This window comes from Melampsora larici-populina (assembly GCF_000204055.1).
Source record: "Melampsora larici-populina 98AG31 unplaced genomic scaffold MELLAscaffold_2, whole genome shotgun sequence".
Lineage (NCBI taxonomy): Eukaryota > Fungi > Basidiomycota > Pucciniomycetes > Pucciniales > Melampsoraceae > Melampsora > Melampsora laricis-populina.
The window spans coordinates 1,285,617-1,426,658 of NW_006768766.1; the positions used below are offsets into that span (position 1 = coordinate 1,285,617).

The 141,042-nt window shown below is 41.5% G+C and overlaps 25 protein-coding genes across 25 annotated transcripts in view; 7 read left to right on the forward strand and 18 right to left on the reverse strand.

Moving 5' to 3' along the window:
- Positions 1–286: 286 nt before the first annotated feature.
- On the reverse strand, positions 287–3,435 carry MELLADRAFT_101729 (uncharacterized protein; the record flags this gene model as incomplete). Its single annotated transcript, XM_007404721.1, has 10 exons — positions 287–340; positions 451–672; positions 876–1,024; positions 1,124–1,270; positions 1,353–1,354; positions 1,438–1,564; positions 1,619–1,780; positions 2,672–2,767; positions 3,105–3,160; positions 3,287–3,435. 10 exons carry the CDS (start codon positions 3,433–3,435, stop codon positions 287–289), a joined length of 1,164 nt encoding a protein of 387 aa, XP_007404783.1.
- Positions 3,436–4,193: 758 nt separating this feature from the next.
- Positions 4,194–7,065, forward strand: MELLADRAFT_115045 (uncharacterized protein; the record flags this gene model as incomplete). The annotated part of the gene is made up of 12 exons (XM_007404239.1): positions 4,194–4,739; positions 4,840–4,874; positions 4,967–4,983; positions 5,085–5,179; positions 5,268–5,426; positions 5,519–5,540; positions 5,606–5,696; positions 5,772–5,849; positions 5,915–6,136; positions 6,216–6,477; positions 6,549–6,661; positions 6,754–7,065. The coding sequence occupies 12 exons, from the start codon at positions 4,462–4,464 to the stop codon at positions 6,996–6,998; spliced, it is 1,617 nt and encodes a 538-aa protein (XP_007404301.1).
- A 1,195-nt stretch (positions 7,066–8,260) lies between these two features.
- Positions 8,261–10,858, forward strand: MELLADRAFT_32946 (uncharacterized protein; the record flags this gene model as incomplete). Its single annotated transcript, XM_007404240.1, has 12 exons — positions 8,261–8,553; positions 8,659–8,693; positions 8,808–8,824; positions 8,925–9,019; positions 9,102–9,260; positions 9,347–9,368; positions 9,441–9,531; positions 9,627–9,704; positions 9,772–9,993; positions 10,073–10,334; positions 10,418–10,530; positions 10,614–10,858. The coding sequence occupies 12 exons, from the start codon at positions 8,261–8,263 to the stop codon at positions 10,856–10,858; spliced, it is 1,632 nt and encodes a 543-aa protein (XP_007404302.1).
- A 1,769-nt stretch (positions 10,859–12,627) lies between these two features.
- MELLADRAFT_73929 (uncharacterized protein) lies at positions 12,628–14,266 on the reverse strand (the record flags this gene model as incomplete). The annotated part of the gene is made up of 5 exons (XM_007404720.1): positions 12,628–13,136; positions 13,231–13,376; positions 13,455–13,635; positions 13,714–13,933; positions 14,028–14,266. The coding sequence occupies 5 exons, from the start codon at positions 14,165–14,167 to the stop codon at positions 12,831–12,833; spliced, it is 993 nt and encodes a 330-aa protein (XP_007404782.1).
- Positions 14,267–15,308: 1,042 nt separating this feature from the next.
- MELLADRAFT_124170 (uncharacterized protein) lies at positions 15,309–16,049 on the reverse strand (the record flags this gene model as incomplete). The annotated part of the gene is made up of 5 exons (XM_007404719.1): positions 15,309–15,334; positions 15,400–15,468; positions 15,556–15,669; positions 15,764–15,829; positions 15,914–16,049. The coding sequence occupies 5 exons, from the start codon at positions 16,047–16,049 to the stop codon at positions 15,309–15,311; spliced, it is 411 nt and encodes a 136-aa protein (XP_007404781.1).
- A 744-nt stretch (positions 16,050–16,793) lies between these two features.
- Positions 16,794–19,483, reverse strand: MELLADRAFT_32692 (uncharacterized protein; the record flags this gene model as incomplete). Its single annotated transcript, XM_007404718.1, has 14 exons — positions 16,794–17,069; positions 17,130–17,290; positions 17,392–17,481; positions 17,761–17,922; positions 18,087–18,188; positions 18,265–18,281; positions 18,357–18,508; positions 18,577–18,608; positions 18,659–18,739; positions 18,846–18,876; positions 18,942–19,005; positions 19,081–19,145; positions 19,273–19,301; positions 19,408–19,483. The coding sequence occupies 14 exons, from the start codon at positions 19,481–19,483 to the stop codon at positions 16,794–16,796; spliced, it is 1,338 nt and encodes a 445-aa protein (XP_007404780.1).
- A 2,102-nt stretch (positions 19,484–21,585) lies between these two features.
- MELLADRAFT_73930 (uncharacterized protein) lies at positions 21,586–26,894 on the forward strand (the record flags this gene model as incomplete). The annotated part of the gene is made up of 16 exons (XM_007404241.1): positions 21,586–21,603; positions 21,677–21,818; positions 21,887–21,960; positions 22,042–22,217; positions 22,286–22,354; positions 22,412–22,705; positions 22,781–23,174; positions 23,259–23,646; positions 23,709–23,847; positions 23,919–24,159; positions 24,233–24,388; positions 24,454–24,652; positions 24,716–25,272; positions 25,342–25,668; positions 25,760–26,032; positions 26,130–26,894. 16 exons carry the CDS (start codon positions 21,586–21,588, stop codon positions 26,382–26,384), a joined length of 3,702 nt encoding a protein of 1,233 aa, XP_007404303.1.
- Positions 26,895–27,624: 730 nt separating this feature from the next.
- MELLADRAFT_101737 (uncharacterized protein) lies at positions 27,625–29,449 on the reverse strand (the record flags this gene model as incomplete). Its single annotated transcript, XM_007404717.1, has 4 exons — positions 27,625–28,304; positions 28,533–28,733; positions 28,921–29,058; positions 29,143–29,449. The coding sequence occupies 4 exons, from the start codon at positions 29,447–29,449 to the stop codon at positions 27,625–27,627; spliced, it is 1,326 nt and encodes a 441-aa protein (XP_007404779.1).
- Positions 29,450–31,914: 2,465 nt separating this feature from the next.
- On the reverse strand, positions 31,915–34,268 carry MELLADRAFT_59028 (uncharacterized protein; the record flags this gene model as incomplete). Its single annotated transcript, XM_007404716.1, has 5 exons — positions 31,915–32,696; positions 32,976–33,236; positions 33,315–33,458; positions 33,540–33,781; positions 34,156–34,268. 5 exons carry the CDS (start codon positions 34,266–34,268, stop codon positions 31,915–31,917), a joined length of 1,542 nt encoding a protein of 513 aa, XP_007404778.1.
- A 3,841-nt stretch (positions 34,269–38,109) lies between these two features.
- On the reverse strand, positions 38,110–40,028 carry MELLADRAFT_101738 (uncharacterized protein; the record flags this gene model as incomplete). The annotated part of the gene is made up of 6 exons (XM_007404715.1): positions 38,110–38,732; positions 38,802–38,873; positions 38,940–39,068; positions 39,164–39,418; positions 39,497–39,640; positions 39,722–40,028. The coding sequence occupies 6 exons, from the start codon at positions 40,026–40,028 to the stop codon at positions 38,110–38,112; spliced, it is 1,530 nt and encodes a 509-aa protein (XP_007404777.1).
- Positions 40,029–45,831: 5,803 nt separating this feature from the next.
- Positions 45,832–47,404, reverse strand: MELLADRAFT_59030 (uncharacterized protein; the record flags this gene model as incomplete). Its single annotated transcript, XM_007404714.1, has 2 exons — positions 45,832–45,966; positions 46,034–47,404. The coding sequence occupies 2 exons, from the start codon at positions 47,402–47,404 to the stop codon at positions 45,832–45,834; spliced, it is 1,506 nt and encodes a 501-aa protein (XP_007404776.1).
- Positions 47,405–56,592: 9,188 nt separating this feature from the next.
- MELLADRAFT_32991 (uncharacterized protein) lies at positions 56,593–57,302 on the reverse strand (the record flags this gene model as incomplete). The annotated part of the gene is made up of 3 exons (XM_007404713.1): positions 56,593–56,767; positions 56,848–56,979; positions 57,091–57,302. Coding segments are annotated over 3 exons (519 nt in total), but the record flags the coding sequence as incomplete, so codon positions are not given.
- Positions 57,303–58,638: 1,336 nt separating this feature from the next.
- MELLADRAFT_51433 (uncharacterized protein) lies at positions 58,639–59,233 on the forward strand (the record flags this gene model as incomplete). Its single annotated transcript, XM_007404242.1, has 4 exons — positions 58,639–58,792; positions 58,841–58,887; positions 58,962–59,019; positions 59,040–59,233. The coding sequence occupies 4 exons, from the start codon at positions 58,639–58,641 to the stop codon at positions 59,231–59,233; spliced, it is 453 nt and encodes a 150-aa protein (XP_007404304.1).
- A 1,263-nt stretch (positions 59,234–60,496) lies between these two features.
- Positions 60,497–62,504, reverse strand: MELLADRAFT_89049 (uncharacterized protein; the record flags this gene model as incomplete). Its single annotated transcript, XM_007404712.1, has 9 exons — positions 60,497–60,744; positions 60,829–61,025; positions 61,111–61,152; positions 61,214–61,254; positions 61,315–61,442; positions 61,533–61,752; positions 61,824–61,976; positions 62,077–62,367; positions 62,481–62,504. The coding sequence occupies 9 exons, from the start codon at positions 62,502–62,504 to the stop codon at positions 60,497–60,499; spliced, it is 1,344 nt and encodes a 447-aa protein (XP_007404774.1).
- Positions 62,505–66,322: 3,818 nt separating this feature from the next.
- MELLADRAFT_59033 (uncharacterized protein) lies at positions 66,323–67,848 on the reverse strand (the record flags this gene model as incomplete). The annotated part of the gene is made up of 5 exons (XM_007404711.1): positions 66,323–66,576; positions 66,662–67,028; positions 67,277–67,422; positions 67,497–67,721; positions 67,797–67,848. 5 exons carry the CDS (start codon positions 67,846–67,848, stop codon positions 66,323–66,325), a joined length of 1,044 nt encoding a protein of 347 aa, XP_007404773.1.
- Positions 67,849–73,297: 5,449 nt separating this feature from the next.
- MELLADRAFT_89050 (uncharacterized protein) lies at positions 73,298–73,715 on the forward strand (the record flags this gene model as incomplete). The annotated part of the gene is made up of 3 exons (XM_007404243.1): positions 73,298–73,331; positions 73,419–73,534; positions 73,626–73,715. The coding sequence occupies 3 exons, from the start codon at positions 73,298–73,300 to the stop codon at positions 73,713–73,715; spliced, it is 240 nt and encodes a 79-aa protein (XP_007404305.1).
- A 1,018-nt stretch (positions 73,716–74,733) lies between these two features.
- MELLADRAFT_101743 (uncharacterized protein) lies at positions 74,734–78,672 on the reverse strand (the record flags this gene model as incomplete). Its single annotated transcript, XM_007404710.1, has 10 exons — positions 74,734–75,687; positions 75,934–75,996; positions 76,075–76,227; positions 76,304–76,375; positions 76,553–76,633; positions 76,718–76,795; positions 76,873–76,958; positions 77,136–77,472; positions 77,889–77,959; positions 78,621–78,672. 10 exons carry the CDS (start codon positions 78,670–78,672, stop codon positions 74,734–74,736), a joined length of 1,947 nt encoding a protein of 648 aa, XP_007404772.1.
- A 14,147-nt stretch (positions 78,673–92,819) lies between these two features.
- Positions 92,820–93,554, forward strand: MELLADRAFT_101746 (uncharacterized protein; the record flags this gene model as incomplete). The annotated part of the gene is made up of 3 exons (XM_007404244.1): positions 92,820–92,940; positions 93,101–93,207; positions 93,474–93,554. 3 exons carry the CDS (start codon positions 92,820–92,822, stop codon positions 93,552–93,554), a joined length of 309 nt encoding a protein of 102 aa, XP_007404306.1.
- A 478-nt stretch (positions 93,555–94,032) lies between these two features.
- On the reverse strand, positions 94,033–95,826 carry MELLADRAFT_101747 (uncharacterized protein; the record flags this gene model as incomplete). The annotated part of the gene is made up of 3 exons (XM_007404709.1): positions 94,033–94,335; positions 94,478–95,310; positions 95,397–95,826. 3 exons carry the CDS (start codon positions 95,824–95,826, stop codon positions 94,033–94,035), a joined length of 1,566 nt encoding a protein of 521 aa, XP_007404771.1.
- Positions 95,827–97,264: 1,438 nt separating this feature from the next.
- On the reverse strand, positions 97,265–99,395 carry MELLADRAFT_101748 (uncharacterized protein; the record flags this gene model as incomplete). The annotated part of the gene is made up of 6 exons (XM_007404708.1): positions 97,265–97,354; positions 97,440–98,281; positions 98,355–98,753; positions 98,850–98,903; positions 99,234–99,259; positions 99,343–99,395. 6 exons carry the CDS (start codon positions 99,393–99,395, stop codon positions 97,265–97,267), a joined length of 1,464 nt encoding a protein of 487 aa, XP_007404770.1.
- Positions 99,396–100,214: 819 nt separating this feature from the next.
- Positions 100,215–101,037, reverse strand: MELLADRAFT_59038 (uncharacterized protein; the record flags this gene model as incomplete). Its single annotated transcript, XM_007404707.1, has 2 exons — positions 100,215–100,647; positions 100,880–101,037. 2 exons carry the CDS (start codon positions 101,035–101,037, stop codon positions 100,215–100,217), a joined length of 591 nt encoding a protein of 196 aa, XP_007404769.1.
- A 1,037-nt stretch (positions 101,038–102,074) lies between these two features.
- MELLADRAFT_101750 (uncharacterized protein) lies at positions 102,075–103,915 on the forward strand (the record flags this gene model as incomplete). Its single annotated transcript, XM_007404245.1, has 6 exons — positions 102,075–102,381; positions 102,459–102,623; positions 102,708–102,806; positions 102,903–102,995; positions 103,081–103,158; positions 103,236–103,915. 6 exons carry the CDS (start codon positions 102,075–102,077, stop codon positions 103,913–103,915), a joined length of 1,422 nt encoding a protein of 473 aa, XP_007404307.1.
- Positions 103,916–105,645: 1,730 nt separating this feature from the next.
- Positions 105,646–106,473, reverse strand: MELLADRAFT_70627 (uncharacterized protein; the record flags this gene model as incomplete). The annotated part of the gene is made up of 2 exons (XM_007404706.1): positions 105,646–105,962; positions 106,052–106,473. The coding sequence occupies 2 exons, from the start codon at positions 106,364–106,366 to the stop codon at positions 105,861–105,863; spliced, it is 417 nt and encodes a 138-aa protein (XP_007404768.1).
- Positions 106,474–111,040: 4,567 nt separating this feature from the next.
- MELLADRAFT_59040 (uncharacterized protein) lies at positions 111,041–112,476 on the reverse strand (the record flags this gene model as incomplete). Its single annotated transcript, XM_007404705.1, has 4 exons — positions 111,041–111,085; positions 111,175–111,966; positions 112,005–112,021; positions 112,122–112,476. 4 exons carry the CDS (start codon positions 112,474–112,476, stop codon positions 111,041–111,043), a joined length of 1,209 nt encoding a protein of 402 aa, XP_007404767.1.
- A 26,566-nt stretch (positions 112,477–139,042) lies between these two features.
- MELLADRAFT_101753 (uncharacterized protein) overlaps positions 139,043–141,042 on the reverse strand; it is a gene marked incomplete at both ends in the record, with an annotated part of 4,379 nt that continues 2,379 nt past the window's right edge. Inside the window, 3 exons of the mRNA XM_007404704.1 lie at positions 139,043–139,350; positions 139,560–139,653; positions 139,790–139,848. Of these exons, the coding sequence (XP_007404766.1) occupies positions 139,043–139,350; positions 139,560–139,653; positions 139,790–139,848 (461 nt within the window). The remainder of the gene's footprint in view (positions 139,351–139,559; positions 139,654–139,789; positions 139,849–141,042) is intronic.

A 141,042-nucleotide genomic window follows, 5' to 3' on the forward strand; every position in this document is an offset into this window, starting at 1 on the left:
TGACTTCAATTTCACTCAAGATTATCAGTGTACTTTCCTTCCTTGCACTTTGTGTGCAAAAGGATTTAGCTTGTCGAAAGACGCGAAATACCTTGTATGCGTTGATATTGAGGATCAACAGACATCTATATGCATAGATTTGATCAAATAATCAAGTTGTGTTAAGATTTGCCACAGAGATCCAAAACTAAACTTACTTACATATTACCTGTGATGGAGAATGGTACATGTATACCCTGTGATAAGCAACCTCTCAGAAAAATAGTTGCAAAACAGGAATGTTTGATTATGCTAAAAAATGGAAATCTGACCCACTAGCTGAATGCCCACCAACCACGCTCTATGCAGAAAAAAATCAACACTCTGGGGTGTTATCTAGAAAAACAAACCATAAATTCATTGTATCAGTCACAAAAGACAATGTCGTTCTATGAAAGTTTGATGTCTTACCGCCCAAATGAGTACCGGAAGATGTACTAAGATGGAGGTATAAAAGACTAAAGCATGAAGTACTGTTGCGTCGCGTTGTGGAGTTATACTTTCATTCATTTGGCTCATAGATCGTTGTAAAGTTTGACTTGAAGCTCCAAGCTCCTCGTCACGCTTCATGGCTGGTTTTGCAGGACCATTGTACATCCCCCGTAGTAGGATCATAAGACAGGGAATGTATGCCTGAAGTTGTAAATCAGGTGTCAGGATACAATGTTGTTTGATAAAGTTTCTTGCTTACTAAGCATAAGATACCGACAGCGCAAAGGTATAGGCTGATCCCAATTCGAATCAAGCGGGAAGTGATGTTCTTGCGCGTCGCGAGAAATTTTAAGAGATATAAGTGATCCGATTGAATAGAGCTACGCCCCTCCAACACGACTCACCAGGTGAGGAAGTGCATGGATTGAAGGTAGTAGAATCATCCACAGCTTCGACGCGCTGTAAGTATCGGGTGAATAGGTCAATGCAGAATTCAAGAGGGCCTCAATCACGGGGCGCACGATATCGTCCATTCGAGAGTATTCTTGAATGGCTAGCGCGAAGATACAGATTATAGAAACTGCGTCACAGTAGATGTATCATAAGTTATCTTGGACTGAGGACCTTCCTCAACCATATCCTCAAAGCTTACTAGCAGGCCAAAGTCGGGCGCCCAAAACCGCCGCGTGCAGAGCCCAAGGAACAGACCGCGGGATGATCGTCTTCCCGAACTCTGTTTGAGATGTGGGTGATCTCCATTTCAGGGTGGCGCAGTGACAAACAACCACCCATAAGAAACCTATTGAGCAAATGATAACCATGTAATCAGCGGTCCTGATGTTTTTTTGGTGCGAGATTTATTTGGGCTAGAAAATACTCACCCCTGTAAATGAAAAGTACAATCAAAACACCGTTGAGTAAAGAAACTTTGACAGCCAACTTAGAATTAACTGCAAGCAATCTTACCACGAGGCATCAAGGGCCACAATGAACTTGGTCCCAAACAAAAAAATCTGCCAAGTTTGATACCGGCCGGCTGATAATTGTTTTGAAATCATGTCTACTAATGTGACTAAATTTGAGAGCGAAAGAACTACATCAGTGAGTATTCCATATGAATGCGGTCGGGTAAAATGTTTTGACTCACGAACACTATAGATCAAGTAGCCGATGCTACAAAGATTTGAGCAGTCTACTTGAACCAAGCCAAGTTCGTTGAGCTTGAACAGGTAGAACCTACGACTCATGATTCGAAAGAACATGAGAGAGGCAGATTGACAGAGCATTCTACAGCATATCGTGTGTTCAACTACGTAAGTCAAAAATCCACCAGACCATGCATCGTCCCGCAGAATGAAAGATTGAAATCAACTCGGGAAGCCATGTCTGCTTACATCCCAAAAGGTAAAATGAAGACGCGTTCTAAGTGTAAAGCCCACGATGGCGAAGAAGCAGTCTGATAGTATGAGGTGAGGAAAGGGCGCGATCGATCAATGCCTTGGTATCATACTCGAGATTTCAAGTGTACGAAAGTTAGTGCTCGAACATACTTGAAACAGTTGATCGAGAAAACCGGCCGTTGCTGCAAATGGATTGAGGTCGGGCGGGTGGTTTGAGAGAAAGTCTATGAATTCTTCTATGATTTCCGACATGAGGATTGTGTTGAAGGTTTTCTTTCACAATAAGATACGATACACTTGATACATATAGGGAAAAAGTAGCGGCAGAGGCAAGATTGGAGCTTCGACCAGTCAAGCTAAAATAATCAAGAAAACAAAGAGTTGAGGTTTTTGTTTTAAACTTCCTACAACTTTGCAGGTACGATCATTCTCTTTTTCCAGGCGTAATTAGGACATCAATAGACATCGATCGAATGGAAATGAGGGGCTGCATGGAACTTGAGAGAGTACGGGCAGAGTCCCATGAGGTTCCATCGGGGCCTTCCACTTTGGCTTTGAGACTAAGAGAATGTGAATAAAAATGATATCTCCTCATTTCTCATATATCTAAACTTCGCTCGTGCTGTCTATCGGGGGGATCTTGTGTATCTTCCTCTCAGTACATACCACATGCCCTTCAGAGGTTACTCTCAACGCGGCAGCTCGTCACATCAATCGCCCATCTTTCGAAGAAGGCTCGGGTGGACCAAGATCAGGACATGGGAAGTAGATAAACGACGAACTGGAGATCCCCAGCTTACTGGATGCCCGAAGATGATATGGAAACTCTTCGTGGAACAAAGTCCCCAATGGCTCAATCACATACAGACCAAGAACGATTCTTCGGCTTTCCCGAGCTATGTATGACGGACATGGATCCACGATCGAAGGAAAATCCATTTCCTATCATCCCCTGTTCTTTTGTTCTTAAGTATCTCAAATCCTCACCCTCTTCCTATGTAGAATCTTCATATCTTCTCAAAGTACCATCTCAATCACCCCAGTATAGACTATCTCACATCTAGTCTCACTGTCTCAGTTTAAGTCGTTTATACTTTTTTCCCTCCCACCCTCACTGAAAAGATTAAAGCTTACATGTAGATATAAAATTGCTCTGCAGGTATGTTCCGAATAGTTATGACCAATAGTTTCATCTTACTCTCCATCTGTCTCCATGAAGCTATACTTACTTACATACCACACATCCTGAGTCCTGTTTTTTAGCCAGCTTTTCTTCTAAAAAAATCTCTCTGTGACACTCCATTGATATCCACTTTAATATGTGTGCCCTTATGCTTTCTTGTACAACCTCCTTGTCCTCCTTTATTAGGTTGGTGCAGTTGTTAAGAGGCTGCCTCCCACATTTCTTGGTCTACATAACCGGTTTCGGGTAGGACCGACGAAGTTCAGTCCCAGCGCCGAGACGATCGGCGCTGATGCGTCGTGTGGTGGTCGTAGAGAGGGCGCCGGTATAGGCCAGCATCCAGATTTGTGTGATCAGCCAACCGATGAGGGGTCCCGCCATTTCTTGCTACAACATCTTTCCAGACGAATCCCACTTACACAGAAGAGAGACGGTAAGAGTCTTCCCGCCGTTTGAAATTTGAATACGATCCCGAGAACATCACGCCATTTGCTCGGCGTGTGTCTGCCGAGCCAGCGACGGTTGCAATAATTCAAAAACATTCGCTCAGGCATGTTGCGTTGTCTCTATATATATGTCTTCGAGTGTCCCAAATCTCACACCTTTGCAAGTAATGTTCATCTTTTCATACTCTTTGATTGTCAGAGACCATCGACATGTCTATCCGTCCTGTGTGATTGATGCCTCAAAAATCCGGCAAACGGTGCCCAAGCTAAGTGGTGAGGATTTCATGACACACGGAACGCTTGCGCCCGCAACGCCTAAGAATCTCCACGCTTCTAATCATCGGAGCTCGCTCAAAGTACGCGATCAACGAGGAAGACGGAGCAAGCATCTTTCAATCAGCCCCATAAATGGGGCTCGTCAGAAGAGGATTGATGTGACTGGTAGTGTGAATCCGCCGTTGCCTATTCTTTTCCAAAGTAATGCAATCGATGGCTGAGAAGTGATTTCAATATACTTATAACATGGATTTACAGATACTTCCCACAGCCCGCCTTCGGATACTGATACCCTTCTAGCCTTCCAGGAGCGCCTGGCTCATTGGCTTGAGATGTCGATGTTTGTCGGTGTCAAAATGAAAAAAGAACTAATTCGGTCCAAGTTTCCGCTCAAGCATTTAACTTGACTGGCTTCGACAACTCTAGCCATAGACACCCTGGCTCACTCACGGCTTGCAGCTGGATCGCCTCTAGCGTGGCAATCTATACGGAACTGGTGACTGCGAGTGTTCACTTAAGCGTTTGGGGTTGCGCTTCCACGGCTCACCTAGACTTTGACAAATTTCAATTTCCTCCGAGCATCCATCCACGTATTGTTTGTCTTTCGTCAGTAACACGGTACACCCTCTCATTGGCCTTCATCAAAGAAACCCTTTCATCTTCATATTCACCCTCAACACGCAGCATGACACCCCCAGTAGTACCCCCAGCCTCTTTGGCCTCTGTATCTTTATCGACTCCATCTTTGACGGCGCACTCACCTACAGCGGTAGGCTCGGAGATATTTCACGCGGATCAATCCCCCCTCAAGCTAAATGACCCCTCCATAGACTGGTCGCCGCCTTCAAGCCAGAATACCTCAACCGAGAAGCCCTTCAATTATCTCTTTGAAAACAGTCCGCGAGTATATATTCCTGGAAGCGAAGAGGACAAACAGCTAGTCCGTACTATTGACTTGCACATGTAAGCATCTATCAACAAACTTGTGCTTCAGCCATATCATACTACACAATTCCCCTAGCAAACATTAATGCCGCGCTCTGGCAATTTTATGAAACAACAGGTTACCTTGTATATGTTTTCTCTATCTATTGAACTGTTAGTAATGCATTCCTTGAATTGGGAAAAGACGCATTAGCGCTTGAGGCTTACATTGCTCATTTTCAAAACCACTTCTTTTCCTCGAGCAGACCTCGACCGGTCCAGCGTACGTTATTCTGATCCCTGCCGCAACTCAAGGCTGGAAAGTGAAAGTGTTCAAGCTGATACCTGGATAATCTGCTCATACCAATTTGATGCATTGTCTAGATCGGAAACGCAAGAATTGGCGGCATGGGACAAGACCTCGAACTCAGCTCCGCTGATTATTCTTTGGCCGTATTAATCTTTTTTGTCGGCTACTTGTGAGAACTTCAAAACCTACATGAATCTCATTGCATTTCACACAAACTGATTTAATTATATATCTCAATATTCATCATAACAAACCAGATTGGCCGAAATCCCCAGCAACATGTTGTTAACCCGCGTGCGCCCCTCCCTCTTCATCCCCCTTATCACGTTTAGCTGGGGCCTGGTAGCCACACTACTCTCTGTGGTGAAAACCAAGGAGGGATTGATTGGGGTGCGGTTTGTACTGGGATTTGTGGAGTAGGTGTACTTTTCTGTCTCGGCTTTTATATTACAACACCAAATCATTTCGTCCAGCTTGAGCTGACTTCCGTCGCCTCGCTTATTTTTAGATCTGGATTTTTCCCTGGTGTAGTGAGTGAAGAATTTCCTATATGATTTGACCAGGTTTGTTGATTTTTTTTGTACAAAACTATAAGATATTCCTCTTGTCCTCATGGTACAGGAAAAGCGAACTTGCAAAAAGAATCGGATTTCTTTACACTGCGGGAATTTTGTCAGGGGCTTTTGGTGCGTCTCTTCTACTCTTTCATACATCTAGAATGACGCTACTTATCATCATTTCCCGAACTTTTTGAAATAAAGGCGGACTCATTTCAGGAGGTGTTATCACTGGACTTGACGATGCTCGGGGAATTCGTGGATGGAGATGGCTTTTTATCAGTTGAGTACTTCGGTCCGTCTAGCAATACATTTTTGGCCAAATTCTTATGGGTCTGCTTTGTCAGTTGAGGGAGCAATAACAATGTTTGCGTCGATAGTTGTTGTGTTCTTCATGCCTGATTGGCCTTCAAACACGAAGTGGCTTACTCTGGAACAGCGCGCACTCGCAGGGGCTAGATTAGCAGCCGATCGACCTGCTCATGCGCAATCGCAAATCATCTTGACACATTTACAAGCCTTTAAGGCTGCCGTGACAGATTGGCGGATCTATTTGTTCTGCTTTATGGGTGAGTTTGATGTCTATATTTTCCCAATTCGACTTTCACAGTAGATCTTTGTATTGATTTGTGATTTGTGAAACCTTAGATTTGATGATCCTCAGCGGAACCACCATCTCCTACTTTATTCCCACGATCACGCAAACACTTGGATATACTGGTCAAATGGCTCAGTTCATGACTGTTCCCATATATGTATGCGCATGTGCAGGTATCTTGGCCATCTCACTTTCGGCCGATTTTTTCAAAGATCGTGTTTTCCATGTAGCGATCCCGACTGCGATTGCTGGAGTTATGTATGCAACCTGCGCTGGAATCAGCAGCCCAGAGGCTCGTTATGGTCTCATATGGTTAATATCTTTGCTTCTCTCGACCCCACCCTCTTCATGCACATCTGACCCATCTTTTCTTGGTAAAACAGTATAGGATTTGCAGGGACATATGGCGCCCTTCCCATTGTACTTGCGTGGCTTTCAAGAGAGCTCAACTTTCCTGATTCAAAACGCGCTGTCTCACAAGCGCTTGTAAATACTGGTAAGATAAATGAAAATCTACTAGCCTCTCCACCGCAAGACACTCGGATTTTCAAACTGACTACATTGAACCCCTCTAATTGCTCATTGCAGTCGGTAATTCGGCATCGATCTATGGTAGCTTCTTATGGTCTGATGCCCCTCAGTTTACCACTGGGTTTGTGTCAACTGCAGTCTTTTGCTTCAGTTGTGCTATCGCTGCTATTGTCGGACATCTTCTTTTCACTAAATATCCATCTCGGACAACTGGGTTGGACAGGGATGCGAGAGTATCAATCGACATCCAGCGTTCTATTGGCCGGTTAGAAAAACCTAAACAAGAAGACCCTGTGGTTTAGCACGTACATCAACTATGTTTCGAATCTGACTATCATTAAATGAAATACCAAACAAATTCCATCTTGGAAGAAAGATCCCCGTAGAACAAAAAATACGTCACTACGCGGTTGAACTTGCACAAAATTTACTAAGTGGTTGACAGCCCGCAATGATGGGGGGTCATTTCACTAGGGCGAGAGTAAGCACGTTAAGATGACATAACAGGCAAAAATGGCCACAAGAGAGGTAAGACTGTTGAAGACAACGGGCGAAAGAGTCAAGTGTTTGAGGGTCGGTACGCAACTCGAACTACGAGTCGCATCTTAAACCCCACTTCGATTAGAGAGGCGCAACTCGCAAGTTGCAAAAGTAGAAGTAAAACACCACTGCGCGTATAGCAAAATGATGCTTAACCCCTTAATTGAACGGCATCTGTCAAGTCAAACACCCCCCAATGTCAAAAGCAATACAGTAGAAGTTGCCCCGAATTGATTAGCACGTGCTTTGGCTGAGGGTCTACGAAAATCTTAGCACTTGAGCTGCTGGGCTTACAAAATTTTAGCAAACTTGAGTCCCGCTGAGCCCGGGGTGTTGTCCCTCACCCAGTGATATGCCGGCCTCGAAACCTCGGAGGAGGGTGGACTAGAGCTGGAGACTACACCAGTGCCCAGGGCAAGCTTAACTAAGCCTACATAAAGCCTGGACTCGAGTGGTTGGAGAAACCGGAGGAGCGGAATTTGTCGTTGAGCCGTTTGTACTTCTGCATCCGAGCGACCGGTTTTAAATTTATCCGAAGGGCTCAAGCCTCAATCAGGCTCAATCGCAGCTCCTCGCCGTTTCCCAACCGGCTCTTCAGTTCCGACATCTGGAAAGCGTAGAAAATTTGACCGTATTTCATGACATCCTGCCGTATGCTGGAGAGACAACTTTCCTCCGTATCGCCTTGCTCCAGCCCATCGTGCACCCTCTCGAGTAAATTTTCATCTTCCTGGCAGCGGTGAAGAGCTTGGTGAACAAACTTGACGAAGTTCGATCGATAGGTCTCCTTCCTGGATGTTCTGAAGTTGGGCGGTTGCGACCACATCCCCAACCTAGGATACACAATGTACTACATCGCATGGTGCATACATGGACTAATCGGGTGATCCTCAATGGCTCAACTCGTGCTCCATGTGACAAATAATCCAAAAGCAACCAATCGCCTTTTCTTCATAACTTCAAGTTCGAGTGACCTTCTAAAAATTAGACTTTCTCATCGTGATAGTATAACCACATAAATAGCATGTCGCCCGCCGAAGTTGCGCCGGCCTCTTTGACCTCTGTCTCATTATCGAATTCGTCTTTGAGGCCACGCGCACCCATAGCGGTAGATTCGGAAAATCTCCCGTTGAAGCAGACACCCCTCAAGCTGAACGACCCGACAATAAACCAATCGGCGCTTCCGAGCACGAAACAGACACTGGCTTCCAACGCAACGGAAAAGCCCTTCCATTATATTTTTGAAGATAGCCCCCGAGTATATATTCCTGGGAGTGAAGAAGATAAAAAGCTGGTCCGCATTATCGACTTGCACATGTAAGCATCCATCAAAACGTCAAATTCTCACACGACCTGGAATATTTGTCACACCTGGCGGGTCAGAAACTAATGCATAGCTCTTGTCATTTCGCGGATCACCAGTTTGCCTTGTATATGTTTTCTGTACCTATTGAACTGTCAGCAAAGCTTCATTCGAACCAGGCAACGAGACATATCGGTACTTACGAGACTGACATTTGGACGCTGATCTTTTGTGCCGTGACAATGAATCACTTCATATCCTTGCGTAGACCTCGACCGGTCAAGTGTACGTTGTTCTGCTCCCCATAGATGCTCAAGGCTTTACAGCAACAAATCAGATTTAGCCTCAGGACACATTGCTTACCCAGCTTTGATGAAATACCCAGATCGGGAATGCAAGAATTGGGGGCATGGAAAAAGATCTCGAGCTTAGCTCAGCAGATTATTCTTTGGCTGTATTGATATTTTTTGTCGGATACCTGTGAGAAAATCTCCTCGTGACAGAACCCTTATCCCATCTTACACTGATTGTACTGTCTTGAAATCTCCTCTGATAAAACTAGATTAGCCGAAATTCCAAGTAATATGTTGTTGACAAGAGTTCGACCCTCCATCTTCATTCCCCTTATCACTTTTGGTTGGGGACTGATAGCCACAGTATTTTCTGTGGTGAAAACCAAAGAGGGATTGATTGGGGTCCGCTTTGTCTTGGGATTTATGGAGTGAGTTTTTGATCCCTTTTCATTTCCATTTTCATCAGTGAAAATTGTCATTCAACTTGACCTAAATCATTGGTGCTTTCTTTTAGATCCGGATTTTTTCCCGGTGTAGTGAGTGAAAGATTCAAAATCACAATCCCATCAGATTTATTTGTTGATTTCTTCATTGTGTAAAATCATAAGCTCTTCCTCCTGTCCTCATGGTATAGGAAAACCGAACTGGCCAAAAGAATTGGAATCCTTTATACTGCATCAATCTTAGCGGGTGCTTTTGGTGAGCCCCTCCCTTTTCTTCTCCAGATCTAGAATACTTTTCTCCTGCGTGATGAAAGCCTGACTTAACATTTGCCCAATGTCGCCTCTACAAAGGCGGACTCATCTCTGGTGGTGTGATAACAGGACTTAATGAGGCTCGAGGCATCCGTGGATGGAGGTGGCTCTTTATCAGTTGAGTGTTTGTTTGATCTGTATGACAGTAACTCTTGGCTGAATGGGTATGGTGATGTTGCATCAGTTGAGGGAGCAATCACAATGTTCGCGTCGATGGTGGCTGTATTCTTCATGCCTGACTGGCCTTCCAATACGAAATGGCTCACTCCGGAGCAACGTGCGCTCGCAGCAGCTAGATTGGCTGCAGACCGGCCAGCTCACGCAGATCCACGACTCACCTTGACTCATCTACAAGCTTTCAAGGCCGCTGTGACAGATTGGAGAGTTTATTTGTTCTGTTTAATGGGTGAGGAAGATAATTGAATCTTCGTAATTCTTCTCGACTTTGAAAATGTGTATTGACTTTTCATTCCATCACTTGTTAGATTTGATGATCACCAGCGAAACAACCATTTCTTACTTCATTCCCACCATCACTAGAACCCTTGGATATAAGGGTCAGATGGCTCAGTTCATGACTGTGCCAATATATATATGCACATTTGTAGGTGTCTTGGCCAATTCACTCTCGGCCGACTTTTTCAATGATCGCGTCTTCCACGTAGCGATTCCAACCGCGGTTGCTGGAGTGATGTATGCAATATGTGCTGGAATTAGCAATTCGGAGGCTCGGTACGGTCTCATATGGTTGGAGCCCTTTCTCTGATGTTATTTCTCAAATCGACATGCACATCTGACCCAATTTCTGCTAATTGTGATTGGTAAAATAGTATAGGATATGCAGCGACTTTTGGCGCTCTCCCTGTTGTGCTCGCATGGCTTTCAAGAGAGCTGAATTATCCCGATTCAAAACGCGCTATCTCACAAGCTCTTGTGAATTCTGGTAGGGCAACTTCTTCTTGCCTACCAAAGACAATCTGAACTTCCCACTGACTTGTCTTGAATACTTTCAATTTTCTATTGTAGTTGGTAATTCAGCATCCATCTATGGTAGTTTTCTATGGTCTGATGCACCCAAGTTTACCCATGGATTTGTAGCAAATTCAGTCTTTTGCTTCACTTGTTCCATCATTGCAATCATTGGCCATCTTCTCTTTACCAAATACCCATCTATGACAACGCAGTTGCAACGTGATGCAGAATTATCAATCGAGATTCAACCCACTAATACTCCGTTGGATGAACGCAAAGACGTGAAATCTTCAATCTAGCTTGTATATATGTCAATATATTTATCCTCTGACAACCATGGAATGATACACAACCTAACAATTCACGATTCAACCTATGGGCGCTTCTGTATGAGATAACATGGAAGGAACCATCTCCTCATCTACACACCCTGGTTCAATCAGCCACCTCATGTATACCTGGGGGTTTTTGCAAGAGGTTTTTACAGTGTATTTTGGTCTTCAGTACCTCACACTATAGTGGCACCTCTGTGTTTCTTACCTGTTTAGTATCCTTCTGTTGAGATTCTGTAGTTTGGTCTCATATAAATTCAGATTGGTATGGAAGCCACAAGAGGTGAGGTCACTGATCTTTGTGCCCAGGAACACAATGTGCTTTTGCCTGTTATGAGTAGGGTTATGACTTGTTGGCTGAGTGTGCACAGACATCTCCTAGCTAGACTCAAGGGGAAACCTGACCTGACAATAACAGAAAAAGCCATGGGTTGGGGGCAGGAATTGGCTGGTCTCTAAGACTCACCCAACAATGGGGAGAGAGATATTACCTTGAATTAAAAACCATCTGAACTTGACATATGACCCCCTGAAAAATATTGGGCTGTACCAGTACCTACCCTGGCCAGACTTGCACATTTTGATAGATGGCATAAGTTGTGTTAGGGCCAGATCTAGCCCAGAAATACCAGGGCTGGGGCTGAGCCCTAATTTTAACCATCCAACCCAATACATATCAACTGTGCCATCTCAACCCCTTTGCATCAGGTTGCAAGGACAACTAGTAATTTATGGGTAGCAAGTACAAGCAGAAGAACAAAGAGCAGTGCACATGTGAATTCATATGTGCACTCTTGAAGTTGTGCAATAGCTTTGGGGTGACTCATGGATGCAATGATTTCCTTGATTTGGGTGCAGAATAGATGCATATGCAGGATACTTTCACAGTCATGGTGTACTCTGGGTTTTGGGAATCTGAATAAATCAACAAATCCAAGAAGCATTCTTAATTTCCTTTTGAAAAGCATATGGGCCTGAGGTTCCAATTTTATGCCTCTCAAGAGCTCTCCTTCATTTTCTCTCTAGCTACACTCCATAGTGCTCAGCTTTTGTTTCATCCCTCCCTTTCAAACTCATCCAAAACCCTGTTTACGTTTGGGTGGAAGATTGAGAAATGCAAGAGGCTCTTCGTGCTTAGAGGTGTCATACATCATTATTGAGATGCAGAGATCTGGTGAACAAGCCATGAGAATGTATTGAGTAAACTTGTGAGGTAAGAGTGGTACTACTCCCTTCATACATATTGAGATAGCAAAACATGATTTCTGGTTAGTTGTAAACCTGTCCCTGTGATTGGACATCTCCTTACATTCAAGGTGGACAGGGAAATAGAGACAAAAAATCTGTTCATTCTTGTACACCAAATTGTGGTAGTCTCTGATCTAACTAAGCTTGCATGTACATATCAGAAAACTTGACATCAGATTTGATGAGAAAAATAGTATTCAAAATGAATGTGTCTGCAGCAAGATTCTGCATACAAATCGCCAAGTTGACAAACTTGCAAAAAGATACACATACTTTCAAGCTTCCTTTAGAGATCCCATATTTTAAACCACTGTGAGGCCAAGGTGGTAGCTGAGAACATCAATTTCTTTCAATCAACATCATCACAATTTATCAACAATCATCGATGATCAATGAATACAAGTTGGATTTAAAATCCAAGCAAGCATATGGCTGATGACCATGAAGCTCTCATATTGAGGATATGGTGCACCATGGATGCAACATCTGAGGGCAAAAAAGCCATATCTTTTTAATTTCCAGCTTTCTGGGAAAGCTTTAAACTTTGAACTGAATGATATTCAGGGATTTTTACAAACCTCACTACTCCCTCTACCGGAATTATTGTGTCTACAATATCCTTCTTGTGGTTACAGTCCTGATCTCTTCGCCTGTAGAGCAATCATCGAGTGACATCAAGTTTAAATACATTTTACTCGGCTTTGCCTTTTCCTTTTAGGCCACCTCCATGGATTTTGGATAAGATAACATGACTAGCACTGATAGGATTTCTCTTTCTTCTTGCTTTCAATTCACTCAATGCTGTTCGTCCACTGAGGATGAGTGGTAGGGCGAGTAGGAAAGCAATGGGGAGGTATTGATATAATCGAAGTGAGGTCCAATAGGTCAAGATCATGACTTCTTGAGAAGCGATGGTAGCGAGAAAGATGATGGTTGAAGTTGAAGAAGGACCTAGAAGTTTGAATCCAGGTGTGGAAGCACTTGAGAGGGTTGACCACTGAGAAAGGAATCATCGCAGGATAGTCAGTTTTACTTTGAGTAAACAGGGATCAACAATTCAAAAGGATACAAGAATTGAGTTGAATACTTACAGCCGACAGAAGGATAAACCAAGGTGAGAGTACCACTACGGTGTAGGCTACGCTGATGATAGGAGAGATCGGCTTGCGAGGTGCTCGGAAAGTCCACTCGATCGGTGGTTGGGGAGCATACTTTTCCAACTCCAGGTTGGAAGGTGCTAAGGATTTGAATACATGTATCAGCATAACTCAGTTAGTATAGCAGTCAATTAAATTTAAGTGAAGTGGCTACACACGTGAGCCATCCTTGGTGTCCCAGTAGGGGTAAGGGAGTATCATATTCGACGGGATTTGAATGGTAGCGAGAGTCTTTCGTAAAGGCTTGTGTTTTGGAGAAGGGTCGGCCAATACGATCTCCAACTGAATCTTGCCTTGCTCACTCAGGCTGAAAAAGTCGGTCGGAGCTCGTGCGAGGTCCTACAACGACATATATCGAACAAGTAAGGATTTAAGTAGATCCCTTGAGTATCAGTGGTTGGGATGATGACCACTGACCAATTCCCATTTGGCTTTTCCGGCACCCCTCACTTTGACGACTGAAGTCCAGTGAAGCTTTGTATCAACCCCGGTAGCCAAGAGATGAACTTGATGTGGAGTAAGTCCTTTGGAATCCTTTCCATCAGAAGAACTTCCAGTGATATGAAAGGTAAGTTTGAGTACGTTCTCAGAAGTAACTGAAAGAATTTTGTTCGATTGACTGGCAGTTGATGAAACACTACAAGAATCGATCGCATACACATCAAATTAACGCATCACTTGTCAGCCTAGATCTGAGCCAAAAACATTTCAAAGACAACCGAATGACTCACTCTACCTTGTCAGTAGTGATACCACTCCCGTCGGCTACCACCAGTTGACCATCTTGAAGTACAAAATCGCATGTCACCGAAGCAATTGTGGCGGCCAGGAAGAGCAACCATCCGATCCCAAACTGAAAACCAGAACGCATGACGAGTATATCCAGCCTTGACGAAATCTAATTGATCGATAAATTCTCCAGCTACTGATGCGTTTTCAATGTTCTCTTTGCTGATGGAAAGTGCTTCGAGGATGGGTTGTTAACCTCAATGAAATCTTTCTTGCGCGAGACGTGGATGTTGATCGGTTCTTACTGCCCCTCTGTAATCCCATACACATACAAGCCTACACCCATAACATTCCAAATCTTCTTCATTCGTAATTCCTGATGCTTTCAGTCAACATTTCGTCTGGAAAGCTGGAAAGCAGCTTGGTCAAAATAAGGTAGCGCACTACATTTCATGCCTAATTTATAAATTTGAAGGACAGGTATCCAGGGCACCACCATGGTCCCGAATGGCCAACAAACCAGATAGCCAAACGTGCGAGATGCTGATGGTCTGATATCACATGTTCTCTTCCAATACCACTCACTACGACATGACAAGGAGTATTCTAAGATATAAAGCAGATTTGATCACCCTTCGATCATATTCTTATGGTATTCCAGAAGTGAAATCCTTGCAAATGATCCTACTTCGGAATCACACTTCTATAGGGTTTGTGGTTGGCATGCTGGGCGTGAAAAAGCATCTCACATGACTCAGGATTTCCATGATATGGAATCAATGGATTTATCGAAATGATTAGGGGTTAGATACGGTTTGGTAACGCAGTATCCCCTTAGGTGGATGTATAGAACTGCTTTAGTGGAAAAAATCACGAACATTCAGTGCATTCATTCGCGCCTCCAAGCTCACAACTGCTATGTACATAATTCCCTCTTCCAAGACCAACGGAGGGCAACACGCGAGAGGCTTGGGTTTAGCTATTCAAGCTATATGGTTTTTTTCTCAAGAAAAAAGGTGTCTCAAGATTGCAAGTTGTCTGTATATTTAGTAAAGTATAAAATGTCTGCTGCTAGATCAATCACAAGAATACATCAAACCACAAGAAATGGAGGACCATCAATTGAAATAAAACTGGAAAAAACCAATCCTTATTATTGAAAGGTATCAACATTTCAAGACAACCAGCTAGTGGCCAATGACATTCAATGGTAGAAGGTCACGCCTTTACATGGTGTAAACATGTGACTTGGTGGAAGGTGGTTGCGGGACGTTTCAGCCCAGCTACGCCGGGTTGCAGTCATTACACGCTGAAAAGGAAAAGATTTTCCCGTCAATGATTGAGTTGTCCTAGATCGTTGTGCATTCGACTCACTTATGTATGGGACGGTGTCTGGGCTCAGATTGTAGCAGTCATAAGTTCTATCCCCGGCATTCGTACAAGCTGAACGGTTTAATCCCGATTTCGAGGTAAAAAAATCTGAAGTAAGTGATGGGAAATAGGATTGTAGTCAATGGAATGGTTACGCACAATATGTGCCATCAGCCATCCAGGAGTAGTCCGTGCATTGTTGCTTGCTTATGCCAGGGTCGGTGCGGGGTGCGCCATGGATTCGACAGGTGTCCATTTCGACCCATTTGTTACCTAATTTTGTGATCATAAGATTAAGATGCAATAGTTAGATTCCTTGTGAGATTGGATCATGAGACAACGGGTTTGTGTATCAATCAATACCTACCATTCAGTGAACAGCTTTTGTACCTGCACGAATGACGTTCCCTTTCCTGATTACCCTTGATGCATGCTATAAAATTGAGGAGAGGCGTAATCGCGATAGCTCAATGACTGGCGTTCAAAATCAACAGCGAAAAACAAAAGCGCAACGTACTAACATCGCCCCCCTTCCACCGAACGGCTCCTGTCAACCCGCCATCGCAAGCAACTGTCAATCCTGATACGATGTGTGCGCTGAAACACAAGGTAAAGACTAGCACAGCAACCTTGATTTGATATTGGTGGAACATGATGACGAGCAAGGCAAGACGAAAATTGGGATGAAGGTGATCAAGAGGGGGATTGCGGAGGTTGAGACAACGTATGTTGGAAATGAGGAGACCAATGAGAAGTGAATGAATTGTGATGGAGTCTGCCCTTCAGCTGTAAATACGAGAACAGCGGTAAAGGTCTGGAAAAATATTGAAGCCATGGATTTTGCACTGTGTCTGTCTGTGAATACAAATGTATATAGACACACGGTCACTATTGACTGAACACTTCTCCCGGGACCGCTTCTTTCTTCATCCGCCAAGCCGCCGTATGGGAGCTTATATCAAGCTCTGTGCTCTAGTCGGGGCAGGTCGTAGGATGTTCCAAAGATTCAAAGCTATTAAGTCTTGTTTATGTAGCATCTGTAGTTAAACTCGATCGAGTCCCTCGCGGCGAGGCGGAGCGGCCTGGAGCGGCATGACGCCTTGCCGTAGCCAGAGGGACTCCAATGTTATTTCCACCTCAAGAAGCAAGTTGATGAAGGCGAAAATAAGAATAGAGATAGCAAATTACACTCATCAGAAATTTCTTCTCTATAACAATTTAATTTTTCTTCATGTCGCCATCTTCTTGGGTTTCGCAAAGTAGGCAGCTTATATTTGTGGTCTCTCTCAAATCCTTGCTAATTGCAGCGTTGTAAAACTTTATGCTATAGTACTTAAACAAAAAAATACTTGCTAAAGTGTAATACGAAGGAGGGAGATTCGGAGACAGAGTTCCTGTCACAAGGTATATAAAAATGTCGGATCACGATCCCCAATGGGAGACTTGGTCGTTCCCTCATCTCGTTGTTTCCAATACTCCCATGCTATATGATCTCTTTTTCCAGCCTTTCGAGCAATATTTTCTTTCCAGCAATAAAGTACATTGGCTGCCGTACATAGCCAAGCTGCGCAAACGAATGTCAGTGCGATTTTATGACCTTTCACAAATCGCGGTCCTTGATGGGCAGCGTTTGTGTAAACAAAAGGAGCTATAAATCCTGCTACATTTCCAATCTGGGCGAAAAAGATCAGGTTTCAGAAACTTTGATTTTTTTGTGAAGATTTGGGGCATACCATGATTTGAACTGCAATGGTAGTAGCTCTCTTAGTAACTCCAGAAGAGTTGTTGGGGAGGATAGTGAGAAAGCAAGCTAAAGATGGAAATATCCCTGTCGTCATAAGGAACACACTCGCGTATCGAACCCTTGGACTTCTTGACAGGCATGCCAGGATGTCTGGTAAAAAGGGACAAAGTAAGAATGTATCTATTCAGCATGTGAATCCAAGAAATGTCGTATGTATGAAAGCTTTCAGATTTCATAAACCTGGTGCTCACATCCTGCAACACTGATTGGGAGTAAAACCAACACAAGTGGCCCGCGAATTCGAGCTTTATCTGAGACCCGAGCCACTACTATGACCATCCCTGCAGCGGGTAGGTACGGATAGGAAGAGAATAGTTGCGCCTGGGCCCCAGCATACCCCATTCCTCTCACTACTAGATGATTGTGGAGTTGTGTAAGAGGCCACCTGGAAGTAGGTCGTAGCATAAGGTTCCAAACTCACGAGTTGGGCTATCAAGATAGAAGGAAAGGACAGATGACAGTCAGTACCTGTGTGTACCGCTTGGCATTTATGGAAATAGGCATGAGAAGAGTTTGCTTGTTGAAGATCTCGATAACAGTCATTACTTACAGAAAGAAACTAAAAGTATACAACTCGACCAAGAGTGCCATTACAGCAAGTCCAGTCATCCAAGCTTGTGGATCCCGAAGCCCGCGGCGCACTTCAGCCCATTCGAAATGCTCCACTTCAGGACTGTCGGAGTGATCGGAAGGACGCTGATTACGCTCTGCTGTCTTGTCATCTTCCCGGATAGAGCCCTTTTTTGAACCGCGTGATACAGAATGGCTTCGGTCTTGATACATATCACAATGTATCTTAAGCCGGTTAGCTGGCGCATGACGGATAGTGATTTTTAGGCATCAGTTGACGGCACACATGGCGAAGAACCATAACAAAGAGTCTGACCTGCAAAATCCTTCTCATATATATCTAAAAACCTGGCAGATGCGATACTTGGACAAAGTATGAACCAGCCGATGATCGAAAACACAATCGTCAAGAGCCCCTCTTCGATAGAGATTCATGAAGCAATATTGTGTAAGTTACCATGTGGTACGAAAGGAAGAGAAATATGAGAATGCACCTAATATAAAGACCCAACTATGGAAACACGCAAATATATCAGCCTGTCGAGCATGGAGATCAAGCACGAAGTGATTTATCTTCAAGACTTACGCCCACCCAGGCTGATGCCTAATTCCGTTCATTCGCTGGATTCCATAAGCCAGAAGCCCACTAAAAGCTCCTCCCAAGGCTACGCATGATATGAGGATACCGATTCTGAGTTGCAACTCATTTTTCCTATAAAGTGTGGAAAGGTATAATACCTAAAATCGATGGAACAATACGAATTGTTGGCAGTAGTCCCACAATGATATTTTTCTTGCACGCTCACCATTCCTGGTAGCATTCCGCCCTCAAAAAGGCCTGTTGGATTAACGAGATGAACTTGGGCTAGACTGTGAGAGATTGACAACACGAAAACTTGCCTAATAACAAGCGAGTTACGATGAAAGTTGCATAGTTGGTCATGAACGCCGAACACAGTGTCACAATTCCTTTTGTGATGCGAAAGAGTTCACCGAGCTAGTTAGCGAGTTGATGTATCGATGTGGCACCACAGGAGGGGCGAGACCGTTCAAAGAAAATGACAAGATCACCAACCCCAGCCACAAACCAAAAACGTTAACCAATTCTGTGAAAGAAGCCCATCAGCCTACTGTGTCAGTATTCACTGTTGGTAAATATCAAGGCACGAACCTTGATTCCAAAGCGTCCAATCAGAAGATTGGAAGGTATCTCGGATGTGACGTAAGTCAGAAAACTTTTGAAACCCCTCAAAATATAAGTGTTGAATTCCTTCAAAGTATCTTGATGCCTTGCCTCAAGATCGACTCACAAAACAGCTAGTCCAATGTTGAACTGTATACCTTTGAGACCGAGATCTTTTTCTAGACCTGCGATCTGCAAATCCAATCATTGACTCCTTGGTCAGCTCCACAGTATTCATTATAAAGTAGGCCTTGTGAGTTTTCGAAAGATCAGAAGGATATTTTTTCGAAGGAAATAGATAGGGTTGCGGGACTGATACCTTGGCGTTTCCAATATTTGTCCTGTCGACTTACAATGCCGAACCGGAATGCATGGTACAACAGTGAGGAGTGGTCATGTCAGCAATCAACACATTTTTCAAACAAAAATCGTATCAAAAGTCAACCGGACTCACTGAAACAGCTTAGCCAGAGTAATGATAGGATCGGCATAGTGTGGATATCGATTTTTCGTACGATCTTTCGATTCATCTTTGCATACTCTGGGTGGCGCTAAACATGAAAGGCCGAGACCAAAGGCGAAAATGAGTTTGAGGTTAGCCAGATCATCTTCATCAGCACGAGTGATTCATCAGAACAAATTATGCGACAAACTGGATCGTAAATGGGGATGTCAGATGGCAACTCCATCTGACTGTATATATATATATGATAAATATCTAGATGCCGCGTATGTGACTACGAATTGAATATTGCGTCAAAGCAAAAGTAAAGGTGCGCAAATCAATTTAATGAGCCTAAAAATTAGCGTTATCTGATGGCAGTGACCTGATGACTTTATGCGAAAGGATTTCTAGTTGAATGAGACAAGGGTGGGGCTTACATAGAATGATTGATCCGAAACGAGACTTACATTTGTCTCGGAATTTATGATACAACAAGAAGCATAGGGCATTCCGTCAACAGAACAGAACAGAATAGATTGTTGAAGGAAATATGGAGAAATTCACTCAGATTCAGACGAGCTTGGTTTCTTTTTAAGATTATTCAGGATCACTGTAAGACAAGCTCTGAGAATTTGGAAATCGATACTTTACGCTGGATGTGCTGTCATATATATACGCCTTCAGTCTCTGAGACGATACGATACACAACGGGCGATTGGAGCACCGAATCTGAGGGGATTTGAGCTTTTTGGTAAACTCAACCAAGTCCCTCGCTGCTACTGTCGAGCTTTTTGAGGACATGCCTCGAGTTGCACAAGATAAATAAGATAAGGTTATCGATAGAAGCTAGAATACAAACTGAATGTACCCTGAAGGAGAGTTTGAGCTATATATAGCACACCCAGGTTTGGTGGCGACGATGTCCAAAATTAGTGCAGAATCTGCCTGGAGAGTTCTTCATTTCCTCTTCTCCCCTTGCTGATCTACTGATTATTCACCACATATCAGTCTTAGCCCTTTGAATAGGTGCTGCAAAATCTCTCATCCTCTCGGGATAATGTCAGTTGGCCCTAAACTTGCAAGGGTGTGGGGCTAGAATCAAGCCTGGAACTTGAAGGCCAGACCCGCAACACGGATACACCAGCACGCTTCTAATTAAGTAACAACAATGATTCCAAAAACGCTTGTAAAAAGGGAAATCAGGCCGATAATTGCACAGAAGTTGAGCATTTGAACCATTGAGATTTTCTTATCTAGCTCAGTGTATGAAAGACACATGGGAGACCATTCACCTGAGGATTTATCTGAAGAAGAGTAAAGCACAAAGAATAGCTCAATTTTGGCTATTTGATTTGCTTGGTTCACTCTTTATTAATTTTTCTTTTTTGAAAAGAAGCTTTTAGTAATTCTCCATGGACTAAACAACATAGGACACACTGACACAACCAGCATTACAATTGAGTTATCTCAAAGAAAACCAACTTGTTATAAATGCAGGGCCTTGCCCACATTATTGAACAAGTAGACCTGCCTTTTATTGCCAATTTTGAGGTGAAATATGAAATTTGGTACCACATACTTTACATCCTTCAATCTATCTTGATGAGAGGGTCAAAACTTGCAATAAAGACTACCTGCCTAAAATTGCAACATTTTCCATGATTTCTGATTCTAGATTTGTTTTTCGGTGTCATGAAAAACCACATGTGACCCATACAATCTACTGATATGTGTTTTATTCTTCAATAATATTTTTACAAGTAGTCCTGAGTCCACTTGCAAGTTGCAACGGAGTATCTGTTTGTTGAGGGTGCATTGAGGAAGATTTTGAAACTGTTAAGTAAAACATTGTTTTAATGCAGTTTCTTTAACCTAACCAAATGTAGTCTGGATGGGAGAAATGTTGTTTTTTGAAGTGTTGTTGTGGCTGATCGATCGAATCAGTGGTATGACTATACCACAGTTTGGCTTTCCCACTTCCACCTGGCTTACTCAACTTTATCATACGACATACCTGCTCAGCATTGAGCAATAGTGGTCAACAGCTTCATTTCTACATTTCCTTCAACTCATCAACAAAACAAACCATCAAATCAACTATCAGTCGAACTCGGTCACCGTCCTCTCATTGGCTCGTCGCCTGGATTTAAACAAGACATTAAATTTAATTCAAATTGTTCAGCCAAGATGCAGATGCTCACAAAGGTAAGCAACTTCACCCGTCTCAGCAGATGTCTCTATTGCCATACAATCCATTTATTCACAATCTTGTTTTTAGTTTGAGTCCAAGTCCAATAGGGTCAAGGGAATCGCTTTCCATCCCAAGCTTACCCTTCTAGCAGCATCACTTCATTCAGGAAGTATACAAATGTGGAACTTTCAGATGGGAACATTAGTCGAACGATTTGACGAACACGATGGTTTGTTTCGTTAACTCACATTGGCATCAAGTAACTGTTCGATCATTTATTTATCTTGTGTCTTTCAGGTCCGGTTCGTGGGATTGCCTTTCATCCAAGTCAACCACTCTTCGTGTCAGGTGGCGATGACTACAAAATCAAGGTCAATTCATGGTTTCTAGCATTCTCAAATTCTTTTGATATTCCATCGATGCTTGAATATTGATTTCATTTGGTAGTACAGGTCTGGAATTACAAACAACGACGGTGTTTGTTTACCTTGCATGGTCATCTCGATTACGTTCGATCAGTCTCATTTCATCGTGAACATCCATGGATCCTTTCTGCCTCTGATGACCAGACAATTCGGATATGGAATTGGCAATCTCGTCAATGTATTGCTATCTTGACCGGTCATAAGTAAGTAGTATCTCACTCATAGACTTGCGACTTCATTGGTTATTGACTTCGTGTTCATCGATTTGTAGTCATTACATTATGTATGCCGAGTTTCATCCCAAGGACGACTACATCGTATCTTGTTCGATGGACCAAACGTAAGTGTGTTATTCTATCTGTCGAAACCGATCATACTCACTCATCCTTTTCCTTAGTGTCCGTGTATGGGACATCACCGGTCTTCGAAAGAAAACTACGACGGCTCAGCCTATGTCATTCGAAGACCAGGTCCAACGTGCAAATTCAGGCCAAGCAGACTTGTTTGGTAATACGGACGCGGTGGTCAAATACGTCCTCGAAGGGCACGATCGTGGTGTGAATTGGGCCACTTTCCATCCTACTTTACCTTTGATCGTCTCATGTGGTGATGATCGACAAATCAAGCTTTGGAGGATGAGTGAGACCAAGGCTTGGGAAGTAGACACTTGCCGAGGGCATTTCAACAATATGTAGGCAATTTCATCGGTCTTTGCTCGATTCTAGATCACTGTTTGACACTTATGGTGGCTGTTTCTTTTCTATAGCTCTGCCGTCTTATTTCATCCTAAACACGAACTCATCATCTCTGACTCTGAAGATAAGACGATAAGGGTTTGGGATATGAGCAAAAGAACAGCAGTTCAGACTTTCAGACGTGAAAATGATCGATTTTGGGTGCTTACTGCACATCCCGAGTTGAATCTCTTTGCTGCTGGTCACGATACTGGATTGATTGTTTTCAAGTTGGATCGCGAACGTCCAGCGTTTAGTTTACATGGCAATACACTTTTCTACATCAGGGATAAGTATGTAAGGGTTCATGACCTCGCTACTGGGTCTGACGTGAGCGTGATCAGTGTGAAGAAGCTTGGGAGTCAGTACGTTCAACCTCGGACACTGAGCTACAATCCTGCTGAACGAGCTGTGCTAGTCACTTCGGTACGCTTTCTTACTCTATTTGATTTGTAGATAATGGTCACGTATCTAACATGCTGAATCATGATTTGACGATATTTATATTAGCCTGCTGAGAACGGTATATACGAGTTGGTGCACTTACCTAAGGATATGGCTGCAGGAGAAGTCCGAGACTCATCATCTGAAGGCAAGCGTGGAACCGGACACGCCGCACTCTTTGTAGCCAGGAACAGATTTGCGGTCCTGGATAAAACTTCACAAACGATTGAGATCAGAGATCTCTCAAACTCAGTTACAAAGACGATCAAATGTCCAACTCAGACAAATGATATCTTTTATGGTGGTACTGCAAGCTTATTGCTCAGCACTGCTACATCTGTCATTCTTTTTGACATTCAACAACAAAAGACGATTGGAGAAATTACGACTCCACCTGTGAAATACGTAGTCTGGAGTAACGATGGAGCTATGGTGGCCTTACTTAGTAAACATAGTCAGTCTTGCAATTTATTATACTTCAGATATCGTGAGCTGATACGATCAGATATACTGTAGCCATCATGATCGCCAATAAGTCACTGGGTCAAAGTAGCCTAATCCACGAGACGATCAGGATCAAGTCTGGGGCTTGGGATGACAGTGGTATCTTTGTCTACTCAACGCTCAACCACATTAAATATGCTTTACCGCAAGGGTAGGTGAACTTTCACGACTCATTGGCATAAATAGGATGTATGTTCCAACTGACCATGCTCGATCTTACAGAGACAATGGGATCATCAAAACTCTTGATCAACCTGTCTATTTGACTCGAGTGAAAGGCAAGATGGTACACTGTCTTGATCGAAATGCTAAGCCCAAAGGCATCCCAATCGATCCTACTGAATACCGATTCAAATTGGCATTGATCCGTAACAACTATGATGAGGTCTTGCACATCATTCGAACTTCTAACTTGGTTGGACAGAGCATTATTGCTTACCTTCAGAAAAAAGGCTTCCCAGAGGTACGATAACCGAGCTGCTTCTTATATTTGATGAGTTGGGGCTGATAGAAACTTGATGTGATGTGATCTATAGATTGCTTTACACTTTGTGCAAGACAAAACCACGAGATTTGATTTGGCAATCGAGTGTGGAAACTTGGATGTTGCTTTAGAGACAGCTAAAGCCATCGATCGACCAGAGTCATGGACTCGATTAGGTCAACAAGCCTTAAAACAGGGAAATCAAAAAGTTTGTCATCTTCTCAGGTCATCTTTGTGAGATTCCCTCGAACTTAACTTTTCTGATAACAACAGATTGTGGAGATCTCGTATCAACGTACCAAAAATTTCGATCGATTATCATTCCTTTATTTGATTACCGGTAATGAAGAAAAATTGGCAAAGATGTCAAAAATTGCAGAAATGAGGGGTGATCAAATGTCTAGATTTCATAATTCACTTTATTCTGGAAATGTGGCCACAAGAATCAGTGTATTGAAAGATGTTGGATTATGTGAGCTTCATTTTGTTTTGATGAGATGCCAAGGTTGCTGATGATTCTGTTTATGGCCTAAAGACCCCCTAGCGTATTTAACTGCCAAATCCAATGGAATGGAAGAAGAGGCCCAAGAAATTTTGGAAGCGACTGGCATGAATGAAGCCGAGTTATCAGCCCTACCACAGCCAAAGGGTGACAAGCTCACTCTGCCACGTGTTGTGACGGCCACTTATGATTATAACTGGCCTTCAGTCGGTACCACTGAAAGTTTCTTCGATCGAGCTTTGACCCAAGCCTCGGGTATGGATGCCGATGCTCGTCCGGTGGAAGGAGCAGATGCCACTGGTCATGGTTCAGCGGATCCATTAGATGATTGGGCGGCGGATATGGATGGGGGTGCTGGAGTGGCAGCGGCCGAAGAGGTAGAAGAGGCATGGGATTTGGCTGGGGAAGACTTACCGGCCGAAGTAGCGGATCTCAACTTGGGTTCTGGAGACGATGTTGAAGGGACTGAAGGGGAAGATGGGGCCGATGGTGAGGTGAAGGCTGGAATTAGCGAGTCTGAGCTATGGGTGAGGAATTCGCCGCTGGCGGCTGACCATGTGGCTGCAGGTTCCTTTGAGACGGCAATGCAGGTGAGTGATCCAATCGGTTACCTGTTAAAGGATTATGAAGATCTTTCCATTGATAGTCTCTTTTGGTAGCTTTTGAACCGACAAGTAGGAGCGGTAGAGTTTGGACCTTTGAAGTCGCTTTTTATGTCCACATATCAATCATCGAGGGCATACTTGTCAGCAAGTGCCTCATTGCCACCGCTTGAAGTATATCTCAGACGAGATCCAGAGGATGTGAATCCACGTAACGTGTTACCAGCGTTGGCTAGGAACTTGGAGTCGATCACCCGACACGAACTAAAGGCGGCATATGCACATTTCCGTAAGGCTGAATTCAATGAAGCTTCAAGTCAATTCAGGAGCATTTTGCAGTCTTTGTTGTTGGTTGTGGCTAAGGATGAATCAGAAATCAATGAGGTATGTGTTTTGAAAGGATTGACATCTAGATGCAGATAGATTGACTGTGTATCTTTTTTTCCTCTTGCCCCTTATTCAATTTTGAAAACAGCTTTCAGAATTAGTCATCACTTGTCGAGAATATCTCATTGGACTTTCACTTGAAATTGAACGTCGAAGAGTAGCTGCTGAAGAACCAACGAATATGAAACGTCAATTAGAATTAGCAGCTTACTTTACACATTGTCGTTTACAATCTGTACATCTTGTTTTAGCGTTACGATTAGCTATGACCACTTTTTCCAAAGCTAAGAGTTATGTTACTGCTGCTACATTTGCTAAGAGGTTATTAGAATTAAATCCGGCTGCTAATGTGGCTACTCAAGTGAGTGATCATTTTTTTAAGTTTTTGGTAATCAAGGCACCTGCATTCTTTCGCGTGAAGCTGATAATTCTTTTCTCTGGATTGATGAAAACAACAGGCTAAACAAGTTTTAGCAGCAGGAGATCGAAATCCAAAAGATGCGATTGAGATAGATTATGATCAATTCTCAAGTTTTGATATTTGTGCAGGATCATTAACACCGATTTATAAACAACAAACAGGAGAAGGAGGGTTTGTAGAAGATCCATTTACAGGAGCCAGATATCGAAGTGAATTCAAAGGAACAGTTTGTAAAGTTTCTGGAATTACTGAAGTTGGGAAAAAGACTAGTGGATTAAGATCCAAGATTTGATGGATATGAAATTAGTATAATGTGTTTATGAATAAAATTCTTCAAGACCCAGATTATATAGATGGTTCAAGAGAGAGAGAGGATGTGAGGAGAGTAGGACATTTTGGAATAGAGAATGGTAGGTGAATATAGTGTAATGATCAGTACAGATGTGTAGACTGGAGCAATTTGATTTGAAATCGTTTGAAAAACACTAAAGCTGAGAGTCAGATAACGAGGTTCAAGTTTATCAAATTTCTTGTTACCTGACATTCATTGCCAATGAGATAAAGATTTTAAATGCATTCTATCTAGAGATCAAGACAGATTTTTAGGGATGGAGGAAATTTGTGTGAATTTGATCAAAGCTTTCATAGTGCTACTTGTTCAGTGTATGATGAAGTCATTTATTAAGTTGAGAAATTCATCAGTTTCAATGTATTTAGATTGTTATCTTCCACAAGTCTTTGAAAGTTTTGTTTGCATGCTTCTTTTTTAGTTTTGAAATCTACTTTTTGTTTGGATTCATTTAATGACAAAAAAGAAGGAAAAATCTCAGAGAACTTCGTATATGATGATGAGTATAACAATCCATTATTTCCATGATAAGATTTCATTTGTAGAGTTCTCTCGTCCTAGGTGTGACTTGACACTCGTGATTGTTACCATATGCTCAAATGAATAGGGTACTAGTAGCACTAGCAGCACCAACCCTGGGTTGGCATTGGCATGTCCACCAAGAAGAACAGAAAACAAAAACTCATCTCCAACAAGGTGGGCAAACTGTGCAGTTCAGCTTGATCAAGTCCCTGCAGGTGGTAACCCCCATGCATACATATTACTCTGAATGTTGGGCTTGTGTTAAATAAACCAAGTGCCACTCAGTCAAGTTGTGAAAAGTCTGATGCATGAGCAAGAGATGAAACTATTCTTTGTGGAAGTTTTGCTCTACTAACTTCCACAACCTCTCACCCCACAAATCCCCCCAAATAAGCACCAAAGACAGTTGCACTATCTGAGAATAGCACACAAGTATGCTTATATACTGTCACATGCAACTCAGAACGGGTATTACACTGTGGACAGTGTGTGATTTGGTGGCAGAGACCTTTTTCACGTGAATCTCACGTGCCAGGTGCCCCGTGGTGTAATGGTTCACTTTGTAAGGTGAGAACTGAGAAAAACAAGTCTCATATTGTATTACAATAAAACATAAACATGAGACTCATGAGTGATAGAGATTGAAAGAGAAAAAGATTTGTTAGTTGTTGTAGAAGATAGAATCATGCTCTTGAAAGATTTTTCTCAAGGCTGAATCATTCTCAAAAGAGGGCAAATCTTTGTCTTCATGTTTGAAAATGTCACCATTTAACTTTTGATATTCAATGAAATTCCACTTGTTCAAAATGCCACATTGAAGATGAAAAAGAATGTTCTTTTTGGTTTTAGTTTGTCTAGGAGAAGTATGAATAAAATTGAAAAGTCTAAAATATTCATTCTGAACATGTCCAGATGATGGTTTTCTCTTCAATAGAGATAATGGTGCCAAAGTAAATTCATGATTTTGAAGAATAGAAGCTAATGATTCAAAACTGTGAATTTGTAAATCTTGAGTCCTATTTTGAATCTTGAAAAGCTCTGCAACTGCACTTTGTCGTATCCAAATCCCATGAAAAAGGCTTATCATGTTCCTTATAGCTTCTTTCTTCAGTAGATGGTGATCTTGTTGAGTTAAAATACTACATAAATTTGTCACAAATCCTTCACCTTCCCTTTCAAGAGCTTCAATCCAATCTTGACGCAGGTCTCCAAGTACCTTGATGGTGGTTGCATATCCACTTACTTGGTTTGGTTGCATTGAGTGACAAAGGTCATTGAAGTCCCACATCCTTTCTGGTATGATTAAGTCAATTTTCAAAGTCGGTTTGAGTAGATGCATCTCTGTGTGAGAGGTGCATACAATTAGAAAATAATTGAACAACATCTCAAATATTGTCATAAAGAGCCTCACCCTTGTAAATGTTAGCATCTCTGATATGTTTTCCCAGATCATCATGTGAACTGTGTGGACTCAAAATTCCAGCTGGTCCATTTGGGAATGCTTATCAGGGATTGTTTGCAGAGAGACTGTTTGGTAGTTATTCCTCCTATGCAAAAGTACAGGCTTACTGATTGCATGAGGACCATCATTTGTGGTGGAACCATGGAATGCCACTTCTGAATAGTGCCTCTTGTTTCCTGGTCTGTTTCTCATATCATAAACTGCAGAAAAGCCACAACAGGTTTGTGAGAGGTCTATTCTGACAATTTGTTCATTTGGTCCTTGGTGGGGTCCATCAATGAAGTAGGATTTATGATACTTTACCAGCACTATTGCAATCATGATGAGTCTCTCTAGTATTATCACCCAGGCTGAAGATGGATGGATCAGTTTCTTCCATGGAGACAGATTCAATGTTTTAGGTTTTTTGAAGAAATTGGTAAAAGCCAACAGAGTCAATAAATAATGGAATCATTTTTCATAATATATGTAAGAATCTCAATGCAAAAGATGTACTTGACAATTGTTGTTGAGGTATTCCCAGGCTAAGGACCACATCCTCATTGGCACCTATCAATGTCTTGCCTTGTTGATCATTTAGGTTTTTAGTTGATGTGTGCATTCCAGGAAAGTTGTTGACAATATTGTTTGTTTCTAAGTTGAAGAATTTGATAAATACATGAATTCAAAAAAAGTGGTGGAACAAAACTCAAAAACTTGCAAAATTGTACCACATACCTTGCAATAGGTTTTCTGTGTGAAGAGGGATTAATTGAAGTGTCTGAAGGTCTTTTCTTTTTTCTTCATTCAATTCAAACCAGTCATGTTGCCCATCTTGTCTTGTAAAAGACTCTCTATTCACAGGGTATTTCTTGCTAGAAGAGCCAGGAATGAGGGATAAGGAGGTGTCAATCTCTGGTATATTGTTTGGAGTAGCATATTCAGATGATGCAATCAAAGAATCTTCAAGTTCTTCAAAAGTGCACAAGATTCTTTGATGCAGAATGGCCAGTGAAACTAGTGTTGTTGTCAAGATTGAAAACATCATTGGAAATTATTCAAAATCTACAAGTGGGAACAGGAAGAATGTCTAGTTATTTTTCTAATTAACTGTAGTTCTGATTAGTGGAAGGATACATAATAAGAAACACCTCAGGTGTTTTGATTCAAAGAACCGTGAGATAAGCTTTACCTGGTTTGTGTTTCAAGTGGTTCAGACATAACTACAGAGACTGAAATTTACACATACTGTATAGTCTCTTTTTGAATCTGGCCATTGTTCCATTTCCCAACAAAGTTCTATGATAACATTGGCATCTGATGAGGTTTACCCACTGTTATCATTTTGCCTAGTGTGAGTTATAACCCTGTGTTTCCCAATTGTGGTGGGTTGTGGCTTTACACCAAGGTTTATACGTCTTCTGGGGATTCTATGGGCGCTGGTAGCTACATAGTCTTGAACAAGAGTATCATATACCATGCTGACACATCTACCCATGAGTTAGGCATTTGAAAAAACAGAACAATTACGCTCTGTAAGAATTGATTGGATGCACTATACATCACAAACATGCACAAACTTACTAGGATATTTAATATGAAAACAAGTCCATGTACTCACCTCCTGCCTTGGGGTAGGGAGAAAATCCAGGGCTAAAATTCTGTTTGGTGTGTGCTAATAGCTATATCTGGATTCTCCTCTGCTTCTTTTAAATATAAAATGACTCCCACAATCAACACATCCTGTCAATTATGTGGCACATAGGATGAAAATTAATGAGGAGTGATAGCTAGCAAAACAGTTTGCTTGAGAAATACGACTGGTCAGGAGTGAAGGATAAGCCAAGATATAATGAGTGAGGATGAAAATACAAGCATTGAGACCAATATTTTATGCATGCTGTATTGATTTCCAGAACATACATGCATCATAGTGAGTAACAAGGAGGTTATACATGACCACAGTTATCCAATAACCACTTTTTGATCATAGTCGTAGACTGGGAGGTTTGTATGTTCTTGTACACTACAACAAATTGTCTGTTGTTGTAAGGTATCTGTAAAGTTTTTAAATCAGAACACCTTTTTAGGTGTCCCAAATTCAAATTATGTTAGTTTTATGAAGATTGTCTTGGACAACTTGGCCAAATTTCTGAACAATACATAGAAAGAAGGAGACTTGGAGCCTCATATTGACTCAGACCAATTGATTACGCAAATATACAGCGCATTTGAAATTTGTTTGAATGTACATGTGTCACCACATTGAAAAGTTGATGTGTGCTTTGATATTTTAGAGGACCCTGGAATACACCCACGGAGGGTACTTACGAAAAAACCAACCTTTTGTTGATGTACAGCCCTTTGCATAATTGATGACTTTGAAGAAAAAAAACCTCAAATTTTCAAATAAAAAACCTTGAGTTTTGTCAAAAAGCTGCTGAGTTTTTCAAAAAGTCAGTGAGTTTTTTTTGGAAACCTGGCTCAGTAAGTCTAAAAGAGAAAGAGCTCACTCAGTTTTTGAAAAACTCAATGAGTTTTTGAAAAAAACTGGAAAAAACTCACAGGTTTTTTTGAAAACTCAAGTGTTTTCTCTTTTTCCAAAGTCATCAATTCTGCAAAGGGCTGTAGTTTCTCAATACTAAACTGCACTTTATCAAGACCTACAGGGGCGCAAAAGATGCACCAGAGTGACAGCTTTCAAATGCACTAGCTCACAGCATGGTAGCACCAATATTACCTAAGATATATCAATGTAACACCCAAAAACGGGCCAAAAATCAAGGGTTGGTTTTTGGCCTTGGAGGTTAAAAAAAAAATTGCGCCGTTGCAATTTACGCCGCCATGAGACATGATGCCGGGCTCTCTCTGGTATCATCTGATAGCCCCACTCCATGCGCATCTTTTGAAGTGCTCTGCAGCTTCATAGAGGTACTGAGGTGTAGTGTAGAGGCAAAAAATTGAAAATCATGCTCTGTCAGTACCCTCTGTGGGTGTATTCCAGAGTCCTTATTTTAGCTTGGATTGAGTGGGATGCATTACAAAAGTTCTTTCTGTGGCTACACTTAACTTAAGTATCCATTGGATCCACCTGAAGTTCAAAGATATCATACTATGAAACAGTGTGACTCCTCCTCATACAAGCCATCACATGGAGAAATTCAAGGGCTGTAACATGAACAGGCATTTTCATCAAGTCTCAAGGCACAATGCAGCTGAAAAACAACTGAAATATCACCATCTCTCATTCCTGGAAGTTCTGAACCACAAATTTATCAATCTGAAAAGCCACTAATACGACAGAAGAAGAGAAATAGAACCTGTAGATAAGCACAGGTAAGAAGGGAAAAGAGCTGAAACTCATATGAAAATCATGTAATAACACTGTTTAACACTGAAGATACTCCTCCACATTTTGACCCATAAACTATGATTCTTTCTTGAAAAGTCTCCAACAGAGAGCCAGCCTGTAACCTACTTTAAACAATCTGGAGAATGAGCCTTACATTATCACCACAGTCTCCAAAAATCATGATCACTTTCATTTAGGAGTATGTCTTGTAATTTTTTGTCATTTTCCTTTGAGAGGGATACTGTGTCTTGAGGTTGAATGTGGTTCCACATTTTCAATATGGCAGTTTGAATACTATAGAGTATTGATCTTTTCCCTTTGGTCTGTCTGAAAGGTTTGATATTATGAACAAAATCAAAAACTCTGTAGAACTCATTTTTATGTCTAACATTATTGATCTTTTGAAGTTTGTGTGATTGGAATTCCGGATGATAAATGATAGAAGCCAATGATTCAAAACTTAGTATTTGTAAGTCATGTGTCCTATGTTGTATGCCATAGATCTCAGCTACTTTACTCTGCCTCATCCATAATCCTACAAAAAGGACTACCATGTTTCTTATGGCAGGTGTGCCAGTGCTAGATGTAGGCTGTTGTTTGATAAGGCTTTGAAGATTGGAGACTAATTCAGGATAATTTGAGAGAGCTCGAATTGAATAACGATGGAGGCCACTGACTTCCTTGAGAAACCTATATGATTCTGGTAACTCTGGTTGCATCAGTTGAAAATGTTTGAAGTTCCATGTGATTCCTGGTATAATTAGTTTTCGAGTCCCAAAGGGGTTAGAAAGATTCATTCCTGTGTGGAAGGTGCCAACAATCAATGAATAGTTCAAAGGAATGACATATCTCAGCTCAAAGGACTTGCCATCAAAGTGTTCAACCTCACTGCCATGCAGTTTCACATCATTTGGTGGGCTGTGTGAAGTAGTCAAATTCACTGTAATTTGTGTGAAAAATCGTCATTAAAATGGACAAGATACATGATAACGATTGCTCTCTGGACATAGAGAATACTTGCCAATTTCAAATATCATCTGTGGTGGAACCTTGATCTGAAAAATCTGGGTGATTTGGTCCATTTCTTTGGAATATTGATGTATGTGGAGCCTCAAAGGTGTTGTAGTGTGCTTTGAAAAATTTGAATTACATCAATGATCAGCTTGAACCACATTCTATCACATTTGATTAACCAGGAATGAAGTGATATATTGATCACCTTTATTGTTGCCATCACAATGACTATCTATCCCTGTATATGAATCCCACTGGCTGATAACCATGGGATCATTTTCCACAGCGATAGCTTCAAGTTTAGGCTTTTTGAGTCCAGAGTTGTTTTTTTGAATGTGTACTTTATATCTATTTGCCTCTTTCTCAGACTCTAATTCTTGATTGAGCCCCAGCTTGAAGTGGATCTTATCTACTGGAAGATAGTTACTATGTCCATCATTTGGAGGAAGAGGTCTTTTGAAACCCTCTGGAGAGATAAGTTGACAGATTCAGCTATTATTGATCTCTCCACAGCAAACATAAAAATTCCAATGGGAGCTCTCACGTAATTCTTTGCTTTGTGGAGTTATCCCTAGACTGAGGACCAGATCTTCTTTAGCACCTATTGCAAACTGGTCTTCTTGATGATTGATGTGTTTACCTAATTTGATTGTTCCAGGAGAGTTGTGGATGTCTATATTATAATTTCCTGTAAAATATGTTTTTCAGAAGGAAAAATTGAATGTTGAATTTTGGAATGAAAAAAAGACTGAAGGATTGAAATGCACACCTCTCAGTGACTTCTCTGGATAAAGAGGGAAGAACTCAAAGCTATGTGGTTCTCTGCTGTCTCCCTCATATAGCTTAAGCCAACTGTTTTGTCCATTTTTTCTGCCAAGAAACCTTTTGGCCTCTGGGTATCTCTTTCCAGCAGATCCTGGGTATAGGGATAAGGTAGTGTCAACATCTTCCAGATATTTTTGAGGAATATATTGTGATGATGTGGTTGAAGCAGTTGCAAGCTCTTCAAATCTGCACCAGATTGGTTGAGGAAGAATAGCCTGTGAGACTAGTATCAATGTAAATAGTGGAAACATTAAGAATAATTGAACAATTACACTGCAAATATAATGTGTTTCTCCGCGGTGAAAAATGATTACATTTAATTCAAAAAATGATTAAAAGTGCATTAAATCTACATTAAATCTGCATTTTTCTGCATTAAATCTGCATTATTAATCATTTTGTGCATTAAGTGCAATCATTTTTCACTTCGGAGAAACACATTATATTTGCAGTGTTATGAGTGGAAAATGGAAGAGTGGTCACAATACTTTTTGAACTTTGAGTTGAAGCTTTTGAGATGCATATTGAGATACATAATCAGAGACATGTGTCCTGAATACATCTCAAACTTAGATACTCTGTGTTGCAGCATAGCAGCTTGACTCCCTTCAGACAAAACTTCAGAAATTGCAACTTCATGCATGTTCTGTAATGACTTCAGTCGCAAATCCATATGTGTTTTCAACCGTATACTAGATTTATCAGGACCCTGGAAAGATTCTATGAAACCAACCAACAAAAGATCACAAAAAATCAATTGTTTGATGTGTCAAAAAACAGACTCTCAAGGCTTTTGATACCAATGCTCTTGGTAACACACATCCACAAGTTTTGGTTTCACTTTTGCCAGTTTTGACCCCTTTTCCATAGTTAGCATGCTGGTTTTCCTGGTTCTTGCTCTGTGACATGCTATGTGATACAGAAGTGATGCTTGTATTGGTGTTTTTTGTGGGAAGTTTTTTTCTTCAAAGTTTGCCAATTGACATGTTTTCTGTTGGTAACATGCCCAAAATCATGACCTCCAATTAATATGTTTTTTTGGTTGGCTCCATAGGTGCTTTCTAGGGTCCGCTCTATGTATGGTGTAATTCAAAATACCAAGGCCTCTAAAACAGGAAGACTTCAATAACCATGTCCTGTGGTATAAGCCTCCCAATTCCAATGACATCTGGCCATATACCTGTTGTATATCTTTGGTTATTTTTTGCCTGTTTGAGTGATTTGTCTATACAATGAACAATTTCTGATACCACTGACATTCTGAAGAACCTTGTGCAGTAGTTCACTTGTTTTCCTTTTCATTAATCTTTTTCTAGAGATTCATATATTGTGTAGACTGATCAACCAATTTTTCAATCCATTTTAAACCCAATTATCACCCCACATGCATTGACTCAAACCAACCAACTCTAAACAAATCTACATCTTTGTTTAGAATTTTTCACTCAAGCTTTTTTTGAAAAATAATGTATTTCATTCTTTGAAAATAGGTACCAGAATTTCCCCTGAATTCCTTTACATCTAAAGAATCAAATGTGGTGCTAAAGGTAGACCCGGGTTCAAAGAACCCAGTGTACTTTTAGGCTGTGAGCTGTCAACAAATGGCAACTTGATACACAAAGTCACTGCCAAAAAAGCAACTGGTTCAACCGGTTTTTCTTGAAACCGGGTCAGCTTTGAGCACCGCCAAAGTTGAATCTATTTGATGATAGATAATAATTCTAAAACACATCAACTAATGGAAGGTTTCAAGAATGATCAAAAGCTCATAAGACTAATGCCCTGAATTCCAAAAAAGAACAAATGAACCTTCCAAATTTTCTTATCAGAATTTGCTGTACACTACATAGTCATGGATTCTAAAAAAGATAATTTTTTAGTTAAACATGGTAATCTTCAACCCTTTCCAAGTTCACTAATCCACACTCTTTGTGCATCTTCATGCAGCTCATTTTTATCTCTGGACTTTTTGTTTTGTTAACCCAAGCAAGACTTTTCAAGGTGCCCATTCAACAACCCACCATATTTGCTTGTTTGAGCCCTGAATAAATTCTTCCTTGGAGTCAAAGTGCATCAGATGTGTCTCTTGAAGTGCATGGAATTGTTCAATCACAGACAGTCTTCAGTAATAGACCCCCACCTCAATATCAATCTCCCCTTGTCAACCATATCAACCCATTGACATTGCAAAAGTCAAACCTGTTTGGCCACAGAACCCTAATTGTACCTAAAAAGTCAACCACAACCATCCCTTGAGGTTTCATCCTGGGTCCTACTTCTGATGTGATCCATCTTGATCAAGATGAAGCTGACATAAGATACATCTGTCTGCTTTTCAAGAATGTGTATACAAAATTATCACTCATCAATATCCTTTTGTTTCTCTTATCTTTTCACCCCTCTTTCTGCTGTTCTAGATTTACCTGTGGATATCATTGCCCATTGACTGGTTAATTCAGGTGACAATTGTCAATCAGTGACCCTTCTGGAATGTACCTTTCAGATCTTGTTCAATGTATACCAACACAAGGTTGGAAAAACTACTAAGAAGAATCACAGATGGGCTGTAAAGGAGACTCCAAAGGCAGCTAAGGCCCAATGGAAGAAATTCAGAACCTCTCCCCTCCACTGTGCTCTACCTGTTGGATCATTTAATTGGACTGCCTATGCCAACAGGTTGTTTGAGGTTTCCATTTTCCACATGCCTGGAATTCCTGAAGCTCTAGCTGCAGCTGGAAAAAGGACTAGACCTTTTGAGATAGATTATGACCAATTCTCAAGTTTTGATATTTGTGCAGGGTCATTAACACCAATTTATAAACAACAAACAGGAGAAGGAGGGTTTGTAGAAGATCCATTTACAGGAGCCAGATATCTAAGTGAATTCAAAGGAACAGTTTGTAAAGTTTCTGGAATTACTGAAGTTGGGAAAAAGACTAGTGGATTAAGATCAAAGATTTGATGGATATGAAATTAGTATAATGTGTTTATGAATAAAATTCTTCAAGACCCAGATTATATAGATGGTTCAAGAGAGAGAGAGGATGTGAGGAGAGTAGGACATTTTGGAATAGAGAATGGTAGGTGAATATAGTGTAATGGTCAGTAGAGATGTGTAGACTGGAGCAATTTGATTTGAAATCGTTTGAAAAACACTAAAGCTGAGAGTCAGATAACAAGGTTCAAGTTTATCACATTTCTTGTTACCTTTTGACATTCATTGCCAAAGAGATAATGAATTTAAATGCATTCTATCTAAAGATCAAGACAGATTTTTAGGGATGGAGGAAATTTGTGTGAATTTGATCAAAGCTGTCATAGTGCTACTTGTTCATTGTATGATGAAGTCATTTATTAAGTTGAGAAATTCATCAGTTTCAATGTATTTAGATTGTTATCTTCCACAAGTCTTTGAAAGTTTTGTTTGCATGCTTCTTTTTTAGTTTTGAAATCTACTTTTTGTTTGGATTCATTTAATGACAAAAAAGAAGCAAAAATCTCAGAGAATTTCTTTGTACATATTAAATGATGATGAGTATAACAATTCTTTCTTTTCATAAGATTTCATCTGTAGAGTTCTCTTGTCCTATGTGTGACTTGACACTTGTGATTTTTACCATATGGTCAAACAAATGGGGTACTAAGAGCACTAGCAGCACCAACCCTGGGTGGCATTGGCATGTCCACCAAGAAGAACAAAAAACAAAAACTCATCTCCAACAAGGTGGGCAAATTGTGCAGTTCAGCTTGATCAAGTCCTAGCGGGTGGTAACCCCCATGCATACATGTTCCTCTGAATGTTGGGCTTGTGTCAAATAAACCAAGTGTCACTCAATGAAGTTGTGAAAATGCATGAGCAAGAGATAACACTATTCTTTGTGGAAGTTTTGCTCTACTAACTTCCACAACCTCTCACCCCACAAATACCCCCAAATAAACACCAAAGACAGTTGACCTAATGTGTGCTTTGATATGTCAGCCTGAAATCAGTTGAATGCATTACAAAAGTTCTTTCTGTGGCTAAACTGAACTTAAGTAGCCATTGGATCCACCTGAAGTTCAAAGATATCATACTATGAAACAGAGCAGAGAATACTTTTGATTTCCTGTGTTAATTTGACCCCTCCTCATACAAGCCATCACATGGAGAAATTCAAGGGCTGTAACATGAACAGGCATTTTCATCAAGTCTCAAGGCACAATGCAGTTAAAAAACAACTGAACTATCACCATCTCTCATTCCTGGAAGTTCTGAACCACAAATTTATCAATCTGAAAAGCCACTAATACGACAGAAGAAGAGAAATAGAACCTGTAGATAAGCACAGGTAAGAAGGGAAAAGAGCTGAAACTCATATGAAAATCATGTAATAACACTGTTTAACACTGAAGATACTCCTCCACATTTTGACCCATAAACTATGATTCTTTCTTGAAAAGTCTCCAACAGAGAGCCAGCCTGTAACCTACTTTAAACAATCTGGAGAATGACTCTTACATTATCATCACAGTCCTCAAAAATCATAATCATTTTCATTTAGGAGGATGTCTTGTAATTTGTTGTCATTTTCCTTTGAGAGGGATACTTTGTCTTGAGGTTGAATGTGGTTCCACAATTTCAATACGGCGGTTTGAATACTATAGAATATTAATCTTTTCCCTTTGGTCTGTCTGGAAGGATTATGAACAAAAGCAAAAATTCTGTAGAACTCATTTCTATGTCTAGAAGTCTTTGTGTTTTGAAATTTGTGTGATTGGAATTCCGGATGATAAATGATAGAAGCCAATGATTCAAAACTTAGTATTTGTAATTCATATGTCCTATGTTGCATACCATAGATCTCAGCTACTCTACTCTGCCTCATCCATAATCCTACAAAAAGGACTACCAAGTTTCTTATGGCAGGTGTGCCAGTGCTAGATGTAGGCTGTTGTTTGATTAGGCTTTGAAGATTGGAGACTAATTCAGGATAATTTGAGAGAGCTCGAATTGAATAACAATGGAGGCCACTGACTTCCTTGAGGAACCTATATGATTCTGGTAACTCTGGTTGCATCAGTTGAAAATGTTTGAAGTTCCATGTGATTCCTGGTATAATTAGTTTTCGAGTCCCAAAGGGGTTAGAAAGATTCATTCCTGTGTGGAAGGTGCCAAAAATCAATGAACAGTTCAAAGGAGTGACATATCTCAGCTCAAAGGACTTACCATCAAAGTGTTCAACCTCACTACCATGCAATTCCACATCATTTGGTGGGCTGTGTGAAGTAGTCAAATTCACTGTAATTTGTGTGAAAAATTGTCATTAAAATGGACAAGATACATGATCACAATTGCTCTCTGGACATAGAGAATACTTGCCAATTTCATGAGGAATATCATCTGTGGTAGAACCTTGATCTGAAAACTCTGGGTGATTTGGTTCATTTCCTGGGAATATTGATGTATGTGGAGCCTCAAAGGTGTTGTAGTGTGCTTTGAAAAATTTGAATTACATCAATGGTCAGCTTGAACCACATTCTATCACATTTGATTAACCAAGAATGAAGTGATATATTGATCACCTTTACTGTTGCCATCACCATGACTATCTATCCCTGTATATGAATCCCACTGGCTGATAACCATGGGATCATTTTCCACAGAGACAGCTTCAAGTTTAGGCTTTTTGAGCTCAGATTTGTTTTGTTGAATGTGTACTTTATATCTATTTGCCTCTTTCTCAGACTCTAATTCTTGATTGGGCCCCAGCTTGAAGTGCATCTTATCTACTGGAAGATAGTTGCTATGTCCATCATTTGGAGGAAGAGGTCTTTTGAAACCCTCTGGAGAGATAAGTTGACAGATTCAGCTATTATTGATCTCTCCACAGCAAACATAAAAATTCCAATGGGAGCTCTCACGTGATTCTTTGCTTTGTGGAGTTATCCCTAGACTGAGGACCAGATCTTCTTTAGCACCTATTGCAAACTGGTCTTCTTGATGATTGATGTGTTTACCTAATTTGATTGTTCCAGGAGAGTTGTGGATGTCTATATTATAATTTCCTGTAAAATATGTTTTTCAGAAGGAAAAATTGAATGTTGAATTTTGGAATGAAAAAAAGACTGAAGGATTGAAATGCACACCTCTCAGTGACTTCTCTGGATAAAGAGGGAAGAACTCAAAGCTATGTGGTTCTCTGCTGTCTCCCTCATATAGCTTAAGCCAACTGTTTTGTCCATTTTTTCTGCCAAGAAATCTTCTGGCCTCTGGGTATCTCTTGCCAGCAGATCCTGGGTAAAGGGATAAGGTAGTTTCAACATCTTCCAGATCTTTTTGAGGAATATATTGTGATGATGCTGTTGAAGCAGTTGCAAGCTCTTCAAATCTGCACCAGATTGGTTGAGGAAGAATAGACTGTGAGACTAGTATCAATGTAAATAGTGGAAACATTAAGAATAATTGAATAATTTTGAGTGGAAAATGGAAGAATGGTCACAACACTTTTTGAACTTTGAGTTGAGGCTTTTGAGATGCATTTTAAGATACATACTCACAGACATGTGTCCTGAATACATCTCAAACTTAGATACTCTGTGTTACAGCATAGCAGATTGACTCCCTTCAGACAAAACTTCAGAAATTGCAACTTCATGCATGTTCTGTAATGACTTCAGTCGCAAATCCATATGTGTTTTCAACCGTATACTAGATTTATCAGGACCCTGAAAAGATTCGATGAAACCAACCAACAAAAGACCACAAAAAATCAATTGTTTGATGTGTCAAAAAACAGACTCTCAAGGCTTTTGATACCAATGCTCTTGGTAACACACATCCACAAGTTTTGGATTCACTTTTGCCAGTTTTGACCCCTTTTCCATAGTTAGCATGCTGGTTTTCCTGGTTCTTGCTCTGTGACATGCTATGTGATACAGAAGTGATGCTTGTATTGGTGTTTTTTGTGGGAAGTTTTTTTCTTCAAAGTTTGCCAATTGACATGTTGTCTGTTGGTAACATAAAACTACTAAGAAGGATCACAGATGGGCTGTAAAGGAGAGTCCAAAGGCAGCCAAGGCCCAATGGAAGAAATTCAAAACCTCTCTCCTTCACTGTGCTCTACCTGTTGGATCATTTAATTGGACTGTCTACGCCAACAGGTTGTTTGAGGTTTCCACTTTCCACATACCTGTAATTCCTGAAGCTCTAGCTGCAGCTGGAAAAAGGACTACTGGCTATTCAAGGGTTCATCAATGCCACAGATTGCAATAACAAGGTTCACCACCACTTTATTACTGATGATGTGAGTTTTGGTGGGTTTGTTTCTGCTTTACTGGATGCCCTATCCAAGGCAGTTTTGGGCTTCAGTATCACACATACAAACCCCAAAACCAGAAAGGATGTCAATTGGTCATTGGTGTCGAATTTCAAGCCCAATGAGTCATCTGACCTTTTTCTGATATGGACGTTTCTTAGTCCAGGGGGGTAAGATATCTCCTTTTGTATCTTATTTGGTCCAATTACCTCACCACTGCTTGTAGAAGATAGTACAAATTCTCAATGAAGAGTTTTGAAGACAAATTCAAGGCTGGCAAGGAGTTGGTGACAACTGTAAATCCCAAGAACCCTTTGCAAGTTTTAATTTACAACCCAGCTTACATCCAAGTTCGTGCAGATGACTGGGTCAGTTTTTGTTCTTTATTCTTTGTCTTTTCACCTTGCCAAACTTCCACCTCACAAACCCATTTCCTCTTGTAAGCTGGTGGGATTGCCAGTACTGACAAGGTCAGTCCACCAGTGGATCTTGGTTCCTCAGTTCAAATCATAGAAAGCCAAGATCCTAGGATTAGCATTCCCTTGAACCATGGCTGCTAATCTCAACTCTTTGAATCCTGCGGCCAATGTCATTCATCATAGCTACTAGGGCGAAGTTCCTAGTCCTGGAATTCCACATGTTGCCCTCTTTGCCACTCCTAACATGATGTCTGACTGGCTTATGCCCAGGTCTCAACCCTCACCCAGTGAAGCTAGCTTTCAATGAGCACCTCCCCACCCAGAAAACAACCTTCCTTTGAGCACTTTTTGGTGTCTGCTGGGATTCACACAGGTATGAGGAAGTCACACAAAGATTTAGAGAACAAATGCATGTATTACTTTGTTTGTGCACTTGACCCCAACACTTACTTGATATCCAAGTTGCACTCTTTTGATATACCTTTTGCTTGTGCAGATGGCATTTGGAAAGCTGTTTCCAAGTTCCTTCAACAATTAAAAATAAAGAATAACCATTGTTTGTAATTCTTTTGCCAACCACCCCAAAAAATGTGACAATCCACCTTGTATCTTAATTTTTCATGTCTTATCATTCCCAACGCTGCCACAAATACGATACTGGTATCGTATCGACGATACTCAGTAAAGTAACGGGTCTACAATACTAGAGAAACTGAGCCTCAGTAACGTAGTTGTACCCACAATACGATACTCAGTAAAGTATTGCAATGGCAATACTGTGCCGCCCAATACCTAGTACCGTATCTTGTCACGATACCGATCAGATACTAATACTGTATCGTAGTATCGCACTCCCAGACACAAAATCAATAGAGATTTTGTACTCAATACTTCCTTGGGCCCATTCCAGTATCGTACTCGGGGGGCGATACGATACTAAGTAAAGTAACGCCATACACGATACTGCCAGGAGGATCGGGCAGTACCGTATTGTGGCTGCGATACTGATACTGACAATACGATACCCAAAAAAAAACTACGATACCGTTACGATACCGATACTGAATTGTGGCAGCGTTGTCATTCCTACTCTGAGCTTGTTGATCTTGATCATACATGTTTGTAGTCATCACTTTATTTGTTATTTATCTTAGTTTGTAGTCTTCAATTTATGCAAACTTTGTTTATTTGCTTGACATTTACTCATGCTTTGCGTATATTGGTGAGTATGAGAGATGTACTCATTTGTAAGGTGGAGAATCTCCAATTCTTCACCTTATCTCCTTATTTCCATGCAACCACCACTTGTTTGATCTGGTGAGTTTGATCAATTGCAGGTGTATGATCAATCTTCAATGTTTCAATACATTCAATGTCTCAATCCAATATCTTGACACATCCATATGAGGCCTTTGATTGCCCTTGGTTCATACAATAGTGTAACCACCCACTCCATGGAGCAAAACAGTTTCATAGTGGTTTTTTTGCTGCTCTCTACACTTCAATATATAGCAGAGCCTCCAATCTGCTCACTGGAGCCAGAAATTCCCAGAGTGGAGTAATTGCTGCACAATCTGGCCCAGTTGTGCACTCATCACTATATATCAGACCAAGAACCCTGTATCTAGGGGCAAGTGTACAGGCTGGTACATGTTGATAGTCACCCTCATCTTGATCTGATTTTCACCTCCCTTAGAAAACTAACACTGTGACCTGATCAGTGCAGTTGGACTTATTTGGAAACAATGGAACGTCCCTGGCAAGGTCTTTGAATTCTTGGCTTAAGATTTTCTTATGGTCAGTCCCAGGGGACAGTCCACAATCAGAATTGATTCAGCAATAATCAGAAGATAACACTCAACTTGCATTTGTTCTTTTTCTTACATTTCATTTCCAATGATCAACTCCAATAGTCCCCTCCAAAATCATTTTGGCCCAAAGTTCACTCCAGGTCCCTGGTCAACCCTCCACCAGCACCCAGCTCAGCTTGAACACAGCCATGTTTTGTTGTACCTTCTGAATCAGTCAATTACAAATGTCTTTGAGTTTGATGAAGTGTTTTCCTTGTGTGGTTTAATTTGGTTATTTTTCATATAATCTCATCATCTGTTCATGGCTTCAAGGTGTCTAAACAAATACATAAAACCAAATGAAACAAACAGAAGAAGAAGCCTGTCTGCTTTGTATGTAAAAGATTTTCTTGGATTTTTTGATCTTCAAATGAAGAGGTAAGATTAGTATTTTAATCAAACAACAAGGGACCTTTTGATTAGATGATCCAAAAAGTCAATGCTTAAAAAATATGATTACCATTCTCTCGATAAATCTCATCTGATTGGATGTCTTTCAAGTTTATTTCTTATGCCTTTCAACATATAATTTCCTCATTACGCTTGTGTAAGCTGTTCTAGTGAGGGTGAGGGATGAACCAAATGCAGGAAGACGTCCAGTAAATTCTTTTGGTACTGTGTTCTTGCTTGGCCCATCTGTTTTGTCTTCAGAGTATATGTTCCTGAATAGTACATTCATATAATGCAATGATCAATGAGGTCAGATTGGAAAAATAAAATCATTAAATAGAGTTGTTTCCTGTGTACCTAAGAAAGACATCATTTCAAATTCAAGTTGCAATCCACTTGTTTCATATAAAAATCAAGCCCTTTGGTTGGCAGCATGGTTTGGTTAGACAGTCTTTGATTTCTTTCAAGTGAGTGACAAGCCCAATTTCAGATCCTCAGCAATGCTCCAAATCACCACCCATTTCCCAGGCTGTTAACAGATAGCTGCACAAATGTTGTCCAGATACATTGCAAGGTTTTCAAGTGACATCATGAGATCTCAATGTTTGTGATTCAATCTGGTAATGCAGCCAAGCTTTGGATATTTGTCTGGATTGCAAATCACACAGGACGTTTGGCAGTACAAAGATTTCTGTTGTGTGATTGTGTATAAAATGACTTAGGATCACATCCAGTGTTGAAGCTTTAATTGAGTTATACCTACTTGTAGGTACTGGATGGCCAGTATACCTTGATGCTGGTATCAATTCATACTATGCAGGTCATGCTGGTCATGTTCTCATGATGGTCTGACTTGTAATTATACAATAACAGTCAGTCAAATATTTTTGAAGGAAGACAAGGAAAACTGACATAAGAATAGTCAAAGACTGTCAAATCCAGATAGTGGGGAATCAGTGGTCGAACAAAGTAGCCAGGGAGAGGGGATCACAGGGCTGGTGGAAGGGAAGATTGTGGAGGATACATAGCCCTAACTGCTGAGCTTTTTAGCATCTGAGGTGGTAAGCTCAATGACAGATATCCTCAGGTATTGGCTTTATTTCACAAATGTCTTGAAAAGCTGTGATAAATCAGGAACATTTGAAAAAGTATAGTGAGTCCAGGCATTTCAAAATCTGTTATGAACAAGATGTCAAGTCATTTTTGTGCACAGTCAATTTAGACAACACAAAGTCAATCAAACTGGAATTCTGTGCAAAACGTCAAGAAATAATCATTGAATCAAAGTTAAGATCCAAAACACAACGATCAAGGTTCTCAAAACGTTGCGAACCCTCTTCCACAACCATAAAATCTACTCGGTTCAAGAAAAACCAGTCATCTAACAACTAATCAATCAACATCATGTAAATATATTCTTCATTTCTCTCAGCTTGATTGTATGAGAGTATGTAAACAGTACAACACATCCCCCAAGACACACACAAACTTTCGCTCGCCAAAAAAAAACAGTCACACCTATTATTCTTCAATTAAGAGAAGACAAGAAAAAACAATATCGGCTTTCTAAAAGAATGAGATCAAGTAAAAGAAATCACATCGAAAAAAAAGGAATGAATGAAGTCTTTATAGAAGTTTATATTCTTCAACAAGATGAAATAAACCGGACATACACACACAAACAAACAAAAAAAATACGCATAAAAGTTACAGTTCTTTTTGTTTTCCTTCTGGAAACCAATACCAGTGATAGAGGCAGAGAGAGACAGAGGAAAGTGAAAGACCAATAGCACAACCGGAAAGGGGGATGTTTAGGAATGAACTGCTTATGGATAGATAATCGGGCACAAAGACGTTGGATAAAGGGATAAAAGAGAATCAAATAAAAGTAATCATATCACAGGAAGGTGGAAGGATGGAGCGAAGTGAACCAGTTCCATTTTGAGCTCGTAGTAATGAGTCGCAATAAGATAAGATATTGGAAAAAAGTAAGATCTGAGCACTGAAAAGTGATATATGTATATGTATAAAAGATTGATGGAAAAATGGATAGAGATAAATAAGTATTCATACACAAAAAACAACGAAAAACATTCGTCCGAAAATAGCATCGTTCGGATCAACTTATAGCAGTAATTTAAGTAAAGCATGAGGGTGTAAATTAATTAAGACGGCATTCTATTCTTCTTTATTGAACATATAGCCACATTATACAAAATTATTGCATCGGTCTTTTCGTGGCGAAAGTTGGAGTTGCGATGTGATTCCAAAAGAGCGAAAAATCAAGCGTAGGAGAATTTGGGAGGAGGCAACGCGGCTGGGCTGGGACTGTTATGGAATTGAGGGCCCGCATACATCGTGACATTCAAATTGTTAGCTGATGGTACATTCACTTTGAGGGGTCCGGTTTCAAAAGTCTAAGAAGAAAGGCAAGAAAGATTAGTACTGTGGAAAGATACTGGGTGAGCGAGAGAGCCAACTCACCTGAAGTTTCTTGAGGGCGATGCCGCTCTCGTCGTGACTAGGCTTCAAGCCCGACATCGAAGGAATGATAGGAAGCGGTGTAGAGGAGCGATGGGTGAGCTTCTTTCCGTTACTGCGGGACTCAGCGTGAAGAGTGGTTGAAACAGTAGGAGTGGGCACAGATCCCGCGCGCCCTTCTCTGTGGTCCTCAATTTCGAATTCCGGTTGTTGAACCAAGAAGGGTGGCGAAGCAGTGACCAAGATAGGCGATTCATTGGATGGTGACTTGATATTACTAGGGGTAGAGGACATACTGTTCCTCCTTTTAGGGATCTTGGTGTTACTCTTGGCAACAGAACCAGATCGATTATTGGGTACATCATCAGCATTCATCATTCTAGGATGAGGACCGCTACGGCGGTAAGACAAAGTCGCAGACTTGACAGGCGTAGTGAAAGCAGAAGGGTTTGACATATTCTTTTTGCCACTTTTGAGGTTGTCCGAAATGGAAGATGAAGTGATGAGACTAGTAGGAGCAAGAGAACCATTATGATATACATTCTTAGGAGGGGATGATCGCATGATGGCTTGTTGCCAAGTGAGGGAAGAGTCGTCGGGATTACCGATATCGATAGGATGTGACATTCCGGTTGGAGTTGGTATTTTTCCAAAGCTGCTGCGATCTGGAGTAGGCGAAGGAGGGACTGATAATGAACCAGTGGTGCCATCACGAAGGGCAGCAGCAGGTCTCCCAGATCCAAAGAGGGTCATGCCACCTCCACTGGGGTTGGTACCAAACATACCAGGTCCGCTTTGAACGTTGCCTGCAGAAGGTGTTCGAGCCAATCCTGCACGGCCGCGGCGACTAGCTATGGTGTTTGGCCGGGTGCGGAGAGAAGTAGAACGAAGAAGCGGGGAGATTCCGGTGACCGGTTCGTTCTGCAACATTTTTTTGGTCAGGTTGCTGGCAGGTGGTGGGGTCATGTGAGGTACCTCGTGATCAAGTGCGCTAGTCGACTTGGGTTTCGGTTTCTTGCGCTGTTGCCAAGTAAGACCTGTACCGTCAGTAGAGGGTGGCATATCCCAATCGTCCTTCACAGACTTGGACGAACGCGAGTCAGCCTCGGTGGACTTAGCAGCATCTGCTAAAGACGCTACAGACTTGGCTCGACCGTGTCTGGAAGAGCCCTTCGATTTTAGAGGCTCAGGTCGGAGGGTCGCACCAATGGAAGGGGGTCGATTGATGGACTGGGCCGAATTGGGGAGCGCAGTGACGTCTTGGGTAGCAATTTCTTGAGGTGAGGTTACCCGGATAGGGTTCAAAGGTTGAGTTTGTTCGATTGGAGACATCTCTAAAGTAGGTGATATTCTAATGGGCTCAAGATTAATCATAGCGTCAGATTCATCAGACGAAGCGGTGCAAGTGCGGCGACGCTAGGAGAGAAAACAAAGATGTCAGGTGTGAAAGACAGAAGACAGGAGAGAAAGGATGTGAATCTCACTTCATTACGAAATTTAGTTGAGCGTTTGTTTGACTTGGATGATTTTTTGGGTCTGACTGACTTGCAAGGGGGATGAGCCAAAAAGTCAAGGGAAGACTGGGAATGATGAGCAGGCTGGGACTGAAATTTAACAAAAGTCGGTTGATCATCAAGAGTGACTGTCCTTATGCGTCGGTTTGGCGAGGCAGGGTGAGGGTTCAAGTCAGTCGGTTGAAGTGGTGAGCGTAATGTAGATAGGACAGGCAAGCGAGCCGGGCTAAGAGAACGAGCACGATCCCGAGGTTTAGAGCGTTGAGCCGAACGAGATTTCTTGACAGGAAGGCGATGAGGGGTATCTGATTGGGAGGCCTGCTCTTGTAATGCAGGGATTGAGACTCGTTGAACGGCGATAGAGCGGGCTGGTTCTAATGGTTTGTTTGATTTTGCGTTGACTTTGCGGCGAGGTTTGCATAAGGATGATAGTGGACGAGCAGGTGAGGCTGTTGATGAAGGCATATTGTTGTTTGAAGTAGGAAGCTGAGTAGTCGGACGAGGAGGAGAATAAGGAAAGAGACGAATGATGGATGAAGGTTTTGATTTAGAGGCACGACGAGAAGGAGAGGAGAGGGTGGTAGTAGAAGAGATGGATGTAGAGTGATGAGGCATTGATGTTGTTGAGTTTAATGAGGAGGATGTTGAAGGCAGAGAGGAAGTGAGAGGTTTTAAGGAGTTTGAAGTCAGAATTAAAAGAAAATCAAATAATGATGATTGGTGCTAATGAAGAAATCAAAAACTAGAAATGGAAGGTTGAAAACCACTTATTGGCAATCGTTGAAATGAAACAAACAGTTTTGTATGTAGTTGGATTTTAAGTCGACCGGCAGTAAATTTGGACTGTATCCTGATTTGGTAAAAAAAAATAGACTCAAACAAAATTCAAGTCACAGGATATTGGATAAACTATACAGCAAAGAACAAAAAAAAACACCAAAACGAAACTTGTAATACAGTTCAGAATAAATGATAATAAACTGGATTGAGAGAAGGTCTTTGAAGGTTTTGTTAAGTGAAGGTTGACAAACGACAGCGATGATGATTAATCCAAAAGAGAACAAGGTAATCAAGTGTCTGATTGTAATTATAGATAGATCGAATAGAATAGAATAGATAGATGGATTGCTTTACAACCGATTCACGAACCTACAGTCTGGTTAATCAGAAAAGGAAACGAGATTGGAATGAAACAACGGAGGATGCCTTGGAGATGTAGGGTAGGGGCGGGGCTGTTGATGGAGATGATGATGATGATGATGATGATGAATTGGGATGAAATTGAAAAGTAGCATGGACTGGATGAGACTGTTTTATTTTTAAAGTAGAAACCAAACTGTAAATATCTAATCGTAGTCAAAGAGACAGTCAGGTTTTGATTATTAAGTCTTTTTAAATCATTCAATTCAATTCATTTGATTTCAATCAAACATATCAATTTGGAGATCGGTAACAATGACGTGTAACATAAGACCTCCTAAAATTCTTAAGTCCTAGAAAACCTCTTTTTTTAGTGTGTGGAAATATTTGAATGTGGTATTTACAACGATGACAACAAGACTTGTTGATTCAGACAGACTTCAAAGGCTCAGCGACAACGTAAAGTTTTAGTTTGTACTGTGATATGGTTTCCATCTCTTCAACCAATTTCAATCATCACGCAAAATAGAATTCAAAAAACTGCCTTTGGTACTTTTCAAATCACGCCATTTTGTCTTTGGAATTTACAGAAAGCTTGCCATTTCGATATGGCCAGTTATCTGCTTGCTTTTGTTGATGTGCAATCGAAAACTAACTATCCGACTGATCCAGCTATGTATGCTTGGAAACCAAGTGAGATAAGAGGATATCTCAAACATATGTATGTATCAACTTAACGGTCATCAATCGTGTTATGTACCACCAACTCGCCGTGAAGTTAGTCAGCAGAGGTAGCCCCTAAACTGTAGACCATCTCGCAGCCTCTTTTGATGAAAAATTTAAATGAATCAATGATACAATTCTATTATCCCCGCCTTCGCTGCTTCCCCACCTTCATTCAAATATGTTTGACTGCTGCACAGCCTTATCTTGAACTTCGACTTGGTGTAAGTCGTGACGATGACACCGAAATGAACCCCTTTTTGATCATGGATGATGACTTTTGTAACTTGAACTTTGTGGTTTTAGACGGTCACTCAATTCATCGATGACCGATGAGGTTGGTTCTTTAATCAGACTATATGTATGTATGCAGTCACATGATGGTCTTCTGATTTGCATACCTTTTTAGTGGGGTTTTCCAAATCTGGAAGCTTTTTACCTTTTGGATGCATCAACCTGAAAACTTCAAAGCGTCTCATTAGGGACTGGGCGAAGCTCTGCAAAATTGCAATTCAACCGTAGTTGAAAGCGAGTTGCAAACAGCTAAGCCACTGTTCAATCAATATGAAATTTCCTTATTTTTTTTAGTAAGCTTTATGGCACTAAAAAAAATAGGGTGGCGCACAGGCATGACCCTCCCTAAGACGAGCTGTCTATTCAAAATTTCCCCCCCCACCTCAGCCAAAAGCCTATGGCAGAACGCTTCTGGATAGCCTGATATACCTTTCACAGGTTGCTCTCGCTCTGGTTTTGGTGAAATCATCTGACAGTCGGGTCTCTTGGGCTTGTAGGAGTAATCCTGACACCTCCTGTTTGCATAAATCGCTTCGGTCGACTTCCAGGGGATTCATGCGCTTATTGAGGTGGCTAAATCCTCTGTCGGTCGAAACCTCGCCCAGTCCCTATTTAATTCGATCCTCAGTTGATCAGACCATCAGTTGATAAGCAGTCTCATCTTTTTTCTTTCTTTCATCACGACGTACGAATGATACGATCGTGAGACTTGAACTATGTACGTATTCAGATCATGAGGAAAGTACAGCCATACTTGGATTAGGATTGGAAGTCACAAGTTCAGTAGAAGTAGTTTTGTTTGTTCTTCAACTCAATAGAAGAGATTGGTCTCCTGATCAAGGGACTTTTGCTTCAGGATGATCAGAAAATTTGATGGTTACAAGACGTCATCGTCATCTTCTTGATAAATCTCATCTGATTGGATCTCTTTCGGGTTCATTTCTTGTCCCATTAAGCTTGCACAAGGTTTCTAGTGACGGTGCAGGATGAAACAAATGCAGGAAGAGGGTCCGTAATCTAGTCAGAGGTCTTCTGGATTCAAACGTTTTTTATGATGATGACGATTTCATACAATCCGAAAAACTCCCTTCCGTACCTGGATCTCTTGCGGGTCTCGATTTTGGTTGTTAGGTTGGTGTATTAAATGTCAAGACGCCAAAAAGCAGATTTCACCTGGATCTCTTATTGCAAGACGGAAATCCAACTGGTTGTGGGACGCGTCACGGGAAGAATACTTTTCATTCTCAGACCTAGAGTAGCATAGCTCACTCGGAATTCATGATTGATTTGTGTCCACATAAAAATTAGACACCCATAGCATGGTTAATTTGATTTTGGATTTTTCCATACAAGTCATTCATAAGTCGGACACATTTATTGATTTCTTTCCAAGCATTATCACCAAAAAGTCATGGCTTCAAGATCTACAACTATTCCATTATAATATGTTGAAATTTTTAAAAAAAGGAATAAAAATCAAATTTCAGTTTAAGACTAGATTGAGAAAAATCAGAGAGATATGGTATCAGTCTTTTTTGGAGACTACCTGAGAGTGACGCTGAGACATACAAGAATAGCACAATCCCTTTTTGTGTGGTGTTTTTTTTTGGTGGGTTGCTTCCTTTTCTTCTCAAGCCTGTATACTCACAGCTCCACAAACTACATGGGACGTGTAGGCATTCATTGGTCAAAACTATTGAACACCAATTCTTTGGTTTGGTTGTAGCAATAAAACATCATCTATAGATATTTTAGAAAAATTGGGGTGAGTTGAAAGATTGAAATCTGTATAAATGTATCATGTGCATTAATGCTTTAACAAAACTATCATCAATCCTGGATGATGAATTTCTTGAAGTCTTGATGGCTCTTTTGAATTCTTGATGATCAAATCTAGCCACCATTTGCTGTACTTTTCTGTTAGTCTCAGAGAGTCTCAGAAGTAGACTGATACAGTTATGTTCATGAAAAAATCATATTTTTTTTATTTTTCATTGGTGAAATATGATGTTCAAACTTCCTTAAGCCAGTTGAAAACTTCATTATTTTGTCTCATGGTCCAATATATGATGTAATAGTAGTATTTGATCCATGATGAGGACAAGAGTTGACTGCCATGGGTTTAGACATTTTTCCAGGATCAGCACTAGTCCAGAGACCTTTTTCAGGGTCAGGAATATTGTTTTTGTCAACACCAACAATCTGACTATGAGGGGTGAGCAACTATTGGACTGACTCTTCACTGAAAAGATGAAGTGCAAACAAAAGATAGAGTCTTCACTTGGTATACCCAAGTGAAGACTGGATTTGAAGCCAGTGGGATGGCTGATCTGTCCTTTCTTAGGATCTGGCTAGAGCTGTCCTTTCTAAGGATCTGGCTAGGAGCTCTGGTTGACCTTACACCTCTGGAGCCTGAAGCACTTTATACTCTGAGGAGTCAGAAGTGCCGCAGGGTACTTTAGGCCATCCCATGAGGTGTCCTTTGTAAATTCCAAGCTTGATCTGTTAGCTGATAATCCCACAAGCTCAGAACAACATTTTTGGTTTTACACTGACCTAAATGAAGAGTAGAAGAGTAGAACTTTGATAATCAAGAAAACAACAGAATCACTGTACTCAATATTCTTGGTGAGGGATCAAGTAAGATTGGATGAAGAGTTGTATAATGATAATAAGTTGTTTCTTCCTCCAAAGTCAGAAGAGGAAGGGTTTGTATATTCCAAGACCTAGGTGTCAACTTGTGGTTGGTGCTTAGGTTTAATGATTTTCTTTGGGTTAGGTTTCAATTTACTCAAGTCATAGTCAAGTCTTGTTGCTTGAGTTTAGGGCTGTGACCCGGCCCTGGCCCCGCCCGGCCGAGTCTGCCCGACGATATCCATGAGGCCAGCGGTCCGCGCCGCGGTCCACGTTAACCTAAGCTAGTGATACTAGCAAAAACCCTGAGGGTGTCCCGGGCGCCCCGACCCGGCCGGGTGCCCGCTATATTTCCTCACCAAAAACACACGAATACGTGTTCACATTGACTTCACCCCATTTTTTTTCAGCTCCAAGTACAAGGTTGAACCTTGTTACCTCCATCACGGACAATCCGATTCCCGAATCCGTACCCTCTCTCCGATATCACCGTCACGGACATTTGTCGATTGATTCCTCAAGTTAAATAGATATCATGCCCATCAATTCCGCCCCAATCACCAGGCTTTCGTCTCAACTGTTCCGTCCAGCAATGTCCTCTACCCTTTTGAGTGCTCCTATTAGCCCAGCAAGTACCCACGCTCCCACTAGTCTTGCCCCATCCGATTCCATCTCTGCTGCTGCTTCAGATACCACCTCCACTGCCCAAAGTTCTTGGGTTTGGCAGTACTTTCGCCAAGAAGAAAAAGACGGTGTGACGAACAATATCTGCCGAGCTAAAGATGGCTTTATTGATAGCTGCCTAATTCCTGATCCTAACGAAGACTCCGACACGCCAGCTGCGATCTGCAACAAAGCTCTGGCTGTGGACAAGCACGCTAGCACAAAATCGATGATTCGCCATTTGTCCCGATGTCATCACATCGAACCGCCTATCCAAACCGAGCAACCTACTCTAGCAGCTCTCTTTGTTGATGGAACGGTGTGAAAGGTACTTTTTTTTTACTTTCATTTTATTATATCTTTTCATTAATCATTATGTTTTGTCCCAACAGGTACGACCTCTCAGTCGAGACAACCTCAAAGACGTGCTTGTACGCCTGGTTGTCAATCGAGAACTCCCAATGACGGTCCTTGATGCACCTGAATTTCGAGAAATTGTCACGATGATCAACCCTCAAGCGCTCCCGCTCCTATCCAAACGGACTTGTATCTCAGATGGAATCTTGGAATCATATCGATCAACCCGGAATCAAATCATCAATCTCCTGTCTTCTGTCACCCACATCAGCATCACGTGTGATGGGTGGACTTCACCTAGCAACACTGCAATGCTCGGAGTCACTGCCCACTGGATCGATCAGTCCTTTGTGATCCGTGGGATCACATTGGCTTTGAAGCCAATTGAAGGACCGCACACTGGTGCGAACCTGGCATCCCTTCTTAAGCACATCCTTGATCAATTCCACCTTTCCGAGCGTCTCTATTGCATCACCGCGGACAACGCCTCCAACAACACCACCATGGGCCAAAGTCTCTCAAGAATGGTACCCCACTTCGACTCTTCCCAAAATCTACACGGATGTGTAGCTCACGTTGTCAATTTGGTGGCAAAAGCTGGTATGGCAGTCTTCAACCGCAAGGCTGCTCCCCCTCCGGTAAACGCTCTCGATCCGTCATTACCACAAGACTCTTCAATTCCCCTCTTTATCGAGCCTACCTCGCACACTGAGATTGGCAGTGTACTCACTCGAATCCGAGCATTTCACAAGCGTATCAAGCATAGTAGTCAGCTTAAAACAGCACTCGACGATGCTATCAAGGGCTGTGCTGCTTTGAAACGCAAGGTTGGTTTAGTTCACGAGGTATCTACGTGGTGGTCTTCAACCCATGCTTCACTTGCACGTTTCTTTGAGCTCAAGGTTGTCTTACAATATCAATTTAACTGCGACCCTACTCTTGAACCTTACAAACTTGATTCAACCGAATGGGACTTGGTTGAAAACATTGTCCACTTCTTATCACCTCTGGCTCATGTAATCAGAACTCTTGAAGGTCATCTTTATCCGACTTTCTCCCAAGTTATGCCAGATTATCAATGGCTCGTGGAGCGACTTGAAAAGGTAACTTCTTAACATCTTGTTCTTCCATTTTTAATTCAATTTTTATTACATACTGATATCTCTGCCATTATCTAGGCCTGGAACGAATCTACGTGTCAGGAGTTGAAGGTTGCGATAATGCCAATGATACGGAAGGTCCTCCAATATCAATCGGCTGCCCAAACAAAGGCAGTCTACATCTGCTCTGCGATACTCGACCCCCGTCTTAAACTCACTGCTGTCAAGGCTCAGACAATGGAATCGCTAGGCTGGGGTCATGAAGACTTAATTGAATACTTTACCAACGAAGCAACCAAATTTAAACTTGCTCTTGACCCCGAAATCGAAATCGTTGAACCTGAGGAAACCATCACCCCCGATCGTCCTCAACATTTCATCAAGCGCCGAAAAACCGTTCCGATTGAAGATGAGGTCAAAGAATATCTGACCGCACCTCAAGAGGACGAGTTACGTGATCCTATGGACTACTGGAAGACCAGCCAACGTCACTGGCCCAACTTGACTTGCATGGCACTTGCAATGCTTGCAGTACCAGCTACCAGCGCTCCCTCCGAGAGCACTTTTTCTAATGCATTGCGAGTGATGAGCGACCATCGAGCATCTTTTACCTCCTCCAATCTCGAGGCTCAAGTTTTTCTCAAGAGCTGGCTTAAAGTCTTGAATAAATAATTTAGTTTATTATATTTTAATCAGTGAATTAAAGTCTTAGTAAATTGTTTTCTTTTATTTCTATTGGTAATTTTTTTTGTTCAGTAGGCTCTCAAGAATTTTTTTTTATTTTTGAGTACACTCTCTGGATTACATTAAACTGGATTACCTTGAATTGTTTCTTGAAATTGTTTTCACTTTTTATAATAGGCTGTTAAAGTCTTATAGTTTTAATTTTTAAAACTGCTGAAATTAAGTCGAGTTATGATGTCTTTTACCTTGTTTCTGCCCCTGCAAGTGAGCCTGGCCCCGAGGTGTCCCGGCTCCTGAGGCTCAGGGCGTGCCTTGCCCTGCCCTGCGCGATTTTCAAAGGCCCTCGGGTCCACACAGGGCCGGGCGGTGTGACGGGGCGGCCCCGTCACACTCAGGGCCGGGTCACAGCCCTACTTGAGTTACTCTTCATACTGAACCCTGAGATTCAATTCTCATGGTTTTAGACAAGCTCCATTACAGATGCATTACATACATTTGCATGCAAGTTTGTTGGTCTCATGTGGGCCTGTACACAGGGATCAGGGCTGACAGTAACTAAAGTGACACTTTAGAGCCACCATATTTTCATCAGATAATAACTAGTTACCAAAAACTAACACCACAAGTAATGATGAGTTGCATTCCATGATCCAACAGGCTGACAAATCACAAGAAGTGTAGTGGGTCAGACTGTGACATACAAGAAGTTGACAGCAAGAGTCACTTCAGGATTGAGGTAGGTCAAAGATACTCAGCAGTAAGATTTTCACTGAGCTCAGGGATCATAACATGGGTTATTTTTTTCTTTTGTAATTTGTCTTTCAAAATCATTCTTCTGGTTAACTTTCTTCATGTAATATGAATTATATTGAACTTTTATACTTTTTGTCTCCAGAATCAAGATGATCTCTGTTGAAAAAAAATCTCTTCAAGACAAAACCCCACATTTGATTTGATGCTAAAGTGTCTCACATCAGTGAGATTTGATAAAAATTTAAGTAGGTATTCAATACAGATCTTTGGACTTCAAGTTTGTTGTTCTTAGAGTATCCTACCTCAAAAGACCAATGCGAGTTTCTTTCTTGGTTAACTTCAGTCAAGTATATAAACCAAACACATTAAACTTGTTCAATTTTATTAAACTTTCTCAAAATAAATCATCATGACCAAACCCCCCAAAAAAATCAAAAACCTTCAAAAAGATCATTAATTATAAAAAAATCGCATTAGGAGCTTTTGTATATACATATTATATGAAGTAAGTCTATCTCATCTATCTACAAACCAAAACATCACATGCAAACCAAAAATAAAATGAACCAACTTATCAAACTTCATCAAATCGAAAACCTCAAAAAAAACCATAAAAGAATCGAATCGTAAACCAAACCAAAAGAAAAGAAAAGAGAAAGTTCTAATGAACTAGATTTGATGATATATTAATCTGAATTATTCAAACCAAAATCCTCCAACATTCTAAACCTAAAATATCAAATGAACCAATCTCTCTACCCATCAAATTAGATTCCGTTTTAGAATTAGAAAGGATTTCATTATTAAAAGTAGAACAGTTTGTTGAAATTCCTTTTTCTAAATTCGAATCGATCCATAACCCAAATTTACCATCCCTTTAAATCCAATCGCAAAAGAAAAAGAATTAACTGAGAATCAAGAGTATTGGTCGGGCGAAGGGGGGTGATAGACTTACCCTCCTCCTACACTTAACATTTCATGATCACTTAAGATCATGTAATCATTTATACCTGTCCATTCATATTTCTTAACACAAAATCCGATTCTAAAATCACTTGGATCAAACTCAATTGATTTCCATAAAAAACTAAATCCAACCGCACCCAACAGAAAGAAAAAAGAAAAAGCGAAAGAAAAACAAGAAAAAACACATTAGCTTTCAAGAAAAAAAAGACAAATCGATTAGTTGGAATCTTACCATTCACCAGTTCCATAATATTGATTTGAAACTTTTAAAGATTCATTAAGGAAAGCACCAAATCGATGATCAGTATGATCTTTTAAAATTAAGATACATGAACCTTTTTGATGATTTGATTGAGTATAGAGTGTAGATAAAGAAGTTCCATGTTGGTCTATAGAATAAATCAATTCCCATTTAGATGAAATCTTTAATCTTGTAGGTAAATGTAATCTGATCTATAAACAACCAAAAAAACCCAACGTTTTTGGGTTAGGTTTGATGGGTTTTTTTGTTGCGGGAAGGAAGAGGAATGCTTACACCTTCGGCTAGTTCTTCATCCATTATTGATTGGGCAGTTGGGTTGATTCCGATTAGTTTGATGGGGATGGGTCTTCCTTCTGGTCCATCAAAACTCATGGAACTAAGACTTTCACTTTTCATCATCTCGATCTCTTTCATAGGTTTTGAAATCACGGGAGGCGGATGGTTCGAAGAACTGACGAACTCATCAAAATCTTCTTCTAGAGCAGCTGCTAGTTTTTCTTGATCTACTTTTGTTTCGGGTTCAAGACTTTTGAGGATTTGATGTTTAGGTGAATTCGGATTAGAGTCAAGTTTTTTGATCGTATGTTTGGGTGAATTGGATTGATTAGGTTTAGATTTATGTTGGTTTTGAAAATATTCGGTTGGGATCTTGATCGAGCTTGATGATGAAGGCTCTAAGTTTTTGAATGAATTGGGTTTAGGACTTTTGATTGCTTCATTGGTTTCTAAGTTAGTTAAAGTGATCAATGGACTTGAAGGTCTTGAGATCTCTTCAAATGGAACATGACTCAAGTGTTTCTCTAATGCTTCTTTTCTTAATTTGTCTCTTTGTTTTGCTTCGATTAAAAGTTGATCTGATTTACTTAAAAGAGATGAGTTTGATGAGCTTTGATCGATGGATGGTAAACAAAATGCATCTAATGGATCTGATGATGAGATGGTAGTGGATTGAATGGTTTTGTTGTTCGTTAAGATTGATGTTGTTGATGATGTGTTTGAAACTGGTGCTGGTCTTGTTGGATTGAAATCGAATAATGGTTTGGATGATGATGATGATGATAAAGTTTGTTGTTGTTGTTGTTGTTGTTGTGATGGATTGATTGGTTTGATTGAGATGGTGTTGAGTTTGTTTGTTTGATTTAATGATAATGGATCGAATTCGTCTAGTAAGTCTTGCATCCTTCTTTTCTTTATTCTTTTCTTTCCTAGTGATGGTGATGGTGATGGTGATAGTGAGATGATGATAATCTTGAATGATGATGTCGATCTGATCAATCTGACCAAAACTTGGCCATGATCTGTAGTCGAATGGCCCCGCCCCTGAACAGCTCCAGAGGAGGGCCGCGCGGTCCCTCAGGGCTCATGACCCTCGCTCGCGGATCGAAGCCTCAAGTTCACTCGCGTCTTTTGTTGCTCAGAGTGTAACGGGACAAGGGCACCCACACTCGTTTGTGGTTGGTAACTTGCTCACATGCGCTACCAACCGCTAATCAGCTCAAGAATCATCCAAACTTCTTCATGACCATCTCACTCTTAATTTCATCAAGTCATCGATCAATCCAACCATCAAAGGCATGTCGACTACACAACCAATTCAGAATACCAAAACCTATCATTTCAATTACACCCCTTAGACTTTTCTCTTCATCAATTCCATCAAATTGGAAACCAAGTTAACCAAAAAATAAACCAAATCGATATAAACTAAAAACTCATCAAGGTACATCCAAACGATTCTTTGTGACTGGTCATGGTCAATTCAAACGTGTAAGTTTTTGTTTCCTTCTCTTGACTTCGAAACCAAGAATGTTGATGTTGATTTTGTTTTGTTTTGGTAAAAGTCACAAGCAGGTAAACAACATTTAATCACCGGTACATCTCACATTCGAAAAGAAGAAAGTTGAAACCTATGATTATAGTCAATAAAACTCATACTACTAAATTAAGGAAACTTTTACCTTGTGTTGGAAAACGAGCTGGGTTTAGAAAATTTAATGAAATCAATTCGGTTTGGTGGTCAACAGGTAGATTACAAAAATCAGGAACTGCTTTGGAATCGGCTATTCTACGGGATAAAGAGTTTGAAAAATTAAACTTTCGGATTCTAGGCTGAATTCGGATTTTATTTCTAGTTCTAGTTTTGTTTGAGTATTGGATTATGGATCTTGAAATGGAAAAAAAAGTTGGATTATAATTTGAAGGTGATATCATACATCTTCAGCAATAAAATTATCAGGCAATTGAATTTATATAAATCAAGGGAGGTGAGGTATAAGATTGACTCATAAGAACTTCATTTGGAACCATTCATAGTCTGACTTCTGGGAGTTGACAAATCCTAAATATTTTTAAGATAGATTGAACCTTGACATTTAACAGAAAAGGACTAATATTGAATAAACTCCTTGACATGCCTATCAACATATGCTGGTCCCTTCTGAATCACATCAATGGCCATCTGGCCTAGAAGATGCATTGGCCAAGAATCCCTGCAAAGATGATGTCAGGGCTCTGGTGTTTTCAATTTACATTCAGCTCACAAAAAAACTCACCTGTAATATTTTTTATACAAAGAATACTCATTTGGGGTACAAACTGTTGGAGTACTTGATGATGAGAGTGGTTAAACTTGAGATTTATGATTACTGTTTTGATTTCCAATGACAAAGGTAAGATCATGTTGAGCTTGTATAATATTGAGATCAGCTTGATTGGGTGGAAAACTGACTTCTGAGGTTCTGGAGAAGAAAGCATCATTTCTTATACAATTAGTATCTTCAAGAAAGGCTCTGATATGACCCAAATGTGTAAAATCTTGCCTCATATATTGGTCATTGAGAAAGAAAGTCAACTTTTTTCAAATTCTGATGGAACAGAGTTGACTTGAAAAATGTTAGGTGGCTAATAATGACCTTTAAAAGGATTCTTAGGGTATGACTTTCATATTCTTACTTTGTACAATTCTTGTTGGAAGTGGTTCTTTGTTGAGCTTAAGCAATATATGATTCTCGATGGTATGTACTTTTGCTGGTTCTTGTGCGTGGTTTAACTTTGAAGAGATAACCAAATGAGATGGTCAAAAAGGAAAATATGTTTTGTTGAGGAATTGTCTTGTGAATTTTCAGGTGGGTATTACTATTATAAATGAGATGTTTAATGTAACATGAACAAGACGAAACTCAAACCTGGTGTTCATCAATGAATTTTTTTTTACCAAAACAAACATCAACATTTCTTAGCTCTAAATTGTGGAAATGTATTTATCCTTAGGATACAAGAATCAAGATACTAATTTGATTTCAGAGTGTACAACATTTCAAGAAGATTGATCAACAAAAGATATTCAAAATAAATGAGTTGATCAAGAAACAAAAATTCAAGGTTCTTTAAGTAAGTAATTAACAACAATGACCGCTTCTTCCTCTGGTAAACATGTAAAAAGAGGAACAAGTTCAGAACCTGAGAATGTGCGCCAATTCTTTTGCATCGATTTATAGGCTGCCAAACGAAGTTCACGATGTTGCTCAAACAATGGACTTTGTAATTCAGCTATCACAGTACTCTTTTCAAGGGACTCGATGATTTGTTTGTGGCAGATCTCTTTCAATTCGGGAATAATCAACACTTGATTTGCACAGGATCAAAGTGCGTCAGTAATGCTTTAGAAACCAGGGCTCGAAGAAATACATCAGGCTGAGATTTGCTTACTATCGGCTAGACGGTATAAACTCTTTGGGCTTGTGAAAGTTTTGCAACCTGTTACATCGGTATGAGTAGTGGAGTGAGCTTTAGCCCAAACAGGCCAAGAAGTTGGTTGCTTCTTTTTCCCAGTTTTTGCAGCTGTAAGGGAAGTCTCTTGGTAGTATTGTCCGTACGCGGACAGAAGGGGTGCGAAATGCAGAGCTCTAAGTTTGTGACAGACAAAACAGATCTATAAGAATACGGGAGTGATCACAATCACGTTTTGGATTGAAAATAATCTTTACTGACCCGCATATCGCATAGTCGATAAATGCTCGATATGTTCGTCGACTACAAGATTACGATGAGTTTTCTACAAGACAAGCATGTAGGTTTAGAAAGCATCACTAACGAGACGTCTTTCACATGAATAGTTGCTTTGAATGCAGTGTTCTTTTATAACAAATCAGTTCGACTTCATAAATTGCTCAAAGAACCATGAGATCTAAGTACCTTTTCGGGTTCGAAATCCTCTTCTGAATCAAGATCCCATTCCTCGTCGGAATCGCCACAGTATGTCCTCTCATCATGGTCTGCCGACCTATCCAAATGTTGAGTCTCAGAATATTCTGGGGAGTGGCCTAGGTGAACCATGAGTCAAAGCGGCGGAGGTATGCAAATTTGTTGAGTAGATAAGTAGAGTAGGATGGAATGAAAGGCTATAGACTAACATTTTTCAAAGTATTCAAACTGTCTGAGTACGTTACTATAGACATACAAATGCTTAGGAGTTCCGCTACGTTTTGAATCAAAAACCAAACGAGTGATATCAATCGAGGGGGATTTAAAAGCTTCAACCATTTTGGCGCGCGTTTGAGCCATCAATCTCCTCAGAGCAATCAACCCTGATCCTGGGTCTTCACGAGTCCATACTATTTGGAAGTAAAGCGTCTGAGATCTCGCAAGTCGTGATAAAGCTTAAGTGTTCAATCAGGATTCGTATCTATAGCGTGCAGACTTACAGTATCAACTGCTTCTTCGAGCAATTTCCTTACGACCATCGGTTTTCCCACAGTGAGAGTCTTCAAATCGAGTGGCTCGCCGTGTAAAGTGGTCATACCCTGTTGGATGACCTGAACAGCGCTTCCGCGATTTCTGCCGGTAGCAGTTTGAAACTAGATGGCACCCATGTTGTATCAAAATAGTGTTTTGCACGAAGATTAACGTCACCTCTATGGAAGGAAACCAAGTGATCGAGTGATGTTCTTAACTGACCTCCCATTTCATGCTCCATCCGGCATACATAGTCCGCACCGAGTCACTCAGTTCGACAATCAGCTCGTCCGCGTCCACAACCCTTCTCTTTCCCACATTGGTAGTTTCCGTGGTTTCTTTTCTGCGCATATGAAACTCATGAGGACACTTTGACTTGAAGATATGCTTTGGTGGGTCTCGATGTGGGTGATGTAAGTGATGCTCATCATAGTCAGTTATGACGGCGATGACACTATCACGCGTCAATTCGGACATCGGCAGCCAAGAATAACAATTAAATTTGCCTTGAGTCTGGAAGGTCGAAATTAATGGAGTGTGAAAAGAGAGTTTGAAAAGAAAGCAACGGCCAAGAGATCGCTACTGTGAGTACTTGTTCATCTGAGGTTGATTCTCTGTGTACTCACTGTTACCGTACGGTGCTCAGCCATAACTGCCACGATCGAAATGGATAGTCCGTCAAGAGTTTCGAAAAAATAAAACAGAGTCCCTAAGTAAAGGCCTGATACGACCAGGTCTGTGGCTGTTGTTAATGACTGAGTTTAACAATCTCGACAATCTTGACACTGACTAACCAGTACACGCCGGAATGAAAAGTGATAAAGAGATGAAAATGAGAAATGTAGTAAAAAGAATCGGATATCTGACTAGTTGGCAAATAATGAAGGATTATAAGGGTGGAAGAAGCGAATGGGCTCGCGCTCTGTGATCCTCTTGAGAAGAAAACAGACGATAGCCTTTCATCGAGGACAAAGGATACCCTTGCAAGAAAGACAAAGAGAATCTGAGTACATACAGTTCATGAGATCTTGGTAAACAAAATCAAAATGTCTCAAACTTCTTTCAATCTTGCTGGTGGTTCAACCCCATAATCAATTTACCTTTGTGCGTGCATGCAATTGGACACAAATCCTTTCAATTGATACTTTGACTCTACCGTAACAATCTCGGCTTTGAGACATCACATTGTGTTGATGGGAGTTCAACTCGGAAATCCCAAGCGGTACGAAAACGCGTCCAAATATAAGTTCTGGTGACTTATGATAAAAAAACACCTGTGAGACAATGTACCAAGGGTTAAGAAGGAATTGAAACTAGATCAGACCGGTGAATTTTGTCCAAAGAATCAGAAAATTGAGCGACACCGGTCGAATCTGTGAAAAGAACCAGACAAAAAAACGTCTCTTCTTGCTTTTTTAACAAGACCTGAATGCAGCCAAAAAAAAAGGGTACACCGTCTCTTTTCTTTTACATAACAAGATGTATGTACATAGCCCATACAACGTCTTCTTTTTTTGTCCTTTTTCTCTGTTCGGTGTGAAAAACACTGGGAATGTGTCGATTTTGGGTGTATTTTTATCATTTTAATCCAATTACCTTGTCACTGACTTCACTCGAGTAGCTCATAGGAATTTTGTTGTGCCGAAAATTGTTCTGAAGGAAGACCTGTTTCAAGAGATCTTTTGAATGACATGAATAATCAATGAATTGTACATTTTATTTCTCGATAAGTCTGTGTTTGTGTTGGGATATCCATCACAATTTAGCATGAACACAACAAATGAGTTGACACAGATAATGAAAGCAAAATTTTAGGAAGAAAGACGCATAAGTGTATGTTCTACAAGTGCTACAACAGGAGACACCTCCTCTTGCGAGAGAAGTGCGATAAATGTGATAAGTTCAGATTTGGTGAGTGAATTCCAGTTCTTGCGGACCAATTTATAGGCATCCACACGAAGTTCATCGTGCTGTTCAAAAAAGCGGGCTCTGGATTTCAGGGATCAAATTTCTTACACAGTGAGTCAATGATTTGCTTGCGACATATCTCTTTGAGTTCGCGGAATATCAACGCTTGATTCTATCAAAAAAATGTACGTCAGGGATCCTTCATATAAACTCACTGCTCAAAGCAACATGTGATGTTGAAATTCACTTACTATTGGCCAGGCGGTACATACTCTTTGGACTGGAGCATAGGCATTTCAACTTTGACCACTTTAGCCCTTGATATTCAAACAAGATAAACCACACTCTTACTGATTGAGAAACAGTGCTAAGTCATGCACTCTTGACTGAAAATATAAGTCAAGTATTATTACGAATAGAATCAGTGTCCCATTTTGGCAAGCCGTCCCCCAGGTTTGCAAATTTCCAATGGAAAGTTTAATCCTGAGAAGCATATACAAACCCGAGTTTCATACTAATTGTGTCAAGGAAGGAAATGAAGCACAATTCACAGCATACCATGAGACATCCAGACCTGATCCAAGCAGTGCATATTTTGTGACAGAATCATCTTGATGGTAACAGGCAAAACAAGAGTCACTAGCAGAGATATTATCAAAATCAAAGATGATTAGAATGATTTCATACCATCTCTTTTGGAAACCATGACAGATATGCTACAAATCACAAAGAATCTATGCTTCAGTATGTTGGTGCAGCATAAAGCATTAAAAAAAGGCAAGTCCCCCTAGTCATGCTTCCACACTCAAATTTTTGAATCTTGAGGTATCACCAAGTGATTCTGGCAGCATGGTCCAAACCCAAGGAGCACTTTCTGAGGCTTATGTCCAGTGGGACCAGGCTATCACAGGACAGAAGTTCCACAAGACACAGAATTTTTGACTGATGTAGGCTTTTGCCCGACCCCCACAAGTCCAGGGACTTGCTTACTTTTAATCTAGAAAGGTTGGAAGTCAGGATGAGTTTTGGCTAAACAATCATAAGGGATTGTGGGAAAGTGCTTTGGAAAAGGAGGGAAGTTCCAGGAAGGCGGTGGGGAACAGTTCTAGACTGTTATATGTTGAAGTTCCCAACTAATTCACCCTCACATATCTCAGCTCTGGTCTTTGAGCCAAGATGAGCATGGAGGTGAATTTGAAAACATTTTACTGCACCTATAGCCTGGTCTATGCTGCACTGCTACCACGAGTTTACAAATTCAATCCAACACTTTAATCAGGTTCAAACAGATACTCATATTTTCAAAGACTTACAAGGTTTTCTTATGAGAAGATGCACAAAAAATATGAGTAAGTCAAAGGATTCAAAAATCTCATTGGAACCACAGAAATCTGTGGTCAAAAGATCCATCAGAAGATAGCTTGTATTGTACATTTTTACCCACGTCTTTGAGCACATCGGTATTTAATCCATAAATGAATGAATGACACAAGAAGCACAAAACATCAAGATAGAATGATAGGATACTTTCATTTTTGACCAAAATTTAGTCTTGTAAACAAGAATTATCTCTTTGATCTTGCAATGTGAGAGCTAATTTGTTTGAGTAAGGATAAATTATGAACCTTACTTTTCACGGGAAGGTTAAGTTCAGCTTGTGATACTTTTCCCTCTCCAACACTAGAACATTTTGGAGTAAAAGAAGTACAACACAACTGCAAAGTTGAAAGCCACATCTGAAAAGCACCTGCTCCCATGAGTTTTTTGAAGAATCTCAAATTTTACTCTGCTGGAGGGCCAAGGGAGGTGAAATTGTACATAATCTTTGTGCAGACTTGAGACTCCTAACTATTTTTTCAACTTTTACAACCAATTATTGGTTTTGGCATGTTTGTAACTTTGAGCAAACATATCCCTTGCCCATTAGTGAGCTTCTGACTTTAACATGGACATGCTGTGTAATAGTTACAGTTCAATCTGAACAAACAAAACAGAACACAAACAAGGTGGTCTTGGTAAGAAGGGGTCCCACATGTCCCTAACTCAGTGCCATAGTGATACAGCTACAAATGAATCACAATAGCATATTGGGCATTGACTTAGATCTTCCTCCTCTGCTCATATGACTGTCTGAAGTGGTATCCATTGAAGTTTTTTCCATTGGGATCCTTAACTCCTTGAAACTTTTTCTTCCAATTGATCTTTTTCTTTTTATCATTCATACATTGAATATTCAACATCTAAATTGATCGCTGTTGCAAGTTCCCTTTTATGTGAACCTACTCATTCATGATTTATCTGACCAGTGATGATAGATACACATCAAGTGTTAATATTTTCAGTTTTCTTAAAAGCCAAGTACAGATGTAGATACGGGGTTTCTTTTGATTATCTATAACTGTCTTTAATTACCTTGTCACTAGCTTTGATTGAGAATTAACAAAGAGGAATGTACATATATACATAGAGATTTTTTTCAACAAGAATTGCGCTTGTGTCAGGATACCTCTAAGAAACCAGAATTTGAAACAAAAGGGTGAATGTCAAAATAAAAGTAATTTCAGGGAGAAATATGCATGAGGATGTGTTGGTCAACAAGAGTGGCCTCCTCTTGTGACAGATGTGTGATAAGTGATATACGATCAGAGCTGGTGAGTAACTTCCAGTTTTTGCGTATAAATTTATAGGCATCCACACGAAGTTCCTGGTGCTGCTCAAAAACTGGGCTTTGGATTTCGGTGGTTACATTCTTCACATCTAGAGACGCAACAATTTGCTTCTGACATATAGCTTTAAGTTCAGAAATGATTAGCACTGTTTTCATCAAATCAATTGTGCATCAGAGATCCTTCAAAAGTCATGTTATATCACCCCACTTAGAATATTGAGATCTACTTACTATCGGCCAGACGGTACATGCTCTTTGGGCTTGTGAGAGTCTTGAATCCGGCTACAGCGGTGTAAGAGGTGCTGTGAGCGTTGGCCCACTCAGACCAAGGAGTACAATTCTCGTCGTCAGAAGATTCTTCCTTCTCTGAAGACTCTTCTTTCTCTGGAGGCTCTTCCTTCTCTGAATCTTCATCCATCTTTGAATCTTTGTCTGTCCCAGAAGACTCAGAAGATTGTTCAATTCCTGGGCCTTCGACAGCCTGCTTTTTGCAGTACTCTTGATATGTAGATCGCAGAGGCGCAAAGTAAAGAGCTCTAGTTTCAAAACAAAAGATCAGTTTTGCGAGTTGGATTGCAATGTTCATCCTCACATTGTGCTGGAAGTAATAAGTTCACTGACCCGCAGACTGCATAGTCTATAAAGGCTTTATACGTTCGTCGACTGAGGTATTGAAATGAGTTTCCTACAAAAGGAGTGCATAAATGAGAAGAGCGTCACTGACGCGGTGTCTGCAACATGGATAGTCGCTTTGAAGGTAACATTCTACTATCACAGATCAGTTGATCTACTTCGCACATGATCTGTAATGAATCACTGAAAATTCCATGAGATCTGATTAGGTACCTTCTGTGGTCCAAAATCATCGGGTTCACTATCCCATTCATCGTCGGAATCGCCACAGCCTATCCCGTCACTGAGATGTCCCGTCCCATCCAATTCAAGCAACGGTTCATCCACACCTTGAGTCTCAGAATATTCTGGCGAATGGCCTGGGTAAGCTCACAACAAGCCAGGTAAGTGACCTGCTTATATGTATAAGATAGGACAGACAGCTAAGACTGACATTTTTGGAAGTATTCGAACTGTGTAAGTATGTGACTTGCGACATACAAATTTTTCACGGTTCCACTGCGCTTGCAACGAAAAACTAAACGAGTGATATCAATCGAGGGGCGGCTGAAAGTGTCAATCACTGTTTTGCGCATCCGCGCCATTGCTCTTCTCGCATCATCCAACTCGCATTGAGTACTATGCAACCTCGACGCTGCATCTTCACAGGACCAGGATGCTACAAAGTGGAGTTCGCCCTGTGATTGCAAGTCGTGTTAAACTTTCAGTGTTCCGCACGGAGTCGCTAGCGTACCGTGCATACTTGCCTTGGAACCTGGTACTTCGAGCTGTTTCTTGACGTCCATTGTTTTGGCCACGGTGATAGTCTTCCACTTGAATGGGTCGCTGTGCCAAGCGAGCCGACCCCTTGTAATGACTAGATTTTTTTCTTCGCGAAAAAATGAAAACTGGGTGTTTCCCACGTTTTGTCAAGGTTGTGATTTGCAAGGATATCAATGTCACCTCCATGAAAAAATCTGGGGATTACAGCAAAGATCTGAACTGACATTCCAACTCATGCTCCATCCGGTATACATTGTGCAGACAGAATCACTCAGATGGATAATCAATTCGTCTGTACCATGTATGTTTCCTGTGACCGGGAGTGATTGTGCAGTCGGCGGCGGGTCCGACAACTTGATAGTCTTTTGTCTGTGCAGGCTGAATTCATGAGGACACTTTGATTCATAGCGTTGCTCTGGCGGGTCGCGAAGTGAGTCGTGCACGTGATGTTTGTCCAGTAGATTGCAGACCCCCACAATTCTGTTAGGCGTCTCGGATTTCCATAGTCCATCAGGACAAGAAAAGTCAACTTGAGTCTGGAGATTTGAGAAAGCATCAATAATGTAAGCAGAGTTTGAGGCATTAGTACTGGTTGTAGTAATTTGTAGAGGGAATCTCTACTGACTGTCACCGTGCGTTTCTCAACCATAGCTGCCACAATCGAAATGAGTAGCTTTCTGATACGGAATCTCTGAGTTCTTGCAATCAAGTTTGTTGGTAGGAATTGAGCTGGAGGTAATTTAAATTTTCTTCCAAGTTCATATGTACATACATACTGCGACTATCTGTAGCTAGGATCTTCACCCGGGCCGCAGTTTCTCGGGCCGCCCGGCGGGCGGGCCGGGCTAAGCCCGAATTGCCTTCAAAAGGGATGAGGCCCCGGAGCGCTTCGCATTCCGGCCCGTCGACGGGCTAGCCCGGGGACAAAATGTCCAAATATGTGTTCAGAAAGCGTGATTCATTTCTTTTTTCAGCACAACTCATGTATTTTTTCAGGCTGAAATACAAGCAAACATATATAACAAAGTTTTGTAAGTAGAATTTAAGTAGTTTTGATTGAGTGAAATAAGGCCATCTTGTCCCAGCTTTTGAGGCAAATTGATGCCTCAAAATTCAATTCATCCATAGTGGCCTGTTCATCTGTCCACACTCTCCTGCCAGCATAAAATGACTGTTCCGAGGGTGTACTGGTAGCAGGAATAGAAAAGTATGCTGAAGCCACCCTTGCCAAAATAGGAAATTCACCTGCGTGAAGTCCCCAATATTCCAAAGGAGCAACAGTTTTGTTGGCACATCCACTGGATCAATATATCTCGACTTCTTCTTCAACCGTGAACTTTTTTTACGTGAGATGAAACAATTTGGACCATCTTCTTCAAGCTCTGAATCAGGATCTTCAAAAGATTTGTGTGGTTATTGCTGAAAAGTGGCAGCCTCCTTGATAAATTTTGATCACAATTCCTGTTGGTCATACAAACCAGCCATCTCTATTGTTGATGCTGACAATTTGAGGAGTTTGCTTCGAGGATCAAGAATGTTGGCAAACAGATAGATGGGCTTTTTGAGCGCAGCTTCATGGACTCCTGGAGCTTGATCCTCATAGGACCAATCACAGCTTGAAGTGGTTTGTTTGTGTTGCCTTGCCTGCTCTGTGGACGATCATAACCAGTTTTGTAAGCAATATGTAAAACATGAATGAAAAGTTAAAAGAACAAACCTTGTCCAATTTTTCCAATATCCACAAATAAACTGGTGCAGCGTCAGCAGTTGTTGGGTATTGAGAACCCAATAATATCTTAGTTGCTGTGTTGAGTGGCGTAAGAAAGTCAACAAGGTGGGAAACTAAATCCCATTTGCTTTCAGTGAGAGCAAACTTGGCGTAATCACAATTGTGTTTGGTTCAAAAACCAATTGCAGCCCTGAGTCGGTAAGATCACGTGTGAGGTTCACAATCAGAGTTCCAATGTGTATCAACCCGTTGGATAAGTTGAAGATGATCCTTTGGTGGGAGCATTCCCTTAACAAGAAGTGAAAAAGATTCCACATGTTGTGGAGATGCTTCAACATAGTTTGTAAAAGCAATCAAACGAGATAGAGCGCTACTGATTTGATTGGTGTCTTTATTGAGCCAAGCAGCAAGTGCAGGTGGAATTGACGGAGTTTTGTCACCTAGTTTCTTGGAGAGAACATGGAGGCCAGCTTTAGCAACCAGGTTAATGACATGTGTGATACATCCAAGGAGATGTATGTCTGCCTTGAATTGGGGAACTGCTGCTTCCAAATGTCTTCCCATGACAGTGTTAACAGACATATTATCGGCAGTGAGACAAAAGAGCTTATCAACCAAATCATACATTTTCAATGTTTCAATTACATTTTCACATAGATTCTCCCCAGTATGTGACCCTTTGATCATCTTCATCACAATGATTGCTTCACACAGCTTGAAGTCCTTTGAAAACCAGTGAGCAGTGACTCCAAAAATCAATTTATTATGCTGACTCCAGCTGTCGCAAGTAAAATTGATGTGTGAAATGTCCTTGAGGCAATGAGTAAGTAAACGTTGAACTTTGATGAATTGAGCCTTGAGGGTATCAGTCAAGGTAGTATGACCAAAAAAGTACGGCTGAATGTGTGGATTGACCAGCAAGAAAGTGTTCCTGAACTCCTCAGATTCAAAGAGCAAGAATGGAAGTTCCTCATTGACAATGAGACATAAAATTGCAGACCACAAGGTTGAATTCAAGAGCTTATCATTCTGGGATGAAGTATAATACAAAGAGAAAGAAATCAGATGAGAAATAAATATTGGGCACTAGGAGGATGCTTCTAGAGACGAGAATTGGTTACAGAGCCAAGTGACGTAGCTTGACAAAATGATGAAAAAGCCAACTCACGTTACGATGATCACTCTCACGTGTAATCTTACTAATAACTCTCATTACCTTTTTACAGTGATGAGCTCTTTACCTATGCTATATAGAACCCTCCAAGTGGATTTTCGGACTCTTGTTCCCACTTCTTTATCTCAAAGGTTTTTTAGTACCTTCTGAATTACTCGATCTCATTCTCTTTTAGTTGTTCATTTTTCCTAGATCTTCTGATCCATCTAAAAAGATTTTTTCGACCCACCTCTCCTCTCCCTTTTTTATGAGATTGTACTTTTTAGTTCCGCCCCATAGCGGACCTTTTTATTGCCTTTGAGTCAGTTGTACTTTTCTAGGACACTATCCTGTATAGTTTTATCCTTTACATTGCAACTAGGGCTCCTGCCCCGATTCAAGCTAAACACCTCTATCATGAGTTTTAGCTAGAATCACCCAGGCTCCATACCTATTCTGTACAAATCAGGTGGGAGGCACTTACCGGAGCAATTTGGCCCGCTGTAAGGTACTTGCGCATATCAACCGCTCCTTCTTCAATGTGGGAATCTTTGTCAAGGCCGTGTTTGAGCAAGTGTTGACTCATAGATTTTGTACTTTGAGTTGAATCAACTTTATAGTTGCTTCCACACTCCTTACCAGGCTCAACTTCAAACGTGCAAACTGTCCTGTTCTTGTTTTCCTTGGTGAGTGGATTGACAATTGATTCAATCTTGAAGTATTTCCACACCCAGGACATTTTGCTGCCTGTTCTAGAGTTGATTTGATTAGTTATCTTGGAGCAATTGGAGCTGGTTGATTTGACAGTGACACTGATAGTGTTAGGAGGATGAGAGGAATCCAATTTGGCTTCAGATAACATGATTGCTGTTTGTGAGGTACTTTCTTTTGTATTCAAGAGACAGCTTTGCTTGGTTTTCAAGGTGAGAGGGCTGGAGGCGCCTCTCTTCCTGGTTGATTCCATCATAAACACGCTTTATGATATAAATAAATCAATTTCAAGATATAGTTCATGTACACAAGATGATACGGTGGCAATATTGTTCTTTCAATTGAAAAATTTCTTCCTTTTTTCTGATTTTTTTTTAAAAAAGGAAAATACTGGGCAGCCCGAGGCCCGCCCAAGCTTCCCGCGGGCACATTGCAGGCTGGGAAAAGCCGGGGCGGGCTGGGCCGGGTGCAGATCTTATCTGTAGCGTGGGAGCCTGTGGACCGCCACAACAAAAACTGGTACTGTACCACCAAGGCACCCAGGCTTGGCCCTCAAGGGCTGTCTTGGGGCCGGGCCAGGCTTAGACCTGGGGTTTCAACTTTCAGCTGTTGCAGACTCCAGAGAACAGAACATTGTCGCATATGGTGTACATATAGACTCATACCAACATATAAACACAACATGGGTTAAACATGTAAATTTTCCATGTCATGTGTAGTCAAAATTCATATCTGAGCCAAAAAACATCTGACATGACTCATGCCAACACACATTGACATGGATTTTCGATTCAAAAAAACCATGTCCTGATGTGAGTCATGGCGGACAGTCTGAACGCTGACAAGTGTCATACCAACAAACAACATCACATCAGAATTTTGGTGGTCTGACAGGCAAATGGCCCACATCATACATGATATTATGTTGAAGTCATTTTGAAATCTTTCTGAATCTTTCATGAATCTTTCATGAAGCTGTGGTAGTCACTGGCCTGCCAGAGCCTAGTAGCTGGGGGCTGTGAATGAAGCCCATGATACCTTCCTCTATGCTTCCTTCATGCATGTTTTTCCTTCCAAGTAATCCGCACTTTTTTGGGCATACTGATATGTAGTGTTGTGAGGTGGATTGGTAAGGAAGACCGACAAAGGGCTCTCAAGGTTACCCTTGATCCATACCGTATGAGCTCTGTTACATATGTAGGTCAGGTGTACTGTGGTTCTGACAACTCAAGGGCAGCTTGAGGCGAGCTAGCAAACATATGGCAAACATATGGCAAAGGAGATCCACAATTGAAGAAAGTCGCGGACCCGGTCACCGCGACTTTGCTCAATTGGGTTTGACACTTGATAATTCCCGCGATGTCATTTGTATAAGCCTGAAAACAGTGTTATGATCCGCATGTGTCACGAGATCAGTACTTACATGTCACGGGTAGCAAGACAGTCTAGGGGTGTGACCCGGCCCTGCAGCTTCAGAGCCGGCCTCGGCCTCGACACCCTCAAGGATGCTGCCGAGCAGCATCGGGTAGGCTCCGGCTCGGGCCAGCACTTTTTAAGCCTGTGCGAGAGCTTAGGACGGATGCTTGATGACATCAATTTTTCCAGAAACTTGCCTCAACAAGCCTTCAGCAATGCCCCCACAATTTTTTTTGACGGCCGGGGCCCCGAGTAGCCCTGTAACGAGCACTTTCTCACTGCCGCCAGGCTGGACTTAAGGCCCCCGGCTCGGCCTCGATCTGGTCCATAAACATCTCGGGTAGACTCGCCGGAGCAGGGCCACGGCCGGGACATAGCCCTACCCCAGTCCCTCAGTTGTAAAGCCCACGTTGAACTTCTCCCTCAATGGTCAATCGGCTGTTTCTGATTTGCGTACCCAGAAATGCACCCTCATCTTACGGGAAACAAAGTCGAAGGTTAGCACCAAACGAATCAAATCAATACGCCCTTTCATACCGTCTCGACAGCTCTATGGCTGACCTAGAGGCATTTTGACTTTTCAGCGTGTGGACCGATTATCGAAGCTTTACATGAATGTCATCAACGAGGGTTTTGGACTTATTATACAGGAGGTTGTAATGATATCAGAAGACAATTAGATATATGTTTACATGCAGAAGTAAGTTAATAGAAACTATCTCATTTCAAGACTGATTTACTTATCATTGATTTTGATTCATGATCTTTGTTTGTTTTTTCTGGGTGATTAGCGTATGAAAAGGTCTTCAGATCATGTTCGTGAAGGAAAGCAGAAAAGGAAAGAATTAGAACAAGTTTGGCGTGAGAATGGATCGAGATAGGTCCCGAAACATATCATTCGATTTGATCACTCTTGCACATCTTCGCGCATCGGTGTTGAATTTTTCTAGCACATGGACTGGAGCTGTGAGAATGGAGCGGAACACTGGTATTGGGTGAGTCTCTATACCTTTTCGCATCCTACGTGATGTTTCATTGAATACTTGGAATTGAAACTGATGAGGCAAGGTGGTGCAAGTTCAGGTTGGTTCACGAAAAGTAGGAGTCACACGTGGTATTCCCTACCCGATGATTGTAGCTTCGAGTTCGTTGCCCGGAATTCTGTCAATGGTAACACTGAAAGTGTGATTCGAATACCAACAATTGTCCTCCTGCTTTCCGAGCCCTTGGAGCCTTCCACAAATCATCTTTAGCTCTTATTGTCTTGATCACATGGGTTTCTTGCCGCGATATTTCTTGATGAGTGCGTATTTTCGCGACAGTTTCGTTGAAACTTATAGCCTCACCTTGCGTCTACAGGATTGAGGTTCTTTAAATAGATTTTGTTGATAGTCTCGAAGACAAAGGTATTGCCATCCATCAAAGTGGGTTCTACACCCTGGAATCCAAAACGTTTCTTGAGCCAGATTTTGTCCGCCAAAAATTTTTGTTCGACAAATGCCTTTATATATGAGCTTCTGTAAGCTATTCCACCTAAACCCCAAGTCAAAGCTGTTGGCCTAAAATTCGTAAGTTACTGAGTTGATAAATTTGCTATGGTAGACTCTTGAGTTTCTTTCATTTTAATAGTATACATTGACCGAATAGAAACAAGCAAAAGACAAAAAGTTACAGGGGTCCATTATAAACGATTTTTGTGTGGAACGAGGTTTGCTGTATGTAGAAAGATGTAGAGAAAAGGTGAAGAGTGGAGATTGAATCAAAGCGGAAAAGTCAAGAAGATACTAATTTTAAACACAGATGAACAAATATTTACAATCATAACTCGAGTGTCATACAAACCGATCCAGGATCAATCAACCGACATCCTTACTCCGAGGTGGATCATCAGCTCAAAGTTCAGTTAGAAACAAAAGTATTTGAGGAAATCAAAGTTGGAGAAGGGATTATTGGACTTTGTTGTGTGGAAACTGAAGATAAAGAACTAGATGATCCAATGGAAGAGCATAATGACAAGTTACGCTCATGAGAAGGAGGAAAGTCAGGTGGTATATGAGTCAATCCCACCTCTGGTTTGTCCGATGGTTGTTTGGCTGCATCTTTCCATTCTAAATCCAACAATGCACCTATCGACGAGGTTCTCCAGTGAGATGAATTCTTTGCATCAGGTGATTTGTGGAAGTCTTCAAACTCTTCTTTGAAATTCGAGATTCCAGGTGGTTGGACAAACTCAAGATCCGACTCGGCATCTTCAGACTGGGATTCGAGAGCTGCGATAGTCGAAAAGGGATCTGGAGAGTGACCGGGTTCGTCTTCTTCTTCTGGTCCCATTTGCATTTGGCGTATGTTTTCATTGAATCCTGCGTTCCAATGTTCTATAGTCTTCAAATGGTCCGGAATCGATCTCCAGCAAGCCTGAGCCTCCTCTGATACGACGTTGAACGGAGCGAACGGCTGTGCGGCAGTTTGGGACTCATACCCTGGATTGAGAGGAGACGATGGGGCGGAGAGGGACTGCTGGGATATGGGGTCCAAACTAGAAAATGACAATTCAACTTCATCGCAGTTTTGGTATTCTTGATCGTGAACCTCGTGTTGGAATTCGCGCAAAATCTGTTGGTACGCTTCATTCCAATTCTCGGTAGTCATGATGCGATCAAAGTGTGTTTTACGATGTACTTTGAGTTGTTCTGGGCTCGTACATGCTGGTCTGATTGAGAGAGGTACGTTGCTAGTGCTGCTTGAAGGTTTGCGGTTTTTCATATCGTTCATGACATCATCAATAAATTCAGTCCCGAACTCAGATAGTGGACAGTTGTTCTCAGAGACACGGTCGAGACTTCCGAATTCAAACTGATCATAATGGGATGGGGTTTCCTCGACTTCAGGGTGCGCTTGCTCAAGATTACCATCGGGTGAAGGGGAAGCTGTGTTATCTTGCAAAAGTTGACATTGGAAGGTTCTTCCAGATTTCCAAAAGTAAAGCAAAAGTTCTGCGTCTTCTTCTCTTGCGCCCAAATTATTGTCCTGAAGAGTTGTAAACAGATTAGCATTCAGTAACAACCTAATATTTTTGAAGCGTAAGTAAGGAAAACTCACACTACGAGAAGAAGCCGATGTTGTTGCGGGAATATCACTTGGAGCATGTTCTTCGGTTAAGGGCTGGTTTGAGATTGGAATAGGAGGTGAAGAAAAGTCAACGTCACGATTCAAGATAGTGTACACGAATGACAGCCTTACCTGCTGTGGCTTCATAGAGATAGACTCGATGATTGATGATGAATCAGAGATTTTCCCATCGGTGAGAGATATATGTCTTTCGGTTTCGTGGTTGACGCGTCCAGATTCCCAAAAATTGAGGGCTTCTTCATCAGTTGTGCTTAGGTCGATGAGCTGTGATGAAATTGAAACGATTCGGTTCAGTTCATGAGTCTCGATTCCAATCGTCAACGGTATCGAAATGACGCACCTCAACATCAGCCACTGAACGTGAGGAATTATCGTCCTTGCAAGAGTCATCAGCAAACAACGGTAGCTGACTCTGAAGATATCAAGAAAACATGAGTAAATAAGATGCTGCTGGTATATCGGAATCAAACCATTCAAACGACCTACATTCTTTGATTGCGGAGACTCATCCTCATATGAGGATGAAGACTTATGATCGCATCTGAGCTCAGGGGTTGTAAATAATTCAAGTTTGATGTCAACAACGGACACAGTGTACGTAAGGTCCTGCTGAGGTACGCGGGTAGACTCCAAGAACCACAGGAGAAGTTGCACAGTCGTTTCGACAGAACTGGTGATCTAAGCAAACAAGGGAAAGCTCAGCAGCTGAGATTTCATGCGCGATTTACCGAGCTATGCAGAGCAAACAACACACCTTGGAAGTAGGTGCTACTTTTTGAGTGATGAGCTTAAGGCTCGTGGAAAAAATCTTGACCGAAATTCGATTGAAAATCTACACGAGAACATGATAAGCAGAAACAACAGCGAGCAAAGTTTTATGACATCGAAGAGATAATATTTCAGGCTTACGTTTCCAGGTGCCAGCAGTTGAACTTGATGGCCGTGACCAATGTGTGCGTAGCTGTATAGCACGATTTTTTTGACGATGTCCCAGACTTTCATAATGAAAATAACAAGCAAATGCAAACCGAGAAAAATGAAAGACATGGTGAGGATAATTCACGCGAAAAGAGCGATGATAACCAAGGTTGTTGTGAAAGAAGTCCAGTACACTGAGTATTTACGTGAAAGGTATGAAGAATTTTTGATGATAAGAATATAACGCAACTTACGCAAGGGACGAGAGTATTTGTTAGGAGAGAAAGTCTGAGACGTGGAATGAAGCTGGGACAAAATTGGTAGGAGGAGGCATTGCTTTTGATAGTCTTCCGGATGATCTTGGTGACCACTTTCCTTCAATCCTGTTTTGTGAATTCGAGTCTTGTGACCCAAGTCTGGATGGAGACCAATCAGCATGAATGAGACATTCCACCCTAGCGTCAGTCTAGGTAGCACAATTTCTTTATGGCTTGCACTATTGAAATTCTCTCTCGGTCCACCATCGACACAAAATCGGATCCGAGTGCTCAACACTTCATAAAACCCAGACTTTTTGCAAACACAACTTCCCTTTCATGATCAAAAATCGTGAGCAGTTGCGCAAGTCCCGCATGTTAAGGTGAAAGGCCATCCAGGGATTTGCCACTCCATCATCCTGAACATCGAAGTTATGATCAGTACGGCCAGCGACTTAATGCCGATCATGAGCCTGGCATCGGTAGGAGCACACTTTTCGTCAAAGCACAATGTCCTTAGTTTGTACTTGAGCCTGAGCGTCAAACTCATCGGTCCGATAAGCAATTGGATTAGGCGTGCCGTCTTGTGCCTTCACAATGACACAAGACTCACTGACCAGCGAACAAGCTTAGGTATGTACATATACCCAATTGTAAGCTTAACCTAAACGGCAGTTTGCAGACTGTGGTTGTGGTTTCTCATTCTGCCTTTCATTGACATGTCTGTGATGAAGATGGAAGTGTACGTACCTTTCCGTCTCGCCAGAAAATTGAAGCAATGTTAGGATTGATTTCTTTCCTCCAGATATCGTGTATGTTGCCTGTAATGCCTCACAAAGCCTCAAGGTCAATCAACAGCATCTCCAATGTGCCCAGATGTACCCTCTTCTTGAGACCGCATGCCTTGGGACTCCATTTAGTCCTGCAGGGCCTTGCGCAAGCCTTGGACCAACTTGCACCCCGTGTCTCAAAGTAATTGTCATATGAGTACTCAGATCTCAGATGTCTAATGCAAAGCCTTTTTGTTGACAGTGTAATTCTGCAGGTGTAAGTCTCAAGATCCGAGTCTTCAAATTTGTTGTAATTTCAGCTTTTCTTGTATAAAGCTTAAGAATTAGTGTACTTTTCATGTCAACTATTTTTGGTTTGATGGCTTCAACATTTTGCACCATTTCATTTTTACAAGTCCCCCGCTCAGACTTGTCTGAGCCTCAGACTCGTCTGAAAGGCAGGGTCAGACGCATCTGACACCCATACCCCCATCCCTCGTAGTGGACAGACGAGTCTGTCCGTCGATTCCCCTACTACATAAACGCATAACACACACTACGCTCATACCCTCCTCACCCTCTCCTCCCCTCCATCAGGTCGTAAGCTATGGATCCACCGATCTCACCACCTCTTTTCAAGTCCAGCGAAATCCGGTTGGCTACAACATCGGGCTGGAACAAATCCAAACTCATTGACAACACCCCATCCCACCTTCCCTTTCCTGTTCATCCGAATCACCTTGTTCATTCTCATTCATTCTCATTTCGAACCTCCGAAATTGTTGTTCCCTCACTTTTCTCTTTAGACCGCATCGTTATTTATTGAAGCTCCTGAGTCCACCCTTCTCTAGCCCTGTCACTGTCGGATGAAAAAGCTCACTCTCGATTTGTGGTCGATTTAACTACTTCTTTTTTATACTCTAAACATTGATGTTTGTATTTGATCTTTTACTTACTCACGGTTTGAAATTGATGGATTTACATATGTACCTCCTTTCACTGTCAATTTGAAAATGGTGAGTGGTTTGGTTTGAACGACAATAGAGAGGCTGAACAATTTGATGTGAGAGTCACACTCACACCTACTCGAGGTTGACCAGTCATCTCAATTTAATATCACGGTCGAGGTCGAGTGATTCAATATGTTCTCCTCAACTGTTGAGGTCAAGGGATCTCGATATGAAGTGACAGTACATCGACGTGAATGTGATACAAAATGATCGAGTGAGATCATGACTCATGAGTGATCTGAATTTGGTTTTACGCTTGAAATTGGGTGATACGAACAAAGAGATACCAGATAACGTATCAATTCTGCTTTTCAATTCCTATTGAATGTCTCCTATATATATGTATTTCCAAATCGATCAAGTGTCTTGTGTGCTCATATGTAAGTAGTACTCATAGTTTACTTCCTATCAACTGCTCACAAAGCAAATCATGTATGATAAAGAACTTTTTAAAGAAAAGTGCCTTGGATGTGACATGCAGAAGGGGTCGGATTGTTCTGGATGCAATCTGGGTTAGCATCTACAGCAGTCACAAAACATTTAAAGGTTGGATTTGGAAGAGACAAAAGCTTATAAAAACATATTGTAGACGATGTTTTCTTCTTGAAACTGTAGAGAAATGTCATAGAGTTAGAAATAAAAAATTGAGAGATCTGTAGGTAAGAAGAGACAATCAAGAAATTGTAGAAACTCTATATTGGACAACTTTTTTGTTTTGTTTTTGGTTTGAATGATATTTCCAATCTTGTATTTGAAACTGTAGAGTTGGTTGTTTATGATGAAATTGAGCCAAGTAACGTGAAGTCGTGCAGTAGAGACAAGGAGAAACTAAAAAGGGGAAGTTGACCAATCGAGTAGGGATGTGAATTTTCTTTGTTCTGTGATTGTTCGGCAAGAGGTTGAATGGATGTCATGGAGAAAAAGTTAATTTTTAGACAATTTGAATAAATGAGAAGTGAAGGAATGTCTAATCTGACCTCAATGACAAGATCGACATCAGCTTTTGATGCAGAGTATTACCAATTGTTCTCATCAGGTAAGCCGTCATCATCAGGTAAGCCGTCATCATCAGGTAAGTTGTCATTGTTTTGGTCCGGATCAGGATTGGTCTCCTCCAGAATATTGCCCGAGTTCGAGATACCCCCCCATTCCTCTTCCGCTTCGTCTTGGATAACCGCCGAATTTGATACCCCGCCATTGTTCAAAACACTGGAGTTGTTGAGTTGATCCGGGTGCTCTATGATCTTCTTGAACGTAAATAATCCTGCCTTCAAGTCATTCAGCCATAAAGTTCTCTTGCTGTTCATTTTGTCAAAACCTAGGAGCAAATCTTCACGTCGCAGAGTTGATCCAGGTAGTTGGACTGCCTCAACTGGAAAACCCTTGTCTCGAAGGTATTGAGCGGGGTTGGGCTTGCGAGGGAACCCTTTCTTTGGGCAGCCACCAATCACCTCGACTAGACAGAAAGCACCGGTGACAGAAAGAAACGAATCATGTATAGTTGTGAGTATAGAATACACAAGCACAAGATATTTGAGATCATAATGATTGTGGAAAATAAAACACATTGAAATCTCTTACTCAAATGAGCACGCAGAAGCTGACTCAGTTCAGATTTAGTCTTGTCTGAAGCCTGCGGTGCCTTTGTTGAAGTGGACTGTGACTGTGAACCATTCACAGCTGCTAGTGCTTGCTCCACCGAAGCGCCTTGAACACGAGTGGCAAATATTGCCGGGAAGTTGCTCTTGTTACGAACGTAGTCAGCCATATCTTCGTGCGAGGTATACACTTCACACCATCCATCAGAAGGTTTCCCCGCATCGGTGTGGACATGGGTACCAGCTGCAATGAGATAGTAAGCAAAGTCCATCCTGGTCGATTCGTTCCGAATCTGCCATCACTCAACCAGTCAGCAAGTATATTGGCCACAATGAAAGGAAATTTAATCAACGTACCTCAGAATGGATTTCTTTCACACGTTTCAGCGAGAGTCGATTGTGGTCTGCAAGTGATTGACCACCTGGGATCCCTGCAGCCACGCTGGCGTAGACCTTTGATACTTTATTGATAGACACCGATTTGTCGTAAAGGTTCTGCAACTCGTCGCGATCTGCAGATGAGAGTTCAACCGGCTTGACCTTTTTGGGCAAAGGTAATCCAGACAGAGTGTAGAATATTGTGGGGTCATAAACGAGTTGTTCCATGTCAGGTAGACTGGTCCACTTGTTGCCAATGATCTTGTTACGTTCAGCAAGACTGGCTGGTTGACCTGATGGAGGCACTGTAGTCAAGGATGAGCAACATATACGCACATAGATGGTTTTGTAAGGTCATGTTGGGACTTACTATGCGTCTCTTCAACAAACTTCGAAAATTTTATCCAGATACGATAGCCATCTTTCTTACGCGATGATCCAAGATCACCACTTACAAAAACAAAAAGTATCCACTGATAAGTAATTGTGGAAGACATAAGTAAGTAGAAGTATGGTTTCTGCGAGCAACTTACATGGCTTTGTCAAGTGTAAATAAGGATACATTCCCCATTAAAGCAAGCATCTCTTTGTGATGATTGTAGAGCGTCTTGATTGCTTCCGCTTCGGTTTGGATGTTCGGAGGTACTGCTGAGCCAGTCTTACCAGATTGACGTCGAGCTTCGGAAATCCGTGAGGTTGGCCACGCGTTTGCCAGTGACTTGTAGTTTGAGACTGTAGGAAGGGTCCAATCGTCATTCGATAAGCTGTTTATTGAATTCTGGGTGGTTGTATTAGTAGCTGCATAATTTGAAGAATCAGCTAGTTGAGTTCGAGGACGCTTAGTCGCCGGTGCTTGAGATCGATTGTGATCTTCGAACTCTTCCTCTTCCGAATCAGAACGGTCGTGGTTGGGGTTAAACTGGTCACTGAGATCACCATCACTTTCAAGGTCCTCTTCCTCTTCATACCTGCTCCTCTTGTTGGTTTGTCGAAGATTGCGTTTGTGTTGGGTTGTAGGCAGATCTATCGGCGTTTGGGTTTGATTAGATGACGTAGATGATTCGGTGTTTGTGATTGTGACGGCTTGAGAGCGGGTAGGCCTATTCTTGCTTTGGGTTGCCGGTGGAACAGTTTTTCGAACTCGGCCAGAACGGCTAGCACTCGTACTGGAGATAGTCGCATCGGTAGGAGAAGGTTGAGATTGTTGGGATCGAGTGTTTCTCATGCTGGGTGGAAGGAATCGATGATGTAGATTGCTCTGACTGAGAGACGTGGAGGTGTAAACAGGATAGATATCAAGTTCGAGACTTAAAAATAAAAAGACTTTCCTCTTGTGTACACGTAAGATATAAGTATTCAATACATATTTATCAATATGTATCAAAACCTGAGGTGCGCGGTTGAACTTCAGCATTCATTGGTTCTAGTAATGCAATGATTTTCATTCATCTTCATTCTTTTTTCTTCTCGCGTAATCAACCACCTTTCACTTTATCACTGATATGCAACAGAGTTTCTTGAAGCGCAACAGACATTTGCAGATTTGACAAACTACGAACAATTGAGGGTCCAAGTCAGGTAGCTTTTTCTTGCCTTTCTTACCATAATGCTGATTCCATTAATTAGCAAACCAAAGAAAGTCTGTTCGAAATAAACATAAAGTTGTAAATGTAAAGTTTTGCATTAGTCATTTAGATCACAAATTGCTTGTGAATTACCTTCCGTAAAATGCTAGGTAAGATTTTGCTTTTGAGGTGACTTCTTGATGCAACTCTATAGCTTTACCAACCTTTAAAAGGTAAATATGCCTCTCACCGCTTTGGATTCCCTTCTCTAAAACACACAACATAACACTATTTGTGGTTCTATCAACTTTGGAATTTGTTGTTGCAATTGAATGATGACAATCATTCAATCTAAATCTAATCTAGAGTGTGGAAATAAAGGATACCAGAATGAATGAGACTGGAACTGGACAAAGGATTTTGTCACATCACTTTGATTAACTTAGTGTTGATGTCTTTTCACCAACCAATGAAACTATAGTGGGTGTCTGGTTATTTACAAAAACTCTCCTTTCATTTGAATACCTTGCTTTGTTGTCATATCAGAAGAATATGGGTAACATGGGTGTAACCCAAGATCAAATCTTACACTGCCTTATGCAATTTTCTTTGCCATTCAGGTTGTACCAAATGATGATATTCATACTTGAGAAGATACATTGAATTCTTGAAAAGATTCATTAGCATCCATCCAAATCTTCATAACCACGGTAATACATTGAAACAGTGCTTACAAGCTTTTGAATGTGGCCTGACTTGGGAACTAAGGATGCAGTGGAATTTGTGTTTGGTGTTGGGACAAATAACTTGACTTGGGTTAGAATATGAAGTGCATTGGTATGGTCAAATGATAAGAGTAATTCATGCTGCTTCAAAAGGATTTGTTTATTGATACTTATACCGTGGTATTCCAGGGTATACCTTATACCTGGAATATAATATAATCACTCTTAGTGAGTTTGTATCATTCTTAGTGAGTTTGTATCTGTGAAGATTACATAAACTCATCTACCTAAGAGAGCTTATTGCTTTGAATTAGTGATATACTGATCACAACCTTGTGAGTGTGGTGTACTTTGTGGCAATGACTTTGAGATCCGTCATGGAGGTATCTAGGCGCAATTTTGGGTGAGGCAACCAAAAAAAAAAAAAACTTGATATTTTTTGTTTTTTTCATAGGTTTATGTTAAACAAAAAAGGGATTTTTTTTTTTGGTTTATCTCAACAAACAAAAAAGTTTTCCTTATACACCGTGTAGGGAAAAATCACCTCAAATATCATTAATAAGGCTATAAGCGGTTCTTTGAGTGGTGTCTGGGTGTCCAGAAAGGTTCATATTTATAGCTTAATATGACATAAATCTAACCCAGCTTCAACTTTTTGGTTTGCACAAAAACTCCAGAAGTTTTACCTGTCAAGTGTGTGTCCGTGTCATTGCAAATATGGGGGTACAAAAGCCACTACCAGAGCCATAAGTTGTTCTTCAAGTGGTATCATCCCATATAAAAGTGATAAATCTTATAACCCAACACTCCAAGAATCCAACCCAGCTTACACTTTGGTGTTTGTCCAAGAACTCCAGAAGTTTTATTTACGTGATGTGTTACCACAAAACTATCACAAACATGTCTATAGCCACCAACTACGCTATACACGGTACTTTTAGTAACTTTAGGGATTCCCTTTTGAAGTTTATTGAAATCTCAATAAACTGCCAGTCTGTTCCGCCTTCAACTTTTTTTGGGATTGTACAAAAACCACAAAAGTTTGACTTATTTGTAGCCACACATTCAAACAAAAGGTGTTGTGATCTGTGCACCACTCAAACACATATGGTTTCTTGCACATCATTTGCATTTCACTTAAGATGGTGTCTTGGAAAGGTATGTCCATGATCAAATGAAGGAGTTCAAGAAATATATCAAAATGAAATCACAATTACTTGTGTAATGATTCACCAATCATTCACCAATGCAGATAGGATCGTGAATTTTTGGCTTCATATAACTCTCCTTTCATTAAAAGATTATTTAATAAGGGTCCTGTGTCTGCCATCACCTTTTCATTCCTCTCATTGCATCATCCTCTTTTGCTCTTTGAATCATTGTCTTCCTCCTTGCATTAGTATTATTTTGAAGTATTCATTTTGGCACATTTCACAGTGTTCTCTCCTCTCATCCTAATCAATTCAGTAGTTTTAACTTAATCTAATGGGGCAGAAGGGACGAGTCATCAAGGGTCCACTAGGTCCGAAACCGAAGAGACAGAGAGCTGCTGGGGAACCAGAAGGTTCATCTCAGGCTGTTGCTGAGCTAAAGGCAGTGGAATCTCGAACTGCGCTGGCAAACGCCGAAGAATTGAACAGAGCGCTCGCTGAAAGTCAGAATCAGCAAGCTATACGAATCAATCCAGGTGTTACTCAACAAGGTCATGTACACAGTCCACCCTCCGGTGCTGAAATGAATCAGCCCGAAGTTGAATCAAATATCGGCTACTTAGAATCACCTTCACCCCTCTCATCTCCATCCGATTCCGATATCCATGAAGTTCCAACTCCTCCATTGACAGGATTACCAATGTCGTTTGGAGAGTATATCAGGGGAGCGTATTACAAATCTAAGCAGCTAAAAGAACACATTCATTGGAAGAAAGTACTTGGTCCGATGTTTTGTAGTTACATGTCTCAGTCGGTCAAGACCTCTCAGTGGGGATGTTGTCATAAGTGGGATCAGGACTTCAATGCACCTTGCGCCTGTGGAGTTGGAGATATTCGAACACGATTAGTTGACTTGGTTGATCTTGTTTGTGAGTCGTGATTTGCGGTATCTCATCAATATTGCTAACAAATCTCTTGTCGTAGCTCGTGAAAAGAGAGAGATCCAGTTTTGCAAATGCACATTGGATCAAGTGAGGTTGATCCGAATGGGATACATTGGAGGGTCTCCAATTCATCCTCAAACGGCGTTCTCAATTCGCCTCATTCGCTATCATCACACACTGTGGAAGCATTGTACAGTTCGTACGCAGGGTTTTGCATTGGCGATAGACGAGTTTCTCGACCCTGCTAATCCCCTCATTCTAGTACCGGGAACAACTCAGGTTAGTTCTTTTCACATCTCTCGCTCTTGTTTGTGTAATTGATTCAGTTGTATTATATATTGTACCCATTCTGTTTTAGCCACGTCTGTGGCGGAAAACACTATCTGGTGCAGTTGATGCCTTTAGGGACATACTACTAATGGAAGATGAGCTCGCTGAGCTTGCACTGGATCTTTCTTATTTGGACAAGCTGGCTTTGAATTGTCCCCGATGCTTCGGATCTTTCCTGGGTAACGATGAAAAAGATGAGCCCGATTTCATAGTGTGCTTCGATGGGAACTTCCAGCATCGAAGACACACAGCAGCCAGCCGTGAGTATGAGGAACGAAAAACTTCGTATCCTTCGCTATTCATGGATCCAGTGCAGGTAGAACAGTGGGCTCCGGGCCCTTCACGTAAAAACAAGGATACTGCTGTTCGAGTAAGCTCAATTTAACATCCCTTCAACCCATACAATCAGTTTCGGTTTCATGAGACGAACAGGTTGACCTCCTGTGTAGTCAAAGTTAGTACTTGGTAGCTAAAAAATTCAAATCGAGGATAAAATCAAGGGACATAAAGTGAACATACCAATAGGAGGCCAATCTCCATCACGCTCAGCGTAAACGTCAATATCTTCCTCCTCTTCGTCGTCTTCTTCTGCATCGGCCTGACTGACAACTGCTGGAACATCAGTGACTTCTTGAATCGAGGCCAAAGAGGTTACTTTGGGAACATCAGCTGGAGGTTGAACGGGTGTCGTGGTTGGGTTTGATTTCATGCTAGGAGTGGGAGCAGGCTCAGAAGGAGCAGGTTCGGGTGTGAGCATAGCAGTAGTACGGCGTGAATTTGATCGAGGAAACCCGTCATATGGGGGATGTGGTGGATACGTGTAAGGATAAGGAGGATACGGCGGATAGGCCCAGTTCATTGAGTGCGAGTGCCCATGAGCGTCGTCCTGAGTCATTTCGTCTTCATTGTCTGAAACGTGCTGGGATCTAAACATCGAGGGGTTGTTGGGCCAGTAGTGAGAAGGAGGAGGGGGGTACATGTAAGGATTGTAAGGAGCATATGGTGGGTATGGTGGATGTGGTGGCCTTCTGATTTCGGACAGTCTTCCATGAACGGGATTTGGGGGAGCGATTGTGGTTGGTAACACATTTTTGGTACCCGAGGGAGTTGAAGTCATAAGTATGCCGGTTGTTGATGTTTGCGGTATTGAGAAGAGGAATCGATGAGTTGGATGATAGAAGGGAAGATAAGTGACCGTCAAAGTAAAAGACGCCTGGAGGGAAAGGGATTGATTGCTGTCAGCGTGGTACCTTGGAAGAGGAGGTTGAAATGGACAAGTTCGAAGAAATCAGTAAGGTAAGAAACGAAGACTTACCATCTTGGGACAACTAGTGGTTGTGGCACCACTAGCGGCTTTGTGTTTCCTGTTGCGGTATGTCGACTTCGAGGATTGGGAGGGAGGAGAGAGGTCGAGAGGGCAGATGAAATGGCAGTCGCCCGCTTTGGCTGAGCCTAATCGATTGGAATGCCCGGTATTTGGTCGAGAATGCCCGGTTTAGGAACTCAGAAGCCCGGTATCCAAACAAGCGGTTATGAGGTTGTGTTTGAGCCCGGTTTGCTGCGAGCCGCGGGGAAATTTGGCTGGGACGGGTCCGGGTTTGTACTAAAAGTGCGGATAAGGCCCCGAAAAAAGCGGGCTTTGGGGATTACCCGAGCGGGCGCCAAATAGTGAAATCCTTAAAAAATATCTGCCTGTTCCACAGGACACCTGCACTGCACAGCATACAGCTGCTGCAGACCACCGAGGAGCTGCCACTTGGAAGGGCTGTGATGAGACCGGCTTGATTGGTATGGCTTGCCGCCATGATCACATCTTGCGAATGGTTAACGTTGTAAAAAGCGGTGAAAAGTATGTTTTGCTTGTTGTAAACACGTTCTATCCATTGTTTATTCACCAATACTGATCACAAAATGGGATACCTATTGGTACAGACAGTATTATGTGCTTGCATTACTGGATCAGATTCTGGCGCACACATCCAAAGCCTCTGACCGGCCAACACAGCTGGGAATACTCTACGACATTGGGTGTACTTTGGAAAAAAGTATCAAGAAAGTACGTATGTACAATCATTTATCAATTTGATGAATTTCATCAACTATTGCTGAGACTTCCTCAAATTAGAATCAACTATTCAAAACTGAGTGTGAGAATGATCAACTCAAATTTGGTACAAGTGTATTTCACTATTATGTACACCAGTGGACGTGTCAACTCCAGTACAATCCTCGATTGAACAAGGGCTGGGGTCTCTCGGATGGAGAGGGACTGGAGCGCGACTGGTCCTTTTTGTCTCCGCTAGTGATGCCAAATCGCTACTCAACTAGACAACACCGGCTCAATACATTGCATCTCCGCAGCAAGCATCGCAACAGTATTTTGCGTGCAAACGCAGGTTTGTTTTGAATCAAGCTTCCATCCAATTGAGTTGAATGAGCTTCTGATCTGATTCTGATATATTGTTGTATCAATAGTTGGCTCGGCACAACAAAAGCTAAAAGATGCGCAAGTATCTTTCGACCGGGCCACCACAAGATTGAATGAGCTGTCAGCTTCAAACAATATCTATACACTTGAGTATTTTGCGGGTCAGTGGAAAAGACAACAGACATTGCAGATGTCTGCCATGGAAAACGAGAGTGTTCGTAAGCTTGAGGACCAGGTGACCGAGCTACTTGACCTAGAAGAGAAGCTCCGGGACTCACAGTGGGTACAGTGTTTGTTTTAGCTTGCTATATTCGGAGCTAGAGGAGCTCATTTGTACCTTCAATGATGACAGTAAGAAGCTTTCAAGTTTGCGAGGAGCACAAATTCGAAATCGAAGCGCGGCAGAACAGGAACAGATGCTCACTTTACCTGGTTCGATTGTTGCACTCGAAGAGGCAATCATGGGGGTGGTGTCAGATTTAGGATCCGAAGAGTTTCGGAATGTAAAGAAAGCCAAAGGTCAGCGCTTGTACTTCACTTACAAAAATTGTTCTCACTCTGAAGCTGTATCCTTTGGCAGATCCAAAGGCTGGTGCTCTTATCCGAGTTTGCATAGCAAAGCATAAGCTGTATGAAGCTAAAGTTGGGATTTTAGAGGCACAAAAACGATGGGAGAAGCATGGCCAAGGTTTGTACCTGTCTCTTGTTTCGCAATCATTTGGATTGAAACGTATCTGATACATGTATGTATGGTGAGCAGGAACACGTGCGCAACAGGGCTTGAAGCAGTTTATGCGAAACAAACAGAACTTGTTCAAGCGGAAGTTTGATTCATTCAAATTAGAAGTTACGAAATACAATTCTATCCGCCCCTTGAGTAAATTACCCTGCCCTTCCTACGATGAGGCAAAGGGAATGTTAATTGAGGACCAGTTTTGGAATTCGGGTTCACTTTCGCATCCCGATGAGCCTTGGGCAGTTGATCAAGGAACAAAGGAGGGAATTCAAGCGTTCCTACAACAGCGAAGCTGTGGTGAGGAGCTTTGTCGTATCAGCCGCGAGGTTCGGCAGATGATGCTCCATGCTATAAAAACGAACGAGCAAATGGAGAATCTCCGTGATTTATCCGTTAAAGGTATGTAAAAGACGTTCTTTGTATTGCAATTCATTTGTACATACAGCACCACATGAGACTAAATAAGAGTTCTAGACTAATACATCTTCTGAATTGTGTTTGGAATACAGACTGGGACCCGGAATGCCACGGAAAGGATAGCCCAATCGATTTGGTCCAGCCAGGTGGTCGACAGGCAAAGGAGGTATGGAACAAGAGTAGGACCGTTCTAAATGCACTACACATAAATTTGAGTCAGTTGCACAGCCGAGATTTGATGAGTTGGAATACTCACATGGTAGAACTGCTGAGAGGCACACAACAGTACACAAAATCAACCATTGAATTCGATGACAGGTTAGTTCTTCGTTGGGGCAGACTGATTGTGAAGTGTAAGACTCAGTAATGAGACAAACTGTAACGTGCGAGAGCAATTGAATGCTAATAGTGAGGGTTCAACCCTGAGGTAATAAATGAAGTGCTTGAGGCAGCGGCAAGTATGTCGTTGGGCAGTGGACAATGAAATATGATGAAATTTTTAATGCACGAAGAAAGAAAGAGAACATTAGATCAAAACAGTAGTCACACGGTTTATATACAATATGTTGAATGCTGAACAATAAATGAGTATAGAAATAGCTTGTGGTCTGTTGGCTCATGTGTTGAACTCCTGAGAGCAAATGCTGAGCATAAACATCATAAGCATTCATGACCACTAAGTGTCGAGTATCCATTGTGGTACAGAACTTGTATCAACATCCCCCCTTGCTCGATACTTTCGTGGGTTTCGGGAGTAGGTGTGAAGTCGTTTCGTGAATTTCGTTTGGGTTTATGTTTCCAATTTGGAAACGGCATCTGTTTAGCATTTCCTTTGGAGCATTCTTTGTCAGAAAGTCTGCGGGCATGAGTTTGGTGTCGATCATGTGTGTTGATATTTGATGAGAGTTTATGAGATCTCTGATGAAATGGTGCCTGATGTCGATGTGTTTTGAGCGGGCATTTGTCGCAGATTCTTGAGATAGGAATACAGCGCCGTTATTGTCATTGAAAATGCTTAGAGGAGGAAGGGAAATAGGAGATGTTGGTAATGGAGTTTGAGTAAGGTGGGATATCATTCGGCGAAACCATAGACAGTGCTTTGCACAGTCGCCGAGGGCCATATATTCGGCTTCAGTGGTAGATAGTGCGACGGTTGGTTGTCGACGGCTTTTCCAGGATATGAGTGATCCACCTAGTGTGAACACATACCCAGTGGTGGACCTTCGCGTCTCAGTGCAGGCGGCATAATCGGCATCAGCATATGCGCGTAACTCGGTGGATGGAACCTCGTGGTTTTTGAAAATTATTCCACGGTCGAGGGTCCCTTGTATGTATCGAAGGAGATGCTTGACTGCCTTCCAATGTCGGTATGTGTATTTTGATGAGTATCTTGCAAGGGTTGATACTGCGTATTGGATGTCAGGACGGGTGTGTACAGCTGCCCAGTTGAGACAGCCAATGGCTTGTTGGTAAGGTAGGTGGGCAGCATCAACAATTTCTTCATCGGTGCCTGGAGTTAGTTCAATAGAAGAGGGAAGAGGTGTGTTGGCTGTGTTGCAGTGTGTCATGTCGAACCGGTCAAGGACATTTTTCAGGTAATGTTCTTGGGAAAGATGGATTGTTTTGTTTTTACGGTCTCGAGTGATTTTTATTCCTAAATGTAATGTAGGTTCAGTTGTCCAGACTAGGTTGTATAGTTGATGGAGTTTTTCTTTTATTTCCTTCAAGAAAGGTTTTGAGTTTGAGAAAACAAGTCCATCATCTACATGCATTGGGATGTGGATGATTTCTTTGTCACGCCGAAGGGTAAATAATGAATTATCGTCTTTTGAGGGTATGAAACCAATACTGCAAAGTTTTTGTTCAAGGTCTGTGTTGAATTCTCTATGTGCTTGTCGAGTACCGTAGATAGATTGTTTTAGAAGCCATATTTTCTTTGGAAATTTGGGATTGTAGAAACCTTGTACCTGTCGTGTGTATACTGGCAGATGCATTTTACCGTTAAGGAATGCAGTAGCAATGTCAAACTGTTCCATTTCCCAGTCTTCGGAAGCGCATAACGAGAAGAGCATGTTCATTGTGTCGGACTGTACGACAGATGCAAACGTTTTGTCATAGTCGACTCCCCAAATTTGATGGTTGCCTAGCACAACCCATCGAGCTTTGTATTTTATGATGTTTCCGTGTTCGTCGCGCTTTCTTTTGAGGCGCCACATACCTCCAATGATATTAGCTTTAGGTGGTGCATCAACAAGTTCTCCTACGTTGTGTGAAGTGAGGGAGTTGAATTCTTTGTTGTCATTTTTCTTTTGAGTATAGCATTGCTCGTTGTTGTGTTTTGAATTTGGGTGAATGTGGCACAAGTCTTTTGGTGATTTTCCAACCTTTCTGTTGTCAGTTCGCATAGATCGTTTGGTTTTGACAGAATAGACTTCTTTGAATTTCTCTTCACTGCTAGTGTTGGAACTAGCCTCGAGTCGAAGTCGAGCACACACGTCGCTAGTGGAAATAGTTTTAATGTTCGATAAGAAATGTTGAATTATGAGACCAAATTCGTTTCGAGGTAAGCTGTTGACTAGGAGTATGGCATAGATTCTATCTGATAATTGTAGGTCCTTATCTCCAGCAGTCATGTCACGGATTTTGCTGTGTAGATCTTGAACTTTTGCGATGTAATTTGTAATACCAATTGAGTTGTCATACTTCAAACTAAATAGTTCTGTTAGAGTATTCGCAGTCACAATGCCATTGTCAGAGCTGTGCTGAGATACAAGAATATCAAAAGCCTTCTTGGGATCTTCGATAGATTTGATGGAGGAGAGATTTGCCGAATCAATGGAATTACGTATCGCATATAGAGCAGCTGCTTGTTGCATGTCGAAACGGGATCTTTCTATAGTGTTGGATGGACGTTCGATTTCTTCTTCAATGAATTCAAATAGTCCGTTCATTTTAAGATAAATCCTCAACTCAGTCTTCCATGCATGGATGTTTCCCGTGGCGAGTTTCGGAATAGAGGCAATGGCAGAGGTACTGAAGTTGGTATTTCCTGAGGTTGAATTGGACATCTTGAATCCGACTAGAGGTTCGGTTGGTTTGGTGTCGTGATCTTTCGACATAATGAAAATGACAAATATAGATTTGTAAATATAATTTATTAGTGCCTTTGATGGATCAAAGGGTAGTGCTTGGAATATGGTGGGCGCGTTTAGAGCGCTGGGCTCATAACCTAATGAGACAAACTGTAACGTGCGAGAGCAATTGAATGCTAATAGTGAGGGTTCAACCCTGAGGTAATAAATGAAGTGCTTGAGGCAGCGGCAAGTATGTCGTTGGGCAGTGGACAATGAAATATGATGAAATTTTTAATGCACGAAGAAAGAAAGAGAACATTAGATCAAAACAGTAGTCACACGGTTTATATACAATATGTTGAATGCTGAACAATAAATGAGTATAGAAATAGCTTGTGGTCTGTTGGCTCATGTGTTGAACTCCTGAGAGCAAATGCTGAGCATAAACATCATAAGCATTCATGACCACTAAGTGTCGAGTATCCATTGTGGTACAGAACTTGTATCAACACTCAGTGGGAAATGAATGTAAACGCAGTAAGTCTTGAATCCGAGATGCTTGATGATCAAGAGGTGCTTGAGCAGAGAATGCTTCTGTGGGGTGAGGAGGAGGAAGAGATGAGAGTGCCGCGCGAGGAGATTGAAGTAGAAGAGGAAGTCGAGCTGGAAGATGAGGGTGAGGCTGGTGGAGATGACCTAGAGGAAGAAGAGATTTAATTTGTGGAGATCGAGGTTTTGGTCAGCAATGATTCAATCATTTTGATCATATGTATATACTTGTAACATACAAATTCAATATTTGTGAATCGATTGACTTTGATATAGTGGTGATGAAGCTTTGATCGTGTTTCCCTGTGCTGGGATGTCGTTTCGGTGGTTTCGAGCAGTAGAAGGTGGTGATTGTGAGATCGGTCGAAGAGTAGCTTACGACATAATTGGAAAGGTGAGCTTGTAGTGTGTGTTGTGCGTTTATGTAGTAGGGGAATCGACGGACAGACTCGTCTGTCCACTACGAGGGATGGGGGTATGGGTGTCAGATGCGTCTGACCCTGCCTTTCAGACGAGTCTGAGGCTCAGACAAGTCTGAGCGGGGGACTTGTAAAAATCAGAGGGGAACAGATGCGAAAAGACGTGTTTTATGCGTCTTCACATCTTAGGCACAGGATACGGATAGTATCTGATCATATTGTCACGTTTTTCTTCGGATAGTATCGCACGAGTCTAGTAGCCAGAGGTGGTTCATTCATAGGCTGCGGAGATAATTTGTTGTTCTCTCTCAAATTGTGTTGAGTTAGAAAGATTGTGGGCCAAGCACATGTTGGGTTTTTCCAGTTCTTGTCAAGTTGAGGCTCCCAAGCGGGCTTGACCTAAGAGGCTTATGAGCCTGGCCGGCATCAAAATCTGAGAAATGCCTTCTGAGATTGTAGGCCCAAAATCACATTTAGAGATGCCATAAGATGTGGTAATATTGTTCAACATTATTGCCAAGTCTTTTCGCAGTTATGGAGGGTGAATCTCCAAGCATTCTCTCAAGGATCAAAAATCACCATGCTCAATGAATTAAATGAGCATATCTGGTAGAGGTGTGACCTTGCAAGGGCATACCTCAAGTGCAGAATAAGTGCAGCATGCTTTGGGATATGTACCCCAGGCCATGGTTTCATATGATCAAGAAAAGAGTGAATTTATATTGTCAGCCATTCTACATAAGTTGTTCTAGACATGGACATGACATGAAAGACAGTGGTGAAGAGATAATATATATGACCTATGTTACAAGTTCCCTGATATTGACAGTGCCTAGAATTATACATCCAACTGACCATGTCCTATTTTGTAGTGAAACATCCATGTTGTGTAGGCTCAAACATGGTGTCATCTGGATAACAAGCAAATGAAAAGTTGTAAATTGTTTCTCTGACGATTGATTACAAAACCTTCGGAGTCCTTGTACCGGCAGCAAACGCGCAAAGAAGTCATAAACTGTATCTATTTTGCCTATTGAATACTCGCTATTAGAATCAACGATAAACATCAGAAAGACATTTTGATCTAGTTTGGTCCAGAGAATCTAATTCAGTCGTCGGAATCCATAGAGCGGGTCATTAAGCTCATAGTCCAGTTCCTAGTGATTGAAGTGAAGTATCAGCACGCCTTATTGTCCTTTATACTTTGGCATTGGACTTGTCCATAATAATCGAACCCATACGTACCATGATTTCATCGGTTGTGAACTTTGGTCTGCAGTGACACTGAACCCCGCGCAATTTGAACGCCTCAGTCAGATGAGGATCTGCCTTCACACCGGATCCGGTAAAGATAATGTGTTTAAGATTGGGAACTTTCTGAAAGGCGTTGAGTCCAGCTAAGTTTAATGCCTTTTTCCAATACTTCTGCGGGACAGGCGTAACGAGTGTGCGAACATGTTGAAGCATCGGCCAGTTGAGCCAATTTAACCATTTCAATTCTGATCCAAGTGGAAAAGGGCAATGCCAACTAGCTATCACGCGGAGTTTTGGAAATTCCATCTTGAGAACGGAAGTTGGAATGACACTAAATACAGTGGTAAAGCAACCTTCGAGATTGGCTTGTATTGGTTTGAGTATGCGTCCAATATTTTCTTGACCTCTATCACCAGAGGAAATATCAACAACCTTTAAGCTATCTTTTGCAGTCTCGCAGATGTGAGTAAGAGCTTTGCTATTGTTGCAATAAGACGTGAAAGAGAACCGTCTCAACTTGCTTAATGCATTAGGTTTAAATGGCAGATTTCCGAGATCACTCCAGTGTATTGTTAAGCATTCGAGTCGAGGAATAGCAGCCATGAGATCAACCAAAGATTTCGAATCGTAAATTCCCTTTGCGTAACTACCCCAAGGTACGTGCGAGATGCTCAATTCCTTGAGATGGGTGAGGGCCTGAACCGCTTTGACCATAGCTGGTCGGACACCCATTGAGTGAGTGTATACAATTGACAATTCATTCAAGTTGAGGCCGAGCAGTTTGATGAGTGGCACCACCTGATCCATCACCACTGGTGGTGAGGCTTTACGACACACAATGGTAAGAAAGTCAATAAAACCTCAGGTACTAGTGTCAAATCTGTTCAGAGTTTCGAATTCGGATAATCACCTCGATCTCGGCATCTCACTATAGCTCCTTGTCTCGAATACCACATATTTCGGATAGAAAGACGCCTGACGGGGCATGAGAGGTTTGGGCCATAGATAGCATCAGTCCAGTTGTCCAAAATGATTTGTGCGCGACGCGAATTGTCCAAGCGGATATCACGAAAATATATTGATATGACAGCTTCAGACCATGCTTTGCAAACCAATCGGTAATCGAGGAATTGGGAAGGTGAAAGAGATAAACGGGAAGATGAAGAAGCAGCCTCGGAAGATGAATCTGATCCCTCAGAAGAATCTGGGGAAGTAGGTCCGATGCGCACCGGCTGTCCGTGGAGTTCAAAGGCAAAATAATCCAGGATGCACGTGAGAATTTCAAACGGCAGCGTACCGTTTAGAGGCGTGGAGGGAGATGGATTAGGGTCATTGGGCATCTTCTTTATTGTTCGTAATAATTGGAAATCCAGATTTCTCGAGTTTAGAGGTGATAATCAGAGAATCAAGATTGCTGAGACGTTGCGGTCGACCAAAAATAATGCAGTTGTCTCGAGTCAACCGCTGAACCATGATGACGTGTGTACGGTATATAGTCTTTGTTTCCCACGTGACGACTCACAGGTTACAACGCGTTGACTTTCCTCAACGAAGGTGGTGTTTTCAGGCCTGGGGCAGGATCTTTATAACACGCTCTGAATAATATTCCCAGGCAAGAAGAACGCATAGCCTCAGGAACGGATCATCATTCATGCAAATTAGGAGTGGAAGGTTTGAAACGATGAACCCCTTTGACTTTCAAGAAAAGATTATTGTTCAGCAACCGCGATTTCTGCTTAAAAATTTGACGCTAGCTCGAGGCAATTACTCAGACTCAAATCTACATATATGACTGAATCTGAAAGAGGATACGCGGAACATATTGTAAAGTAAAAGATATTCTATATGTTGTCCTCTTCAAATACATGTAGATTCACTAATAAATCTTCTTTGATAATAGGTCATCGAAGCATATTCATTGTCATTCCTATGAATCAGCCATGTCCAAATATAATGGCACTCCCACTGACTTGGGAAGATGCCAATTCCAGTGTAAGACTAGCATATATATGTACATCATTTTGCAAGTATCCTGATATAGCTGCTTGCTGATAAGCTCACGTAAACTCAGACTCTGACTACGGGCCCTGTCTGGTAGCTTTGATGTGAAAATCTACAAAAACAAATTCTGCCAAGTCTTGACAAACACATGATTTGGGGCAAAGAATCATGTTGGTTGACATTCTTGATGTAATTGAAAATAATTCCTAATGAACATGCTCTTAGTGGTTCAATCAAGGCCTATGATGTCCTTTTTGCGGTGCACATTCTCTACATCGGATATCTTGGTGTTGAATTTCTAGGTATATGCCAACCAGTCCACATTTGGCTGGAATAACTTTCAATCTTTCTGAACACGGTTTCAGTGAAAAGTAAAACTAGTTTACCAAAAGTGTCTGACTACGTGTATATTGTCAGTCTTGGTATATAGATACCTGGACTTGCCCTATAGAATATAAAAGTAAAACAGTGGTGAAGAGATAGATACTGATATACATAAATGAATAAGATCATTGATTACATTGGTTTTGATTATTCAAAATCTCAAATACTAGTTGTACATTCAATCCAGGACGACACTCGAGTATTGTTTTCAAGCCGTCCAAGGAATCATTGGGCGTAGACTCCAGTTCCTAGTCACAAAGTTAAATATCAGCACCGCTCAATAAGTGCTATAGATGTTTGCAAGACATTCTGCTGAAAAGATTAATTTGCACGGACCATGATTTGAAGAAGGTCATTTACTGCATTGATTTTAGCTATCCAAGATTCAAGATACTAGTTGTACGTCCAATGACGACCACCCGGAAGATAATCGATTTTTGTTTTTGGTGCCTCCAATGTGTCATCGAACTCGGACTCCAATTCCTAGTCATCAATTAAATCAGCATGTATTAAGACGTTTCATATATTTCTGAAATTAAATTTGGTCACAAGAATGAATTATACGGACCAATATTTTAACATGTGATAGGCAGGATACGAAGTGACACTTGATCCCGCGCAATTTGAAGGCCTGAATTAGGTCAGGATCCACCTTCGCATCAGACCATCCAACAAAGATGATGTGTCTAAAGTTTGGTACGTTTCGCAAAGCCTCGACTTCGGCGAATTTTAAGGCTCGGAGTCCTCCATAACAATAAGAATGGAATACAACCATTGTTCGAACATTCTGAAGCATTGGTGAGTGTAGCCAGCCCGTTTGTGATGTATATCCTTCACGATGATGAATACCCATCACACGTAGTTTTGGGAATTCCATATTGAGAACAGAAGTTGGAATCGGGTCCCCGGCCCCGCGAATAATGATAAAGTGATGGTCTAAGATAGCTTTCATTGGATCAAATGCGACATTGGCATGTTCCATCTCGCTTGCAAATCTAATATCAATAACCTTCAGACTAGGTTTCGCGGTCTGACAGATGTGAGCAAGCCCTTTGATGTTCTCGGGACATAAATTGAAAGAAAACTCTTTCAAGTTGGATAGAGTGTTAGGCTGCAATCTGATACCATCGAGATGCCACCCTTCTTGAAGTGACAGGGATTCAAGTCGAGGAATAGCAGTAATCAGATTTCCAAACGATTCGGGATCACAAATTCCCGGCCAATCACGAGACCCAATGAAATATCTGATATCTAATTCTTTCAGATTTTTGAGGGGTCTGACAGCTTTGATCATAGCTGGCGAGAAACCCATCGAGTACTTGAATTCGAAAGTTAATGATTCCACGTTGATGCCAAGCCGTTCGATGAGTCGTACCGCCTCATACATCGTTACTGGAGGACGAGGCGACTCTTTATGACCCCCATCAGACAAACAATTCAGGTTTATGCGATCAAAGTTACAGTCTGTGTCACTGTGACTCACCTTGAATTTCGCCTCTTCCCTCGATTCCCATATGTTCATACCGCAATCTCGCAATTGTAAGATCTCTAACGGGGCATAACAATATAGAGCCATACATGGTATGGTTCCAGTTGTCCAAGATACATTTCGCGCGTTTCGATTTATGCACGCACATCCTGTGAAAATACATTTTGATGATAGCTTCGGACCATGTTTTGCAAACCAATCGCATCCCAAGGAGTCCGCATGATGGACGAGTAGCAAGCCACCATTTTGGTGAATCGCCGTTCGACTTGTCGAATTGATAGACATACCAGTCCAAGATGTAGGTCAGAATTTCAACCGGAAGTCCACGAAGCTCAGGTGTCATGGGAGATTGATCAGTGCTTTTTGTCATCTTTGCTGTCTGCTGTGAAGGTCCTTTGAGTCCACAGTTGAGAGATTGAGAGAATTAAATATGCTGCAGTACTTTGTCCGATCGCATGTGGTTTTAACTTTCTCAATCAATCGACGAACTTTGATATGTGGCATGTATTCCATACGCGACGTGCCATGTCGCGTTGACTTTCCCTTTGATGACAATGAAATCGTAAACAACATTCAAACTTAACAAATTCCACTCATTCTCCGAGCCCGAGGAACGAGGGTAGTGTAGCGAGACTCAGCTTGGACGCGACTGCGCGTATCCAGCACGCATCACACCTCATCCTGGAGGTCGCAATGGGGGGCAACGCGGAGTGCGACCTGCGATCGGGGTCGAGAGTCTGTTTATGGAGATGGGAGTCTGGGAGTCACAAACACGAAAACACACCCTTGATGAATACAATCACTTTGCAGATGTGTTTGGAAGCGTTATCACGATACAAAATCACAAAGCTGGAAAGAGAAAGCATATCTGACCTTTACACCATTCGCAAAAATGCAGGCTAAGAAATCGTGAGATCAGCCACCCATCAGCATCACGAGAGATGCTATACAAAGGTCAGGTTGATACAAGATAAGTCCTGACATCACTATCACATCATCTACACCTTCACCTCGGGATCCGTCACCCTTTCTCATTTTACAGTGTTTTTGGTCTACTTGATGATAGTAGCTCCTCTACTTTTTATCATTTTGCATGTATTGTTTTCCAAAACATACATGCAAGTCTCAATACATCTTGAATGTTTTTGAAGATAGTCGCAGTCAAAGATATCTATGACTGATCAAAGGTGATTGAATATGTGTATATTGTCAGGCCTTTGACATAGGTGCCTTACAAAGATATGGATACCTTAATTTAGGATATGAGATGAAAGATGGCTGTGAAGACCCAGAATTGGGGTAACACGATTCCTGCAAAACTCATGTTGAGTATGAGCTAGGTTTCCAATTGTGTCAGCACCAAGAATCGAACATATTACGCAATCACAGTGTGTTTCGCATTAAGATAGCACTGCCAAATGGGCTCATCACATCTTCTGACAGCGTCTCTAAATTATGAAGACGGTTAGGGCGAGTTCTTGTACATTTCTTGTCGTCTTGAAAAAGTCCTTGAAAACCTGCTTGTACCACACAAACCAACCAAAGTAAAGACTCTGGTATTGAGTACTGGATGTCAAAGCCTCGGTATCACTTACATCAACAGCAAGAGCACAAAGCAAGAAGGTATTTATTGCATTGGGTTTGACTAACCGAGACCTAGAAACTTGCTACACGTCCAATAGTGCCCACCAGGGAGACAATCTGATTTTGCTTTCAATCTTTCCAATGGGTCATTGAGCTTAGATCCCAGTGACTAGTGATGGATTTGAAAAATCGGCGTGACTTATTGGGTCTTAGATAGTCTTAAATCACATTTATAATAATGAATTCATACGGACCATAAATTCATATACCCTAAGGAAGGTAGAAAAGTATGTAGCACTGGACCCCATGCGATTCGAAGGCCTTAGCCTTTTTAGGACCCATCTTCCGATCAGATCCTCCAACAAAGAAGATATATCTGATTTTGATACGCCTTGAAAGGTTTTGAATTCGGCTAGTTCCAGAGCTTCCTTCCACACAAGTTTCCGTCACAGAATGAAATATAACCATCGTTCGAAGGTTCTGAAGCATTGGTGAGTCTAGCCAACTCAGGTCTGATGACTCTTCATAAATATAATTAATACCTCTTAAACGAAGATTCGGCAATTCCATCTGGAGAACATTTGGTTGAATTTGCTCAGTGAATGCAGCAGTAAAGTAACCTTCGAAGGTAGCTTTGATTGGTTCAAATATAGGCTCGATACCTTCAGCAACGTTTTCATAGTAAACTTCAATAGCCTTCAAGCTGTCTTTTGCGGTCCGACAGATGTGAGTAGGCCCTTGATGTTGTTCGGATACAAACTGAGACCGAGCAGTTTTAAACCCCGTTTTATATTGGGTAGAGCGTCAGACTGTAACGTGATATCATTGAGACTGGTCACGAATCGAACGGAATGCGAGTTGAGCAATGGCATTAATGAGATTCGACAATGATATCGGATCGTACGTTCAACGTGAATGACTAGGCTGACGCATACCAAGCAATTGGCAAGATATCCAAGTCGATATTTGGAAGTATCGCGATTCTGCCTTGTGTCGAATTGATAGACATAAAAGTCCAGTATGCACGTCCAAATTCGACCGGCAGCCCACGGCGTTCAGGTGGCAGGCGAGATTGAGCAGTGCCTTTTGGCATGTTTTTTGTTTATTTACCGGAAAGGTCTTCTGATTCGCGTAGCCTAGGTCGTCGGAGTTCAAAGTTGAGAAATCGGGAAGTTCAAATGCTGAAGTACACTACTGTAGTTGCATACATATTGAGTTTTCAGTCTTGACTTTTCACGTGACACCCCCGCGACATCTTGGGTTTCAAGTTCCTGACAAGTTGACTTTCCCTCTGGTGATGACAAAATTATTGCTGCAGAAATTCAGGTGAGATGCATACAAACCCTCTTGCTCTTTTGCATCATCAACCAACATGAATTCTTTTTCATTTTAAATGTAACTTGTTCTTCTGTTTCGGCCATTCATGGTGTCATATCTCTCATGAGGAGCTTTCAGGTATGTAGAAGGAGTGTTCCATCAGCTTCACTCTCCTTTCCCTTGTCATCTTTGTTTCATATCCTCAACGGATTGAAGTGTCCTAGTGAGATAACATGAAAACTGATCCTTCCCTCATAGAGATTTTATGAAACTCACCCCCAAAACGACGAGGTGAATTTGTTCACATCTTTGATATCAAATATTCCAGTGGTTGTGCATGTCTTTGATGCATTTTTCAAGAAGAACAGACTGAATGTTGCACGGAAACTGTATTGATTTATGGGGACTTGGTCCCATAAGTGCTGTCGAAGCCATAAATCATGGCCTTATGCATCAGCATGAAGTATGCTGTTACCTTGTTTCATAATTCACGGCTAGCAACAGTAGCAACACCCAAATATTCCATGAGAGTTGTGTAAATTTAGGGTGTAAAGCCAGATCCCGCATGAGACAGTCTTTAGATTTCAATGAAATTACAAAGCCAGTGTAAAGTTCAGTTTCTGGGGACTTGTCTGGAGTGACTGAAACACAAAATGAGGCAAGAAAGATATCATACATGTTTGGATTGAATGCACAGTGCCTCAGATGCTCCTGATTATATATATTTCAAACAGTTCAAATTAGATCTAGATTTATAACCTTTGTGGGAATTCTACCTTTTCCTTGCTTGAACACCATCAAAAAATTTCAATCATGTTTTCAATCTTGAAGTTCATCTTAGTTTCACAGGCCATTTTTGCTCAACCAATCTCATGCACTATTGAAGATATTCCAAAAGCTTTTACTACATCATCTGAACATGATTTTCCAAACAATATGCAAGAAGTTGACACCACCTTATCCCTTATCCCTGGATCTTCTGGCCAAAGACACATCAAGGACTACAAGTTTGGTGCAAGGCATCATGGGAAAACCAAATGTTTGAAATCAAATGAAAAGAAAAAAACAGAGCTACACACCCTTGAATTGTTTCCTCTTGACACAAAGAGATTATCAGAAGGTCTGATTTTGAAATGTTTTTTGACTTTGTTCCACATTATGCCCAAATTCATTTGTCTTTCCAATTCCCTACCCTAGAAGGAAATAATATTCCAAAGAACTCTCCTGGAAGGCTCAAACCAAGCACAAGTATCCATGATCAGATACACAAAGAAGTGATGGGTGCCAATGAAGATGTGGAGCTTAGTCTAGGAAACCCTCAACACCAATTTTCAAGTGAATATCCCATATTCAGATCTGAATGTTTGTTATAGACATGAATATCATGATTGACCATTTTCACTTGTCTGAATTTATTCAATCAACTCAAAACTCAAATGGTCTCAGACTCCATGGTACCAGTTAATCCTCCCATGACAAAAAGTTGGGCTGACTCACAAAGCTTTGTGAATACTAGAGATTCAGATCATGATTACAATATGAATGGTGAGAAATCTCCAATGCTTCTTTCTTGTTGTCGACATTATTTGTCCCACATTGGAAGATCAGATCTTCTAAAATCCTGTTGTGACTTTTCTCCAGCTTATCAGATGACAAATGGACCAGGAAATAAGCGTAAACATGCAGAAGTTTCAGTCCAAGGTCCCACCACAGATGATGATCTCCATGCAATAAGTAAGTCACATTTTTTCTACAAAACTGATCATCACCATACACCTCTCTTCAAGCAAATTTTGATTCAAATCCCCAACTGTACCAGTTAAAACTTCTAGTCCACATATCTCACATCATGATCTGCAAAAACAGATCTGGCATCAGAATGTTAACATGTACAAGGGTAAGGCCCTCTGAGGTGATGTTCAAGATAAGTCCATTAAATGTGCTAACTGAACACACCTCTCAATTCTCACACAGGGATGCATCTGCATAACCCAACAGCAATGATGAATTTGGTTATACCAGAAAGATTGTGGAACTTCATTGATCATTGTCATGCAATGAATCCGGACAAGTTACATGCCGCTAATGGGCGTATGAAGGCAATTGCAAACCTGCGTCAAGATGTTATTCAAGATCTTGCAAGTGAGAATGCAGGGTTTGTGATGAATTTACATAGTCTTTTGGCTCAACAATATATCCGTGGAATGGAAACAGAAGCTATCAAGGGAATAATTGTTCTGATGCATGGGATTTGGAGAAGACAAAGTTCAGTTGCAGCACTTTACAAGATTCAACATAGGACTCAAGATCTACAAATTCACAGTTTTGAATCATTAGCTTCTATTATTCAACATCCTGACTTCACTTCAGCAACAGTATCTCTATTGGCAAATAAACCATCATCAGGGCCCATTCATAATGAGTATTTTAGAATCTTTGATTTCATTCATAGTGCTTCTAGACAGACCAAAACTAAAAAATCATTACTGTTTCATATTCAATGTGCACTTCTGAACAAATGGAACTTTATTGAACTTAAATTGGCAAAAGGTGATGTTGTGGAACATGAAGACAAAGATTTTCCCTACTTCAAGAATGATTCAAGATTGAGAAGGATCATTAAACAAAATGACTCTGCTTTTCAAGCCATCTAAAAAATATTCAACTATTTCAATCATTTTTGATCATTTTTATGTCTTATTGAACAACTGAATGAGGTGTTTTCATATTCATACCCATCTCATAAAGTGAACAATTTCTTCTGCGTAGATGAACAGAATTGTGTCCTTTTCTCAGATAGTGCCACTTATATTTGTGTTTGTGCTTTACAATGGCAATCATGTTTGATGAAAAGTCTATGTAATGAGTGGTACAAAAAAACTGCACTTATGTTATGCTATATCTGTAGTGCTTTTCATCATTTACAGTAAATCTAAGTTGATATTTCATGGTTTTTAGTAATAGCACACTTACAAACCAGAATACAAAATCACCCAACCTTGTTTCACCTGTGACAAGGATGCAGAGCTATTTCTGCACAGCTCTTCACCCTTTCTTGTGTAAAAAGCTAATTATAGAGTGTAACAAGAGATAAGGTGACTGTGGATCACAAGCTAGAATGCACTGGCTTACAAGCCAAAATCCTTGGATATACCAGATTTCCCCATTTTATAGACAGACACCACCACCATGGTTATTCAATTAAATTTACACATTTTCTTCACCTTTGTAAAAAACAAGTCCTGATGATCTCAAATTAGATTGGTCCTGTCCCAAGTCAACCTGAGTATTTATCCATAAATACCCATGTCACACAAGTGAAAGTCACTACTATAGACAGTCCTGGTCAAGCCATGTTTGTTGTGACATGACTTGCAATGTCAACTGTGTCTCAATGATGTCCTACCAGCCACACTATAGGAAGCCTCAGCTGCAGATTGTTCAATATTCATTCCATAAAAGCTTGTTTGGCAATGGCACTCTGTGCAGATGCTTCACATAGTGCAAATCTACAGCCCTTCTGAGCATTCTCTGGTGCCAGGGCATACTTTAGAAAGGTCCCCCAATGACAAAACAAAACCAGTACAATCACATCTTAGTTGGTTGTGATGTACTTGGCTTCAAACTATTTTTGTTCTGCCTATGATGTGCCACAACTCCAAGCTTCCAAGATGTGAGAGTTATTCTGAAAGTTCTTTCCCCTCTACCAGGAGAGGAACATGCTCTTTGGTAAATTTGAGGTGTGGCACCATCATGCAGGAATTATCACAATGTGTTAGTGGCACATATCATTGTACCTATGGCTCTAGAGAGGTTCCTACTCTATACATGGTGTGAGGAGTTGATACCACACTTCTTACTCAGCAATCTATATATAGTACTAGGACACCCCCTTTGTGCCCCTTGCATCTCACATCTATTCTCTGTTCTTATTGCACAGGTACTAGGGTAGCATCATGATCTGATGAATCTCCACCAGAAGATTTTGTACAACACATGAGAAAAATGCACTGAGATCAATGACAATGTGATTGAGCTGATGTTTGCTTCTAGGGTCTTTTCCAAAGAATTGTATTGTTGGACTTATCCATAGCAAGTTCAGTGTTTGCTGTGGGATCAAAGTGGAAACTACAATGGAGGACCACAATGTGCTTTCAGGGGGTATTTATTCTGGTCTACGAGCTTAAAAGAGAGCTGCTTTGTAGTTTCTCAACGCAGAGACATTGTAGATCTTAATCTTGTGTGTTCAAATAAATGCAAAGCCAAAGATGTCTATGAACAATCGAAGGTCATTGTGTAGGTTTACAATTTCAGTCACTTACTCACGTTGATGCCCTACTCTTTAGGATGTGAGATGAAAGTTGATTGCGAAAAGACAGGATTTAAGTATCAAGCTCGCTGAAACTCATCCTTTCAGCACCTGAGAATGAACACCCCACAGAAATATAGTACACTTGTTACTATCTTGATACTGAACGGGTACTTGAGAGGCTACTTGCACCGCAGCATCCAATTGGATACTTGATGCCCAAGTATGACAACTCTTGCACCAGCAGCAAGAGCACACAGGAATATTTTTATAGTATGAGTTCTGACTATTCAAAGTTCAAGAGGCCTATACGTCCAATAGGAACCGCCGGGAAGACAATCCGACTGTGTTTTCGGTCCGTCACATGGGTCATTGAGTTTAGATTCCAACTCCTAGTCATTGATACAAAAAATTAGCATCACTTCTTACGTCCTACATATTTCTAAATCGCAACCGGTAATAAAAATGAAATCATACGGACCATGATTTCGTCATACGGTAAGGATGGTACACAGTGACAATGGACTCCGCGCGTTTTGAAGGCCTTGACTAGTTCAGGACTCATATCATCATCAAATTGACTTACAAAGATGATGTGTTTAAGATTTGGTACTGTCCGAAAAGCCTTAACTCCAGCTAATTCCAAGGCTTCTTCCCAATAAGCCGTTGTCAAAGTATCGAACATAACGAGTGTTCTGACATTCCTCATCATAGGCCAGTGTAGCCATGCCATATCTAAACCATCTTCATCGAGATAGAAACTACCTACCACACGAAGTTTTGGAAATTCCATCATGAGAACAGAAGTTGGAATCTGATCAGTGAACAGAGCCGTAAAGCAGCCTTCTAGGGTGCCTTTTATTGGCTCAAATATGTCATTGATATCTTCTATGAGTTCTTCAGAGTGAAGTTCAATGATTTTCAAACTATCCTTCGCGGTTTGACAAATGTGAGCAAGCCCTTTGATGTTTTCGGGAAACAGAGTGAAAGTAAACTTGTTCAAGTTAGGTAAAGCGTTAGGTCGTAACTTGATGTCATTGAGACGCCATTGGTCCAGAAGTGACAACGACTCGAGTTGAGGTATAGCAGTAATCAGATTTGCTAAAGATTTCGGATCGTAAATTCCCGGTGATGAAGTAGACCCGAAATCATGTGTGATGCGCAATTCTTTCAAATTTTTCAAGGGCCTAACCGCTTTGATCATAGCTGGCGAAACACCCATCGAAAGTGTGAATTCCAAGTTCAACGATTTCAAATTGAGGCCAAGCCGTTCGATCACTTGTACCACCTGATACATCGTTACTGGATGGTCTTTATAACCGCCATCAGCAAAAAAGTCGTTTTCAAATCAAAGTTTGCAACTGGGAAATTCACCATCGTTTTCGCATTTTCCCATAAGGCCTGTTGTTGCATACCACAAGTTGACAATGTGAAGTTTTCTAACCGGGCTCAAGAGTATTGAGCCATAGATTGAATGTGACCAGTTGTCCAAGATGATTTTTGCGCGTTTTGAACTCTTCAAGCTGATAGTATGAAAATACATTTTGATGATGGCTGTTGACCATATCTTGCTAACCAATCGCATACTAAGAAGTTGACAAGGTTTCGAACGTGCAAGATTATATTTTGAACTACCACCGTTCGGCGTCTTGTCGAATTGATAAACATAACAGTCCAGGATGTACATCAGAATTTCATACGGCAGCCCACCATGTTGAGATTGATCGGTTTCTTTTAGCATCTTCTCTCTTTATCGTGAGGGTCTTTGGAGTGCAGAATTACGAGGATGAGATGATGGAATTCGCTGAATTGACGGCATGTTCTCTTCATTTTGATTGTAAAGTATTCATTTACATAAACTTTGTTGTGTACATACTAGAGGTATGACCCGGCGCTCAGGTTCAGGGACGGACACGGGGACGTATCAGATCCGGCCTCGGCCACGACACCCTCAAGGATGCTGCCAGGCAACACCGGGCAGGCCCCAGCTCGGGCCAGCTCTTTTTCAGCCTGTTCGAGAGCTGGACGGATGCTTGATGACGTTGATTTTTCCAGAAAATTGCTTCAACAAGCCTTCAGCTCTAGTACATAAAGGGTACTCAAAGTAAGTATGTAGCGCTACATACTTTTTTTTTGGAGGGGAAAAAGAAAAAAATATACTTGTGGCCTTGTCTTCCCCGCCAAAAAAGTATATACATAGCAAAAAGTATGTGTAAATTGAGTACCCTTATACCACATGCTCAGATTGTATTTTTCCATGTGACACCCCACTTTTGACTCTCCAATGGCTGATACATATTACGCTCACACGCTTGATAAAGCACCTGTGGATAACAGAATTTTGTAAATAAACCCTAAATAAAATGGGACAAACAAAAGAGACATCCAGGGTGAGGTCCTCAACTAGGTTACCCACACAGTGGAAACGCACTGCCTTTCCATCCTTTGTGTGGTCATTCATCTTTATCAAATGTTATCCCAAATTTTGCAGCCATGCATACAGAAAGTGTTTTCAATTGATTTTCTTGACCCTTGCCATGTCTCTTTATTGTAAGATCTGATATTGCTCAAAATGATAACTGTAAGAGAGTTCTGGCATCAAGATTTGGTGAATACACTTGGAGCTCCTTCCTATCTCAACACTCAAGGGAAGATCATCATTTGCACTGGTTGTGTGATCCAGTGTTTTTACTAAGATGACACAAATTTATCCCAATGGTATGGAATGTGACAAAAGGCAATCCTACTTCTGAGTAGACATGCTTGTGAAGTTGTGAGGAGAACACACTTACACACAGTGATTTTGTAGTTGTAGGAGAACACTTGAAAGCCTCAGAACCTTACATCTAGTCAATTTGTGAAGTCAAGAATCAGACATCATAAGAGCACCCACTATGGTTGCGCTAACTGGGTGATTTAGCGTTACCGTAACGCTAAAATACCCTCAGGTCCACTATCGACTTGATTTAGACATGCAGTCCGTAATGCTGCGTTAAATCTTGCACCCCGCGTGCTCAGATCTACGCAAGCCTACGACTTGATTTATCGTAGGAAATCAAGTTGAAACTGCAGTTTTCCACACTTCAAAACCTCAACTACATTCCTCAAATCTCAAACTTCAAGTTCAAAACTTCAAACCTCAACTTCAAAGTTTGAACTTCACATCTGCCTTTTGGCCCCCGAATCAATTATGAATTTGTAAATCTTCAATCATTTTTTAATAAAGTTGTACACTCGTTTGAAATTTACGCTTGAACTTGAGCAACTTGAGCATCTCAATCTTTTCGGATGCGAGCGTGAGGAGGTGGAGGTGTGTGACAGTGAGGTTTATCAAACAAGAAGTCAAAGACCATTCGGACATAATGCTGCTGTTCATCATTGTCATTTGAAGACTCCAAAAGGGCATCAATTGGGTTTTTAAAGAGCTCGGAGCAAGCATTTGATGGATGTTTTTTGGATGAAAGTTATGAGAAATAAGATATTTCCTTTCAAAATCATACCAAGCTTGATTCACAGTGATTTATCGTTGGTAAATCATGTGTTACATCATCCCATAGTGGATTTCATGTGTTTACCAACTTTGGTAAAACACGCATGATTAAATTTCGCGCTCAAGAACGCAAAATCTATGATAAATCACCCTCACCATAGTGGGTGCTCTAAGAACATCAAAATTTGAGACAAGGAAGACTGAACAGTAGCTAAGAGCACATTTGGTTTGAATCATTGAATTTTGCTGAATTTTTCTAGCACAATGAATGCAGAGGGTCAATCAATACCCATGTAAAGACTTGAAGCTCTTCAAAATATGGATTCTGGTCTCATCAATCCCATAACAACCTCATTACATAAATTGCTCCATAGTTCAAACCACAAAAATGTTCTTTTCACAGAGAAATCCAAACAAAGAGGAGTGGTGGTCTCCTGGCTGTTGAGTAGGATTTTGAGTCTTGGGAAGTTGGATGCATCAGCTTGTTCAGATATTTCCTAAGTCAATGGGTAATCCATAGCTTGAGCCAACCCTGGGCCAGCAACGCAGGTGTTGCGTGTTGCGCTGCGCCTGCGTTGCGGTTTTTCTGACCGCAGCGCAACATAGAATCAAATTCTAGGTTGCGGCCTGACCCGCAGCGCACCATCATTTGTCAAATCGATGGATTTTTTGGGCCGCAACAACATTTGTTGCGTTGCTGCCCAAAAAAAATCACAGTTCGGCGTTTTTTTGGCGCTGTTGCGCCTGTTGCGTTGCGCGACGGTCAAGGCGCCGCGCAACCTGACCTCACCTTTTGTTGTTGCGGTACTTACCGCAGCGCAGCATGTAATGCAGGTTTGTGCTGCGTGTTGCGGAGCAACGCACCAAAAAACACTCGTGTTGCGGTGCGTTGCGTTGCTGGCACAGGGTTGCTTGAGCCAATCAATATCCATGTATTCTGATTTCTGCTTCAGTCATTTTTGACAGAGAAATTTCATATAAAAAAGTATCCCATGTATTATCTTCACCCACCACAAAGTCCTGAAGAACAATCAATAGAAGTTTCTGAAAGCATTCAGTCTTTTGTATTACAGATGCATGGCAGATCATGATACCAAGTTCATATTGCAATAGGGATGTGCTCTGTACATTGTAATTCAGCTGAAAATTAATTGATATCTTCAGCTAACATTGATTTAAGTTGTTTATGTAGAGAAATCCTTCAAGGCATAAATAATTTTGCTTGAGGGATTAAAAAGATAGTAGGCTGCACTAGGCTTCAGCAATGATGATTCTATAGCATCTTGAAAGAGTGTGTTTCATATGTATGGTGCACCCTCTTCTGAAACTGTCTAGTTCATAACAACAATTTCCTAACATCTTTTAGGCACAACTAATTAGATACAGCAAACCTGTGAGATGTATCACCCCATACATACAAATCTCTTGGAATTGGACAGCATCCATTCTAGAGTAGCAAGACCTTTTTGGGCAGGTGGCTAAGCAAAAGCTACAATGTACTTTATCATTGTAGCCATATTGATAAGTTGGAGGTCACTGATCCCTAGGATCAATTGAGTATACTACCCAGATCTTTCATCTTTGTGAGATGTTGCAATTTTCTGTCGGTGAGGCTTTGATTTGTGATCGAGCTCTAAGACTCGAACTTAATCTGAGCAGGCCAATGGTCTTAAATCATATTTTTTTGCTAGATTCATCCGACTTCTCTTAACGTGCATGAATCTGAAATATCTTCTTGACAAAGCACATCTATTGGGACAGCAGTTTGAGAAATGTCATTGCTTTCGATTTCAGAGTGCTAGGTGAAGAGAATCCTTGATTTACAGACACCAAAACCTCGAGATTTCTTGCAACAGCAGCAGGATCAGAAAGAAGCCCTGTCATTGCATTGGAATTGCCTATTCAAGATCATTTCATACGCGCGATCGTGACCTCCGGGAAGACAATCTAACTCCATGTGGTTCAGATTTATCCTACATACTATGCGGGTCCGTTCAATGGATTGTGAAGTTTAGAGTCCCATTCCTAGGTGTGTAAACAAACAAAGCAGCATGACTGGTCAAGTTTTATAATTTCAGAATATATTTGGTAAAGAGAATAGGATTTATACGGACCATGACTTCCTCGGGCGATAACATGGGCGTGAAGTGACACTGAATCCCCCGCGATTTGAAGGCCTCCACGATTTGAGGGTCTATCTTACGAATGGAATTGGCCAGGATGATGTGTTTAAGATTCGGTACCTTTTCAAAAGCGTTAACCTCAGCTGATTTTAAAATTCCTTTCCAATAATCCCTTGTCAAAAAATCAAGCATAAATAGTGTTCGAACGTTTTGAAGCATTGGCCAGTTTAGCCAATTCAGTCCTGACCCAACTCCACGAGGAGGATGCTGAGTTCCCAATATACGAAGTTTTGGAAACTCCATCTCGAGAGCAGAACGTGAGAACTGGTCAAGAAAAGCGGTAAAGCAAGCTTCGAGGGAATCTTTGATTGGTTCGAAAATGGGATCGATATCTTCTTGATGGCCATCGGAGAAAACTTGAACACACTTCAAACTATTTTTTGCGGTCTCACAGATGTGTGTAAGCCCTTCGATGTTTTCGGGATGAGTAGTAAATCTGAAGTGTTTCAAGTTAGGAAGCGCATTGGGTTTTAATCTCAAGCCCTCGAGATCATTGTGTTCCAGTTTCAACGATTTGATTTGAGAGACAGCGGAAAGTAATTTTCCCAAAGATTTCAGATCGTAAATCCCTTCTGTGCAACTACCTCCGCCAGGATGTTCCCAAATTGTGCGACTACACGAACCAGGATGCGTGATATGTAATTCGTTTAAAGCTTTGAGGGCTTTGACAGCTTTGACCATAGATGGTGGGGCACCCATCGAATAAGTGAAATCAAGGATCAACTGTCTATGTTACAGCCGAGCGTTTCAATTAGTCGTACGGCCTGATCCATCAACACTGGAGGTAAGTCTTTACGACCCCAATTAGCAAAAAAGTTGTTGAAACACCTCAGATCACAGGGTCACACGTTTTGAGAGTTTCTAATTCAACAAATTACCTTCTTCGGTATCGCACTCAGCTTCAAGTCCTGCTTCCGCATACCACAAATTATCAATACGAAGGCGCTTGACGGGACACAGAAGACCTGGCGCGTAGAGAGCATCAGTCCAGTTGTCCAAAAGAGTCTTTGCGCGCTTCGCATGGTGCAAGTGGATATACACAAAATAAGTTGATATGATAGCTGTCGACCATGCTTTGCTAACCAATCGCAAACCGAGGAGTTGGGCAGATGGAGAAGTTGAATCTTTATTGTCCAATAGACCCCAGAAATCGGCCAGGATGCGCGTGATGATTTCATACGGAAGCGCACCACGGTCAGTTTTGAAGTCTGATTCATCGCTTCCTTTTGGCATTTTCGCTGTTGATCGTGAAATCTGAAGTAAGGGTCGTCTGGGCAAAGGAAGGATTCAAGAGCTAAAATGTTGAGCACTTCGTTGTTGTGACCCGGCCCTGGCGTTGGCCCTGAGGCCAACCCTGTCCAGCCTGGAGGCTGGCACTGGGCAGTACGCGCCCTGGGACACACAAACCTGACATGATGAGAGACACAAAAGCCCTGTCTGGCCGGTGCCTGATATCTGTTTTGCCTTGAATCCCAAAGATTAACAAAGTTGGAAGATCAATGTCCATCCGCACTCACACAACTTACACCGCGGGAATCAATAGGTTCGAGACCCGATTGAAGAAAGCTGCGGTGACCGGGTCCGCAACTTTCTTCAATTGCGGATCTTGTTCACATTACGTTCACTGACCTCCCTCTTCCTGTTCAAGTTTCAGCCAGTGTCCCTTGAAACATTTCATCTGTATTCATGGACATTCTCGTGCTGGATAACAAGTAGCCCTTGATGAATTTTTTGCTGACTCCAAGCCTAACCAAGAGACATATCTGTGCGTATGTAGTCTTTAGAACATGTTTGATCACTCAGGTTAAAATTCAATGGTCAATTTTTCATCACACAATTTGTAAGTTTTCCACTTCTGGAATCATTACATAGGTGAATCAAGGGCTTATCTCCCCAAGTTCAAGATATTTAATAAAGTGGAGGCTCTCAATTGGCTCAGTGCTCAACTTGTGCTATCTTCATATAGTTGCTGAGTGAGGAAGCCAAGTGGTGAGGTGAGGCAAGTCAAGCTTTCCTTGCATGGACCAAAATCCTTTTCTTGGCTTTGGTCAAGGGTGGTCAGCGAACCTAATGCGGACGTAATGCAAACAAGGTCCGTGATTGAAGAAAGTTGCGGACCACGTCACTGCAACTTTTTTCAATCTGACCGGGTCCGCAACTTTCTTTGATCGGGTCTTGAACCTATTGATTCCCGCGGTGTTACCTGAGACACCCTTGATTACTGTGATAGACGTCCTTGCTCCATGCCTACCACCAGATTATCAACCCTACTTCTCTGCGCCAACCACTCATCATCCATGAATAGTCCTACTACTCCGCCCAGCCCAAGTGTCATTGCACAATTGAACTCTGTCTCTGGAGCTGCTTTGGATGCCACCTATATTCAAAGCTCATTGTAGGAGCAATATTGTTCCCAAGAAAAACAAGACAGCAACAACAAAATGACAATTATTTGCCAAGCCAAGCAAGCCTTCATTGATTCTCCAAGTCCCGAAGATCCCAATGCCTCAGTCATTATTTGCAACAAAAAGATGTAAGAAAACAGGATTACAGACTCGACGCTGTGTGACTACGAAAAACCTTTATAAGGTAGACAGGACAGACTTAGCTCTGTGCTGACAAGGCAACTGGCTAACAAAAGACAAGAGTTCTAAACTCTGAGACGAACCTTTATAAGGTAGACAGGACAGACTTAGCTCTGTGCTGACGAGGCAACTGGCTAACAAAAGACAAGAGTTCTAAACTCTGAGACAAACCTGATGAGAGGAACAGAGGGATGTAAAGTAATAGAAAGAACTTTAGAATAAATTTCCCCAATGGGTCATAAAGTGTTACTAACCTTTATAAGGTAGACAGGACAGACTTAGCTCTGTGCTGACGAGGCAACTGGCTAACAAAAGACAAGAGTTCTAAACTCTGAGACAAACCTGATGAGAGGAACAGAGGGATGTAAAGTAATAGAAAGAACTAAGTAGAGAAGAAGAGAAGAAAGATAGAGAATTGATCAAAAAAGGATAAACACGACAAAAAATAAAGGTTCAGCTGTGTTTAAAATAGATATAAGAGAAATAAAGAAATGCTGTGTTTTTCACTCTCACCTTTAGAATAAATTTCCCCGATGGGTGAAAAAGATTCAGAGGCAGAAGGTGGGAGGTTAATAAGAAAAACAGAAGAGAAACAAATTTTTGCTATCACAACTTCAAACAACAACATTTAAACAAACAATCCCAAATTGATCCCAATCCGGACATCTTCTTCTAACACCATCCTAGCAACTCCTAATTTTTAAGCCTTCAGTCTACACTAACACATTCCCATTAACCGGATTTGTCCATGTCATTTAAATTCCTTCTACCTTGTCGTTTCAGTACTTGAACACTCTTGCAATTGAATTCGTTCTACCTTGATGGTTTTGAAACATACCAGGAGGATAAAATACTCCAACAAAAGATTGCTATCAACAAGAATTCAAGCACAAAATTGATGAGCCAACACTTATCCCATTGCCATCACATTGAAGCTCCCATCATTACCAAGCAACACCCTCTGGCAGCATAATTCATGGAAATCAAAATGGCCAAGGTGAGAATTGATGAACATTTCATTTTTTGATTATTGTTGTTTTGTGAATTTATCTGATTTTAAATTTCATTCAATCAGATTTTGATGTATTCTTATCCCTGAAACTATTCTACCCGCATGTTTCAAAAGAATCAACACAAATCTCTGCTTTGATGTGCATTGAAAACTGACTTCCGCACAGAAATGGCATCAAAGAATGTCAAATGATTTGTTAATTTGACGCCAAATGTGAGATTCCGCAACCTTGGGCAAATTTTGCGAATTCACGCAATTTGCCAAACAATGAACCAAGTCAACATCTTGATACATCCAAAGGTCCACAAAGTGGGGCCAACATTGCAATGCTTGGCACAACACTTTGTCTTGCTAATCATTGTTGCAAATTTTGTTCAATTTGTGTGATGTTGAAGACGGTGTATTGAAAAGGATGCTTTGGTTTTTGATACTGCATCACAGCACCAGCTCTTTTTGCAGCTCACAAAGTGATTGCAATGATATGCTTGCATGCTACTCTAAACGGTGCTGAAGTATTGGAGTCCGTTCGGTTGCCTCCGACCTCGCAGGTTGACCCAGCCAAAACCTCAGGCGTACGCTTTGAGGCAGTTTGAAGTGTACGCTTGAAGTTCTGCTGTTCGGTACAGAAGCCGCGGTCGACCTTTGAGGCGTCTACCTCGAGGTTGGCCAGCCAAATTTGTCGACCTGCCAGGTTCGACGTTTTGGTCGAATCTCGCAGGTCGACCTGGCTAGTCCCATAGACTTGAAACCACGAGTATGTACATGGCGAAAAAATCACACTGAAAAACTTGAAAAGTATCATTAATAAGTGCCCTTTGGTTCAACTCGATATGCCTCCTAAAACAATGAAGAATCCCCCCAAGTTGAAGGCAAAGTGGACCGAAGAGAACGAGGAAGCCATGATTGACTTCTTGCTTGCCGAGAAGCAGGCCGGACGGATGGCCAAGTCAGGCTGGAAGAATGCAACTTGGATTGCATGTGCAGAGATGCTTGAAGGCAGCGAGCCACGTGGGAGTCCTGTAAAGAACGATGAACATTGCTCCAACAAGTTCACCAAGGTATACCATTTCTTGATACCCAATGTAGATTGATTATTGTTACTGATCTCTTTTTTTTGTTGTAGATCAAAGGGGATTTCCGTACGGTGAAAGGTTTGAGCGAGCTTAGTGGAATGGGGTGGTGTCATGCGACTCAAACACTGGATATCTCACAAGATGTGTGGGCTCGATTGGTAGAAAATGACCCAGGTGTAGCCAAATGGGCCACCACACGTTATCCGCTGTTTGATAAAATGGAAAGCCTTGTTGGCAAGATCATTGCATCAGCAAGAGACACATTCGATCCGACTCAACCGTCTCAGCCAGCTGTCAGCAGTACAATTCCCACATTCCAAGCGAGCGATCTTGGCGACTTTGACAATATTCCCGACTTTGATGATTTCACTCAAGATCGAGAAGAAGGAGAAGATGATGTAGGCTTGCAGGTGTGTGTGTAGATGAAGATGTGTACATTGAACTATGTATTGACATCATTTTTTTACTTATTCATCTAGGATATGATCGATCAGGAGCTTGCTCTTCAAGCAAGCCTGAGCGAGACCCCTGTAGCTCATTCCACTCCAGCTCGACAAACAAATTCAATTCACAAAGCATCTTCAAACAAAAGAAAGATTGAGGATCATGATCCTCTCCCTTCAACCCCAATTGCCAAGCAAAGCAATTCACGACAACAGCATGGAGTAGATGCGCTGGGTGAATTTGGGGACAAAATCATCTCCAGCTTGAATTTGACAATCAAACAACCTCGCCCGACTGTGGACTCAGTCAGCCTTGATGCGATAGCAAAGATAGAGAGTGATGTTCAAATTGACGCTTTGGTGAAGGCCATGATAATCACGATGTTTCTTCAACATCCAGCTATGGCTAATGGATATATGTTCATCAAAGACCAGGAACTAGGCAGGACAGTTTTACATGAAATGCTCAAGCAAATGGCTAAAAAGTAGAAAAATTATATCATCTTTCATCTCTTTGTTTTGGTCAAAGGAAATTATTTCACTGTTATTGACAAATAAGTTTGAATGATTGTTTTTTCAAAGATAATTGAAAAGTGTTTTTTTGAACAAAGTGAGACACATGTAGACATGATAGTTTTCTGAACAATAATATATCCACCTTAACCTCTCCTCCCTTGCCTTGCTGCAGTCTCTTTCTGCCTTTGATAATCCTCCCACATCTGAGTAGCAATTTGATCACGCCATTGGCTTGCTTCTGGATCTTCCATATCCGGACCTAGATAATTTTCTTCTTCAGATGCTGAGGACTGCTGATTGGGGAGAGGCATTGCCAAAAGATTATTGAACTCGGGAAACTCTTCTGAAAGTTCACCATGATCTTCAAGTCTTATAAAGTTGTGGACTGCACACATTGCTGGAACAAGTATCACTTGAGTCCTAAATGGATAGTATAACCCATGATTTGTCACCTCAAATCTTTTTTGCTTACTCCAAAATTACGCTCAATAACCATCCGAGCACTTGAATGACATAGGTTGAAAAGCTCTTTCTTGTTAGCAGGCCTGAATGCAAAAAATAAAGTAAAGCAGTATCAGATAAAATTCACATATGATGAAAGGAATAAAATAAAACAAGCACTCTTTATCTTCCAAGCGGGCCCATTCCTGTAGATGGTATCGAACCTTTCTGTAGGGCACCAAGCAGCTGCGACTGAGGCCAAAGCCAGCATCTCCAAGGAAAAATTTGCCTTCAGGTATGACCAAGGATCTTCTACAACTATCTTCCCACATTGAACTGTCAGGCATTGTGCCAGTATACCCCGGCATTACATATTGAAACATCATGTTGAAGTTACAAGCAACAAGGACATTTTGACTGATGTTTGATTTTCGATCACGGAAACGAGGTCGATCCTCCGGGGAAACATGCACAGGAAGGTGTGTACCATCAATTGCCCCTATGCAGTCTTTGAAGTAAGGCATGAATCATTTATCTTGTTGGAAATGCAAAGGAAGCGATGTGTGGACAGTTGGCAGCTTCACCAAGCTGAGGTAGAATTCGTGATCATTGATTGCGTCGAGTACTTTGTGAAAAACACTGTGAGCAAACAACAAATCAGCAAGGTTCCTGTAAGGAGGTATCAAGAAGATCAACACACTGTGAAACTGTGTCAGGCGATCTTTGAAATCTCTCTTCAATCTTTCAAACCAAGTTTCCGGTGATGATTGTGAATAGAAATATCGCCACTTGCTCGCCCGTAGTCATATGTCTAGTGTCTTCAATTAGACCTCGTCCTTCCAACTCACCCACAAGTTTTTGAAAGACATGTGGCTTCATGCCGAGTTGATCATAGAAACATCGAGGATTTGGTGACTGCAATAACTCATCAAGCCATGCTTGGCCTGAGAGAATGGATGTATTGCGAGGAATGGGCGGTTCTCGATACATATGGTTCATGTAGAAGTAGGCAGCACCGATAGCGGCCATCACAAGGATGCGTTGACGGCGATGAGAAACGAGTGAACGCGAGGGAGGCATTAATCAAAGAGGGGGCGAAGATTTTGCAAAGGGAGAGAGAAAACCCATAACTTGTGAGGTCAACTCAACTTCAAGTCGAGTGAAGTCGATTGTACCAAACGCACCAAGCCCTGGTAGACGCTTCGTGGCAGACTAGGTCTACCTGCGGATCCGCAGGTAGACGCCTCGCAAGTCTACGCCTGCGAGGTCGAAGGCAGCCGAACGGACTCTTAACCTCTATGCAAGCAACTTTACTTCAACATGCCACCACAGATATAATTTCTGTGAGCTGGATCACAGGATTTCATGACAGCAAGACAGGCGGATCCTGTCACAATTCCACACAATCAACTGGCTGGGATTGCTCCACAACATTGAGGATTGCAAGCAAGCATCATTAGGGAGTTCACAAGATTGTTTACCACAATCCCAATGGCAATGCGACAGCGTAAATCATTGTTGATCCACAAATGGGACCTGCCAGCTCCCGGTACATTGTGAAAGCAGCAATGGCAGCAAACACTGTCATTCTTCCCAGATTCCCCAGAAATGGTAACCCATTTTGCATCATTTACAAGTGTCATATTCAGCCTTATTGTCCAAAATTGGAAAAAGTTGTATCCTGACTTCATTGGCCACCCTCACAAGCCATATGCTACAAACCGCTTGTGGCCTGCTGGCAATTACCTAACACTCAAGGCTAGACCGCGCACCCATCACAATCACGCCATTTGCAGCGGCTTAGAATGGTACCCTTGTTGCACCAACATACATGATTTTGTGCCCTTGCCGCTGGCTTATCTTTCCCCACCTACCCCAGGCTTTGATTTTGACCCCTCCTCCCTGTGTTATGTTCAAGAAGTCTCACAATCTCCACCCAAATTTGACACATAACTCTCTGCTTTTCACACTACCTCAGAAAACTGGCATTTGAATGGTCTGATTTTTGCTATGTACACCTCCTCACAATGGGTCAGTAAGGGTTGACGCTTCAACAGAAAAATGCATTTACCTCCAGCTTTGTTGAAGATCTCCAGCCACCATTGTCCAAGAAGTGTGGTCCCAAACGTATGCACAAATGGATGTAAATCTTTTACTGCAACACTTCCGGTAACCCCTGCATGTCAACTAAAAAGACCCTCACTGACCTTACTTGACAATCTTCCGGGTCCATCAAAGTCCAATTCCCTGCACGATTCATCTTGAAGGAGACGCTCACCCAATGTGGTGATCAATTTATGGGATCAATCAAAGAAAATTAATCATAAGTAGTTGACCAAGTTATCAGAAAAGTTCAGTGCAAAAGAAAACTCAAAATTGAAGGAATCTTATCAATAGAAGCTCTTTAAGGCTTACTAGCACAATTAGGCGGCGGGCACCGCACTCATCATAGCATAAAAACATTCAGACTCACTCACACAGAGTGCTGGCAATCACTGCAGTTCAAATGAAGTTGAGTGTGTTTTGGAGTTCAAATTAGTGTATCCCTGCCAAAACGCAAGTTTCTATGGTTAGAAGGCACAGTTGATAGAAAGAATGCAAATTTTTATGTATGTCTTACAAGCTCTCTATAGTTTCAATTCTATGGTGAGAGTTAGTTGAGGTCAATCTGTGTAGCAAAGTGGTCAGCTGAAATTCCATAAACAAATGAATACACTGCCGGCTTAGTTGCCTCAGGGACAACCTTCTGAGGAGTCCTCAGATGGCCTCCGGAGGAAAAGGGCAACCAAGGAATACCTCCAAGGAAAATTTTTGCCCCTGCCGTTCTCTTGGATGGAGCTTCCCTTGGAGTTGAAATATGAGGACTCCTCATATTGCTGCATCCAAGCCAGGTATTCTGGCTGTGATTCAATTAAGTGTTGCATAGATATTGTGCCATGGTTACAGCATGATCAGGAACTGTCCAACTTTGTATCTTAATTCCAAAGGGGCATTGTAAGATTGTGAATTTTCAAGGGAGCTCTAATGCAAAGGTTAGTGTGTAAATGTAGAGTAATTGAGTTACACTATGTCCAGAGTTTGGTTATAATGATGATTTGGGTGCGTAATGGGTGTTCACCCAGAAAATGAGTACAATCAACTATTTCTATAAGTATATCAACTGTTGACAAATATGATGTGCTAGCATTGAGTGATGAATAATCACAAAGTAAGCATTTGTGGCCCTTTGACTTGAGGTTTAGGGTGAGGATAAGATGCTGGCATGCAGATATGAGGGGTCATCTGGGTGCAGAAAATCCATTCCAGCCCTGCCAAGGCAGAATAGTACTGCCAAGTGGCAGGGATTTTTACAAAAAAAACATCATAAAATCTTATCCTATCTCTCTTGTGAGAAGTATGCTTACATTCACAGAAAGAACCCTGAGATAAGGTCATGTGTAGGGCATATTCTTATTAATGACATGCTTCAATCATGATGCTTCAAGCAATCTGAATTTTTCAGGGAACTCATGTATACTAAACAAATTGCACCTGAAGCCTTTCTTAAATAACAATATGCATACATGGGGCTTGCTTATACCTGGAGTTGAATGTAGCTGTGAAGGGGGTCATGGTTCCTATGGGTGAACAACCTCAAGAATGAGCCATACCCAAAGAGTGCACAGTGTAAAAAGTGATTGGTCAAAATGGCCATACTCAAAATTTTATCCTTGGCCTCTGTTAATATTGGGTATGTTGGATATATCTTGAGGAGGGGTTATGGCAGATGCACAAAAGATTTGTGTGAAAAAATATGGATCCCACTATTTTCCGCCCCCAGGTAATGATCCGGAGCCCCCTCCTGGACCGGACCTGGGGGCGACGTGCGTGGTATCGCCCCTTTTGAAAAATGGGGCTACATGGGGGGCTCCTCTAGCAAACATGTTCCAAATACTCCCTACAGTTGATCCAGCCTAGTCACGACCACAGGCCGGACCCGGGGCTGGCCCTGAGACCCAAATTTTCAACCCTCCAGTAATACCCAAGTAGGGTATCTTGGTAGAGGTTTTTTTGCATCTTATCACCGCTTTTGACTCACTTGATCGCAGCTTTGTTGATTTGTACTTGGACTATCAAAGCAACAGCTTCAAATGCAAATCCTTCCTGGACTCAAAAGCTCTCTTTGAGGACGTTCACAAGTGGTGTCCAGTGTCAAGGATTTGGAAGTATTTTCAAAAAGGCAATTGGCAGATGGACATCTATTGGTGAGTCTCTTATCATTCTTGTCTTCTAAACTCACTATACATCACTGATACCTTTTCATTTTCAACACTCAAGACTTGGTATGACCGGGTACCAGCTGCAAAATTGACCAAGAGATACTGCTTGCATTGATGCATACCACAAAACACCATCATGAGATTTGGCATGATGTGTATCCCTCAAAGGGCTTTTCTTGTATTATCTTGCTGTTTTCATCTTTTTTGCATATTCTGTCTCATTTCTTCATCTCCATGTACACAAACCACCATTGTTACGTACTTGATGAATTGTGATGAGCAGAACTTGCGCTGAGGGTTGCTTGTGCTGAGCCGTGCTTGTGCTGCTCATAAGGTACTTAAGTAGGTACTTAAGTGGACACATAAATGTGTGGGTGCCTAGGCTAGGCAGTTAAGGCCTTAAGTTAAGTACTTAAGTACTTAATATTAGGCTGGTTAGGTACCCGGACACAAATATTGGAGTTTGGGAAGAAAATTTTTTTTTGAAAAAAAATTGGCCAATCAGATTGACTTGCCAAGTCATTTCTAATACTCACACCCTATTCCTACCCCAAAAATGACTTATTACATGTCATTTATTTATAGGGGTTGTGTGTACAACGTTGTGTAACTGAATTTTGTTTTTGCAGAGCAGTCGTGGTTGTGACTAGACTGGATCAACTGTAGGCGCAATTTTTGCCATGAGAGCAGGCAAGGCAAGGGGCAACAAGGACAGTAGTGATGATATGTGGCATAAAAATCAACATATAGCATAGCTTAATTTCAACATAGGGTGGGCATAAAGTGCATAAAGTAGCATACAAAAGATAGATAACACAACAGAACAAAGTCACAAGAAATAAGTCAAGAAAAGTTGCAATAAAAGCACATCAAGTAGCTCGATTTGACCACCAACCCATTTGCACCGTGTATTTCTTAATCCACGCAGGTACCTGGGAGTGTCTGATTGAGGACGACCCTTGGAGGTTGTAAACCTCAGGAAACGGGACTAAACAAGCACCACAACCCAAACTGACGAAATGATTTCCGTCAACAAAAGCCAAGATGATAGGATCATTATCGTTGGGGGCCGTTCGATATGGGAAAAATGTGTAAGAATTGACCTCCTGGGGATCGAAACATATAACCGGGCGCTTGTAAGCGCTCGTGATTACATAGCCAAGGTATGGCATCCACATCCAGAAGTCTCGAGTACATGTCACCCCCTGCGGTTGAAGTTGAACAAGGAGATCTTCGATGACCTCAGTGGTGTGAGGTTTAGATTGTCGAGTGGTCCTCCGGGGCTTGGTACTACTACTAGTGGGAGTTGTAATCAACTGTTCATGGGCTTCTTGATTAGCTGATAGTTCCACGAGCAACTGATGTCGAATTAAAATATAAGACTCTGTGGTGTGAATATTGAGTGAGTCGGCAATTGCATAGTGGCCACAATTGCCATAAGGGGGTGGATTGAATACACTCTCAATGTATGCAACAACGACATTGGGTAATTGTTTCAAGACCAATTCGTCAGATTGTTTCTTCACGGCCAGGATGGAGTTTGACGCAGATTGAGTTGAGGGTTTGGTAGTAGATTGAGTCGAGGGTTTGGGAGTAGATTGAGTCGACGTTTTTGGTTTGGCAGTTGTGTTCAAATCTTGTTGGGCAGGCATATCATTGAAATCATCCAGCATTGGAAAGACCGCAGCACCAAACTCCCGACTTGCTTCCAAAGTGGCCTGCACTTGAGGATCCGTTTGTTCTAAGTTCATATCCTCCGCAATTAGACATAGAGTCATCTCTGGAAGTAGGACTCGTCGGAGAAAGTAATCCGGAGTTAGAGGGGAGGCTGTGGTCGAATCAAGGTGATGCTGGGATGACCCATCTTGGATGAAGATCTCCTCAAGAGTCCTAATGATGATTATATAACCTTGATAACCATAACTAGATTTTGCGTGGATAGATGATGATATCAGTAAATGTAAATGCCAATAAATGAGAGAAACAGGAAATAAACTTACTATCCTGGTTGCTCCACCTCAAAGTTCACCATGCCAGGCGCCTTACAACTACTCCCTTTGCTCTTATTCGTTGCGGCTCCCATATACACAGATGGTTCACTCTGGTTGACAATCTGGCTCAAAACATCGGTATGTTTATGAATTCGCCTGTTGAAAAAAGTCACAGTTAGTTAGGCAGAATGTAGAAAAAAAGAGGACAAGCAAGCGGAAAGCACATACTCTGGCAACCCGTCGAAATCAATACTGGTTGGCCATCCTTTGGCGATACCAAATGGAATGGTATCAATTTCGCATTGATGTAAATAACAAAACTCGGCAGTGTAGGGGAACTGTTGATTACAAAACCAAGAAGTGCAACATAAGACACCGAACTTGATACTTCAGAAGTTTGAAAAAGGAATATGACTTACCGGCAATGACATGATGTTGGGAATAGCCAATAAGGTGTCCCTCATTTCAATGAGTTTGGTCGAAGGTTGAGCAGGAAGTGGACCTTCACAAAATGGACACATATTTTTGTCTTCATCAACTTCGCTCCCTTTCCCTTTGCTTGAGTGACTGGACACACTGTCGATATTGTCTTCATGTTCTACAAATGCTGACGGTGACGGCAGATTGGATTCTGATTCTGAGTGATTGGCTTCAATCATTTCAAAGTCGGCTTCGATTAATTCATCTATCAATGCTAAGTCTTCGAAAGCCGATGTCAACACATTTGATTCAAATGCCACGCCAGTGCCTTTGCATTTGCTACCACCTGATCCTGAGGTTGAAGGCCCAACGTCTTGAGTTGTTTGCTGAGATGTTGATTGACTAAGATGGCGAGGGCAAGTGGTGATGCGGTGGCTCGGTGACCTACATAGACTGCATTTGTTCACTCGAGTCTTCTTGAGAGCTTCTTCAATTTCTTGGTCTGATTTCCAACGGCCTTGAGGACCTTCTTGAGACTGAGACGTGCCCGGTCGTTTGGAAGTGCTTGCTCGAGGTCGTCCTTGAGTGTCAGTCTTGACTCCGGCATTGATGATTGGAACTAGTGAGAATCGACTGGTTTCCAGGAGAGTCAGCTCGCTAAATATTTTTTGAAGGGCATGTTCCGGCAACTCCAATAAGTTGTCAAATTTGGATTGAGCAGCCTTGACTAGTCCATTGTGGCTTTCAGGAGGTACGTCCATTACAAGTTTCCACTGAACATGAATGAGATCGGGGAAAGAAAATCAGTATTGCCGCGAGCCTCAGCGATTTCATGCGAGCAAGGAAGGCCCCAAGAGCCTCGAAATGTATGAGTACATGGCTTTTGAAGAGAGTCAGGTAAGAGATCGTATTGAACCTTGAGTTTCTTGAGTGCAAAGTGGGAAATCACACCGTGGAGTTCCTTGAAGAAAGGTGGCATCCCTTGCAAGGTCTTAGTTGTTTCTATTCCAACTGATACAGCAATCTCGTTCATCTGATGTTCTTCAAATCTTTTGAAAGAATTGAAACAAGTAAGGAAGTCATTGTTTTGTCCATCTAAAAACCTAAAAATGGCTTCCTTCAACTCGAGATGTGGAAGAGTTGCCAAAGTGTGGTGTGGAAGAAGTGAAGAGAGTAACAAATTTTTCGGTCCTATAAAGCCAGGTTGATTGAAGATAATCAAAAACGTTATGAGCCTTGGCCATCTTCGTTACCAAATCGAGATTGGTGTCATAGTTGGCTTGAGTGTTTGATCCAACAAATGTGTTCCAAAGTCTCATGAATTCTGTCCAATCAGGTTCGGTGAACTTGGTCTTACAGTTTTTAGCAACGTTTATATTAATATGCCACACACAAAGGATGTGTGTGGCATCAGGAAACACTGTGCCGATGGCGTTGAATAGCGCCGGCTCGGCATCCGTAGCAAAGGTCTGAGGCAGGTTGACCGTGGTTTGGTCGTTCTTGTTCTGGTAGATGAGTTCCTTCAACTGCTTCAAGGCCCATTCGTACTGGGCAGTCACTTTGCTATGGAGGAAGCACATTGCAACCGTAAAAGTTCTGTGAGTGTTAGTAGTTCCAACTATATGTAAAAGAGGTAAATTGAATCTGTTTGTTTTGTATGTACAGTCGAGGCTGAGGACAGTGGAGAATTGTCGAGCCAGCCGGATGGCGTTTGGACTAGCAAAGAACAAATTTTGAAGTGTTCCATCGGCCGCAGTGAGAGTTCGGTGAGCCCAGTTGCTCTCGGTGATCAGGTCAAAGAGACCTTGGATTGGTGTTTGACCGGCTAGCCACGTGTCTCGAAGTCTTGATCTAACGTTGTGGATGTCTCGTACTAAGGGTTGAGAACCCGGTTCAACTTGAATCAATTGACAAATTTGGTTGGCTTGACAACCAGCAGATGACAAAAGGGAAATTTGATTGAGGATTTCGGGAGAGAAACGACGGTAGACTGAAAGGTTGTTGGGTTGATCGAAAGGTGGGTGGTTGTGGTGGAGTTTGGCTGGGTCCTTCCAAACAGAACTCACAACCCAACGGTCAAGTCGTGAATTGTAATTGAGGGACATTTCAAACACACAACCGGTCTTCTTTGTTGATGTGGATCGCTTCTCAGCAACTGATTTGGTTGCCTTTTTCGTTTTGTAACCTAGTGCGCATGCCAAATACACTCTAATAGACCGTTCGTGTTTGTACTTGTGGCTTTTGATAGCAAACGCGTAGCCTTGATGACGAGCCACAGCATTCATGTACATTAATCTGTTTCCATGTCAATGAACTCTTTGCCGATGATTGGTGGTCTAAGCGAGCAAACCGGAATGGCACCTACAAATACATGTACAAACAAAGCATTCTTAGTTGTTATTCATATGATTCAAGAGGAAGGTGTAGCAAAAGAAAAAATTGATGTGTACCAATTGGGGGCCAGTCACTGTCCCGTTCGTTGTTTGGAGGAACAATAGCCTCATGATTGTCCGGAAGCTCAACTTCGTCGGTTCCCATTAACACATCTTCAATAACAGTTCCGTTCGTTTGAGTATCTCCAACAGGCTGTTGTTCAACCAACTGTACACTAACACTAGCAGTGGGTGTAGGATGAATACCGGCGGTAGTTGAGAATGAGGATGGCGTACTAGGCAGGATAGGTGCAAGTACCGGAGTTTGTTGGTGTTGGAAAGGAGGGATTTGTGATGGATGATAAGGATTGTGATATGGTCCATTATACGTGTGCCAAGGAGGCATCGTATGGCCAGAGTTTTCGGTATTCGCAGGGGGATAAGGAGGTTGCGCAAAAGTGTGAGCAGGAGGATACTGATTGGCGGGAGCAGGATATTGAGGTGGAGGATACTGATTTCCAGGGTAATGAGTTCCGGAAGGATGATACTGATTTCCAGGATACTGGTAACCTGGAGGATACCAGTACGTAGGTGGTTGGGGAGCGAAAGGACTTTGTGGTCCGTATTGATGATGGATGGGAGGTGGTGGTTGATTAGGTGGGTAGGAGAGAAGTTGATTAGGCGGTGGGTATGATGTATGTTGATGTTGATCAGGAGGGGGTTGTTGTACAGCGTCCGAGGGCATGAACATCAGATGTGGGGCATTTGGGGTTGACATGATGTACAAGATTGGGTTTTGATTCAGTTGAAACTTTAGTTGAAGAAGTTGAATGAATGGAGGAAAGCATGAAAGTGTGCCGGGAATGTTATGGAATGTTATGGAATGTGTACGATGGTGTGATGGGAAGTGATTGAAAGTGAAACGGACAAGGACAAAGAGAAGAGAAAGAGAGCACATACACAGAGAGGTGAAGTAGGTAAGTATGATGTCCAACAGGCACACGGGGCCGGTCCAGGCGCACAATTAATGAAGAGCCCCTGGTACTCTTAAATGGAAGTCGACGAAGAGTTCATTGCCCTATTGGTTAAATTGAGGCTCAAGAAGATGAAAAGGGGCTCAAACATGGGGAAGTGTTGACCTAGAGGTGCCCCTGCGGTGCCCCTGAGGTCCGACTCACCAGAAATTTGGCTGAGAGAACTTGGGTTGTGTCGGGTATCTCGGGTATTACCCCAAAACATGGGGGCTCCGGGTATTACCGAAAAGGGCGGAAAATAGTGGGATCCAAAAATATATCCTGCCCTAATCCTAACACCTAGCAAAATTGATGATCCCTAACCTGGTTGTTCATCTGGTTAGTGGAGTTGACAGATTGAGGTCCAATTAACCCCTTCCATTGACTCTAGTTTTGTAGCTGACCAACAGGATCAGAGTAATTCTGATGTTCAGTTGGGGTGGTATTGGGATATCTGCCATGTTGAGCTCAACTTGTTTGGAAATGTAGGCACATCTTATGAGGTTTAAATATGAGTGTGCTGCAGTAACTCTGTACAATGGTTGTTTGATTATTTGTAGATTAGATTAGTCATTAGAACACCGTCATTCTGTGAGATTATGATTAGCCACTGAGTATTAAATACAATCTCCTACTCTATAAGTTGCGGCACATTCTGGCATTAACCATTTTCAATGTTCAATTCAGGATATATGAGCTTACGTAGGACTAATTTTGTGTCTGAGGAATTGGGTATGTAGCATCATCTTGGTATACCTGACTTCCACAATTTGACTGTAACCCCAAACCAGCAATATTTTGAATGCTTTATGGCCATTGAAGCAAAAGCAAAAATGCAGTACAGCAGACTCTTGATGTAAGAAAGCTCAACATAGACATATCTTGCTATATGCACAAGTTTTTGTGGGATTTGTTTTGTTATACACAGGCCCAATAGGCATATTACACTACACAAAATGTCATCTTTACCGTGCGGTAAAGAAAACTACTGACATAGAAAAGTCCTGAGGCAACAGGAAGAGAGCTAAAAATCTGAAAAAATATGCACCTTGTTCCTAGATGTTGGGGCGTCATGACAAGTATTTTTTTGTATTTTACACACAGATATTGGTTAATGTACTAACAATAAAGGCTGAGAATCATCAAAAACCCACCTGTAACAATACCTGAAATTTGGTCCTTGACTTTGAAGACAGGATTTTGGAATCTTCAAACATCAATAACTTTTGCAGTTCTGAATCAAATCACTCGATTTAAAGTGCATTAAAAAGGTGAGCCTTTCCTCTACATTTTTCATTGGGACATCATATCTGTAGCTGGTCTAAAAAAGATCCTACAGAGCTATTCATGCAGAACTGTTTGAACATATGTAGAGTGTTTAAATGACTAGATAGCACCTTACTAACATTATGAAGTGTGAAGGAGAATAGTTCAGCTTTTGAATGAACCAAAAATCGAGTTATTTGGAGCAGAATTGCAAAAGTTATTGAAGTTTTTAGACCACAAAATATTGTCTTCATACTCATGACCCATATTTCAGGTATTGTTACATGTGAGTTTTTGATGATTTTCATCATTTATTGTTAGTACATAAACCAATATCTGCGTGTAAAATAGAAAAAAATACTCGTCATGACGCCCCAACATCTAGGAACAAGGTGCATATTTTTTCAGATTTTTAGCTCTCTTCCTGTTGCCTCAGGACTTTTCTATGTCAGTAGTTTTCTTTACCGCCCGGTAAAGATTACATTTGGTGTAGTGTTATGATTTTGAAAGTATGCATTGTGCAATGTAGGTAAGGAGTATCTTTTGACCATCAATATGCTGACATTGAGAGTCAACTGTAAATATGGTGGGTTAAAGCTTGGAAATTCAGTTAGCATCATGATTTTTGCAGTCAATCAGTGGGAGGTTGGGGGGATCAGGAATTCAGATTTTAGATCCTCATTATATAATGGAGGCTTGAAATGAAGTTTTGTGCCAAAACCTGGGATGAGTGAGGGTTTTGGCCAGTTTTGTTCAAATTGACAACAGTCAATCAAATTGAATGACATGGGGTTCCCATTCATCTTGGATGATATTTGGGATCACACCTATCTTACAATATCTTTCTCAGCATTGCAAGGTTAGAGTAATGAGCTCATATTCTACTAATGGCACTATTTATTCCATTTCAGTCAGTTGACCTGCCAGTCTTCAGGAAATTATAACCAACCCACATTGGTTAAGTAAGACAACTAAATTCAAAGATTTTAATTAGGGCGAAAATTGATCAATGAAGAAACCAAAAGGGACAAAGAAGATCATGGAAGTAAAGCTAAAATTCACATTTGTTTAGTAAACATTTGTAGCCTTTATTTTCATGTGGGTTTTTTTATTCTGCTGAAGAAATATCATTGAAAACAATATATTATATATTGGCCAACTGAATTTAATGAGCATTCTGTGATACCAAAGCAGAAAACCAACCAGATTAACTTATAATTTGTAATCTTGGAAACCACTTACTTCTAGGTGAAATCAATTTATGATTGATAGCATTTTTGGCAGACTGAAAGCAAATCACTCAGGTAAATCAGAATCTGAGAATGTGATTATGAGAATGCAGATTGCATTGTCATACTCAATTTTGGTGATTGCTCAACTTTGAATGTGACTCAGGTTGTGACTTATGCAAGGGTTCAACATTAGGATTTAATATTGATCAAGAATCCCTGAAAGCTTCACATAAACATTGAATTGCACCAATGATGGCATTAAATGAATGCTGACCAAATTCTGGGATGAGATGGATTGATGAGCTAATGGCTTGAATAGAAAGTGACCTGATCAGGTCTCTCACAGTCTTTTGCTTGTTCAATAATAAACAAAGCTTGAGCTGATGGTAGGTAGATTATTTAGGATCAGGATCAGTATCCTTTCAAGTTTTAGTGAAGCCTCAATATTAAAGATGGGAAATATTTGTCTAACTGTGACCTTGATCTTGATGCTGAATTCAGTTGAGTCAAGTCAAACACTGAATTGATTTGGGTCAAGTCAAATGATGAAATTTGATTGATTAGTTGCTATTCTTTGTTTGATGGTTCAGTCTGCTTCTAATGTTTCAGAGTTCTCAAGAGGATTTCAATTGCTTAAGGCTCCTTCAATTCACAACCTATAGCAAGTGAAACATATATATTATCAAAAAAGAAGCGGATGAAATCATGTTAGTGAATGTGAATGATGTTACAAAGAGCTAGATGATATCTAAATCAAATTGGATATACTTATAAACAAAGAAGGAACTCACCTAGTGTCAATCAGGAGAAGGGAAGAGGGGTTCAGAATCAAAATCAAAAACTTGATGATGATAGTTGTTAGGCAAAAAAATCAATCAAGATAAATCAGTGAAAATGCAAGATCTAACAAAAACTTGCCTAAATAGCACAGACAATCAAATTGAGCAAGTGAAAAAAAACGGATCAATCCAGAAGTTGGTTGCTTAGTCTTCATCTTGTTCAGACGGACAATGTACAATTTCTAAATATTTGAATGATGAAATTGGAGTCGACCCAGATGATTAAATATTGTTAATTGGATACACACCCAAACGTACATGTTCGCACATTTCCAAAACTATCAAATGTATTCAAGTGATTCTGATAGCTTTATGATCTTGATTTTTGTGGATCAACGAGAGTGAAGATGCAATACCAATATGTGCTGTGTAAACTGAAAGATATGATCTAACAAAGATGGATAGTTTGAGGTCTTATGCTGGCATTTTCTCCAATAATCCAAGCTACCACTTTTGGTCAAGAGCTGATGCATCAGCCAATCAGAGTCTACAATGATATCCTTCTTTGACTTTGGCAGTCCTTGTTATGGTGCCATTGAATTAGGATCATTAGCAGCAACTGATTTTTCATGATGTTTGATCTCTTGTTTGACTCACTTTTGATTTGGTTAGATGACAAATCACTTTGCTAATTGGAGCAAACAATGTGTATGTCTGCAACATCAATGCAACCCCCTTAACCGCTTTGAGAGTTTGAATAGACTTTATCCTGAAGGAAGAGAATCCATTCATTTAGCATGAGAAAGGTCACCAAGACACTTCCAGCCTTCAAGCAGTGTATCTAGATCGGGTTTTGGACCATTTGCATGAATCAATCCAGCAAACAAGATTAATGGACACAAGTACTATTTCTCGGCTTCTGTGCGTCTTTTAGGTATGCCAGTCGGGGATCGGCGAGCCGGAGCCATCGCACAAATGGGATGGTTGTAAGTCTATTGTGCCAGATGTGAGCCGATGTAGTACTTTCACCACCACAAGGGGCGAACAAGACCCATAAGAGGAAAATCTAACACCTATAAGTAAAAGGGCTAGAGTTGCCTAAAGGCTGCGCTTTCCACTAAATCTTGAATTTCTTGAATCAAATAAATTGGATGAATTGAATAAGCACCGTGTTGAGATAAGATAGGTTGAAAAGGTAATTGAAGCGGTGTAAAGGACTGGAATGTCCTCACTACGAAGGAAGTCTCTCGGAGGGAACTAAGGATCAGATGCCACAATGTGGACTTGAAGTTTCTAGAACCAAAGTAGGTATGGTTTTATTATTGCTAGAAATATGGCTCCAAAGGTAATAGAATCAAGATCAGTCTTGAGTTCCCTCTATAGGGATATACAAAGTATTATATAAAAGGAAAGAATAATATAAAAGGAGATAAGGTAATGAAAACTGCTAACCTGGCTCCAAAGGTAATAGAATCAAGATCAGTCTTGAGTTCCCTAAGGAGCCAGTCCGTGATCGTGCGCACACAGAGAGTAAGTGAAAATATGTTAAGTCTAAGTCTACGTCTAGGTCTACGTATTATATTATGTGTATGTCTGTGATGATGTATATATCATTACATTCTCCCGCCCTATAAAGGAGACTTGAGCAAGGGAGTGGAATGAGGAGTAATTAAAGGAAACTAAAAAAAATTGAAAATTGAGAATCAGAGAAAAAGAAGGTCTTAAAGGAAAAAAAGAACTATTGAGTAGTTGAAAAGAAAAGGAACCTGAAATAATCAAAAGAAAAAAAAGGAAACAGAGAAAAGAAATGAAACACAATATAACCAAAAGAAAACAGAGTAGCTTGAAGACTAAGTGTAAGCCGGTGAGATCATCGTCCGGTGTCGCTTGACGTTGAGGTGTCCAAGGTCTGCAAAGGGAATTGGACCAAATTTGACGCTCACAGTGTGGCCAAGGTAATGTATTTCTTTGACTAAAACTCGTAGTAGAGCCCGGCGGTGCATACTAAGGAGAGAACTTACTTTTGGTCCATTGAACCTAACAGCAACTCCTCTTGTTCCACAAACAGTTTCAGTTTTGACACATTAAAGACGTTGTGTCGCTTGTCACTCGGAGGTAAGTCAATCCGTAAGCTTTGCCCCTCATTGAAAGTGTCGAGGACTTTGTATGGCCCTTTGTACCGTTCCTTGAGCGTTTCCACGCCTCCCGAGTGCCTGCCTCGCCAATCACCTGAGTCTAAGAGTACCCAATCGTCGGTATTGATGAGGACATCCAGGTGGCGTTTATTGTGATGTAATGCTTGAATAACACGGCTCGACCACAAGTTGTCCCGAGCTTGAGCCCAGCTTCCTTCGCGTTGTCGAAGCCACGCGTCGAGTGTGGGTGGGGAATCATCGTTTCCTGGTGTTGTGGGGAACAGACGCGCTGGTCGTCCAAAAATGAGTTCAAATGGCGACATTCCCGTGGCGACATTAACCGCGCTATTAATCGCCAATTCGACTGAAGGTAAGGCATCCAACCACCGTGTCTGACGTTTGTCTGTGAAGGTCCTCAGGACCTGTCCGATGGTCTTGGTCGTACGCTCGCTCCGCCCATCTGCTTGGGGGTGGTAAGCCGGAGAGCGGTGAAAGGAAACATTCAGCTTACTCATGAGCGATTGCCAGAACTTGGATGCCCAGGCTTTATCACGATCACCAATGACTGATCTAGGCGCTCCCAAAGTGCCCATCCAGGCTCCGAAGAATCTAGATGCCGTCTTTTTGGCAGTATTGGTTTGGTTCACCGGAATCAGTTTGGTGAATCCCAAAAGGCGGCATGTACACGTCAAAATCATATCGTATGAATTGATTTTTGGCAAAGGTCCAATGAAATCGACCGCAACATCTGACAACGGTGCACTCGGCATGACCGGCGTTTTCATCCGGCCGTTCGGAAGGGAGGTGCGAGCTTTGGTTTTCTGGCAGACCTCGCAAGATTTCAGTCGTGCTTCCATGTCCTTAGACATCCGTGGCCAGAAGAAGTCGGTGCGAAGGGTCGCCAAAGTCTTGAGATAACCCAGGTGTCCGACTCAGCAATGAGCCTCATCAATCAATCGTAATCGAATGCCTGTTGTGTTAGGGATCAGAAGTCGACCGTCTATGAATACTAGTCCGTCATCAACGTAGCAGTCAGCTTCTCTTAATGGTGTGCTGGATTTAACAGTTTGGCAGAACTTGTCAACTTCATAGCCCTCGAGGATTGACTGTCGAAATTCATCTGATATTGTTGTCTCCGATAGTGCCAACGCCGCTACGGGTTCAACACCCACCTGAAGATCATCTACGTCTTTCCTGGATAAGGCATCGGCGACCGAGTTTTCCTCACCTTTCACGTATTGAAAATCTAAGTTAAAATCAGCTAAATGTTCCAACCACCTGGCTTGTCGCCTGCTAAGGGAGCATTGTTTCAGTAAATACGTAAGTGAGTGGTGGTCACTCATCACGTTGACCTTCATACCCAACAGGATCATTCACCATTTTTGAAGTGCGTGAATTACCGCTAGTAGCTCCTGCTCATGTACTGGGTAGTTTCGTTCTGCCACCAACATTTGGCGAGACTCGTAGGCAATTGGGTGTGCCGTCCTCCACTCTCTACCCTGAAGCAACGCGGCGCCTAATCCCGTCCCACTAGCGTCTGTGAACAACCACAGCGGGTCAAGGGATTCATAGTCGATGTTCTTGAGACAAGGCAACGAAGTCATGATATTCTTGATGTTCTTAAACGCTTCTTCTTCAGCTTCTCCCCATTTAAATTGTTTTGGATCTAGTTTGCTGCTCGTCAACAGAGTCAATTTACCTACATACTTCTCCAACCCTGAGACAAACTTCTTCATCCATTGTACTGTCCCCAAAAACTTTCTCACCACTTTTGATGACTTCGGCGACGTCCATGACTTGATTTGTTCAACTTTCTCCTCGTCTGGCCTCACCCCTTCTTCTGAGATGACATGTCCAAGGAACTTGACCTCCCGGCGAAAAAGTTTCGTTTTCTTTCTGCTGCAGTACAAGTTAGCAGCCCTTAGTCGCTCCAATACGAGTTGAACATGACGCTTGTGTTCTTCAACGTTGGAAGAAAATACCACGATATCGTCGAGATAAACCACACAAACGGTGTTGATGAGATCTCCAAGCGCCTCTTCCAGTAGAGCTTGGTGAGTGGCTGGGGCGTTTGTCAATCCCATGGGCATCACGCACCATTCGTAAAGTCCCCAAGGGGTCTTCACCGCAGTCAGTGGAATATCCGCCTCTCTCATTTGAGTCTGGAAAAAAGCATTAGTTTGGTCCAAGATGGAAAAAACTTTTCCCGTGGCAACCAGTCTGACCAACTTGTCCACCTTTGGGAGCGGTGAACGGTCCATGACGGTCATACTGTTCAAGGTGCGGTAATCGCATACCCACCTTGGAAGTTCCGAAGGGTCCTTCTTTGGGATGATGAGGCTTGGTGACGCATATTGACTCGTTGATAGTCGAAGCCGTCCCGCGTCTAGATGTTGATCCAATAACTTTTGCCAAGCACCATGATGTTTCGGTGGATATGGATATTGACGCTCATTGATAACAGCATTAGGATTTGTCAGTACTATCTTATGACGGACTTGTGATGACGGATGTTGTAATTTTTCAGGGAATGAACCATCCACAAACTCGCCCTTCGCCTCAGCTTCATCCGAAATAGCCGGTATATCTGCTGGGAAGATGTCCTCAAACTGCATCATCAGTGATTCTTCAAAGACCTTCCACGTCACAGGCTCAGTGTTTTACATGGCTCATTCTTCTGTCTCAGATCTTTCTCCCAATCTCTCCACTTATCACTCTCATGATTCTCAGCTATTGACGCCATCTTCTCATTGCACTCCTCTTCAAACTTTTTCTTCAAATTCATTTCATGACGATAGTCCAACAGTAAGACACCTGACTCTTCACGCACTACAGCTTTCTTTGCACACAAAACAGCTAATTGATGACGACACAAGAATGGAGCACCCAGAATCATATCAAATGAACCGTTAAGATTACCAATCTTCATGTACACGCGGTCAAAAGTAGAGTCAGACAATAAATGTGTTAATGATGTCGTTGTGAACTCTGTAAGGGTCGTTGGTTGATCATTTGAGTCCAGTGCTAGACCCACAATCGTAGGCTTGAATAGCTTGCGTCGCTTTAGATTTAATTCATCAACCATCTTTTCTGAAATGAGATTTGTCTCAGACCCTGCATCCGCCAAAGCCCGGAAAGTTCTCCCATTACACGTTAGCTCCAGGATGACGGTGGGTTGTGAAGTAGGTTGGTCCACGTACCCTTCAGTTGTGGGCCCCGATGCTTCCTCTCCGCTCTCAGCTATTTCGCAAAGCTCTCGGTCAACCTCTTCATATGCTGCAATTGTGTTTGAGTCATACTCTGGGAAGGTCACTGCCGCTACTTGTGAACGCGGTGGCCGGCCCGCTGGTGGGTGGGTAGGACGACCCGCTGCGTTGGCTGATAGGGCGCAAGGAGGGGTATAGTTAGGAGGTTTTGGTGGTGCTTCATAGCCGGGGGGGAAGGTAACCTTCTCTTTAGAGAAAGTTCCCGTGCACTGCTTGTATTCACTACCACACTGCTTTTTGCAGAAGTGGCATAAGCCTAAGGAATCCAGGTACGAGTTGATTTTCCAGTAAAACTTCTGTTTGCGCTCTTCAGTCGAATCAGAGGATGGTGTGGGTCGACCAGTGGATTGGTGAGTGGCGCTCTGGTTACTCGTTTGTCTACCAGCAGTTGTTGTCAGCGGTCGGCGGTTGATTATCTTCTTCATGATCAGGTCCTCATAAATCAAATCGCAACGCTCCTCAAATCGCAGGAAATCAAAATCTTCCTTCTTCAGTGGCCCGTCTAATCATAGGGTTGACTTCAGTTCGGGAAGCATGCCTAACAACATGTGGGTTGCTAAGGTGAAATCATCAATTTCAATCTGGTCATGGTTCATGAGCAATTGGATGGAGCGGGATCGGGTGCAGAAGAATTGGAAATCTTCATTGATAGTCATCCGTAAAGTGAGAATCTTCTCTCGCAGTTTGTCGTTCCAATCGGATGGCAGAGCTGCCCGAAATAGGTTTTCTTTGAAAGCAGTCCACGATAACGACTTAAAGTTATCGATATTGTGAGCCCAAAAGGCTTGGAGGTTGGTCTCGAGGAGGTACGAGCCGGTGAGTATGATTCGATCCTTGTCCTTATCAACCTTTTTGACCATGAAGAATATCTTCAGCGAAGTAAACCATCTTAAAAACGCCTTGGTATCGCGATAAGGGCCCTTGAACTGTGGGCCATCTGATGACTTGAATTTTGAAAGGTCAAGTCCTCGGGACTCCCCTCCATTGGTTGTAGAAGGCTGGTTTGGGGAGGGTGCGTTCAACTGGAGGTTCAATAGACGCTCTTCAAGCCCAGCAATCCGCTCTTCTGCCTCTCGCGCAGCCGCTATACGCTCTTCTTCCAACCTAGCGTGGCGTTTGGCAGCTTCGTTGGCTGCTTTGATCCTCGCTGTTTGTGCCACTAGCATGGCACGCAACAGTTCATCAGTCGATGACGGGTTGGAAGGTTGCCCATCCGCTTTATTAGTCATAGTTTCGACTCTCTGAAGCGGGGAAGAAGGAAGATGTTGTGTGGATCTGATATCTTGATCGTGGTGTAACCGTTTTTCTTCATGTTGTAAGATAGACAGAGGAGATGTAGGAAAAGACCCCAGTAAGGAAGAAGCACGTAGAGGCAGTTCCTGTATTGCTGGAGTGTATGGTTTAGCTGAAGCCGGAACTGGTCTGGGAGGGACACTGGCCGACAGAACCTTATTGTGGGTGTACCTTCCCGCTTCTTCGATTGAGCGTTGTTGAAAGTGCGGAGGTAAGGTGGTTGGCTTTTGGATGAAACTTTCTGGATCGTCCACTCGAGATGTCAATTCAGTAGAGTCGCTGCGGGTCAAAACCGGCGGGGTCATAAATGATATGGAATCGAATGAAGGCAATTCACAAGGTTAGGATTGAATGCGAATAAGGTTGGATTCTTGCAAATCCGGGGTACGTTCAAGAACAAGGTTCTTCTGAAGTAGTCTGAAGTTGGGTAATTCGATTTCCAGTGTTGGTTTGAGAAAAAAAAAGTGTAAAGCACTGGAATGTCCTCACTACGAAGGAAGTCTCTCGGAGGGAACTAAGGATCAGATGCCACAATGTGGACTTGAAGTTTCTAGAACCAAAGTAGGTATGGTTTTATTATTGCTAGAAATCTGGCTCCAAAGGTAATAGAATCAAGATCAGTCTTGAGTTCCCTCTATAGGGATATACAAAGTATTATATAAAAGGAAAGAATAATATAAAAGGAGATAAGGTAATGAAAACTGCTAACCTGGCTCCAAAGGTAATAGAATCAAGATCAGTCTTGAGTTCCCTAAGGAGCCAGTCCGTGATCGTGCGCACACAGAGAGTAAGTGAAAATATGTTAAGTCTAAGTCTATGTCTAGGTCTACGTATTATATTATGTGTATGTCTGTGATGATGTATACATCATTACAAGCGGCCATGATTGTGCATCAGTGAGATGCCAATGAAACATTGAAAGTTTACACCAACTCATGGCTTTGAGTGTACTTTGTAAATCTGAAATCAAATAAAAGTTTTGACTGGTATCAAGTAAGATCCCTCTATATGGAAATGCTGGAGTGTCTTTTATCTTTAATGGTCCATATAAATATTGTAAATTAGAATCGGATTTTAAACTGTATTGGTCATGATTCGATGAGGTCTGATCGTTTGTTGAGTTTGATGAATTTGGTGTACCTAATTCTAGGTTTGATTGGATTGATAATTCATCTTGGTTTTGATTGGGTTTTGAGTCTGATTCTGATCCAGATTCTGATTGGAGTCTTGATGGTGAAGTGATATAAACAAGTTGTGAAAAGGTTTGTAAACCTCTTAAAAGACCTAATGAATTCAAAGCAGATAATAGAGCAATATTCTGTTGAAAATTCCTTGGATCGGGTCCAATTATCAATTTGTATGATTCATCTCATTCATCTAATCAAACCAAACCACAAGCCAACTCAATAAGTTTCTTTAATTTGTGAGACATTCAAAGAAAACAAACAGGTTTTACAACAAACCTAATAGTTTTAATATCTCAGATTGGATTCCATTAATCTTTAAATGATCAAAATCAAAACCTTTAGTATGATTAGTTTTAGTTTGTTTTCCCTTTTTATTATTTTTAAATTTAAGATTATTCCATGTTGATGATTTGATTGAATTCATAAACCAATTCTGATGAAACGATCTATGAATTTCTAAATCAAGTTTATAAATCAATCCAATTTTTTCATTAGCTTGTTGATTCAATCTTTCATTTAAATTGATTTCATCTTGATTTGTTTGTAAAGGTTGGTGTAAATCACTACACCGGCGGCCTTGAGGTCCGAAATATAGATGTCAACAGTGCTGGCTCCTGAAGCCGATGATTTTGAAACCGCAATCCAAATTGAAATGGGTAGTGTGGGATGAGCTAGAAGGCGGGTGTGGTCAAAAAGCTCTGAAGAGTGAGCACGACACTGAGAGGTGTATGAGAGGTATTCCAAGAGTTGAATAAAGACTGTTGACGTTGGCTGTACACTGACTTGTTTGGATTCTTGTCCATCCTTTCTAGCAGCTTGATAGCCTGCTGTAGAAGTGAGACAACTGTGATATAGAAGCAACAGAACCAAGACTTATTGAGCTGGCTATGGAGACATGAAAAGCAATTCAATGTGTAAGCAATAATCCAACTGCTTGTCAACATTGGTTGACCATCAACGGCTCAGTAGAAAAAATTCCTGAGAACATTTCTATCAGCTGCTGGAATTTGGTGAAAGAGGTAGATGAGCGCACTGTGTGAGAAGACCATGATTGGGTCAATATTGACTTGAGAAGTTTCCACCAGCTTTAGTAGGTTGATCAATTTTTCTGATTGAAGTTTACGTGCCTGAATAAGATTTAGTCAAGAAACAAAGCATGAGTAACTTATTTAAGCGACTAAAAATGAGGTAAGAGCTCAGACCATCAGATTGATTGATCACTGACCAGCTAGAAGTAACACATTTCCAATCTTGTAGTCTCACCTCATTATCCTTAGAATCAATTCCCTTGTGAGTTTTGAATGGGTGTATTGCTTTTAAATCTGTCGGTATAGGCATCGATGAATTTGCAGATAGAGTTATATCTTGAGGGTTGATTGGGGTTTGAGTGTCAATTCTAGATATTAATTGAAAAAGCATTTGATTAGGCGGTAGTCAAGACATGAGTATGTCGGGTAACGTGAGTCAAAAGAGACAGTGGGTGAAGTGTGAAGGAGTGAGATAAGGGAATCAAGAGAGTCAATGAATGGTTGAAGGTATGGATTAGAGCATTTACCAGAGTCAGAAACATTGACTGCTCATAAACTCAACAAAGTCCCACGCTGCGTCTCGCACGCTTCGAGCGCAGCGAGGGACTTATGACAACGAGGCACACTTTTGCCTGTGAGGGGAACCAGTTTTTGCAGGAGAAATTTGCCTTCCTTATAAAACTTTTTCCCCTATTTGTGAAAAATCGAGATGCAAAGAAATGAAATGTTCGCCTCTATGAGGCTCATCGATTGATCCAAAAAAATCTCGAGGAAGCCGAGGAATGTCCTTTCAGATTCCTTCTGAAGTTCAGGATTTTGGAGTGTTTTCGAGTGTTTTGACCTGTATTTGACCCTCGAGAGTGGTTTATACATACGAATACAAGGCAATTTCATCAAAAACTTCAAACTTCAGAAGCCAATGCCTTCACTAGAGCTTTTATTGCTGTGTCTACACCTGATGGATATTCTTCTGCATGAAAAAGATGCCACACCTTTATCCCTGCGATGTAAGATTTCAGAGTTGTGTACTTTACTGACTCATCTTCTGCCGCTTTCTGTACGCTCTTCTTTGATGCCCAGACCACAAAAAGTTTCATCAAGGTAGGCGAAATCGGCAGTAGCTTCGACTTTTCTATGTTCTTCACTACAGCAAATCGATGTAGTTTTACGATGCCTGAGTTGTAACTTTTCAAAGTTCCATCTCCCCACGATCCACGTAAGTAATGAGATTTCACTTCGTCTATGTCTGAATCGTCTATTCCTAACGCATTTTTCTTGAACGCTCCAAAGGGTTTCGTCACTCTCTTCAAATCTACCTCTTGTATTCCGTTCGGTGACACTCTCCTCGGCATTACTGAACATCGGTCCATCAGCTCAAATCTTGATCTCTCAGAAACCAACAGCATCAGAAGCTCACCGCTATTTCAGATGTCAAGTACCAATTTCGGATTCTTCTTCGGTGGGAAAACTTGCTTCAGCAAATGTTGA